Below are 144,179 nucleotides of genomic sequence, written 5' to 3'. Positions count from 1 at the left end.
AATTCTCTTTGCTTTTATGCAGAACCCAGACTTGGGTGCCATGAAGAGACATGGTGTTGCGATCCCGACCTGGGGCCACGCCCCTCTGCCCCGCCCTGCTCCCTCTCACCTCCCCACAAGGAGGAGGGGGGTTCCCAGAGTAAAATGTTTCCATTTCCAGCACTGCTTCAAAGCATCTTCAGGAGTGTCAGCCGAGGATAACCTTTGTTGTCTTGACAGAATGTACGAAGTACAATGCTGTACTGAAACGCCACCATTATGTAAAAAAAGTGCCCTGAAGTAACTGGATGTAGTTGAATCAATGGTCACATGTACATGGTGCTCTAAAGCAGTCTCTCTTGTGCAGGCATGCTCTTCTTAACTATGATTCACAGGGCATGATTCGGTGGGTAGAGGTGAGGCACTGGGCATGCGCAGATCAATGTAATCAAGTGGTCGAAGTGGGTGGGAGCGGTTTAGAGCAGAGTTCCAATACTTTTTAAAATTTTGTTTTTCTGTTCCTATAACTCTATTTTAAAAAGAAACCGTTCCGAAATGGTTTCTTTTAAAAATTAAAGTCTAGTATGATATGTTATGATATGGCATTTTTATAACGCACCCATACACAGGTGTTTCAAGGCGCGACAAGGCAAGGGAGGGAAAACAGAGGGAAGACAAGAGACAGCGATCCTACTAGGCCGGGTGACAATCAGATTGCGCAAGTACAGGGGAGGGTTGGGGAAGGGAGAAGGTGCGAGGGGAGAGGGGATGGGAAAGTGCAGTACATGGGATAGCAGTAAAATAAATAAAGACAGTGACTTATAAATAATAGTGCGGCCAGCAGGCGGCAAGTGCAGTGGTAAGTGCAGAAAACAGGTGTCAAGTGCTAGAAGGGGCTGTAGGGATACAGAAACAGTCCCCAAGTGCAAAGGTTGCCAGGGGGGCAGTGCAGGTGTGCAACTGGCGGGGAGGGGAAGGGCCAGAGATCAGAGGGCAGCCAGGTAACCAATGCAGTTTCAGAATCAGCCAGGGGAACAGCAGGGGAGAGGACAGCACTGTAAGCATTTGAAACATGCACTTCAGTGCATTGCACTGAATGTTCCTGTAAACAGCAGGTGCATTTGTTTGGGGGTTCTTATTGTGCATGGGAGGGGGTGTGGTGATGGGGTTTGCGGGGAGCTGTGCAGGCCAGCAGGGAACATATTTCAACTACTTATTTTCATACACTTTGAGCACTGATCTAAACAAACTCTTGTCCATGCTGGGCGAACTAGGGATGGGCAAGGCGCGCATTACTGTGCTCGAGTCAAATTGTCGGGGGGAAATTCTCCCGGGGACGGCAGAGCCGTCCGCGGACCTCCGGGCAGGGAGGCCCCAACTCCTCCCGTATATCCCAAAAATTAGTATGAGGCACACACAAGAAGCAAGGTGGTTCTGCTGTTTATTGAACAAACGGCAGGGATGGGTCAAGGAACGTACGCGTCCGTCCTGACACTCTCACTTCACCATGGGCTCGCAGGCCCTTTTTACCTTAGTATGACGCGCTACTTGCGTCACCTGGGAAAGTTTAGCAAAAAACCTATCGCCACTCTGGATTGGCTCCTCGAGTGGTAGGGTTAGTATAGCACACATATAGCGAGCTTTGTTAGTGGTTGAGGGTTAGTCAGGTGGTGTACTTGGGTTGTCCCTAAAAATTGATACATGAAAATTGTTACATGGAGGCCCCTGAGGATTGGTCAATGTTAGTGGCGTCAGTGATAAGAGCCCCATGTTCTGATTGGTCCACACACGAGCCCCCCAGTGTGGGACCATCGCTGTTCCCAGCTCGCGGTGCACCTGTCAATTGCAACAATGTTTCACTAGTGATATGTGTAGACAATGTAAGATTTATTCATATGCTGGAAGGCCGGTTACTCCCACCGCTGCAGATGTCCTTTGAGACGCTCGCTTGTATCTGCCTGGGCCTTTGAAGCGGGGTATCCAGGCGTCTCTCTCTCCTCCCGGACCTGGCACTCTGTCAGGTTCGGCTTGGTCACGTGAGGTGGGACCGTGTTTGAGGCATAATTCTGCACAATTAATATTGCATTTTCCACTGTGCGCTTCGCTTAATTGCAGGGGCGACCTTGGTGTCGACTTGTGGCATGTGAGTTAGCAACATCGTGCCCTTGACTGTCTGCTTTAGCCAGGCCCATTCTGCGGGATCAGCAACTGTACTCTTGCTCTTGCTCATTCAATGTTCATGGAAACTCTTGCTTGAGGCCTACTTGGGCCTGGTGTATAGGTGGAGCCGTTTGGTGCGCAGGCGCTTTAGGTTATGGTGCCATATTGCTTTGTCCTCATTGTCGTGCCTTCATTAGACTTTTCGTTGTTGCACATGGGTTTAGGAGAAGCGTAAGCAAGCTTTTAGAAGAGTTCATTGTGCGTCTTGCGTTTCTGCATTGTACGAAGCCTGAGTGAAAAATAATAAAGATGCGCGTCTGTGGGTGTGTCCGTCACCTACGTCATAGCACTGAGTATGTTCTTCGTGCGGATTGGTGTGGGAATGTCCAGTGTGTATGTTGTACAGGTATTCTGTTCGCTGGCTTAGTCGTCATGGCATCTCTAACGATGTGTTGAGGTAGTGCTGGGTGGATCAGTCGAGTCCCTCCATGCCGCAGGCGTCGGCAAGGGTACGGCAGGCTGGCGGGCACGCGGGTGGGCACATCCGTATGTTCTTGTACCAGGGCACTTGGTCATCTGGGATATGGGCAAACTCCTCTCGTGGTGGGTGTCTGGGCCGTGATCCTCTAGGCCAAGGGTGGGAGATGATTGTTGGGAGCCGTTTCTTCCATTCTCCCACTTCAGTCCCCCCTCTGGTCGACTTGTCGACCACAAACACATCCTTATCTCCTCTTTCTCTCCATATTTTGGTTATTCCTCCCAAATGTCCATAGTGGTTAACATGATCTTCAAATGACCAATACATATATAAGCAAGCTCCTCCAGGTGTGCAGTATACCCACTTTCCTACGTAGCTTCTTGGGTTTCTTGGGTTCTCGAGCTTCACAGACGGTGGGTCTAGATGGTTAGCGATGATCTGGTTGCGCAACTTCTCTCTTTCCTTTATTATTATACCTGTGTGAGGACCATCATCTGCTGGCATCAAGGGGTGCATACCATCCATTTCGATCATTTCGTCAGTGGTCTGTGCTTTTCGGGCCTTCCAAAATCTTGTCAGGATCAGTGCGGCTCCAGCCAGGATAATGCACTCAACTATAATCTTCAGTCCGTCTGACAGCCAGGATGGCATCCACGACCATAATATTGAAAACCAGCTCTCATCCTTATTTACACTTTTACTTTCATCCATCATCTTGGAATGCATCTGGGCCAGTTGTGAAACTGCTTCTGTCAGGGTACCATTGTCAGCGTCGTTAGCAGGAATTAATGTGCAGCATGATTGTCCTATCTTTGCGCAAACTCCTCCTTCCATTGCTGTGAGGAGGTCCAGTACATATCTATTCTGTAGTGCTTACAGCTCGCAGTTCTTCCTTTATTGCGTTAAATCCATTTACTGTAGAGTTAATTGTCATCATTAGTTCCCACCTTGTTATCTGGAGCCATTTTGCATTTGCGTACGCCTGTAGTCCCGGATGTATGATTGAGGAGAAGAACATTGCTGCTCTGCTGAATATTCTATGTTCTCGATGGATTGAAGAGAGTGCTGTTTCTGATCGTCCCCATAGATAATTTCCTGTTAGGGGTTCTCCTTGTCTCCTTTTCCTGTTCAGGACAGTGTTGTTGCTGCTGTCTTTATGTTCTGGCTCCTGTTGAGTGTGTGCAGATCTTTTCTTCCTCTTGTTTCCTTCATCCATCTTGGGAAAGCTTGCCACATTCACATGTTTTTGGGGCACCACTAGTGATGGTACATTGACGTGACCATTGAGCATATACCATTCCACAGAGGGGGCAGTGTGTGGTATGCCTTGTCTCCGCAGGCCCAGTAATAGTCCATTATCACTGCTGTTCCTGCTCCCCCCTCAGGTAACTCTGTCACACTTGCACAGTTGGTGTTGTGTCCCACATCCACTTCTCCTTTATGCTTATAGCATACCTTAGGCGCAGTCAGTGGCAGTATTGTTATTGGGTCCTCATCCTCCTCTAACCATGTTAGCATGGGTACGTATTTTACCCAAGTCATCCAACATCTTTCGTTGTGTTCAGCAATGCTCTTCGTATCTTCTCTCGTTATCATATTGCTGCTAGCCACACCTGTGTCCCATTTGCCACCCAGGTACACCTTCCCTGTTATTATTATCAGCGGCCTCTCCCAACATCCTTGTTTACCAGGGACTTCAGTGGCATACCAATCACATGGCAGGTACTGCAGTGTTACTTTCTTTGTTTCCCCTTTTTCAGGGCCGCTGGTTATATATCTGAATGCTTCAGTATACAAGCTGGCCTTGTGGTAACTCAAATAAACCTTGAGGAAGTTGTTTTCGTACGGGTATGTGTCTCGTGTTTTCCATACCAGGTGCACCGTGTTCCCTTGGAACCTCCCTTTCGTCTGGAACAGTGCCATGTATATTATACATCGTGTTACTTTTTCATCAATTTCTGTGGCAACGAAAGTTCGGGAAGCGCTCATGGTGTATGGGATCAATGAGCAGACGTAGCAGCTGTCTTCTGTTGTCTGTTTACCGATTTGAGTCATGTGCTGGTACCACATGTTGTTCGAGACGTGTGCTGAATCTTGTATGTAGTTGACAATACCTTTACGGTCTGAGTATGTGCTGCGTTTTGCTCTATCTCCTTTGTGTGTGATCTTTCTGGTACCACCTGACGTAACACCTGTTGCAGCCGGGGGTGGGGGCATGTTAGATTTGGGAACAGCCAAAATATTGATAGCACAGCTGTTCTGCCATACCGAGGCAGCCAAGAACCCGGTGATTATTAATATCCCTATCATTTTTATTACAGATGCTAGTCTCACCGGCATTTTGCTCTTACCTTGCTGCAGTCCGGCAGCTAATTCTTGTGATGTTAAAGTTGCCCGCCTGAAAATTCTCAATATGCTTGTTATTAGTGTTAGTTGTTGTTTTCAAGCCCTCCCTATCAGATAGTCGTTCAATGCCCAGGCGAAGAGCTGTTCCCACGCCAATCTAAGTGATCTATCTCTTAGGACAGGCAAGTAAGGGTCGAGGTGGGGCATTGATTGTTCTATGGCCAAGAGGAATGCCGTGTAGTAGACACGTACCCTCCTTCTTTTTAGGTACTTTGGCCTTTTTATGTGATAGACAAATTGGTGTGATAATTCTTCAGGGTAGTTATCGTCTGAGGGTAGCATCTACTCCTGGGCAGTGAGCTTTGTTAGTTACTTATATTCTTGGCAGTACAATAATACGCGATACCTGCATGTGCGAGAGAAAAAGAAGAGAGCATTCAAGTGTTTACATGTGTATATGTGCAAGACAATGTCCTTCAAATGTTCTTCAGTTGGGTTATACAGGCAGGGGGTTTAGGGCTCAACTGGTGGGGGTTACTTTACTCTTTGATCGTGTGACCATGGGGTGGGCTGTGTGGGTATTGTCCTTCTCTATGGTGGTAGTTGTCTCTGGGGATCAGGGGAGTTGTGGGGGTTGTTAGCTGTAGAAAAAGTCACTTCTATGGGAGACGCTGTTGCTGTTTTTCCAATGGCCCTGTCGGTGGTGCTGGGGCGGGTCTGGAGTTTGCAGATCTTTACGTCGTGTAGATGATTCCAAGTGCGTTTGTCCTGTAGCTTTACTGCTCTTGTTGATACTTCCTCTACCAGATGGGGGCCAGTGAAACGTGGGCTGTTCCACTTTCTATTGAAGTTGCGCAGTAGCACGTGGTCACCTTTAGCAATTTTGCACAGTTTTCTTGTTTCTTGTTCTTTGTCCTCGTCTTCTTGTTGGTCGCTCTTAGACCCGCCCCGCGTGCGCTCGAGCTGTTGAGATACAAACACAACACTAGTAATCAAGGAAGACACATATTGGTACATTTCATCTCCAAGAACAGTCGCAGTGCTTTTGTGGTCGGTGAATGCTCTTGATGTTGGCGTCAGAGGAAGGCGCATTTGGCGTCCAGTTACCACCTCGTGAGGGGTGAGGTGGTGGTCGGAGCCTGGTCTATTCCTCAATTCAAATAGGGCTAGTGGAAGGCAATATAGCCAACTTTTCTTTGTGGTTTGCTGTATCTTTGCAATTGCCTCTTTTAGTAGGCCATTCAGGCGTTCGCATTCACCGTTGGCTTGTGGGTGGTATGCACATGCAAATTTATGCTTGATGTTCAGGAGGGATGTGATGTGCTGGAACATTTTGTTGGCGAAGTGTGGGCCATTATCTGACTGCAGTACCTCGCACACCCCCCACCTGGGAAAAACCTCCCTCACTAGGAATTAGCTGCTCTGAATGCATCTGGGTGTGAACAGGGTCCTGCCTCAATCCACCTGGAGAATGGGCATACTACTACAATCATATACCTATTTCCTTGACATACGTTGATCATGTCAACATAGTCAATATGGATGTGTAGGAAGGGTCCTTCTGGCCGAGGTATAGTTCCTTTTATTACCTTCAGAGTGTGGCCAGCCGTGAACTGTTGGCATGTGAGGCAATTGCTGATGTAGTCTGTCACATGGGAGTTTAACTCGGGGCAGAACCAGTCTTCCCTAATTCGTGCTGCAATTACTTCCTTGCCTGTGTGAGCTGGATGGTGTAATTGGCTCAGGGCGGTGTTCAATAGAGCCAGTGGCATCACCATCTTCCCAGTGTTACCCTGGCGCCATAGGGCGTCAGTTGGTGACATTGTACATCCTCTTTTTACCCATATTTCCTTTTCTGCCATCGGTGCAGCTGCTTGCAGTTCCATTATCTGTGTGGCTGGGAGGTGGGTGTACCCTTCCCTTATCAACATTTCTTTAGCTATCCCCCTCCCTCTCCCTCTCTCTGACTCTGGGGGGTTCCATATCTCACCAAAATATGCTGCATATTTTGCATGTGCGTCTGCTGCTGCCTTTCCCTTTGAGACATGATCTTCTCCATTAGTGTGTGCGGTGCATTTGACCAAAGCTAACTCCTGGGGGTCATTTATTACTTCAATTAGTTCAGCCAGCAAGAGAGCATGTTGTACTGGAGTACCGTCAGCTCTCCTGAACCCTCTTCTTCTCCATTTGGACAACCCTGAGTGGACAGTGGATGTGACATATGCGCTGTCAGAATATATGGTCACTCGTTTGTTAAAGCTTTCCTTCAACGCCAAGATCAGTGCAACCAACTCGGCAGCTTGGGCAGAGTAATGTTGCGGTAATTGTACACATTTCATCGCCACACACACAGGTACCTCCGTCATTTTCACCACTGCTGCCCCCGTCCTTCTTATCCCGTTACTTTGGTCAATTGTTGATGACCCATCAATGAATAGGAGCTCACCCCCTTCCAGTGCGTTCTCTTCAACTTTCCTAGTACATGAGTACATTTCAGTAGTCTGCGTGCAGTCGTGTACATAGTCACCTTCCTCAATTTCTTCTGCTATGAACCTTGCAGGGTTAACCGTGTTGCATCTAACAATGGATAGTTCTGGTCTGGATAAGATGATCTCATACCCTGACGCCCTCTGCGTTGTTAATGTAGACTTAGGCTTGTTCAATATTGCAAATAGTGCATGTTCCACAAACAGTGTGGTTGGGCACCCCATGGTTATTGCTGATGCCTTTTCTACCGCAAAAGCAGCTGCGGCGAGGCCTTGTTCGCAGGGAAAATGTCCTAACATGACAGGATCTAGGTGGCCGCTGTAAAATGCTACTGGTTTGTAGCCCATACTTGTTTTTTGTGCCAGTACTGCTTTCATCACGGCTGAGTCGCAATGTGAAAATATGAAGAATTGGCGTTCATAATATGGGGTGGCAAGTACCGGGGCAGTGGATATTGCATCCTTTAGTTCATCAAAAGCCTCTCTCATTTCCATTGTCCACCCCAACCTTTTCTCCCCTCTGTTAGCTTCTTTTAATCCCTCAAGTAGGGGCGACTATGTACGAGCTGTAGTCAAATACCCATGCTCTACAGTAGTTGCATAGTCCCAGGAACTGTTGTAGTTCCCTTACTGTTTGTGGTAGGGGTGTTTTCGAAATGGCTTGTGCCCTTTGTGGTGCGATCTTTCTTCTGTGTTGTGATATGAGCTGACCAATGTAAAGTACCTGTTCCTGACAGTACTGTAATTTTTCCTTGTCTACCTTGTAACCTTTCTCTGCCAGTATCGTCAGCATTTTCACCGAGTCTTCTCTGCATCTTCTCTCACTGGTGCTGCAAATTATTATGTCATCGACATATTGTAACACTGTACTTTCCACTTCAATGTTACCCAAGTCCATCTGTATTACTCTGTTGAATATTGAGGGTGACTCGCAGTAACCTTGTGGCAGTCTGGTGTGTTTCCACTTTGTGTTTCTGTAAGTGAAGCTTGTCAGGTCTTGTGAATCTGGGTGTAGGGGTATTGAGAAAAATGCATTTTTGAGATCTATTACTGTGAATCGTGATGCTTCTGCTGGAATGCCGCACAGGATTGTGGCCGGGTTTGCTGCTATTGGGTATTCTGCCTCCACTATGTTCTTCAAGGGCCTGAGGTCCTGTATGAAGCGCCAAGACCCCCCTTTAGCCTTGCGCACTGGGTATACAGCAGTGTTACATGGTGATTCTGATGGGACCAATATGCCGTTGTTTATGAGGGCCGTTATTGTTTCGTATATGCCCTCATCTGCCTCCTTTGATAGTGGGTATTGTTTCACTCTGGGCAGAATTGCACCCTTTTTCAACTTTATCCTCACTCCCCCAATGCTTTTTATGCACCCCACGTCATAGGGACTGGTGGTCCATAATGATGGAGGTACCTTTGCCATATCCTCTTCAAAAAATGGAACCAGGGTGGTCGTGGGTGCCTCAAGTGCCATTGCCATCTTCTGTGCCACTTATTTGTAAGTTACTCTTAGCCAAATTTCCACACTCATCATAAACACCATTTCACCCTCTTCCTTTCCTTCTGAAAAGAGCTCCTCATCTGACACTTGGGTGAGCCTACATCCTTCCGCTAGTGCTATCACCGCCCTCCATGCTCTTCCTTCTCTGTCCTGTGCATGTACTGCTATATAATCAGCAGTTGCTAGTATGCTCTCTATGCACATCGAAATCACTTTTCCTTCTTGTTCATTTGTTGGTGTTTCAGGTCTAAACAAGTAGGCTGCTGGTCTCCTCCAAACTTTTCCTTCAATCCCTGGCATCCATGCAAATGCCATGTCTGTCACATACTGGAACAGTTCACCATTCACTGGCTCAGCCCTAACCACTGTCTGTCCGCAATATGCTTGCATGATTTGTCGTGCAGTGAGCATGTTAATTCCTGGGGTGGAGCATATTATGCCGTCCTCCGTAAAGGAGATCGTCATATTCAATCTGCTCATGATGTCCCTTCCCAGTATATTCACTGGTGAGGCCCTAGAGTACAATAGTGGGACTGACATGTCATAATCCCCTATAGATAAGGGAATGTTATCAGTAAAAGGAACCAACCCCCTAGCCCCAGAGAATCCTTGTGTGTTCATGGCTTCGCCTGATATCTTAAACTTACCTTCCCTTATGCAGGACCGGGTCGCCCCAGTGTCAACAAGGAATGATAATTTTCTGTCACCTATTGTCACCTCTATGCGTGGTTCCTCCGCACTATTAGGGGTTACTGACAGGATGGGACACACCAAGGCCGTCTGTGGGCTGTCCTATTGGGGGTATAAAGATTGACCACTTCCAGTGTAAGGGTTGTGTCCCAAGACCGTCACCCTACCCAGTTGTGTTTGCTGTAGCTGTGTATTGGTAGAAGATACAATGTTATCTTGGATTTGTGCGGGTTGTTGTACTTGTTGTGTTTGGGGCTGTTGTGGTAACGCCACCTGTTGTTGCGGTGGCGAATATGCCTGTGGCTGTGGTTGAGTTACCAGGTGCTGTTGTCCATTTCCCATTTGCAATGTCTGCTGTTGTTGGATGTTCTGCTGTTCCTGTGTGAGCCCTTGTTGCCCCTGTTCATTCCAGGATTGTGTGCCTGGTCTTACTCTACATGTGCGTGACATGTGCCCCACCAATCCACAGATCCAGCACACTGGTGGTTCCCTGCTCTGCCATGGAAAATTACCTGTGTTGTCCTGATATACTGGTTGTCTGGTGGGGTAGTAGTTTCTAAGTCCTCCGACCTGCTGTTGTGCGTTATATCCATATCCTCTACCTCTCATTATCCCTCCCCGTCCCCTGTTGTAATTATAATACCCAGCTCCTGGTGTTGTGTATCCCCCTCCGATGTTTGTTGTGTATGGTGGGAGTGGTGGCTGGTGTTGTGTTACAGCCTGTGGTGATTGAATTTGAGAGGGATCCTGTGCAGCCACTACTTGTGTGGGGCTTTGAATCATTGTTGTGGGTGTGGTTATTAATGCACCTTCCATTGTATATTTATTCAGTTTTTTCTGCACTAGTTTAGCCTCTTCCGCTTTTCTATCCTCTTCCTTTTGTCTTACCTTCTCTTGCCATGTTCTACAATGATGTACTATCGTCAGTTGTATTTCTGCTTCCATCCCCACTACTTTCTTCAGTTGTTTCTGTACTACGTCTGGGAGCCCTTGTACTAGTATGTGGTAAAATATTGCTGGTGTCTTGTCCCACGGCTCTCTAGTTTCCATGTGCCACTTCTCTTGAATTTCCTGGATATAATCAACAGGATCTTCATTGTCCCTCATCTTGCGCGAGGTAATTGCCCCTATGTCTGATGTGTCTGGGTACTGTACCCTTAGTGCCTGCCATAATGCATGTCTGCAGTTTGCGAATGGTGCCCCATCGTGTGACGTGTTTGTTATTGTTACCCCGGGGAAGCCCGCCCTTTTCCAGATATCATCCGCTGCATCCCCTAATATTGATATTAAAAGGCCCTTTACATCCCCCACTGCCAACTTCTGTCCTGCAGTGTGCTTTTCCATTTCATATATCCATTTACCCGCACCTCCACTTAGTGATGGGAGCCTGCACTTTATATTTTCCTTGTCTGCATGTTTCCAGGGGACGTATTGTGGTCTAACCCCTCCCCTCTCCAGAAGTGGCATCAAGTTGTGTCCTTGTTTGCCCTTGGGGTCCCACACAATCGCATCCGTGCACCCCTCCTCCTCTTCTCGCTCTTCTACATCGTCAATTTGCCCCATATCACATGTATCTTGTTCACCTCCCTCTCGTCCTTTTCTTATACTTTTCCCTTTATCTAATATGGGTGTGTGTAGTTGTTCTCTCAGCCTACGTCCAGGGAGGTCCCTAAGCTTCCCTGCATAGGGGGTCAGGTCACGTGGGAAGGGCGCTAAGTTAGATTGTGCTGTCGCACGTAATGAGCGCATGGTAGTGGAGCATGTTGGGCGGGAGGGTGACGGTGTAACTGCACGTGTCTCTTTAACTACTGACCCTTGCTCATTCTCCTCACTTCCCTCCTCCTCTTCCTTCCTCCTGCATATCCATGGTGATTCTCTGTTTGTCCTAGTTATGTATAGTTTATCTAAACTCTCCCTTCCACTATCTCCCCCTTCCCTCTCAACCCCTTCTTCTTCCTCACTACAAAATCCTTCCATTAATGGCAACCCCCATTCCGTCCTTTTCCCTTTTATTGTTACTGTTTGTAAGTCAATTAGATCTAATTTTTCGTTTCTTACTTTGCCAGCTGCTCCCCTTTGTTGTGATGTCGTCGCCACTTCTGTGTCTCTGTATAGGTACTTACTTAATTCACCTCCCCCCCTCTTTTCTTCTCTCTCTCCTTCATTTCTTATAACTATACCTCTATCAATTTCTGCTCTTTCCTTTATGTATTCCTCCAACGATTTTATATCCAACTTTTCCATTATTCTTTCTTCTTCTTTCTGTTTTTCCCATCTCGCCCTTTCCTTCTCTAATATGCCCTCTATCATCCTTCGTTCTTCGTATTTCCTTGTCGTTTCTGATAGTAACTTTCTTCTACATATTTCCAATTTCTCTTCTTCCTCTTCTTCTTCCCTCTTTTTGTCGCGCAGTGCTGCTCTTGACCCCCTTTCTGCTGCTGCCTTCACCCTTTCTGCTTCTCTCCTTTTCTCTTCATTCAGTTCCCTTATTTTGTCCAGCTCATCCTTGCTTTCTTTCCTTTTTCGTGCTCTTTCTCTTTCCTCTCTTTCGAGCTGCTTGATTAGTGTATTCTGCTCATCTCTTAGTTCTGCTAGACGTTCTTCCAACACCTCTTCCTTCTGCCTTAACAGCTCTTCCCCCTTTATTTTCCCCTCTACCCCTGTTCCGTTGCTCCTGTCATCCTCCTCCACTTTCCTCACTACCTCCTCTTCCTCTCCTGTTAATGAACCTCGTAATTTTAATAATACCTGCGCAGCTACCCACTCGTCCTGCCTTATTCCAGCTATCTGTTCCTCGCCAGACCCTCCTCCTCCTGTCCGTTTTTTCGTGCAAGCTGATCCCGTCGTGCTACTCTGTCCCCTTCCTGTGTAGTTACCTGTAGCCGTATACGGTGGCGGGCTGTATGTCGGGTTCGAGTACCCTTCAGCCGCCCTTAATTCAACCATTTCTCGTAGTTCTGTTAGAGGATATAACCCCCCTCCCTCCGTTTTCACCACTTTCGCTAGGGGTATATCTTCTGTCTGTTCCTTTTTTATTTCCTTTCCACTTATGTTGTCACTCTTCTCTCCTCTCTCTCCTCCATTCCCCATGTTCTGTGTGCTTTCACTCTCCTTTTCCCCATTCTCTCCCTCTTCCTTAATCTTCTCTTCCTCCATTGTTCCACCCATAACAAGCATTCTGTTTGGTCCTGGTCGGGATCCTTGGAACATTCTCCATAAGTTAAACACCTCCACATGGTGTGTCAACTTCTTCCCCTTGTATGTGTTATGCAGATGGGTCAATAGCGAATGTTGGATATACGGGTCGAAACTACCGTTCGGTGGCCATGGTGTCGTCATTTTGTTGTCCGTCCCCTGTGTCCATTCAATGCTATACTTGATAAGTTTCTCTCTATGGGGCGATAATGTTTTACATATGTGTTGTAGTGGGGTAGTGAGGGTGTTCCCCCACCCTCCCGATCCTGTCCCATATGACATGGTAGCTCCTACACTCGTTGTCCCTCCCCTAGTTGGTAGTCGTTACCTTACTTACACTTTATAATGTATAGCCTCTTGTGATAATCCAACAATAATGTATATCATTCACGTTTGTATATTCTTTTCCATCTTTACGGCCCCCTGCGGCCGAGGCGCACGTAGCCCCCTGCGGCTGCGTGCCCCTTATTTACGTTCCTATACCGCCGCCCCACTTGCTCCTCCTCCCTCCTTTATACCTGCCGTGACCGGCTTTCTCCGTGCGCAGCAACACCCCCTTTTTCCGCCTTCTCCCCTGGCCAATTCAGTACCATTTACCTCCGTTTCCGCTCCCCTCCACTATAAAAATAAATAAATGTGCCTTCTATTCGAGATATCCTATGAAAAGCCCTACTGGTGACGTCACCGATTTTTTCAAACTACTGGCAAATTCTTCAAAAGTTCAAAATATATTTGCAATCCACCCCCGTTAGCCCCACAGCTGTCTTCCTGTCACGCCTGGAACAAGGTAATCAACAATATAATCGGACTGCGCACGCTGCGTCGCCTCGTGTGTGATATGCCCCTCGACAGGAGGGCTTAACCAGCCAATTATCTTCCGTATTGGGCAACCAGCTAGCTACCGCCTACAGGGAAACGTCATCTACCTATCGAGTTTCTTGCTCGATCAATAGGGATCCTCATCTACTCATTGATCAATAATCACCAAATCGTAGGAAACCGCGCACGCACACACACCCTTACACGTGGTCGCGACCTATGCCAATCAGTGTCTCCGAGCGGCCACACGTGATGTTTTCGTGCTCCGCCCCCTTCTCTCCCGTAACGTAGCGGACAGCTCTCGCACTTGTCCGGCTACCATTCATTCATTGCCAACACTAATTTGTCAAACCTTCGCCGCGCGCCTGTGTAACACCTCCCGCCTCCCGCATTCAATTCCTCCCCCCTCCCTCACAGTTTCACATTGTTTGTTGTGCGTGGCATACTCACCAAGTGCTCTTGATGCGGGGCCGCTCGACCGCGTGCACCCCTCCAAGCGGCTCGCCACCTCCCCTCATCTGGACCACGTCTGGATACTCGCCAACCGCGGGCGGGATACTTCTCAACCGGCTCCCGAAGGCCAATATCCGGATTGCGCTGTCCGGTCTTCTAGCAGTTCCGCGATGGTCCTGTAGTCCTCAAAAGGGGGCAGCGGCAGAGGGGGCCGCACCGCCGGGCCTCCCAGCAACAGGGGCACTCGGAAAAATAAAAAATAAAAGCAGACCTCAAACAGATCTCAGCAGTGCCTCCAACTTGTCGGGGGGGAAATTCTCCCGGGGCCGGCAGAGCCGTCCGCGGACCTCCGGGCAGGGAGGCCCCAACTCCTCCCGTATATCCCAAAAATGAGTATGTGGCACACACAAGAAGCAAGGTGGTTCTGCTGTTTATTGAACAAACGGCAGGGATGGGTCAAGGAACGTACGCGTCCGTCCTGACACTCTCACTTCACCATGGGCTCGCAGGCCCTTTTTACCTTAGTATGACGCGCTACTTGCGTCACCTGGGAAAGTTTAGCAAAAAACCTATCGCCACTCTGGATTGGCTCCTCGAGTGGTAGGGTTAGTATAGCACACGTATAGAGAGCTTTGTTAGTGGTTGAGGGTTAGTCAGGTGGTGTACTTGGGTTGTCCCTAAAAATTGATACATGAAAATTGTTACATGGAGGCCCCTGAGGATTGGTCAATGTTAGTGGCGTCAGTGATAAGAGCCCCATGTTCTGATTGGTCCACACACGAGCCCCCCAGTGTGGGACCATCGTTGTTCCCAGCTCGCGGTGCACCTGTCAATTGCAACAATGTTTCACTAGTGATATGTGTAGACAATGTAAGATTTATTCATATGCTGGAAGGCCGGTTACTCCCACCTCTGCAGATGTCCTTTGAGACGCTCGCTTGTATCTGCCTGGGCCTTTGAAGCGGGGTATCCAGGCATCTCTCTCTCCTCCCGGACCTGGCACTCTGTCAGGTTCGGCTTGGTCCTGTGAGGTGGGACCGAGTTTGAGGCATAATTCTGCACAATTAATATTGCATTTTCCACTGTGCGCTTCGCTTAATTGCAGGGGCGACCTTGGTGTCGACTTGTGGCATGTGAGTTAGCAACATCGTGCCCTTGACTGTCTGCTTTAGCCGGGCCCATTCTGCGGGGTCAGCAACTGTACTCTTGCTCATTCAATGTTCATGGAAACTCTTGCTTGAGGCCTACTTGGGCCTGGTGTATAGGTGGAGCCGTTTGGTGCGCAGGCGCTTTAGGTTATGGTGCCATATTGCTTTGTCCTCATTGTCGTACCTTCATTAGACTTTTCGTTGTTGCACATGGGTTTAGGAGAAGCGTAAGCAAGCTTTTAGAAGAGTTCATTGTGCGTCTTGCGTTTCTGCATTGTACGAAGCCTGAGTGAAAAATAATAAAGATGCGCGTCTGTGGGTGTGTCCGTCACCTACGTCATAGCACTGAGTATGTTCTTCGTGCGGATTGGTGTGGGAATGTCCAGTGTGTATGTTGTACAGGTATTCTGTTCGCTGGCTTAGTCGTCATGGCATCTCTAACGATGTGTTGAGGTAGTGCTGGGTGGATCAGTCGAGTCCCTCCATGCCGCAGGCGTCGGCAAGGGTACGGCAGGCTGGCGGGCACGCAGGTGGGCACATCCGTATGTTCTTGTACCAGGGCACTTGGTCATCTGGGATATGGACAAACTCCTCTCGTGGTGGGTGTCTGGGCCGTGATCCTCTAGGCCAAGGGTGGGAGATGATTGTTGGGAGCCGTTTCTTCCATTCTCCCCCTTCAAAATGCTGATTTTGGTCTGATTCGAACGTGCAAAAATAGTTACATTTGGTGCGAGCCATTCGAGTATCCATAGTGATAGCTTGTAAATGTAATCGCCTCATGTAAGGCTCGAGTTTACTTAATCCAATTCGTGGCAATTGGTCACTATGGTTTGAATTAGGTCAAAGCTTTTTTTTTAAACAAAAGGCATATATTCTAATCGGGATAGCATTTTACAACCCATAGCAATCTATTGATTTCAACTATCGTGAGTCAGCTTGACTTAGAAAAAGAAACTAAAAGCCGAAAAAAATCATATTTTTAACATTGGGCCTCATTGCAAATTTGGTGCTAATTCATCAGTTAATCTTCAGTTAATCTTCTGAATTACTGGCAAATTCATTCACCATCAGCAGCACCTGGTCCTGTGGATTTACCATGGAGATGCCAGGTGGTGGAAGGGGCAGTGTTGATTCATGTGACTTCATGGTGATTTGGGTGGAATTACCGCCAGGATTAATCCAGCCGTGGTAATTCTGCTCATTTCTGGCTGAAAGTGGCAGATGCTCCACTTAAAGTTGTAGCTCAGTGGTGCAGTACAAATAGCAGTAATTCTTTTACCACCAAAAATGTGGTGGTAATGTAATTGCCACCACTTTATACCCGCACCGCCAAACTTGTAATGAGGCCAAATGTTCTTAAATGATGTGCGTTATGACAGAAAAGCAGCTCGCTGACTTTGCGCTGGTTGAATGGGGCTACTGATGAGTTTGGCAGTGTGGTAAAAGGAACGCCTTAAATCTGTTACCTATACTTTTTTTGCCAGCAATAGAATTACTGTCACTTTTTTGGGACCACCAAAAGTCAGGTTTGCCCATAAAGTGGAGGAGTACAGGTGGCAAAGTGCTGCATGTGTACCCTCCACTAAAATGCCCAAAAGTGGAGGAATTATCGCAGGTACAATGACCACCACAGTATTTCTCCATGGAGTCCTCTGGACTCTGAAAATGTCGACTAACATGGCTGTTTTTTTCACTCATACTCTGATGATAATTCCACTAGACCAAGTGGCAGCAACGGTAAACAAGTTTGGAGGAATTTCCACCGGGAATTCCACCAAACTCATAATCGGGCCCAATGAACTAGTGTCCGAGTTTTGTTTTGTTTGTCTTCAAATAAATTAAACCAAAGGTAAACCCAAAAAAACAGATTTTCCTAAAAGAAAATGATTTCCCTACTTATTAATCTAGATGGTGATGTCAAGAAAGTATGGATTTAGAAGAAGAACTCAATGCTTAGAGTGGCCTCTCTAAAACAAAAAGCGCAGTTTTATCCTAGAGATTTATAGGAGCCAAATTGAACCATGAACTACTCAATACTATATGAGCAGATTGAATGTCTAATTCTAAACTTTCTAATCATTTTGAGTTTCAGCTCCAATGTTCGAAACCTTTTAGTCGATTTGAACCATCATGGTTTTGAAAGACTCAAATATGATTTGTGCTGGTTCGCCTATCACTACAGCACAATGTTTTCCAGTACCCAAGTGCACATTAGAGCTACCAGGGCTGTGAGAGTGGGTTATGGTCCACATGGTTCTGTACTCGATCCAGTCTTTGGCATGAACTCCTTCTTGATGCATCTTGGTGATGGTCTCTGACAAATCTTCCGGGGCACCAGAGGTCCAGGGATGAATATCAGTTTTTAAACCATCATTCAGCTCCACACCTATAATACACCAGAAGGGATCCAAACAGATTGGAATACAAGAAAATTATAAACCTTCTTGTCTAATTTTGGTAACGTGGATGGAGCGGCAGGCTTATCTGTGCAAGGTCGTGGATCTGTTGGTTAGTTGCAACACAGCAAACATAATTATTACCCAAAGATAAAAGGGACTGTCAAGTCAAGGTTATATAGAAATATCTACTTTATTATTATCAAAACAGACAGTTATAGCACACTACAATGAACGCCATGTGGGTTTTGTTTAGTTTTGCCAGGCGAGCAGGTTAGCCGACGAGGAGAAGCTCTGTGTGGCTAGCCAGAATTGGATAGCTTCATAGATTGTGTTCACTCTGAGAGTATACCTAGTATGGTCACCGAAGAGAGGGATAAGAATTTGCGTGTGATTGGCATGATTAGTATATGAGATGTCTAGCAAGTAAGGATGGTTGAAGAGTGCTTTTGTATATACATTGTAGAGAGTGGGGGAGACTCAGGATCCTTGGGGTACTCCACAGGATATAGGCATGGGTCTGGCAGCAGCATCACCTTCAAAGACTCAAGAAGATCTGTCCGCCATGAATGAGCCAGCCCATTTTGAAGCGTTAGGTGGAAAGTGGGCTGAGGACTTGAGATGGTGGCAAAAGCATTGATTGGTCAACAAGGTCGAAATCCGCTGAGATGTTGAGCAATAGGGGGAGGGAGAGGTTGCAATGGTTGTTTTCATCATCTAGTTGATTCTTAAGGTCTAGAAGGGATGATTTAGTCCCATGTTTTGGGTGGAAACCTGATTGCCAAACCCCAGAATATGGTGGATTTAGAGGAAACTCTGGATTTGGAGGTAGACGACTCTGTCAATAATTTTCTTGAGGAAGGGCACACTTTATGGGTCGGTAGTTGGAAGGGATTGCAGGGTCAAGGGTAGGCTTTTCCAGCAGTGGGCAGAGCCAGGATTCTTTCAGGGTGGTAGGAACAGGGCAGGTGGCGAAGGAGGTATTAATGATGGCGGAGATTTGTGGAAGTAAGGGTTCTACACATTCTTCATATATCCACATATGTCAACACATTTTATAGCCACATATGTCGGCACATTTCGCTAGAATAATTGCCACAATGAGTGCATCCTTGCTTGGCTAAGAATGGAGCAAACATGCTAAGATAATATGTACTTTCTCCAAATCATAAATATGACAGATCTCGCCACAGCGCATCCCTCCTGCCCTCCCGACCACTCCTCCTGCTGACTGACTCAATTTGCTGAAAAGGGGCTCTCATTGTTGACCCAAAGATTTAGTAGACCCTGTGCGTAATCACCTGGATCTCCATGGCATGATGGTACTAGCCCTGCTGTGTTTGGTTCCATCTCCACAAGCAATGCATCACATGTAAAACATGGCAGTCATTTGTTTTCTGGAATTGCATACATGTACAGAAAGACAATACCCCTGGACCTAACAAAACACTTATTGTCTGTGCTTTCTTTCTGCAGTGCTAGGGAATTCAAATTGGGTCTGCAGAAACAGGGCCTTCCACCTGGAACACGATCTGAAGGGAGTGGATTTCCCAGAAGCTGCAAATCGCACTCCTACTCATTTTAAGGATAGTTCCAGTATCAACAGATCGTGAGGAGGCATCAGTGGTACAGGCTCCCCCAAGACCGGAGGTCCGCGGCAGTCAAAATAATGATGCTATGAAATTCAACTTCTAAATATGTGGGCATAGAAGTGCCTTAGTACTCAGTGGAGAGAGTGGGAACACGCGCAAACCATGCCACCAACAGATACAGGACCTTTGCCCCACCCAACCCCCCGCCCCGGAAAAAGATCAAACCAACCCAGGTGTAGAAAATGGGCCTCCCTCCAGAACAAGATCGAAACAGCCCAGCAGCAGAGACTGGGCCTCCCAACTGAAATAATATCAAGCAAGCACAAGAGCAAAAACTGGACCACCCCTACCCTTGGAACAAGATGAAAACAGGCCAACAGCAGAAACAGGACTTCCCCCCCTACCCTTGGAATAAATTCAAACAAAGCCAGCAACAGAAACAGGGTCTCACCCCTAGAACAAGCTCTGAACTCTCGTCCTCCGGATGAGCTCAAATCAAGCCAGCACCACAAACAGGACCTCCCTTCCACCTGGAGCAAGTCCAAACCAGTCCAGCATTAGAAACGAGACCTCCTGGTTAAGAAAACAGCATAGAAATACATTGATCTCCCAAACCGTACCCAACTGAACTCGGATACTTGCTGACTGCAATGACTGTCAATGCACACTTCTGCTTTGTTAGTACTGGCTGGCTGACGTTTTCACTCTTTCTTGTGTAACCACCCACCCTCGGCACCTTGAATTCTCCCGTTAGCCAAACAGGACACGTAAACATAATGAATACAATCATATCTCACCGTGCAGTTGTTTTAATTATCTGCATGTACCCCCTTCCTCCTATTTGCTGTATCCAGTCCTCCGTTATTGTAACCTTGTCTCTGTAGAATACACCAGGTGTTCAATTGAATATCCCATACATCAAGTGCTCTTGTGACTTATGTCCTATAAATGTGATGTTCTTGCTGGTGCCCGAACAAGTGAGAAGTTAGCAGGTGGGTGTGACCAGCACGCAGCTGGTACTGAACCTGGGCTAGGATCTTAAGATATGGCCCAGTTGGAGAGAAAACTGATTGGCTGCACCCGCCCCTGGTGCCAATACTTTCCTTTACATTTGCTGCTCCTGGAGCAATCCAGAATTCCTAATGGCCGACATGCAATCTCGTACCTCTGGAATTCTCGCTCTTGCCGGCAACCCGGATGAACTTACTGCTGTTCCCGACCCCTCCTGGTCTTGCTGCTGTCCCTTCCACACCTGCTGTTCTTGCGTTTGTGCTTGACCTCTCATGCCATCCGCGCTTTCATTCTTCTTGCATTCTCGCTGTTGTCCCTCACGCGCAATCGATTGCTTGGAGATCAAAGGTCAAAGTTCTTTGAAGATTGCAGGCCTGTCAAGCGGGTGCATTGGTCCTCTCAACAGTGTACAGCCCATTGACTCCACTTGACATTGTTTTATCTCCAAGCAAACGAGCGCCATGAGTAAGCATGTTGCATGTGAAACACATGACTACCAAATCATTTTGACAATAAAAAATCATATGACTTTGGCTTATATAGTCCTATTTAATTTGCTGTTCTGCAATTTAAAGTCCTGTGGCAAGGACTGCGTATGGCCATCAGAGTAGAGGGGTGCAGGCAGGGGTCCCCTCAGTTACATGCATGCCCCTGCAGTATTGCTCTACTATGATGCACTTTGCTGCATGAGAATGATACAAATCCAGAATTGTGATGGATTGTAACAAACTGTAAATAGTGAGCAAGCATCAGAAATATAAGATGCAACGGATGGATAAAGATTAAAGACAATGAGCCTCATTACGACTTTGGTGGTATTTTGGCTGTAAATTTACTTGCCACCACTTGGTTAGACGGAATTACTGTTGGATTACAAGTTGGTGGTGTCCGTCCCCATTTATGGAGTCCATACTCTATGGGTATTTCGGTGGAATTACCACTGGCTGTAATTCTGCCAAAATGTATGTTTTTTGGCAGTAAGGTGGTGGAAATACCTCCAGCATTTTGCACACATGCAATTTGTTGTTTTCGTGTTCCATTATTTAACCCCCTTCTTCTTGGGTTTTCTAGTGTGATCGCCGCATTTTTGTTTTTCTCCTGTAGATGGCGGAAAGCGCATGGCAAATGGTGTGTCAAGGACTCAGAAAGTTGTCAGCAGAATAGAAGTGCATCGCTATCAGAGAAGAGCATGCCCCTCCGTGTGGCCATAATGGAAAGTGCACATATTTTCTTCCATTCAGGTTGATATGTGTGAACACACATATATATGTATTTCTTTACTGATCGGTTGCACAGTCTGTTTTCAACTACTGTCATGTACAGGGTCGAGTGCTGAGGGGGCCGATTGGATACTGCAAATCATGCGTACTGTTCCACGTGCAAAGTAATGGGGTGAACACCTGTGCTTTTGATTGTAATCCATCGGCCTTGTGTGAGTATCTGAGTGCTTGAGGGAAATAGCTGACATAAGAGACAAGTACCAGAGCAAATGCCAGTGTTCACATAGACATATTTACAACGAGGCCTAGGGCGCAGATTGCCAGAGAAGCAGCATTGTATTACAGTTTATTTTCAATTTACTGGTTGTCATTTTTTAAATGTAAAGCCAACTTTGTTTCTCTGAGTCCGGCTGATCCACAACACTGCGAGTAATTACGAGCTGTTAGCAGTCATTCCACTTAGGAAACACGTAGCAAACGCCGCGTGCTTTTGGCATTTTTTGATTCAGTCATGCAAGTCTGACAGGCAAATATGATGGATATAAAGCTCTTTGGTCATTCTTATCTTCTCAAAATGCTCTTTAACATTCAAAAACAGCCAAAATCTAGAGCCACTTCACATTCTGTTGGGAGTTCTTTCTAATCAATGCACACATTGTTAAGAAATCACATTTATATTAAAACAGATGGCATGCATTTTTTAAACCATTGCAAAGATGAGGGTTTCCCTTCAGAAAAGTTAAAAATGATGCATCATTTTACAATATTAAACACACGGCTACGCTTAAGTCAAGGACAGAGTTTCCGCAGGTGGCACTAAAATGATGTCAGAATCAAGCACTAAATCCCCTACCCGGCCCCACAATGATTTTCATGGGTGAGAAAGTACTTTGTAAAATTCCATTATATATAATTCATTCATATGACCTTAAAAAAGGCAAAATAAGATAAAAGATGTAATAAAACAAAAAAGTGCAACAAAAAAACTGCTTAAATGATCAATCTTGCCAAATAGATTATATACACGTTCTATAGTAATCTCATTCTATATGGTATTTTGCTAAATCAAGAAATTACGCAATGATTATATCATATTACATTTGCCTTAAATTTAACAATCATTAAAGACCAAATTCAATTAAATGAACCAACCGAAGACCCTCATTAAAACTGCGGCTTTTTACTCTGGACCCTCACTTTATTCCAATGGTGAAAGCTCTAATTGAAGTAAATATTTGACAATGGCTATTCTAAGAGAGTTTTTTGTTGTGACAAAATAGAAAGTTCCATAGATTCTCTGGGTCTATGATGTTAAAAGCTTCACGATGCTTTTTTAGAAGTGATTGACGTATATGCAAACATTCTGACAAAAGATGCTTTACTGTTCTTATCAATTCCTCTAAAATATTGTTTTCGGGCCTAACCAAAAGTAGACAATTGGCCGTAACAATTAGCTCGAGTGCACTCCACTGCAGAACACACTGCCTTGTCCAAATCTTGGGCAGCAGAGATCTGAAAACACTCTTTCAACTAACATAACATAGAAGATGCCAGGCTTTAATTAATAGAGAGAAAGCAATACATTTCTAATCCCTGCTATCTTGAAAATGTCCTTAAAATGTTGTGCAGCCAAAATGGGGGGAAAAAGGGGGAGAAGGGGTGTAGTTTGGACAACGCAGGCAGAGTTTGTTGAATGGGGGAATCTATCTGGTGAAGATGGAGAGTCTGGCAGAGGTGGAGTAAAGTTGGGGGGCTGCAAGCACTTATTTGGGGCTAGGGTAGCAGAAAGCATAAATACACCACTGAGTGTGGCTGGGCACATAATTACAATAGACGGCAGATTGGAAATGCATGGCAAATGACCATAAAATGCTAACACCGAAGCCAACCCTATTTACTTGGTCAATGCTTGGTTTATAGTACATGGTGAGTTTTTTTTCATTTTAATGCCAAGTGATGTTGAATAGTTTACACATCTGCATCTATCAGGGAGGGTACAGCTGTCTGAACTACATTTGATTCCCAGGAAAATTGCAAATTGGCCCCAAAAGCCTACAAATCAGTATATTTATTTAACTGCAAATCGGATGAATTTTAATGCAAAATATTGATGTGAACATTTTTAATTGTTTTGTGTTATTGTCTCAAAATGTTCGGTTTGTTTTTTTCAAATTCCAGTGACGATATTTAGCCAACCGGTGTGTTCTTTAATGTGGAGGACCAAGGCTGAACAAAAAGAGACAATGGGCCTCATTACAAGTCTACCGGTCCGGAATTAAGGGTGCCGGTAGCAACGCACCGGCACCCATTCCGGACCTGCAGACTGCAACTGGGTCTGCTGCGGCCTCTGCACAGTTTTCACGGACTCTATGGGAATGCGGTCTTATGAATTCCTTCGCCTGAGGTCTTGAGTTGCCGGAACTCATAATGTCCCGGTTGCACCGCAATCTCAGGCAGTGGAAACAGTGTGAAGGGGTTGGCATCAACCCGCCGGTAGCACCAGCGGGTTACCGCCAACCATGTAATGAGGCCCAGTATGTCATTTTATACTAACATGAGAATTATGCTGAATTGATGCACTAGTGCACCCATGATATTTGTTAATTGTTGCTTGTCATTTTATTCCTGCCATCTTGCATTTCCATTGAATGCTCTGCTTATGACTGTTGTTTTTTTTGTGTTTTATGCTTTATGCTGCACACTGAGGACCAAGGGGCGTGTTGCACTTTATAAGAAATCAAAAAATAATAATAATAACCAGTTTTACTCAGTAAGCAACAGTAAAAGTGGAGATTATGTATGACTAAAGAACAGGCAAGAAATGTGCCGACTGGATGGGGCTTGTGTGCATTTTTGGTGGCTGTAGCCAGTATTTTGGAGAGACACATGGCACTTTTCACTCCTGCTCAGGAGTCACACTTCAGGCCTACGAATATCTGACAATTCTAGAACGTTTTTTTACGTTTGTATAGGGTTTGCGCTGACCTCAAGAACAATATTAATAAGCTCAAACAGACAAAATGCTCGGACTGAATAACAAACAATACCAATGGTTGTTTAATAAAACACAAAACAGTCATGTGTTCGGCTCTCTTCGTAGCCAACACGTGTTTCGACCCTCTTGGGTCTTTTTCAAGGCATGGCCTGTGTGACAAGTAAATCCAAAAAGTTAATGAGAAACATAAAATAATCATATGGAATACAAAAAAAACACCATGTTTTCACAAATTAAAATGGAACGGCAAATTCCCCGCATCAGGAGGGGAAGAAAAGAAACAAAGGGCGTAATTAGATTATCTGCAGGTTGGGATTTTCCTGCAATTGTATGGGGGTGCAGCAGACAGTTCTGATTGAATTTCTTTGGTCTTTTTCATACTTACTGCCGGAGCGCTGATTACCTGGCAATCCCATATTATACACACAATTCTGGAATGTTGTCCAAAAACACTTTTCATTCTCCTTTGTTAGTATAACCATGAAACTACAGGTCCCAGCATGCAACTTGCTATTGTCCCAAATGGCGGGAGTAGGTACATTTGCCCTGCATGACATTATGAATATCATTGGCACTTTGGCAACTTACATTGATATCATCAGATTGTGTCTATGTGAATTAATTATAGTGAAAGACAAATAAATATATATTTTTTTGCATTTCAGACTCCAGTGTTTTTTAAGTAGGGACCCTAGTGGGTGAAGGACTTTTTGGGTGGCTTACCCATTACTAATGTGGGAATTTAGGTGATGTCCACCGATCCTCACCAGTCCTTTGCTTATGAAGACATGGGGCCACATGTCATGAGTGCCACCAGACTGGGGGGGCACTGAGACACCTGCATCTGAGAGGCCATGTACACTAGTCACAGCATCCTGCTCGCCAATGAGGCAGTGATGTAATTAGGACTTCAAATTGGTCCTCCGAGTAACCAATTACCCCAGCTCCCAAAATAGCCTAGGGAAGAAATTAGATAACAGCTTGCCAGAACATTTCCTCTCTAAAAGCAAGCACCGTGAGTCATGCTGCAGACAGAGGCAAAAATAGCCGCCTGCCAGCCAGCCAGATAAGATGCGGACCCTGTCTGATGATCTGCTGAAAACAAGAGTCACGTGGCGTGTATCCTGCATCTGAAATGACGACACAGCCTCACTTCCGACGCTGTGCCAAAGTTGTCTCAAAGGCTGCATTTATTACTGACAAGGCCGACTTTACCACAAACACAGCGCCCTGACGCAAAATCTTTACACAATACAACACGGTCTGTGAATCGGCATGTTTTCCGGGACAAACAACCTCACACCCACCAACAGAACCCTCTCTCCCAAATGAACGGGAAACAATACTTTTTACTCTGGCTGGGCCCTTGCTTAGCACTAAGATGATACTCTGGTCCCAGAGCAGCGCACCTGCATCCCTACCCCCACTCCACCACCATCCTCAATCAGGGCCTTGTTAAGCACTTTCAGGGCCTGGCTCATATCTTCGGCCCCTCGACCGAACCGAATGAATTCATGGATCCAGAATATCTGGGCACGCCCTCCCATATCACGCTCATACCCCATAACTTGATATGCTGCCCTACAGCGATCCAAATAAACTTGGGTACTCCCTTTCAGTTCCCTTACCCTTTTCATTTTTGCTGTAATCAGATTGATAAGCAAGTAGCATTTCAGGGGCAACATTAACTGTCCACCTACTTATACCTAGCATGGGTACAGCACACTTTTCATCAATTGCAGCCAGGACAAAGGTATAGGGCCATAGTATAAATGCAGCACGCAGATTATATGAAAAAGGTGAACATAATCCATAACAGACAGACAACTCAGATTAGCGTGGGGGCGGGGAGGCTGCAGCCAATCAGGTTCCTTGGTTCGCATACTGATACTCCTGAGCTCAGCCTGCACTCCATGGAACCCGTTGGTTGCCTCCACCGCTATATTCTAGACACCCACCCACACCTGACTGTCGAAGCCCGCTGCCACCGCTACACTGCATCTCACTTTTCCGGTGCCCATGGCAATGGAAGAGAGGCTCTGTATGGAACCCCGCCTTCTACAGCCATGACGGCCATCTTGGCAAAGTATTTTCATCCATTGAACAGGATGCGCACAGCGGCCCATTCAATGAATGAAAATACTTATTTTTCTAGCACCCCAGGTTACCGCTTTGGTAACTCGGGGTGCTAATGGCATTATTAACCAGCTCCATGGGCTACACCGGGGGAGGGGGGTAATGTCCGAAGCCCTTGTTAACCGCCATTGATTCACTCGTGCCGTTAACTCTGGCTGTGTAGCCGGTGGAACAGGTTAATAACACCATATTACCTGCCTCACAGAATGCAAAAGTGCTCAAGCATGGACACAGGAGACCAAATTGAAAAATGGAGAAGGCTACACCTACCATAGCATAGATAGTGGATGACAATTAGAAGCTATAATTAAGGTGTCAGACTGAGATTAGAAGAGGGACATGGTTTTCAAGTAGTGTTGCCATTAGAGAGCACAGGAACAAGTGGTTGTGGTGTGCAATATATCAATGCCCACTATCATTATAGAGGACGAAAGACTGCAGCCAGTAAAAACATGAGTGAAGTTTTTTGAAGATCGAACCCTGGGAAATCAAACTCAATGGTGACGATTTTTAAATGTTAAATAGACTGGCAATATTGACAAATGAGGCGACACAAGATTAAATGAGATGCCCAGGATCGCACATTGGTTAAGAGGTGACACTGGAATTTGCACCCATTCTGCAATTTGTGCACTTTACTGATATTTCTTCAAGTACTTACCATAAACGAAAACAATCCCAATTTTATAGGAAAGTAAATATAGGAAAGTATGCAAATCACATAACCCAACATGACAATTTTTAAAAACATTTTATAAAAGCATATTATGCAAAATGGAAATGATTGTAGTTCCATTGTCTTCATCATAAAGGGAAATAAAAAGTGTGGGGTTTAATGATAGCCAGAAAGGATATACTGAAACACTGCATTAGTCCTCTGATATGATGTACATTGTTCTAATGGGAAAAGACGGACTGAAATATACATGCTAGCCCAAAACAGTGAAAGGGCCTGGTGAGGCAAAATAAGTGTTTTGCAAGAAGATGACACGAGGAACAGGGTATTAAGCAAAGTGTGTTTCTTTCTGCAGTTGAAACACAGAGCATGCTGAAAAGTAAAATCAGGTTGCAAGTTGAAAAATGGAAATGCACATTGTGAGTGACCAAAGTGAACTGTTACAGCCCTTTACTTTCAGTTCGCCATATTAATGAAAATGCTACGGGAAAGAGGAAATTCCTATTTTGGTAAAAACTGCATTGAATCATTACAGAAAGAAGCAAGAAACTTAAATAACTAAATTGGGGCACTGAGAAAAGAAGGCAATAATTGAAAAATGTATTTTCTTTCAGATGCAACATGTGAATCTCATTAAACCCAGGCAAATGCTTCTTGTTGTTGGACAGGTTCTCAAGTACCCTCCCCCATTGCAGGCCTGCCTGACTCCTTATTTGGAAAGGGAATCTAGGTGAAGCTGATGTGCACCAAGTATTTTTGACAGGGCCAGATCAACTCAGACCCAGCCCTGGGTGAGTTAAAATGCTTGGAAACACAGAGTATTAGATCAAAATTGTGGTCAATTTAAGATTACATGACAAAATGGGAGATGCCAGCAAGGTATCCTGATGTTGAAGACCATCTGGTGCATCATACAAATCTCCTCAGCCCATCGACCCTCAAGAGAAGAAAAGCTGATGGGTTTATTGCAGGCTGAACCAACAATTAGGCCACAGAGCTTGAGGTAGCAATTCAAGAGAAATGAAACCTATATGGAGAAATGGGAGTTAAGATTTGAATACATGTTGAAGATTACCCATTAGTTTAAATGGACTAGCATAACTGGTGATTTTCTCTGCTACGATAAGTCACTCCAGGTTCTGGTGTCATTTTTAAGCTGATTTTTAGGCAGTGGTATTGATATAATTGTAATTCATACGTGATTTGGGAATTTCAATTACCATCTAAAATGTGTTTTTAGCTTCCTCAAAAATGTCTAACTATTATACTTTTTGTGTAAAGGCCGTAAAACCATAGCGTGATCGTGCTATATGTGAGGGTTCAACTTCTGGGGCACCAGTGGTCCAGGGATGAATATCGGTTTCTAAACTATCAATCAGCCCCACACTTCTAGTACACCATAAGGGATTCAAACAGATTGGAAACACAATTAAATTCTAAACCCCCTTGTCCAATTTTGGTAACATGAACCGAACGGCAGGCGTATCTACGCAAGGTCGTTTGATCGTTGGTTAGTTGCTACACAGTGAAAATACAATCATTACCCAATGATAAAAGGGACTGTCCAGTCAAAGTTGTATAAAGATATCTACTTTATTATTATTACAACAGGCAGTTCTAGCACACTACAAAATACAACTCGCCCTGTAAAGGAACACAGAGGACAGACAGTTTCACAAAGGAAAGGGAATCACTCTGGATACTGACAGGAGGGTAGTCGGTAAAGCAATCAGTCTAACTGTTCAAGGTTATTTGGTTTTAGCACCAAGGAAGCAAGGGGTCCTAAATGTCACTAGCGGCCTTTTCGGAACCCCTAGGGGTACAGAACCACAATGTACCTAGTGCTTAAGATGATCTTGATGCTCAACAGCCTCAAGTCAGTTCAAGGACACTTTGCAGCTCCTGTGACAGAGTTCAAGATCAGAGACCGCTGCAGGTATCAGGTGGCAGGCAGTTTGGCAAGTGAGGCCGGACAGACGGCTGCAGGCTGGCCTACACTGGCTCTGGGTAAATAATGAATGTCTCTGTGCTGGTTGTCGGATCTCGAAAGCTGGTCGTGGCATCTCAGATGGCATTAGTGACTGCAGAGTGACAACAGTCAGTGGTGCAGCCGGTTGCGGTTTGAGGGCTCAGTGGCCTGAATAAATTAATTGAAAAGATGGACGCTGCTTTATGCTTGTTGTGGCACTCATTGTCATTTTCAGCCTAGGAAGCTTGCTGGCAGAACCTAGCAGGGCACGCTCTGTGCTGGCTGAGTACTTGTTCTGGAGCTGCTGGATGGGGTCTCTGAAGTCGGTATCTTCCTCTGTTCCCTGGGAGATGTTTAGGGGTGTGATCTTGCTTTACTCTTGAATTCCTGGCCTACTTTCACTGGCAGAAGCTGTAAGGAAGACTGTACCTTCAGCCAGGGTCCAAATGAGTCATTTTTCTTAATCCGTTCAAAGTCATCGGATGATCTCTAAATGAGGGACTGAGCCCTCTTTTAAAGCCAAATGGGCTCAGGTTAAGCCTACCTTAATGAACCAATCCTGGGTCAGCACCAACAACTTTCTGTTATGCGTGAGGTCATAACCAGAGTGCTTTGCAACAGGAAAGGTAGAGGGTGACAACATGTACTACTAAGCACCACCCATCTTCCTGTCTGTTATGTTTCAAAGTTTCTCTCTGGGTAATTAAGCTCTCTGTGGCTCCCGATCAAATTGCATGTCTCCCTTGAAGTTTGTGGCAAGAGCAGGCATTCTGTCTCCATCAATTCACATATTTCCTCCCTCTGAAAGGGGGTCAGTCTGCAGGGGTTGCCTACTGTAAACAGATGTCCCAGACATGCCATTCATTGCCCTTCATACAGAGCGGTGGAAGATAGCTTCAAGTTGACACATTTCATATCACAGAGGTGTTGGGGTTTCCCGTCCCCTTTTGTCAGTTCTTCAATCAGGCCTATTGCAGGCCTGTGCCAATGAACTCTCATCAGTATGCACTGCCACAGCAGAACTTAGACAATAGAGAGGGCAGATCCATGGAGCCTTTGATATTTAAATAAGACTGGCCATGGCCGAAGGAAGGTGTTGCCTTCTCCCTTCAGAGATGCTTTGAAGTACCTGTGGCTGTCACATTCCAGCTAAATGTGATGGAGTGGACTGCACCTGTAAGCCGTTTCCCCCCAGAGTACACATGACTATGGCCCACATTACGACCCTGGTGGTAAGTGAAAAACGATGCCGGTAAAGGATTACCGGCATCGCTTACTGCTTCGGCCGATCGTGACCTGATAAAGCGCTATTAGCGGCACCGTAATTAACGGTGCCGCTAAAAGCACCAAGGGCACGGGCACGCGACCACCCATGCCGCAAATACCAGCATGGCGCAAAGTGGGGAACATTACGAGTCATGCGGGCATGCAATTAATGCCCTAGTGAAGGCCGTAAAGTACCTTACCGCCATGGTGCAAATACCGCCATCGCGGACCACCCGTAAACAGCCATGTGCAGTGTTCCCAAATGCCACAGGTGCACACAATCAGCACAGTTGGAGCCAATACAGACTGGGCAAGCACAAAAGGAGCACACGCCACCCCTTCCCACACCCAGTCACACTCCACAATGATTCCAATACTATTAGCAATGCTGGGGCTGGAGGACCTGATTGCAGTGCAAGTGCTACAACAACAACAACAACAACAACAACAGGCAGCACAGAGGAGATGCAGGAGGAGAAGGAGGGCAAGGCAGGGCCAGCATGCCCCACCAGCACAGCTAGTGGCACCAAGTAGGCAGCCCCCAATCCCACGCATTAGAGCCACTCCATTCAACCTAACCACTGAGCAGATACACACCCTGTACTGTCTGGACCGGGACACCATCACCACCATTGTGGACATGATACATGACAACATTGTCAGCCTGATTGAAACACGCACCGCCATCCCACCCCTACTGAAGGTAGTGTCTGTGCTCCATTTCCTGGCACACAGTGGGGCACTTGCATGGCATTTCACAACCATTATTCTCACGTACGCTAAACCAAGTGCTTGATGCCCTCCTCAAGCACACAGACGATCACATTTCCTTACCAGGGTCTGCCCAGGAGATCTCAAACACCAAAGTAGGTTTCAATTCACTGGCCGGCATTCCTGGTTGCATTGGCGTAATCGACTGCACCCATGTGGAATTGGTGGTCCCACATGCCATGGAGGTAGCGTACCGCAACCGTAAGCTATACCACTCAATCAACGTGCAAATGGTATGTGACTCCAACAGGATCATCAAACATTGTTGTGCCCAATTCCCCGGATCAACCCATGATTCACTGGTCCTGCGGAACTCCACGATACCACGCTACATGGAGCGACATGCAGGGCAGAGATCCTGGCTTCTCGGTGAGTCGCATGTTATGCCCATGGAAATGTGATGTGGGTAGGTGATTGAGGTATAGATGCATACTTCACCTAGCTGAGATGGGGGGGGGAGATGCATACTTCATCTGGCTGAGATGGGGGGGAGAGATACATACTTCACCTGGCTGAGATGGGGGGGGGGTGCATACTTCAACTGGCTGCGAGTGCCAGAGGGAATGGAGCATGCTCATACCCCAAAGCAGCCCAGTCTGGACCCGGCACCTGACCACATAATGCAAGATGTAAGCAGCCCTACCATGTAAATGAAGCAGTGGCACAACCATTTCACAGCCATCTGCATGTGCACTGTACCAAATCAGGCCGCATCCCCAACAACAAAATGCAGCTACAAGCAATGACTATAGCCAATGCATGGCACCAAACACCATCAACTGAAAGGACTGTCCCCCATTACTGCATACAAAAGAGTAACATGAGGGTCAAATACATCAATACACCACTACACTGACACAGAGGCCCAACTGAATTGCATGACACCATTTGTTGTGCGTTGTGAGATCATCATGAGGCTGACATCAACGGTGCCAGGATGAAAGCATACAAATTACTGAATATCTGCCAGATCACCGAAACAACCGCTGTGGACTGACACAGTGCATGAGCACTCACAAGGAACTGGACCCCCCTGCGCCCATTAGTTGATGGCATGCAAACCAGTCCATAAGAGGAATACACACATAGCAGTCACATCGTGTGTCTCCATTCATGCATGGAGATGGGGTTGCTTCTAAGAAATAAATGCATGCCATGGTGTCACTTAATGAGGTCAAATATGATGTGATGACTTACACATATATTGTTGTTCACATGCAGGTGATTCAGGCTATCCCTTGAAGAGGTGGCTCCTTACCCCAGTCCGGAACCCACAGAACAGGCACGAGGGGGACTGTAATCGTGCACACACACGTACCTGTGTGGTGATTGAGCAGACATTTGGCCTCTTGAAGACACGGTTTCGCTGCCTCCGCAGGTCTGGTGGGGCACTCCTGTACCGCCATGAGAAAGTGGCAAAAATCGTCATGGCATGTGTCATGATACACAATATGTGCATCAGACGGAATGTGCCCCTGCCCCCTGACGCTGAACTGCAACCACCTGACGAAGAGGATGGGGAGGGTGGGGATGGGGCAGCACCTCAGGGAGGCAGCGATGCACAGGAGGGACGTGACATGCATCAGACTCTAGCACACATGGACGGTGGGTGTTCCATGGAGATGGCACTGGAGGCACTGGGTGTGTCAGGGACATGGACACTGTAGACTGTTAACCAATAAAGCACACATACGTAATAAGCAATGTCCACACATGTGAATTATGAGTAACCAAAATGTGTATTGAAGAAGCAAAACTAAGTGAACAAGCCCTCCACCCCACACACCCTCTCCCCCCTCCCCCTCAACTCCCCCACACACCCTCTCCCCTCCCCCGTCAACTGCCCCACACACCCTCTCCCCCTTCCCCATCAACTCCCCCACACACCCTCTCCCCCTTGCCCCCCAACTCCCCCACACACCCTCTCCCCCTCCCCTCAACTCCCCCACACACCCTCTCTCCCCTCCCCCCTCAACTCCCCAACATATGGTGTGCAGTACTATGCACCAGTGGATCTCATGGCACCAGTATGCAAGGCTGTGCCTACTGGCATCCCCCTCTTCCAGTACCAGGTGCCCCCCTGACTGATCGGCGCAGGTTCCTGCCAGACCTGCGCACGGGGCTGGTCCTGGTGGAACTAGCAGCTGAAGATTTGCTTGGCTGCTGTGATAACTGTGTTGGACGCATGTCCTGCATTGCTGCCACCATCTCAGACAGTACATGCCGCACTGCGACCAGTTCGGCACATATTTCCTTTGAGGTTGACTCTATTGCTGATTTCAGGGATGCAGCACATTCCCGGATGTCGTCCCTTACACTACCACATTCAGTAATGTGCTGGGTCAAGAGGCCAGTGAGCTGCTTCTGGTGCCTTACAATGTCCTGGATCCCCTCTTGGGTGTTTGGGGCTGGGGTGGATGTTTGAGGGGTTCCCGAAATGCTGTGTGTCCTCGGGCACAGTTGGGGTGGGGCTAGGAGTTGCTGGCCATGAGTTAGCTGGATACAGCCTGTGCATGCTGGTGTCGGGCAGGCTGCATCGGGACAGGTGTGGGGAATGCAGGGGGCCAGTGGGGGGAGTTGCAACATGCAGCACATCCCCTTCCTCGTCATCAGAGATTGCTGCTGTGGCAGCAGTTTTGCCAACTGTGCTGCTTGCAACCGATGCAGTCCGTTCTGCCGCCGACACTTGGGTGATGCTGGCTGTTGTGGGCGCCATAGTGGTGGACGTAGCGCACATTGGTGCTGAGGCCTGTGGTGTGCTCTTGGCCTTCCGATCTCGTGGCGGTTGGCCTATGCCCCTTGAAGTGGAGGGGCAGTGTTGTCCCTCCTCGGCCCTTGCCTTCTTCCCTGGTGTGGCACCGGTGTCCTCATCAGCGCTGTCAGACAGTGATGGGTCTACGGGCATTGAGCATGCATTGGGGTGGCTGCCTTGATATGGATTGGTAGATGAGTCACATTGGGGGGAGTAACATACAGGTTGCCTCACTCTTGGGTGGGTGATGCATGGAGGCATTTGGATTGCAACAAAAATGGGGTGCATCATGCATGTGGACGAGGTGATGATCTGCACTGCCTGTAGGCAGTATTGTGCTTATGTGTCTGGTGGACTCTGATATACATCATTACACAGTCAATTCATGTGGACATCATCGTGGTGGTATTGACATTGTTTGATTAGAGACACCTACCTGCATCGGCTGATGACGGGGCTCCTCTCTCCATGTCCCCGACTCCCTCTATTGACTCGGTGCCTATGGTGGAGGCACATATCTCCTCCCATGGATGGAGTTTTATGGGCGACTCTGCACCTCCACCTGTCGCCAACCCGAGGTTTCGGTTGGCCGACAGTATACTTCGCACACGTAGACGTAGGTCTTCCCATCGCTTGCGCCATTGTTTTGGTGTGCGGGGTGTGGTGGCGACAGCACTCACTCTCTGGGCGACAATGCCCAAATCTGCTTTTTGCGCAGCAGCGCTGGTCGGGACATATCAGTTGCAAACACCACGTCTGCATGCTCCTGCAGTGTCTCTGCCAACATAGTGAACTCCTCTCTGGATTGACAGCTTTTGGCATCCTTAATTCAAACAGGTGGTGGTTGAGGTGTGTGGGAGTTCTGGGGGTCAGATGGCTCCTGGTTGTGGAGGATGGCAATGGATTGTGTTTTTAAAGGGGTAGTCCAGCTAAAAAATGTATTTAAAAAATAGATAGGCAAAAAAAAATACTAGCACTTGTTTTTTTTAAACTTCCTATGTAAGATTTTGAGCTATTCAAGCTCAAAATTCGCAAAAGCAAGCACATGGGCGCATCCATTTTGTGAAATGGATGCCCGCGTGTGCTGGCTTTTGCTTTTGCGGCACTAATGAAGGAAAAGCCATCCAGCTGTAGTAAACAAAAGCTACCGCTGGGTGGCTTTTCCTTCATTGGTGCTGTACGTGGAGGACGGGGACCGGAGACCAGAGCAGGAAAGCTGCAGCTGAATCTCGGTAAGTGCTATTTATTTATTTTTTAAAATAAGCACTAGCTGCATTTTTTTTTCTAAGTTTTCCGGGCTGGAGGAGTCCAGAAAACTTAGAAATAAAACCGCACATAAATACAACGTTATTGTGTTTGAAAACGCTGCGGTTTTTCTTTCCAAGTTTCTTAGGCTCCTCTGGCTCGGAGGAGCCTGAGAAACTCAGAAAGAAAAACCGCAGCGTTTTCAAACACAACTGCGTTGTGTTTCTGCCTGCCTTGGCTTTCACTTTGGGTCTCCGGTGCTCCCCCTTTCTGCCTGCTGTGGCTATCACTTTGGGTCTCCGGTGCTCTCCCAGGGGAGCACCGGAGACCCAAAGTGAAAGCCAAGGCAGGCAGAAACACAACACTGTTGTGTTTCTGCCTAAACCTGCTTTCCCATTTGGGGCTCTCGGGCACTTACCGAGATTCAGCTGCAGCTTTCCTGCTCTGGTCTCCGGTCCCTGTCCTCCGCGTACAGCACCAATGAAGGAAAAGCCACCCAGCGGTGGCTTTTGTTTACTACAGCTGGCTGGCTTTTCCTTCATTAGTGCCGCAAAAGCAAAAGCCAGCACAGGCGGGCATCCATTTCACAAAATGGATGCGCCCATGTGCTTGCTTTTGCGAATTTTGAGCTTGAATAGCTCAAAATTTTACATAGGAAGTTTTTAAAAAAAAGTGCTAGTATTTTTTTTTTAAATGTTGCCTATCTATTTTTTAAATAACATTTTTTGCTGGACTACCCCTTTAAAGATGACCGCCGTGCTCTTTCCCGTTCCTGTGCGATGACGCTACTTCCGGTTCTGCTTATTTACGGTCACCGCTAATAGCGGTTTCCGCTATTTGAGGTGACGTTATTAGCGATGATCGCTAATGCCGATGGCTAGGATGCCGGAGGTGCTATTTCCACTGCAGACGATGCCGGAAAGGGTGATTTTCTGGCTTTTGCGGCATGGCAGTGAGTTCATTACCGGCATGGCGCAAAGCTCGTGCCCGCGAACTGGTAATGGGCCGCTTTTAGCGGTCTATTTCAAGCACATACACAGTAATTGTGCCATGCCGGTAATGAACGGTACTTACCGCCAGGGTCGTAATGAGGGCCTATGTGTTTGTTGTGCGGTGAGCAGAGGAAAATGTGTGCGGATTAGCTGCTCTATGAAAGATGAGATCAACACAGCAGAATTTGACCATCAGACGAGGAGAAAAGCAGCCTAAAAACATCAGAAGAGAAGAGCTCAAAACTTCCAGGGACACTTGCCTAAAGTCACCTGGGGGAAAAGCTGAATGGAGATTTAACCCTTGCTCGGGAGGACAGCTATTGGGCAAGCCGAAAGCAGAGGGGAGGCAAAGAGAGGGGAAGCTGGTACCTACCTTTGACTGAAGTATCAGGACCAGATCTCTGAGTTCCCACAAGAGAGGGTCCTGGAACATGGCTGACTGTCCTGTGCACGAAACCCAGAGAAATCCCATATACGTAACTTGCTCAAAATGAAATTAAGTGTTGGGGGATCTGCTTGCCTTAATATTGTTCCCTTAAAGGCATGGTCTAGTAAAAAAATTTATTTCAAAAATAGATAGGCCACATTAAAACAAAAATACTAGCATCCTCCGTTTTAAAACTTCCTATGTAAAATTTTGAGATATTCAAGCTCAAAAGCAAGCACAAGGGCGCTGCCATTTTGTGAAATGGAGGCCCCACCTGTGCTGGCTTTTGCGGCACTAATGAAGGAAAAGCCAGCCAGCTGTAGTAAACAAAGTCTACCGCTGGGTGGCTTTCCCTTCATTAGTGCCGGGACTCGGAGGACGCGGACCGGAGACCAGAGCAGGAAAGCTGCAGCTGAATCTCAGTAAGTGCTATTTATTTTTTTTACAAAAAATAAGCACTAGCTGCGTTTTTTTTCTAAGTTTTCCGGGCTGGAGGAGCCCGGAAAACTTAGAAATAAAACCGCAGCTTTAAAAACGTTGTATTTATGTTTGCGGTCGCTATTGAAGCGACCGCAAACATAAATACAACGTTATTGTGTTGGAAAACGCTGCAGTTTTAAAACCGCAGCGTTTTCCAACACAACCGTGTTGTGTCTGCCTGAATCTGCTTTACCATTTGGGGCTCTCGGGCTCCCCGTGGGGAGCCCGAGAGCCCCAAATGGGAAATCAGCTGCAGGTAGAAACACTTCGCGGCATGTAAACACAACCGCGTTTGTTTCTGCCTGCTGTGGGTTTCACTTTGGGTCTCTGGTGCTCCCCTGGGAGCACCGGAAGCCCCAAAGTGATAGCCACAGCAGGCAGAAACACACGCGGTTGTGTTGGAAAACGCTGCGGTTTTGCTTTCCAAGTTTCTCAGGCTCCTCCGAGCCGGAGGAGCCTGAGAAACTTGAAACGAAAAACCGCAGCGTTTTCCAACACAATAACGTTGTATTTATGTTTCTCCAGCATGGGGTCTGGCATGGATTCACATGCTCATGAATATTCCCCGTCGTCAGGCTGGGAATCCTCGGTAAAGAAAAAACCAGTATCAGTTTCGTTTCTGATCTGTCTTTCGTAGTAGTAACCAATCACTGATCTCTGCGTCATACTGACCACAGCCAATGACTGCCCTCTACCTAAACCCCGCCTCTGGCAGCCATCTTCAGATTTTTACCGCACGTTCATGTGTTGGGATCCTCGTGCTATTGCTCTCGAGCGTTAGTGCTATTTTTTCACATTTTTTCTCAAAAACTTCGTTTTTTCGGTCAAAAGAGCCTCAAGCTCCACCGACTCTCCATCCGATCAACGGGGACCCGTGTCGGATTCATCTATGCCCCTCAAGGGTGAAGATTTCGTCGAGCTACGCTTTTGGAGGACTCCAGAAGTTTCTCAGGCCCATCTCGGACATGGCCCAGGAGAAGGGAAGCTCGACGCCCGGAAAGCTGTTCAGGGTTTGCCCTGGATGCCAGCTGTAGAATGTCTTTAAGGAAGACGAACATTCCTTTTGTCTTTACTGCCTACATGAGGACAAGACGCACGTGGAGAAGGACTGTGCGTTTTGCGGCAACATGTCGGAGCGGACCATGAAGGACCGCCATCAACGTCTCGCCAACTGGCTGGAAGGGAAGAGCCCGTCCGGCGAGAAGAAGAGGAAGAAATCAGAGCGGTCTTCTAAGACCTTTGAGGACTCCCCGGCGACGGGGGTCCAACACAAGGCCAAGCACCGCGAGTCTGCTGGCACTGGGAGCGCCGAACGGTCGGGCTCTACGGGCGCCAGGCAGGGCGCAGCCTCCCCGGCACCATCAACCATGAGCCAACGCTCTGGGTCGGGTAAGAGGAAGGCCGAGCACCCGGCGAAGCTCCTGGAGAGGCCCCGGTCGAGCTCGAAGGCCCCATCGGAGGGGGGGTGAGGCAGTGTCCCCCCCCTCAAGGAGAAGGCGGTGAGCGCACCAAAGGTGGTGAAAGCCTTAATCCATCCGGCCAAGGCCTCTATCGAGACAGTCGCGGTGGCCCTGGCTCAGCCTGTGGAGGCTACACCAGTGGTGGCGACCGCGGGGCTCAGAGTCTCCCTGCCACCTCGGAGGGAGTCCTCTTTTATGCCCATCGACAGGACCCCCGTGAAACCCCCGGCGGAGAAGAAAAGGGGGGGGCAGGAGGTCGTCGTGGATTCGGCCTCAACCTCTGAGGAAGAGCTGATCGAGGTCTTAAGCCACGGCCTCGGCGTGGAAGAAGACCAGCCCGTCGGGATGGATCCCGATGCAGGTAACGACGACATCGTCGAGGGTGCCGACGGGGCCCCTACCCCCTGTCGGATTCCCCTCTGCCAGCACCGCAAGACAACTCGGCGGCCATTTTGTTGGCTATACAGTCCTTATGCTCAGAGATAAGGACGAGACTACCGTTGCCAGCGGAGGAACCACTCCCGTCGGGGGACCCAGAACCGGGACCTTCTGGCGGTCCTCCCCCCAAGAAAAGAAGGATTCACCCTCCACCTCCTTTTCAGCCGTCGCGCCCCGTCCAGCCCTCCTCCCCGTCCACGACCCGAGGGGATGATACTGGGACTGACACGGCCGCGACGGGTACGGACGACGAGGTATACGACGAGGATCTGCTGTCGTCACCTCCCACCAGGGCTTCACCGCCCGACGAGATTGGATCGTTCCACTCCATGATCGCCAGGGCATCCGAGCTTTTACAACTCTGCCCTGAGGAGAAGAAAAAGGAAGGTTTCCTTTATCAACGGCGCAAGGCCAAGAGGAAGATGGTCCTTGCGGTGCCTCTACTGGACGATATTTGGGATGAGGGCCTCGCCCTCCTCAAGAACCCTTCCATGACGCCGGCTAGAAGAGACCGGTACGAGAAGAAGTACCGGGTCCCGGACGCGGCCCCCCTGTGCCTCCGGGCACAGCCTACCCCGGACTCCGTCGTCTCCGCGGGGGGGGGGGGGGGGCCTCCACGTCGACTTCCCTGCCGGACGGCGAGGGAAAGAGATTGGACACTATGGGACGCAGGGTCATCTCGTCTGCAGCAACGACGATTAAGGCGGCCAACGCCTTGGCTATCGTGGCCCGCTACGACAGGGAGCTATGGTACAAACTGGCTCCCCTGCTGGACTTCCTACCGGACGACAAGAGGGCGGACGCCCTGGAGATCCTGCAGGAAGGTGAGGTGGCGTCGGACCATGCCGTCACTATTGCGACGGACATCGCCGACACTGGATTTCGCCAGTTGGGCAACGGCGTGTGCCTTAGGCGGCGTGGATGGCTCAAGGCCACGGACTTCCATCAAGACGTACAGTCCAGAGTCCTGGACATGCCCTTCGATGGGAACAACCTGTTTGGGAAAACAGTGGACGATTCCCTTCAAGCCATTAAAGCGGACACAGAGACGGCCCGGGCTCTCGGGGTTCTGCAGCAACGGCGGCCGCCCTTTCGGAGCAGCAGAGGCAAGGGCGCCTCCAAAGGTTCCGGCGGCGGTTTCTCCACCTACCGTCAAGCGGCCCGCTCGTCGTCTTGTGGAAATCGACATAATACTGTGACCCCAATTGCATTGTTTGAATGTATGTTGGCCTACGCCAAGCTGTCTAAAAGAACATTGTGTATGTAGGTTCCGCGGCAAGGTCTTGACCTTAATGTATTGTGTAAACCGCCATCTTGGATTTAGCCGCCATTTTAGGTACTCTTGCAGTGTGGAAGTCACCCTGAATCACAAAATGGAGGCCGAATGACATTTCGAGTAAGACTCCGGCCGTGGTGACCTCCGCACACGTGAATACATGATATGTCCGCAGGCCACTTGTTAGGGTCACGAACTAGTTCCTTGTCCTCTGTTTAACCTGTATGTAAATATGTAACTGTATCAGCGGAACTGATCAAAACTATGTAAATTGTGTGTTCGACCTGGCTACGAACCCTAGCCACGGTTCCGAGAATGGTTAGCTTGTGAGAGGGCTGGCCAATGCAGGACAAAACGTATAAAAACCCACGTATCCCGATGATCGCTCTCTCCCACTTTCAGTGCGAACCTTACGTTGAAGGTTCGCGTGTTAGTCAGAGGGCCGAATAGCTATCCGTATGTCAATTGACTTTGGTAACTTTGTAACTTTGAAATAAAGCGCTTTGTATGTCCTTTGTAACCTGTGTTGGTGTGTTTCCTTTTGGGCTTCCCGGCCTCATATCAATTTCTTTGTTTCCACAGTTGGCGCCCGAATAGGGACCCTCAAGATTGATGCCGGATCATTGAAGGTTGACGCAGACTATCGAATCGGGATCGGACGGTGTGATTCTGCGGGCCCGACCGATCGAGACGCGATACCTCGGCAGCGCTGCACGATCCGATCCTTGGGCGATAGTCGTGCGGTCTGACACGGCATCTTGACGAGGGTCCAATTCCGAGGCGGGCAGATTTGCCGAAACCACCGAACGCAGGTAAAATTCGTTAGTTGAAGTCCTTTGTAAACCGTACGGTCCTCCTTAGGTTTGGTCAGGTGCAGTCGTGACCCGGCTCTTAATTTAACCCTGACAATTTGAATTTGGCGTATTGTATCTGCAGACACAATTATTGGACCAGGTAACACCAATTTTTTGAGAAATGCCTGGGAAATTGTCTAGCTGTTTCAGGGCCCTGTTCCGCAGCGATCGACAATCTTTGGAATTTAGCCGTCCGGCACCACAGGAGGGGTCGCCGGCGTGTACTATGTACTGTAAGTATGGCATTGGTAGTATTGTATTTAATGACATTTGGCACAGACAGACCAGAAATGCCTCCGAATTTCAGTGGCCAATCAATGGTAGTTTTGAGATCTCCCGTATTGAATACCTAGAATCGATCTTGCTTAAGAAAAAGGCTAGGCCAGCAGCCTTTGATGTGTTACAAAATTGGAAAAAAGAAGCATTGCAGCAGCTTAAAAGTAGGGATAAACATGCACGTCGTCATAAAACAAATGCCGAAAAGGCATTGTTGTATGACAAGGAGAAACGATTAGAAGAAGCTCAGAAAATGGATAGAGCTTTCTCGCTCGGGGTCCAGAAAATTTACCCCTCTAAAGATTTCCATGTTTCCGAAGAGTTTATCGAGAAAATATTGAATGAACGAAGGCCTGACTCTTCAGCGCCACCTCCGTATGCTCCTGTCTTGGGCACTTTGCCCGTTCCTGCTATTTTTCCCGTTGCTATTCCTACTCCCCCTGCGCAGCCTACTGCTCCTAGTTCTTTGGTTGTCGCTCCTCCGTCTATTACATTGCCTCTTTCCCCTGCACCTTTGTTAAGCTCACCTACACTTCCGATTTTGAGTAGTCCCATATTTACTAAAACAGATCCCGGTGCAGGGTCGAAAATCGTGACTCGTAGTACTGTTCCTGCGGGCAGGAAACAGGAACTATTTGCTTGGGCTAAACACTGCATGGAAAAGGGTGATCAAACTGAGGTATTTTCAACATTATCTAATTTGCACGATTTTCCCGAGAAAAATGTTTTTATTGAAGGGTTGGGGATTCACTTATGTGTAATGTGGGGTAGATTGCAAACTTCGGATCTCCCACAAGGGGTGAGGGATCTGAATGCTTTGGCACTTTCGAGGGATACAGAGCAGAAAGTATATGGACATGTTGATAGGTTGTTTGAGTTCAGAAGAGATTTTGAAAGGTTACAAAACGAGGATGATGAGGACGATAGGATATATGTACAGAAACGGTTCCTTTCGTGCCAAAGATCAGCACCTGAGGAAGTACGAATTTGTACCAAAGACGCGATTCGATGGATCTCAGATTCATCGATACCGCCAGATGAGGTGTATGACACATATAGTCAATACACGGCAGAGATGCAAAGAAAGGTAATTCAAGTGATGGTACAGCACTTACAAGAGGAATGCATAAGGAAAAAGGTTGGTTGCCCTATAGAGTTATTGGGTATTTGTAAAAGAGCTTTTTCGCCCGACACTTCTACAGCTGCCTTAGCGCTCGATTTGGCTTTATTGCTCAGTAAGCGGTCGGAGGTCCCTATATCTCAGTTGCCTATGAGAGAGGTTCCTCCGACCCTTGTCCCAAAAGTAGAAATCCCCGCCGACGCGGCGACTGGTGCTCCCGCGGTGGATATCCCTGCACATTACGTATCGCAGTTTTTTCACGTCCCGTTCTCTCGACAGGAAGTGAACACGATTAGACAATCAGTTCCTGATATTAGGAAAAACCCGACAGGGTTTTATAAAGAAATAGAGTCCGTATTACAGTCTTCTGTGTTCACCTTAAGTGACATTGACTTATTGTTTCCTGTGCTTTTACCAGTAGATGTATGGAAACAGGTACAGACAGTAGATGATGTGCCGGGGTTGGGGGATACATGGGTAAACCTGATTAGAATAGATGGGGAACGACCGGCTGGTGAGAAACCACCACAGGTAATACTTACCTTGCCCGATAGAATTGTTGCTAAATTAAAAACTATAATTCCAGAAAAAAGGATTATTTGGGATAAGCTTACGGCCTGCATCCAAGGGAAAACTGAAGGTACTACTGAATTCTTCAATAGATTCGAACAGGTGTTTTCTGACTTCAGTGGACAGGATTTAGGTACAGAATCGGGGAAGAGGTTGTTCGTGGACAAATTTGTACGTGGATTGTTGCCCGACATCCAGTCACAAATTATGTCCTCAGAAAGCGCTTGGCAGGCAAAATCTCAGTCAGAGGTTTTGCATATGGCTCAATATTATGAGAATCGGGTTAACAATGAAAAAGAGAAAATCGAAAAGAGAAGGGGTGACTTAAAGACTAAGGTATTGTTGCAGCAAATTGTTAGGAACCCCAGAGGAGGTACGACACAGACTAGAGGTCAGTACACTCCTAGAGGAAATACTCCTCCAAATTCTTTAAATATAAATCAGTGTGCTTATTGCCGCCAGGAAGGTCACTGGTGAGCACAGTGCCCCGCCCTTCGTCAGAGGTCAGATGGCACATTTGGAGGTATGGGTAGGCGACCAAGGGGCCGCCCCGGAGCAGGGGGCCCTGATAGGGGTCAGCCTCTACAAGATCCCCAGCAACCTTTTTCACTGGAAAATCAGACTCCGAGTATGGACTCGAGAAATATATTTGATCACCCTTCTGCTGCCTATCTTTCCGAGGAACTTCCTTTTGACGAAGTTCTGTCTTATTAGGATTGCCCGAAGCAGCGTTTGGAACCTTTACCTATTCCCGTTATTCAAAAGGGCCCCTACGTTGAATTACTGGTAGGGAATAGGAAGCATCAGTTATTGATCGACACTGGAGCACAAAAGTGCTCCATCGACCATTCTAGGGTTCCAAACATTCCACTGTCAGGGCAAACAAATGTTTCTGTAGGGTTTTCTGGTATACCAACCGTTTGTCCGGTTTCTGCGCCGGTATCTGTTTCTTTGGGTCCTTTCACAGACCAGTGCCCTTTTCTTCTTACTTCCAATTGTGGAGAAAATTTGCTAGGGTTGAATCTGTTAAAGAAATTGAACGCAGTAATTCATTGTTCCTCTGACGGAATAAGATTAACGGTTTCACCACAGCAACCTTCTAACTCCCAGTACTTGACCCGACCTCTACCTCCCGAGTTTGGCATAGTCCCGGAATGTTTGTGGGCAATAGACGACAATGATGTCGGAATATTGCACATCGAGCCCGTTAAAATAGTCTTGAAACATGGGGTTAATTTACCGCGCATTCCGCAATATAAAATCTCAACTGAAGGTGAGCGTGCTCTGAAATGCATTGTCTCCGATTTTGTACATCGTGGGGTGATCGAAGAGATTACAGGTAGCTTATGTAATAGCACGATCTTGCCAGTATATAAGAAAGGCGACAATGCAATTCCGTACCGGTTTATAATAGATCTTCGTGCTATTAACCGAGTGGTAGCCCCACAATTTCCAATCGTGCCTGATGTGACAACGATCCTAACAATGATCCCTGCTACGGCTACGCACTTTAGTGTCGTGGATTTGAAAAACGCCTTCTTTAGTATTCCGATACATAAAGAGAGCAGGTATTTGTTTGCGTTCACCTTGGGGGGACGCTCATTTACATTCACAAGGGCACCTTAAGGGTATACTGAAAGTCCTAGTATCTACAGTAGAGCTTTAAAGGAGCAGCTCGATACCCTTGAATTGCCACCTACTTGCACGCTGCTTCAATATGTAGACGATTTGCTCTTGGCTGCAGACTCTGAGAAAGCTTGTAAAGAAGGCACGATATTGTTGCTTGTTCATCTAGCTGAAAATGGTCACAAAGCTTTGCTTAAAAAATTTCAATATTGTTGTCAGGAGGTTGCCTATTTAGGCTACCTCCTGTTAAAGGAGGGGAGAAGATTGACACCTGAACGAATAAAACACATTTCTGGCATGTCTGTCCCAAAAACGCAGAAGGAAGTCAGAGCCCTGATAGGGATGGCGTCCTACTGTAGACTGTGGATCCCGAACTTCGCACTAGTGGTAAAACCGATGTTGGCTTTGACGAAGAAGGGCATTTCTCTGCCACTGCCATGGGAATCGGAACATCAACGATCATTTGAGCTTCTCAAAACCGCGCTATGTTCAGCACCGGTTCTGGGTACACCAAATTACGATAAGGCCTTTGTGTTGTTTGTGCATGAATGTGATGGATGTGCTTTGTCTGTGTTAACACAGGAACATGGAGGGAAGAATAGGCCGTGCGGCTATTATTCCTCCGCCCTCGATCCTGTTGCATGCGCTTTGCCGCGATGTCTGCGTGCTGTTGCTGCTGCCGCTGCATCTGTAAAACAGAGTGAGGGGATGGTCCTAGGCCACGATTTGATTTTGATGGTACCTCACTCTGTTGATATTCTATTGAATAAAACTCAAATGCAACACCTTACCTCTGCCCGGTTGACAAGGTATGAATTAGTTCTATTTGCTCCGCATATCCAAATTAAAAGGTGTTGTGTTCTCAATCCGGCTGAACTCTTACCTCTCCCGCAAAACATTGTTTGCGGTGATGAAGGATTACATGACTGCCTGTATGCCACCGAGCAAGAAACAAAGGGCAGGATAGATCTCTCAGATACTCCTTTGGAGAATGCGGAAGGGGAGCTGTTTTGTGATGGCTCCTGCTTTAAACTTTCGAATGGTATATCTACAGCTGCTTATGCAGTTACTACTTTGAATAGGATTGTTGAAACTAAAAGGATTCCGCATAACTCCGCGCAGGCCGCAGAGATTATAGCATTGACCCGCGCTTGTGAGCTCTCCCAAGGGCATAGAGTCAATATTTATACGGATAGCCAGTACGCCTTTGGGGTGGCTCACAACTTTGGAAAACTGTGGTCGGAAAGAGGGTTTCTGACCTCACATGGGACCAAGATTCAGCATGGTCCCTTAATAGTACAACTACTTTCAGCGCTCTCACTCCCTAAACGATTAGCGATCATGAAATGTGCAGCACATCGCAAGGTCATAGACAATGTGGGCAGAGGAAATGCGTTTGCAGATTTGATAGCTAGACAAACGGCCACAGACCTTAGCACAGACATGTATACCTCAAGGGAAGTGAGAGATGTTTGTATAATAGATGAAGGCATTGGGTCTGTGCGAGATATTCAGACTGATGCCTCAGTAGAAGAATCTAGGAAGTGGGCTGAAGGCATGGGAAAATTGGATGACGAAGGGTGTTGGGTGGACGCATCCGAAGGGAAATGGTTGCTTCCTGATTCTTATGTGTTAGCAATGGTTACAATGGCACACGGTCCAACGCATGTGTGTGCCCAGCAAATTACGAAGATATTACAGCAGGTTTGGGTGAATGATAAAATTTTGGAAACTGCAAAGAGACATGTTCAGAACTGCATGATTTGCCTACAGCACAACGTGAGTAAAGGGACAGTGACTCCAAGGGGAAGTTTCGGGCCCCCCTCTGTCCCCTTTGAAACCATTCACCTTGATTTTATTGAAATGGAGCGATGTAATAACTTGAAATATGTTCTTGTCATCATTTGTGCTTTTAGCAAATGGTTCGAGGCTTTCCCCGTCAAAGATGCTACCGCAATGACCACTGCAAAGATCCTGGTAAAGGAGTTTTTCCCTCGATTTGGGCTCCCGAGGATAATTTGGTCTGATAATGGTCCCCACTTCATCGCAGCAGTAATGTTACAAATTTGTGTTGCTTTAGGGATTGAGAAACGATTCCATTCAGCTAGGCATCCTCAGAGCGCTGGGTTGGTAGAGAGACACAACGGTATTTTGAAGAACAAACTTGCAAAAACATGTGCCGATACTAAACTGAAATGGCCAGACGCTTTACCTATTGTATTGTTAGCTATGCGCACCACACCCCAGACTAGGACTGGGCTCTCTCCATTCGAGGTGGTAATGGGAAGGCCTGCTAATATCTGGGGTCTCCCTAAACCTAAAGCCCTGAGGGAGGTGGATAATGTATTGCTCATAGATTACTGTAACCAATTGACTAAAAATCTGTATTTCATTTACCATCAGGTGAATGCTGCCTTACCTGTACGGTTTTTGGGCCCAGGACACGATATACAGCCTGGCAGCTGGGTCCTCATAAAGGCCTACGAGAGGTCTTCCTGTCTTGCGCCTCGCTGGCGCGGACCCTACCAGGTACTGTTGGTCACCGGGACGGCAGTGCGGGTGGCAGGAAAGAAGAACTGGATACACGCAACGCATATCAAGAAGCTTCCTCACCCGACGCCACACGCTACAGAAGAAACAGAACCCCTCGCTGATGCTACAATCTCTGATCTCGGAGTAGCAGGCAGCGCCGTGAGTGCGTCGGAGAAGTTCTCTGAGCCTGAGGAGCTTGGGGAGCCGTCCATTTTGTCTCCGCACTCTCTTGATCAATCGCTTCCGGAAAATCTTGTTTTGAGCTCTGCGACTTCCGTCGCCACTGATACGTCGCCCCCCTCAGGAAGCGACGATACTTTGCTTTCGGATTCGACAAATTTGGGTACCATCAGGTACAACCTTCGACCACGGAAATAGAACTACCGCACGAGTGCCGTGCATCTGGAAGGGAAAAAAGTGATCGAAGTACTGTTTTTGCTTTATGGAACAAAGGAAAGGAGGGTTCTGTTGGCTAGGGTTGGGAAGGACTAAGAAATCGCGCGGCCGAAGTGTTGCCAGCAACGAACATTGGGGCCATCGATCGGGATGACCATGATGCCTGCCGCCTTCACCGCTGCTCCCCGCATTGAACTATTAGATAAGGGGGTGACCAAATCGAACAATGAACAATGTGCCTGGGCCCCGAAAACGTACTGTTGTGTTCTCATTTTGATTATTGTTATTTTTGCAACTGCTGCCGTGGGACTTTGGTATTTTGAAGAAATTTATCCTTTGAAGCCTCTGTTACCGACCAAAATTGTACCAACTGTTTTGACTCCCTCTGTACACCTTCATACTCTGTCCCCTAGGGACTCTCGGCATAGACAGAAATATCATAACAACACCTTGATGATAGTGATGAATGCTACGCATGCCATTTTCAATAAGAGTAACTGTTGGATTTGCACTCACTTGCCGCAACATGGGAACAAGGGACTGGGATGGTATATACATCCCTTACCTCTAACGACTTCTTGTTATGCCTCTCTTAGAGCACTATTCTTTGGCCGATGGAATGATAGCATCTCAGGGAACTTCGATGGGACTAATTTGAATGAATTTGAAAAACGTGAATTGACTCCCCTGGGATGCTCGCTTTTCGCAAATAGAAGTAAACCTAACGTTGCTTCTATTAGGCCATCTGATAAACTATCTTTTCCTTTTCAAAACCTGGTTTCTTTTAAGATGGCTCCGATAGGCAATAAGGATGCCATGCCTCCTTCTTATTCTGTGAATCATAGTCCTGATTCTGTTCCTTTCTGTGTACAAAGAAATGGCACTAGGCCAATGGGAGACTTCGAGCCTTGTGTAAATATTGTAAACTTGACTGGGGAAAATAGGCCTCTGTATGTAGGGGCACCCGTTTATTTTGTTTGTGGTAGTTTAGCTTTTCCCTGGTTACCCAAGGATTGGCATGGGACTTGTTATTTAGGGATATTGTTACCAGGAGTATTTATAGCCAGTACCTTAGAGGTATCTAAGGCTCGCCCGCGACGAGACAGTAATGGAGATACCCCAGGACAAGTGTTTGGGGATATAGCCAAATCAGTAGTGCCCTTTTGGGGACAAATAGCAAATTCAGAAAACATTAGGGGATTAGCGAGGGTATTGGAGAAAACGATCAACCGGACCACGGACATACTTTACAATATGACCTTAAAGCAAAAGGCGATAAGATTGGTAGCACTTCAAAATCGGATGGCATTAGATGTTATCTTGGCAGAACGAGGTGGAGTATGTAAATTAGTGGGGTTCGCTTGTTGTGTTTTCGCACCGGATTCTTCGCCCACAATTTTTAAAGCAATTCAGAACTTACACACTCTCAGTTCTGAAGTCCATATCCCTGTAGGAGACTGGAACCTTAGTACTTGGTTTTGGGATTCTTTACGATCTTGGGGGTGGAAGGTGCTTTCTGTCATTTTAGTTATTTTAGGGATTCTGTTATTTCTTTGCTGTTGTTTTCAATGCCTCCCGAGTATATGTGGAATGATGGGAGGGTGTTGTGCTCAGGTAGTGAGCGCAATAGGGCATAAGATATATACCCCGAAGACAGCATCTAAAGAGTTCATGTTGCAAGAGGTTCTTATGAACGACGTTATGGCTATCGATGTTACAGACAATGATGCGGAACCTATGGATGATAATGCCTTTAGTTATTTTCGAAAGTATTAGGAAATGATGTATTAGCACTTGGCATAGGCCAAAAGGAGGGTCTGTGGAAATCGACATAATACTGTGACCCCAATTGCATTGTTTGAATGTATGTTGGCCTACTCCAAGCTGTCTAAAAGAACATCGTGTATGTAGGTTCCGCGGCAAGGTCTTGACCTTAATGTATTGTGTAAACCGCCATCTTGGATTTAGCCGCCATTTTAGGTACTCTTGCAGTGTGGAAGTCACCCTGAATCACAAAATGGAGGCCGAATGACATTTCGAGTAAGACTCCGGCCGTGGTGACCTCCGCACACGTGAATAAATGATATGTCCGCAGGCCACTTGTTAGGGTCACGAACTAGGACCTTGTCCTCTGTTTAACCTGTATGTAAATATGTAACTGTATCAGCGGAACTGATCAAAACTATGTAAATTGTGTGTTCGACCTGGCTACGAACCCTAGCCACGGTTCCGAGAATGGTTAACTTGTGAGAGGGCTTGCCAATGCAGGACAAAACGTATAAAAACCCACGTATCCCGATGATCGCTCTCTCCCACTTTCAGTGCGAACCTTACGTTGAAGGTTCGCGTGTTAGTCAGAGGGCCGAATAGCTATCCGTATGTCAATTGACTTTGGTAACTTTGTAACTTTGAAATAAAGCGCTTTGTATGTTCTTTGTAACCTGTGTTGGTGTGTTTCCTTTTGGGCTTCCCGGCCTCATATCAATTTCTTTGTTTCCACAGTCTCAGGAGGCCTACAGGGGACGAGGCAAGTCTGGCGGACCCCGTCGTCGTCGCCAAGGAGGTCAAGGCGGCAAAGCCTCGTCGAAGCAGGATTGAACCGGCTGTGGGGTCGGGCCCCCACCGAAGCACCCCGGTGGGAGGCCGGCTGGCGAGCTTCGTCAGCGTGTGGGAGTCCATCTCCACCGACCGTTGGGTGCTGGACGCCCTAGCCCGGGGCCACGCGCTCGAGTTTCAAAAAAGGTGCCCGCGCGTCCCCCCTGTGGCCAGAAAAGAACTTCACGTCCCCCAGCTTCTCCTGGAGGTAAAGGCGATGATCAGGAAGGGCGCCATCGAACTCGTCCCAAAGAGGCTTCGGGGCTCCAGAGTTTACTCGAGATACTTCCTCGTAAAGAAGAAGACGGGAGGATGGCGCCCCATCCTAGACCTACGACGACTGAACAAGTTCATCAAGGCACAGAAGTTCCGGATGGTCACCCTCCAGCACGTCCTGGGTCAGCTGGAGGAGGGCGACTTCCTTTAGTCGTTGGATTTGGAGGATGCCTACTTCCATATTCCCATCCTAAAGGGGCACCAAAAATTTCTCAGGTTCGTGGTCCAAGGGCGTCACTATCAGTTCAGAGCCCTTCCCTTCGGACTACGGTCGGCACCCAGGGTATTCACCAAGTGCCTTGCACCAGTGGCGGCGCAGCTGCGCCGAGAGGGGATCCACGTCTACCCCTACCTGGACGACTGGCTCATCCGATCCAAGACGAGGGAGCTCGCCGTGGAGCACACGGCAAGGACCGTCCGACTTCTCACGGACCTGGGATTCTCCGTGAACTACGCCAAGTCCCACCTGGTACCCGCGCAAGACGCACTGTTTCTGGGAGCGAGGCTCGACACAGTGTCCCTTCTGGCCTCCCCGTCGGAGGAAAGGACCAGGGCCATCCTGGGCAAGGTACAGCGGATGTTGGTGGCCGACGCGGCCAAGGTGAGGTCCATCAAGTCCCTCCTTGGAATGATGTCTTCTTGCATCTACCTCATTCCCCTGTGCAGGCTCCGGATGCGCCCGTTGCAGGAGTTCCTGGACGCGCGCTGTATCCAAACGACGGGCAGCTTCGAGGAAAGGATCACACTCGATGAGAGTTTCCGACGAGCGATCCGGTGGTGGGGCACCCGCGGGCGCATCTGACGGCAGGCATGGACTTCCAGACCCCAGTCCACCAGGAGACAGTGACCACGGATGCCTCCCTGGAAGGGTGGGGAGCGCACACCGAAAATCTGCACGCGAGAGGCCTTTGGCTCCCGACAGAGAAGTCCCTCCATATCAACGTCCTGGAGCTCCGTGCAGTGTTTTGGGCCCTCAGGTCCTTCCTTCCGTCCCTCAAGGGCAAGGTGGTGAGGACTTCACCGACAACACCACCACCATGTTTTACATCAGGAAACAGGGCGGAACCAGGTCCCCAGCACTGTCCAAGGAGGCGCAGGACCTGTGGCATTGGGCCGTCACCCAAAGGATGTTTCTGGTGCCGTTTCATCTGGCAGGGATAAAAAACACCATCGCCGACTCACTCAGCAGGGAGCTGCGCTCGTGCCACGAGTGGGAACTACGGCAGGATCTAGTGGATCGCCTCTTCCGACGGTGGGGCACACCCCAGATCGACCTGTTCGCGACGGCGACAAACTCCAAGTGCCGGAGGTTCGCCAGCAGGTTTCCCCAGGTGAGGAGCATGGGCGATGCTTTCTCGTTCCCCTGGGAGAGCCTGTTCCTTTACGCGTTCCCTCCATTGCCACTGTTAATCCGGCTCATCAACCAGCTCAAGAGGTCACGGTGCAGGATGATCCTCGTCGCACCTGCGTGGCCGAGGCAGATATGGTTCCCGGACCTTCTGGACTTGTCAGCGTCCCCGTCAATCAAGCTGCCGGTGGACGCGGATCGGCTCTCCAGGGAAGGAGGCGCCATCCTCCACCACGACCCGAAATCGCTGAACTTGCAGGCCTGGCTCCTGCAGCGCTAGAGTTTGGAGGATACGACATACCGGCCGACTGCAGAGAGGTTCTTGCAAAGGCCAGGGCGTCCTCGACTCTTAAATGCTACGGACACAAATGGAAGAGGTTCTCTGTCTGGTGCCACCCACAGAAGATTAACCCTCTACGGATTACGGCTCCCCAAGTACTGCCGTACCTGCTGACGCTGGCCAAAGCTGGACTGGCACACGCGTCCATCAAGATTCATCTTGCTGCAATCTCCCGATACACCAGAACCACGGGGCGGAAGTCCTTGTGGTCTCATCGTCTGGTGAAAGAGTTCATGAAGGGACTGTTCAGATCGTTCCCGCCGGTGAAGGCTCCGGCCCCGGCGTGGGAGCTCAACGTGGTGCTGACCAAGCTCATGGGACCTCCGTTCGAGCCTCTGCACTCGGCCCCATTGAAGTTTCTGTCGTGGAAAACAGCGTTTCTTGTGGCCATCACCTCCGCACGACGGGTGGGAGAGATCCAGGCCCTTTCCTGCAAGGCCCCGTACTTGACTTTTCACGACACGAGGGTAGTGCTCAGGACGCACCCCTCCTTCATGCACAAGGTGCCGTCGGACTTCCACCTCAACGAACCCTTGGTGTTGCCTGTGTTCTTCCCGTCGCCTTCGTCGCCGGCTGAGAGGACTTTGCACTCGCTGGATGTGGCTAGAGCGCTGAAGTTCTACGTGGACCGCACGAAGGGTTTTCGGAAGACGTCACAACTCTTTGTGAATTTTGGACCTGTCAATCAGGGGAAGGCTCTCTCGAAGGCTTCCATTTCCAGATGGCTCTCCGGCTGTATCATGTACTGTCATCGGTTGGCAAACCGACCGCTGCCTGGCCGTCCGAGAGCCCATTCCACCAGAGCGATCGCAGCTACCACGGCGTTCCTTTCTGGTGTGCCCCTGCTGGACATATGCACGGCTGCTACGTGGAGGTCGACGCACACCTTCACGAAATTCTACTGCGTCGATCGGGATTCTAGGGAGGAGTCCAGGGTCGGCCAAGCAGTGCTGCGCAATCTGTTCGCCTGAGGTGAGCCTGGTGAGGAGGTAAGATGCTTAATGTTGAGTTTGATGTAATGCTTAATGTTGAGCCTTTGCCACCTCCCGTGGTTGTGCATGTGTGTACTGCTATGTATTCTTTATTCATGAGAATGTGAATCCATGCCAGACCCCATGCTGGAGAAGGAACAAGTTACTTACCTGTAACTGTTGTTCTCCAGCATGGGTCTGGCATGGATTCACATGCGAACCCTCCCGCCTACCCCTCTGCGGCTCTTCACTTGGTCATACTGCCACTTCACGTGCTTCCAAATCTGAAGATGGCTGCCAGAGGCGGGGCTTAGGTAGAGGGCAGTCATTGGCTGTGGTCAGTATGACGCAGAGATCAGTGATTGGTTACTACTACGAAAGACAGATCAGAAACAAAACTGATACTGGTTTTTTCTTTACCGAGGATTCCCTGCCTGACGACGGGGAATATTCATGAGCATGTGAATCCATGCCAGACCCATGCTGGAGAACAACAGTTACAGGTAAGTAACTTGTTCCTTGCGATCGCTTCAAAAGCGACCGCAAACATAAATACAACGTTTTTAAAGCTGCGGTTTTATTTCTAAGTTTTCCGGGCTCCTCCAGCCCGGAAAACTTAGAAAAAAAAACGCAGCTAGTGCTTATTTTTTGTAAAAAAAAAAAATAGCACTTACCGAGATTCAGCTGCAGCTTTCCTGCTCTGGTCTCCGGTCCGCGTCCTCCGAGTCCCGGCACTAATGAAGGGAAAGCCACCCAGCGGTAGACTTTGTTTACTACAGCTGGCTGGCTTTTCCTTCATTAGTGCCGCAAAAGCAAAAGCCAGCACAGGAGGGCCTCCATTTCACAAAATGGCGGCGCCCTGTGCTTGCTGTTTCGAATTTTGAGCTTGAATAGCTCAACATTTTACATAGGAAGTGTTAAAACGGAGGATGCTAGTATTTTTTTTTTTAATGTGGCCTATCTATTTTTGAAATAACATTTTTTACTAGACCATCCCTTTAATAGTGGTGGTGGGGAGGGGCGTGGCCAGCGAGCACGGGATGAGGACGTGATTCCTCGGAGCTCCCGCGGCCGTCAGCCAAAATCCTGGAAATATCCTGTAATTCGGGCACCACAACGGCGGAAAACATATCCAGGCGCAGCGGAACTCTGGGCGCTCAGATCGGCATAATACCGACCCGAACCGCAGCTCCAGTCGGGAGCAATTGGTCCGAGAAGCCCGAGACGCCGGCAACGGACAAGATGGCCGCCGGAACAGCGGCCTAGAAGAGGAAGCGTAATACGGCGCCAACTGCAGGAGGCAGACACCCTGCCCCGCTGGGGACTGAAGCAGCCGCGCAGAACCACAACGGAGAGCGGAAAGCGGAGAGCGGAAAGAGCGGAGAGCGGAGGGGAGAGACGAGATCGTGGACTCCCGCCGAGCGGAACGAATCTTAGAGCGGGAGCCGCCTGCGACTGGGAAGGTAGGCGGTCCCCACTGCCGGCGGCCACATCACACCGTGTGCTTCCGAGCGCACACGAATCCGACCCCCCGCACCCCTCCGTGGATGCGTTTGACCACCGGAGAGGCAGACACCCTGACCAGCTGGAGGGCGAAGGCGGGACACGAACCCGAGGAACGAGTCACGCGGCGGGAGCTGCCCGCAACTGAGAAGGTAGGCGGCCCCGCTCCTAGAGACCACATCCAGCGGTGTGTTTTCGGGCGCACAGGGGCCCGGCCCCCACGGGAGCGCTGTCTCACTGGAGGCAGCCTTGATTCCGTACCCCGGCCCGCGGGATAGAGCTGGTGGAAGGTTGGGACTCTGGGGATCGGAGTGGAGAGAGCGGCACTGAGGCGCCGGAGAAGACGCACCAAGCCACTGAGTGACCTGAGGCTTGGTGCTTGGAACGCAACCTGTGGACTGACCTCTTAGCAATCCCACAACGAGAGGCCAACAACAAGCACACAGTGCGGTAATAGAGGAGTAGAGGCAACCCACTCATCAACCGTTGGGCGCCACCATATCCTACCAGCTCCGGAACGGGGTGCTGCACTTGCCCGCCCTACAATTAGCCTCAAGAAGCATACGTCGCAAAGCCTTATCAACAGTGCGTGAGTGGGGCCAATCCCCCGAGGTCCACTAGACACCTTCAGATATGGGTAAGGATAAGGCAAGAGGCACGACAACGCAGAGCAAAATAGAACAGTATGCGACCCCCGCCCAAGCCCTCCCGCCGGAACAACCCGGTACTACCGCAACACCAGAAACGGAGGAGAACATTTCGCTGAAGGATGTCATGAACGCCATAGCAAGTTCGAGAACCTCCATGGAAAAGTAGATGGATGGCATCAGCGCAGACGTGTCATTATTACGCCACGACCTCCAAAAACTCACAGCCCGCACCGGAGAAGCCGAGGGTCGAATATCAGAAACAGAGGACAATTTAAGGACGATGAACCAGCAAATGTCAGGAGCGCTAGCTCGCCTCAGAGCATTGGAAGAAAGAGTGGAAGAGGGGGAGGGCAGAGCGAGACGAAACAACATTCGGATCCTCGGTCTGCCGGAGAAATCGGAAGGAGCAAGCATGGAACTGTTTCTAGAGCAATGGCTCGCAGACATCTTTGCCCCCAAGACCTTGTCGAATTTCTTTTCAATTGAATGGGCCCACCGAATGCCAACTGGCAGGCAAATCCCAGGTGCCCCACCCCGCACAGTGATTGCGAAACTGCTGAACTATAGAGACCGAGACGCAATACTCCAAATGGCCAGAGCCAAGGGCACTATAACGTTCAACGGCTCCAGAATAGGTTTCTTCCCGGATTTCACTAGAGAAGTGCAAAGAGCCAGACAATCCTTTGGCCCTCTCAAAAAACGTCTCCAGACCCTCAACGTAAAATACGGACTCCTATTCCCGGCGCAGCTGAAAATTTACTTTAATGGAACAACTGTGCACTTCACGGACCCAGCTGAAGCCTGGAACTGGGCAGCAAGACACCTGGAGGGCGACTGGAGGCCAGACGGAAGAGAGGGTAACGGTAGGAATCGCCCAAGGCGGGACAGGGTACCTCCTGAACCCCCGCAGCACCAACCCCAGGCACAGCCAAACAGGGATAATGACTGAAATGGAGAATAAGGTACCCACTCGCAGTTACGCTTTGAGCCCTGGCGCCATGTTATTAGTCCATGCTAACAGCGAATTAACTGTGAACCCGATGTCTGTGTAACTGACGGCCCGGTCCACGCAACCCCCACGGCCGGAACAAAGCACCTTAGGACTAAGTAGTGTTATACCACTTGAGGAATAGTCCTAGGTTGATGAGTTGACTGTCCCCTGACAGTCGGTTGTATTTGTATGTTTGGGCGACAGGTACTTCAAGTTGGGGTGGAGTATAGGGTGGGGGAAGAAAGGGAAAGTTTTAATGTTGTTTTGTTAGCTCGGATTCATAGCACGCCCAACCACAGACCTGAGAACAGTCCGCTGTACATTACACCCTGCTGTACTATGTATTGGAACCATATCCCCAACAGACACACCAAGGGGAGGCAGCTCTCCCGACCCAAACACCCTGCGCGTCCTTTAACGGAAAGCTCTAGATGACACACCCACAGGCACACCCACCCCCACCCGATCGCCCCAGGTCCCTTAAGCTGCTCAGTTGGAATGTGAACGGAATGGGCTCTGGGATTAAAAGATGCCTGATTAAACAGCTGTTGAATAGGCATTCTCCCGACTTGGCCCTACTATCGGAAACGCACCTAGCGGGAACACACTGCACCTTTTTTCAGAGAACAAACTACAGGACCGCATTCCATGCAGGGTACACGATGGGATCCAGGGGCACCCTTATTCTTATACACAAAAGGCTCCCGTTCTCCCCACAGGTGGTGGAATTGGACCCACGGGGTCGCTATGTACTCATTCTAGGTACACTCTGGGGCGAAACGCTGGCCATTGTGTCAATATATTCCCCACCCGGACTGGGCCAGGGACTCTTGGAGGATGTCACCGCTCTTCTGGGGACGCACCACCCAGATAGATGGGTCCTGGGGGGAGACTTTAACGACGTCATGTGCAATGCTATGGATCGTACCCATCTTAGAGGGCGTAACCCAGATGCTCCCACGAAACTCTCCAACTTTGTGTCTGCCTTGGGCCTCCGAGATGTGTGGCGCGAATTACATCCCCGGGATAGAGGCTATTCATTCCACTCGGGAGCACATGGCTCCCTCTCTAGACTTGATTACCTCCTGGTCCCGAACACAGACCTACATAGGGCAATATCTGCCGACTACCTCCCTCGTGGAATCTCGGACCACTCCCCCCTATTGATTGAAATACGAACACACTTTGTAACTCCCCCTAGAACGTGGAGGCTAAACAGCTACCACCTTGGCTTCCCAGAGTTGGTAGACCGCCTTACGGAGCGGTCTGATGAATACTTTGACATAAATATACCAGCAGTGGATGACCCGGTGGTGGTGTGGGAGGCCTATAAAACAGTGTTGCGTGGGGAGATCATCTCCTGGGTAGCAAACAAAAAGCGGGAGAGACTCCAAAAAATAGTAGAGGCAGAGGCTGAAATGGTCCAGGCCGAAAGCACGCACATTCTTGACCCCACCCCGCAGACTCAAAGATTCCTCAAACAAACCACAGAAACCCTCAGAAATATCATGCTAGATAATGCCAAACAGGCTCACTGGGACACCAGGGCGAGGATATACGAGCTGGGAGACAAGGCGGGCAAGATGCTGGCCTGGCTGGAGAGGAGGGAGGAGGGGAGACGTCATGTCAGGGAGATAGTTGCCCCAAATGGAGTTGGGTATCAGACGGACGCTGACATAGCAGAAGCATTTGCCCAGTTCTACGCGGAACTCTACCGAGCCCCGGCAGCACCTTTCGACCCGACCCTATTAGATGAGATTACACTCCCAGTACTGACACCACAACAACGGGAGGAGCTAGATTCGGATCTCGCTGAATCCGAGATATCCGAAGCCCTAGCGCAACTCCAAACAGGGAAAACCCCGGGCCCCAATGGCTTCCCGGCCGAGACCTGGCAAAAACTTGGAGGGAATAAAATGGCGACCCCCTTATACAAGATGTTTCTTGGTGCCCGCGACCAGGGCACCCTCCCACCTGACCTATGTAAAGCCACTATTGTGGTCATTCCCAAACCCGATAAACCCCCGGAGCAGTGCGCCTCTTACCGGCCTATCTCGTTAATTAATAGCGAAGCCAAGGTTCTTGCAAAGCTCCTTGCCAACCGGCTGCAATCAATAATCCATACCTTGATCCACCCGGATCAATGTGGCTTTATGCCACACAAATCAATGCGCATGAACCTGCGCCGGCTCCATCTGGCGCTGGAGCGGGCCCCGATCATTGACACCCCCCTCGCCCTACTGGCAGTAGATTTTGAAAAGGCCTTCGATTCGGTTGGGTGGGACTACCTTTGGGAGGTCATGAGGCGCATGGGGTTCGGGGACAGCTTCCTGAAATGGGTGAAATTACTCTACACTAACACTCGAGCGGAGGTCAGAGTGAATGGTTGGTCGTCTCGGTCCTTCCCGTTGGGAAAGGGCACGAGACAGGGATGTCCCCTTTCTCCCCTTCTCTTCACCCTGGCGATTGAACCTCTGGCCCTTTGGCTTCGACAAGATGCTGCATGGACGGGGTTCAGATGGCCTGAAGGACATGAGGACCGTGTCTCCTTGTATGCAGATGACCTCCTGATTTACCTGGGAGACCCAGCTCGGTCCTGCCCCAAGGTGACGCAGATGCTTGCCCGGTTTGGTGTCCTTAGCGGGCTTAAAATCAATTGGGGGAAATCAGTTCTCTTCCCGGTGAAAGGCAACGTGCAGGCTGACCCTCGGGAATGCCCGTACCGAACAGAACCGCAAGGTTTTCGATACTTGGGGATCTGGGTGACCACAAACCTGAGTGAATACACACTACGCAATTTTCAACCGGTCCTTGACCGTTTCGTTAATGACGCCCACCACTGGAGACTTCTTCCTCTTACGCCCATGGGAAGAGCCGCACTCTTTAAGATGATAACTCTCCCAAAGTTTCTCTATGTTTTACAAAATGCCCCACTGAGGATCCCAGACTCTGACTTTGGGCGGGTTGAATCCCTTTTTCGGGAACTAATATGGGGGGGTGGTCAACCGAGGATAGCGCTCACTACGCTCCAAAGATCGGTTTGGGAGGGTGGGATAGGAGCCCCGCGCCTCCAAACATATTATTGGGCTGCACAGCTGGCAGTAGTCAACGACCTGCTTCATGGAGATAGGGAGCTCCCCCACATCAAGGCCGAGGTTGCAGCCATGCACGATACCGACCCGTGGCAACTGCTATACCAAACTCTTCCGAGACCCCTCCCACCAACAACCATGGTTCACACTATTGTGGTTTGGAAACAGGCGCATAGATTTGTTGGGTGGGGAAATAGTGTAACTGTGGCACAACCCTTGTGGAGAAATTGTAACCTGCCCGAGGTAAAGAAGCTTCAACCATGGTCTCGATGGGTAAGGGCTGGGATTCTGAGAGTTGGGGACATTCTTGAGGAGAGGGACATAGCCTCGTTTGAAACTATACAGCAGAAATTCCAACTCCCGGATACTGAGCGATATCACTATGTACAGCTGGCCCACGCCCTAAGAAACCACATACCTGCAGGCACCAATATCCCGGATTACACACCAATAGAACGTAATATGTTGCCAGCTCTTATCCCCACCAAATGCACCTCCATCCTATACAATGCTATTACATCCTTTGCCACGCCGGAACTCACGACCCTGAAAACTAAATGGGAGGCGGATGTAGGGGTGATGGATCCAGAAGACTGGATCCAAGTACTAATGCACCCACGGGAGGTGGCCATTTCCTCCAGGATTCGGCTGGTTCAATTAAAGATCCTGCACAGGGTCTATTACCCCAGGACGATACTATACAGATGGGAAAGAGCCTTGAACCCGAACTGTCTCCGTTGTGGGGATGAGGAGGGGACCTTCTTCCACATCCTGTGGGCATGCCCCCAAATCCGCACCTTCTGGAGTGAATGCTGTACTGTACTTGGCAATGTCTTGGCGTGCCGCATACCACTAGACCCGAGGATTCTCATTTTGGGGGCGCCGGTTGAGATTGAACTTACTAAATGGGGCAAGCTGCTCCTGAACACAGCAGCAGGACTGATGAAGCGCAACATAGCGCAGAAATGGGGAGCCCCGGAGTCCCCAACGATGGAGCAATGGGCAACAGACATGAACATTTGTGCCACCATAGAACACCGAGTATATACCGCCAGAGGATGCCCTACTAAGGCGGACAAGATATGGGGGAGGTGGGAGGAGATTGGTCCCTAGAACCGGCTGGACCTGGTCATATGCAATAAGAGGGATATGGTCGGAATGCACTAAAACCTGGGGTAATGTTATGAGTGATTGATACATGGTCTATTAATGGTTGTATTTTGGAAGGACGTGCTAATCCATGAAAGCTGTTGTTGTGTAGTTTGGAATGTTTAAAACAATAAAAAAATGTTTTATCAAAAAAAAAAATAGTGGTGGTGGGGGGGGGGGGGAATTATGTAGACCCTTAGCACCTTTGACTGAATATTAATTTAATTAACTCCGAAATAGATTGAAACAGGGGGAGCTTGAAAGAGTTTGAGACTTTCAACTTCTCTCTTAGTGGGAATAATGTTATAGTCACATAAAGTAATTGGGGTGTCCTGGCTACAAAAACGAAATTTGTAATGGTCACCATTCGCAAACCATGCCTTTAAAACAAAAAGGTCCTTGTCCCAACCGATACCCCTTCCCAAAACTTGCTTTTAAACAAAAGTTATACTCATCCCAATTGCCACCACTCCTTAAATATTGTGTTTAATCAAATGGGTGCCCTTGGCCCCAAACACAATTCCTAAACTATCACCACTCCTTAGACCTGGGCTTTAAACAGAAGCGTGCTTCAAAGCACTGATGCTTGGGTTTTTGGTGCTGGAGGAGAAGTGCTTTGTAAATGTGAGACTTTGTTTATCCTACACTGAAAGTGTGACGTGTAACTTGTTTTACAGTCAAACTTGTGTTTACTTTCATGCAACATTTTTGTCAAATAATATTTGTCTGTGCATTATGAAAAAGAAAGTCATTGAGTGCTGAAGCTTTTGTAACATTAACAGAACCTTATTGAACCTAAACTAGAAATACATATCTATTCTGCCTATACCACTACCTGGTTCTTGCCTCATTGTTAGCCCAGGGCGAGGGATCTACTTGGCTCTATATGAGTCATACATAGGGTGTGTTGAATCCTAAATAAATGATTTATTGTGGTCTCGTTTAATTGGGGGGAAAGGAAATCTCTATGTTGAACGTGGTCCCCCAATATATCGTTGCAAAAGTTAGCAGCATACTCAGTGATGTGATCTTAAAAAATGTTATCTGGGTTCTCTATTGTATTTTAACACTTTAAATATGCCCAAAGCATAGGCTTGTGAAATTGCTGTTTAAAAACCTGCAGAGAAATTTCTTAATTCTACAAAAAAGCAAACTGTTTTGTGTTAAATGAGCAGTCCTTAAAATATGCTTGCCAGAGTCCTGCAATATCTGGTCTGCTTTCTTCTTTCTAGAACACGTTCCACTCAAATGGCTTATGTAAAAGGAAGGATCAGGTGATGGGCTAAACAATGCCACCAGCATGTAAGAAAGCAAACCTTTTTCCAGAAGACGGCACAGTGATATGATGATTTGTCCAGGATCACTGTATCATCTGCTGGCAAAGCCAGGTTACAAGCATGAATGCTTTGGTTCCACAGTCTTGAATTTAGATTATTATAAACTTCTGTTTATTGGTTTCTAAGTTGCAAGCAGGCACAATATAGCACATGTTAAATTCACATAGTTAAATCGACATCTTGTACAATTTTGGATAAGCAATGGTTTATGAACCATATACACTTGGCAGTATACCTCCTACTAATGTATCTGCTGCACGAGTCATGTACATTTCACAATGTTGTCTTCCAACCAGCATCTCCTCTATGACTTCAGCGGGACATCAGATCTGGCGGGGGGCTGTAATAGGTCCCACGCATCATGCAACACGCTGCAGTGTTCTGCTCCAGGATCACCCACACATGACATTCCATAATGTTCATTTTGTCTTCGATAAATCTCCTGAGATTGCCCAGCCTGCATCTCAAGGGAGGCCCTCTTGGCACCTACCGTGCCCTCATGAGCCTCCATTTAGCCAATATCAATCCCAAAGAGAAAATGCGGCCTAGCATCTTACTCCACCTCCCTTTAGCACATCTGAAAAGGCCCAACAAACATTCCTTCATTGTCACTGAAGTGTGCAGGCCAGTGCGTGCTACTAATTTATCCACCACCTCATCCCAAAAGGCTCAGACTGTCGTACACTCCCACCACATATGCATAAAAGAACTTGCACTTGCCTCCCCTGCCATTTTGGTGACTAAAACAGGGGGGGGGGGGTAATGTAAGGAACTCATGGAGGCAGCTGTATAGACAGACACAAGTCATCACAGTTCAAGGGTTTTTATTGAACTTTATAATGGGTGTGATAAATGCCTAATCTAAACCTAAATCTAAGATGGGAGCAAGCTACCACCATCAAATAATAATAAGGCAGTCCTAGTGGTGTTGTGTCAAAAAATGGGCTTATACTAAAAATAAATAACTATTGCCAATCCTTACTGCAAAATTATGAAAAGAGTGCAGGATAATGTTCACCAGAAAAGAAAGAAGTGTTCACAAAATGAAAAGTCAGGATGGTATGGCTGGGTCTCAATTCCTCCATTCCCCACATTTTAAGCACAGGACAAGGCATGACTTCTGAGCACAGCACACTCCATGGCCACGTCGGCACGAGGTCACAGTTCCAGTTCAATACTGTCAAAACATACAGCGGCTAAGTCTCTTCCCAGAAAAGGCTTGCTGATTCAAAATACCAAACAGACAAATAAAAGTTCTCTCTGTGATCTTGCACCTTGGGTGAATACTCTTCGTCCCCAGGATTTCCTCCGAAGGGCTCGGATCCTCCTTGTATTTTGAGCCTCTCTCTATCTGGTTCACTACAGCCTTTATTTAACATGGTTTATGTTTTTCTATCACAGTTCATGTGTTGCTCATTCTCTTCAGAAAGCAGGGTTTCCCTTCGCTTAGCTTTCTTTCGGCATCCCTCCGTCGAGTTCACACTAGCCTTATTCCACAGTTCACAATCTTATCGGAGAGCGGGTTTCCCTTTCCCTAGCTTTCCTCTGGCATCGGGTCAGGGACTTTCGACTGTACAAGGGATCTGATGTGACCCCTGTAGGACCACTCCTACGCCTCTCACCACCCTCTAACTGGACCTTCTGGTTCTTACAGTTCTAAAACCAGGTCCTGGTCAGAGTCTTTTGAATGAGCACCCACGTGGCTCCGGACCCTCTGAAACTGGACCTCAACTGGACTTTCTTTACAGTTCAAACACACACACACACAAGTTCTTTCTCTTTTGGATTCCTTGCGGTACCACGGATCGTAGCATGGTAGCCAGCTTGACTCTCTGCCTGCGTTATCAAAGCGGGAGGCCCCTGTGTACCATTGATGTCTGCTGCTTCACACGCCAGCTGTAGCTCCCGGTCTTATGTTTTCCCTTTCGCAGGCTTCGCAGGTCTGAGGTGAAAAGGGCAAGGGCAACTCCCCCTTCGTCATCCTTCCAGGTCCCACCACCTTTCTTTTCTATCCAAACTGCCGGTTTGGTGTAGCTATCTGCTCGTGTGTTCGGCCTTGCTAGAAGTATGCTTCTGTGCTCTGTCTTTTATCCCTGTGGGGAAGGTAAAGGGCCGTCGGGTGTGCGTGATTATTATTCGGTGCCTCACTCTGCCTGACCCTTGTGTTGGGACAGTCAGGTAAACGGCTCTGGTGTTAGTCTATTGTCTGTTACCATGTAAGAAAGTATTTGTCTGGGAAAAGGGGGGGGGGGTCTAAATATCCTACTGGATAGGATGGGGTAAAGGTGTTACAGGGAAGGGGATACCGTGTCTCAACCCTCGGTGTCCCAATTCCCCTCCCTGAAGACCCCTCGCCCAGGTGCTCCTCCCCCACTGGTCCACCCCCAGGAACTGCATCCAATTGCGATTGATGTGTCCTGGCCACCGGGACGACAGATCACCGGGGACTAGCAGGTGAGAAACCTTCAGGTTTCTCACAATAAACACTGTGAGAAACTTGAGTGTATTCTCACTCCTACTCCCCCTGGATCCCCTTCTAATATGGCCATTAAAAGGGCCATTGCTTTTGGATCCTGACCCTGGGGATGGAATAGCGAGGGAGGATCACCTGGGTGGAGGGACCTTGGGAATTGGGAGTGGGGTGTCCACAGGTGAGACATGGCATCCCCCCTTCCCTATTGATGACCAACCTAACCCTTCCCCAACCTTTATAGGTTATTGCTAAACAGATACCCTAATTTTCCCACATTTGACCTCTGACAGTACTGGGACGAGAAAGAGGTGAGTAAGAGTAATGAACACTAAAACTGAATTTCGCCACTCTGGTATTGGGGCAAAGAAGATGCCTGCAAAGTGCTTTAAAGTCAGGCATATCCCTTTAACTATGGTCAGGCAAACCCAATTGAAAATCCACACCTGCAACCTGTCAAGTGGTTGCAGGTGTATAAAGGGAGATCAATGGATCAGCAGAGAGATAAACAGGGAGGCCTGTGTAGGAGGGATCAGCAAGGGACCCGTGTTGTGAGGAGGTAACCATGGTGGAACTTGAGAGAAAGGCAGGACACAGGCTGATGTCCCAAACAACCTGTGGAGCCTAAGGCAAGTCGAGCTGTTGGGCTGCCACTGGTATGAGAGCCTCCATTGCCTAGAGGAAGCAGATTGAGCTGCGAGGATGGCAGAAGGGAGAAAGGATGCTGTCCACATCCGTGGAGGAGAGCAGGGCTGCCGCCATGTGCTCTGAAGCACCTGGAATGCAACCAGGGCTTGCAGAGACCGGACCACTCACCATTGAAGCAGAATAGATGCCAAATAGCCACCAGAAAAGGAATGCTGAGGACCGGTGAGTGGAAATAGATGGCACTCAAAGCCGTGGGCACTCTTAGGCAGGCTGTACACATGAACACAAAGGTGCCCTATAACATATATTGACTTCCAAACAGAATGACACCTTGCAATTAAGTTAAACTATGCATATTGAATTCAGAACTGAATGAAAACTCGAAGAAGAATTGAATCATACATATCGAAATCCGAATGGAATGAAACCTTGAAACAAAGCAAAACTACACACATTGGGCCTCATTACGACCCTGGCGGAAAGGGGTTTGCGGCAGCGTTAGCTGCGCCAACCCCTTTCCGCCAATTCCGAGTTCCCTTTCCGCCATGGCGGATTTTACACCTGCTTTTAGCGGGTGTAAAAAACCATGGCGGAAACGGACCTTGGCGTTAATTACGCCACCGTAATTTACGGTGGCGTAATTAACTCCTTCCCCACTCCCATTATGCCCTATGGGGCAAAAATGGGAATGGGGAAGGGTAAATGGGGATTGGGGATTTACCGCCCCGCCAAGGTCGGAATGGGGCGGTAAATCCCCTTACCGCCATGGCGTAAACGTAGTTTACGCCATGGCGGTAAAGTCACGGCCCTGGCGGTAACTTACCGCCAGGGTCGTAATGAGGCCCATTGAATGTTGAATTGAATGAAACTTTATGGGCACAGCTAATAGTGGATGAAAGCTAAAAGGGACGTTGCCCTGTTTAAAGCAACCTACGGAAAAAAGAGCACAAGTGTGAAATAGTGTGACAGAAAGGTGGGAAATGCAGAAGACCCCCTCCAAGGCAACCTTTACGAATGGATACATTGCGGCAAGGCCAAAGACTGACGAGAGATGTGTGACATATAATGGCAAAGCCAAGAGTCTAACCAGGAGAAGCCAGGAGAGTGTGAACCTGCACATAAAACCATGAGGCCAACAAAGACAAACAAAGTGAAGGTGCATTCAGACACACGGGCAAATACAGAAGAGCCTCTGTGGACTGGAGAGCATAGGGTTCCTGGTTGCATGACCTGTGATGGGTGGACCTTGTGGTCTAACAACTGCGCCTTGACCAGAGAGCCATGAATGGTGAAAACCCAAGTAATTGTGAAATATACCAATAAGGAGCACTGTAAGTGAGCTGGTTAGTCAAACCAGAAGAAGGGTCAAGTTGGCCTGGAGTTGTATTGAACTTTGAAAGACTGGAACCAATATCAATTACTACATTGAAGTCTTGGGAAAGGGAACCCTGAGACTTGATGAACTCCAAATGTTGTCTTGAGGACGGTGCCTCAAGACCCCCTTCTTTTGAACTGTGTTACTTGGATCTTGGGAAGGGAAACCCTGAGGATTGTGTGGAACGGTGTTGCCCTGAACTTGGTAAAGGGAACCCCAAGGAGTTGTGGAACTCCTTTGAACTTGAGAAAGGTAATCTTGCAACTTTTTATGGAGCTTTCTTGAACTTGGGAAGGGCGAGCTGAAAAGGAAGCCAAGGTTCAGACCCTCTGCAGCAAAGCCCTTGCAGGACAAGGCCACGGTGTTGAGTGACGCAGGTGTTTGACGGCAATGGTGCAGCGGCACAGATTGTGAGCGCAGTTGCCTTCACCCACCTTTCTGTGGCTGCAAGGTAGGAGGGTTCAGGGAGGGAGAGTAGCATTGCTACATACCACACTACCCCTCGGACCGTATGCATCTGTCCAATTCTACTCTTGCACTCACGTTGTTCCACTTGCAATCTGCTCCACTCCTCCCCCACCCACGCGTCTGCCCTTTGCGCCTCCCTCACTCGCGCCGCTCACAATTTAGGCCCGCCCCCCCTGCATTAACACCTGCTCCCCCTCGCAACCTGCTCTCTTTCCCCTGACCTGGAGCATCCCTCTCTGCGTTGCTCCCCACACATTCCTCTCTGCTTTTCTCCCAACATATCCCTCTCTGTGTTGCTCCCCACGCATCCCTCTCTATATTGCTCCCCATGCATCCCTTTCTGCATTATCCAGCATGCATCCCTCTCTGCGTTGCTTCCGATTCATCCCTCGCTGAGTTGCTCCTCACGCATCCCTCTCCACTCTCCCCCATGTGACTTTCCCTTACGTTCAGTGACCATTGCGTTGTCATTCTACTATATTGTATTCACTACTGTATTGTCATTCCATTGTATTGCCTGCATTTCTTCTTACTTCCAGGTTTCCTTGTAACACCAGTGTGTTTTTATCTGATGGGTTACTATTGTATCGTTTACATGCTGCATCCCTCGCCTTTCGCCTCCTCCCTTCTAGGGCCCGTTGACTTCCTGCTTTGTATTCTTGTACTGTACTTGCGTTTCGTATGTACCTGTTGCCCCTATTTTGCTCTGTGACCCCCCTCGTGTGCCGCCTTCCTGTCTGCCCATAGCATTTGACCCCCCCCAGCTTGTTTATGCCCCACCTCCCCTCACTCTCCACCCGTAACCTCAATGGTGCTCTCTGTCTCCTCTATCTTCTCTATTGGCTATCCTATCCCTATCAATAAGTAAGGTAGGGAGAAGCTCAAAGGATACGTCCTGGTCTCCAACCCAGGCTTCCCCATCGCTGATACCTCCACCAGTGCTTCCTCCAGACAGACCCTCACCGACCTCCTCTTTGTCGTTCCCTCTCCAGGACTATGGACCCTTAATATGGTCAATGTTCTCTCTCCTTTTTCCTCCACTCCCATTGATGGTGGCACCCAGTGGGAGGCCCTCCTGGCCCTTTCCACTCCTCCAAGACCATTGTTAATGTCTAATGAAATGATACAGTCGGCCCTTAGGTTATCTCCTCCTTTTGAAAGACACTTCTGAATCTCATCAACTCCCTTTCTTCTGCTGCTGCTCCTATCTATCCCGCTATGGCTCCTCTACCACCCTCCTCCTCCACCATCTCTCTGGCACCCTCCGCTGCTTCTGTGGCTGCTCTCCTCCCTCCTTCCTCTGCCACCTCAATGGCAGCCACAGCTGCTTCTCCGGCACTCTGCCTTCTCCTCCCTCAGCCACCTCTCTTGCACTCTCATCCTCTTTTCTGACTACCCTGCCTTCTCCCACTTCCACCTTTGCCCATTCTCGAGCCCCTCTAACACTTCCGAAGGGCATATCTCATGCTTGTCCCCCTCCGTGTAACACTTGCAAGGACGACATTTGTTCTACTTCACCACTCTTAACTCTTGCTCTGCTGTCAAACACTCCTCAGACAGCTGCCGTCTCCTGGAAGAGCTTGATTTGGATGTACTCTGTCTCATTGAGACTTGGTTCATGGCCAGCTCTGTCATGAGTTTTGACACTCTCCTCCCTGATGGCTACACAATCCTCTCTGAACCCAGGTCCAACAGTCCTGGCGAGGGAGTTGCGCTGATCTTCCTCAAGTGGATCCCTGCTTCTGTCATTCCTACACAGGCCTACTCCTCCTTTGAATGCCTGGTCTACAGGTTCTCTATCTCTCTTGGCCTCTTTCTAACTGTGGCCCCCATCTACAGGCAGCCCAAGAAACCAGTGGAGTTGGGGGTAAATGCTTCCAGACTCGTGATTGGGTGGACCTTTAAATGCGGCGGTAATAGCGTTACCACCATATTTAAGGGCTACCAACCAACTCGTGATGAGGACCTGAATGTGAACTAAATGGTGCAGGGTGAAAGGAGTACTGGTGGGACATTAGTAGTGGTAAGAGGAGAGTAGTAATGCTAGGAGGAGAGTATTAGTGGAAAGAGGAAAGTATTAGTGGTATGAGGAGAGTAGTAGTGGAAATAGGAGAATAGTAAGGTTAGAAGGAGAGCAGTAGTGGAAGGAGGAGAGTACTAGTGGTGGGAGGAGTGTAGTGTGGTAGGAGGAGAGAAGTAGTGGAAGGAGGAGAGTATTAGCGGTAGTAGTAGTGGTATGATGATGAGGAGATTAGTAACATGAGGAGGAATGTAGTAGCAGGAGGAGGAGAGTATTAGTAGAGGGGAAGTGGGGAAGGGAAGGCAAAGTACCATCAAACAGTGTAGGCAAGATATAGGAGAGTTAGAAATAGAAGAGAGGTAGCTGTGGTTTGAGGAGCTAGTTGGAGGGTTGTGGTAGTAAGAGTAGAAGAGAAGAAGTGGGTGAGCTTGACCAAACTAGAATGAAGCCAAACGATTACGTGCAAGGCACTAGCCAATCTCCCTTTGGGGCACTAATCCTTGGTTAGAGTAGGGAGAGTTAGGGAATCCCCGAGTGAGTTTAGGGAAACCGCCTGAGAAGAAGCCAAACACTAGGGTTCAACAGTCAATAGCACTAACTGGGGGTGCTTGGGCTAGAGAGGATGGCTGTAGCAAGACAAAAGAGAGAGGGACGACCCTAAGCCCCACAAAGACAATACAAACCCTTGAGCTTTCGCAAAGACTTGGAGCCGTTCCTGTGCTATGTGTGACCCGGGATTGAGCAGCCCTGTGGGTGACGGCCTCTTTTAAGGGGCACACAAAGCACTGTTTTTTTTTTTAATGGAATTACTGCCCTGAGCAATTTCTGTGGTATGCTGAATTTCCTGCGGTCAAAACACCTCTGCAACATCATTAAGTTAGTCTTACATGTCTCCTCCAAAACATTTTTGTGTGCGAGGTCCAGCACTGCTAGCGGCTGCTGATGTTTTTTGAACTAGAGAAAATAAACATGCAGCCTGGTGACGTCATCGACACGTTATTGCAATTGGAACGGTATAGAAAGTGGAAAAGAGTGTGAAGTGAAATGGTTTTAGGTGAATAGGATGGAGATTGCATTTTAGTTAAGGGAAGGGAGTGAGACATTTCTGTGTTGGTGGATGAAGGTTTCCTGGAAGGGGGATTCCACAGAAAGGCATGGGGTTAACTGATGGAGAGGAAATGGGACCAGGGCACGTGACACCCTCGAAAATGATGGTGACTTGCAAAGATTGGTCATTCTTGTATAAAAAAAAAAAAAAAGAAGTTCTTAAAAAAATTAATATGCTTTTACAAACACTCTGTAGTATTCCATTGTTCAAATGTTTCTCCGGTGGGTAATGAACAAATAGATACAGCACTGTATCCCCAATCAAACTCCTCTTGGACTAAATGAATGTGCACACTACTGCCAGGCAGCGCAGAAGGGCAGGTGGTGGAGGCAAAGACAGAATTAAAATCAAGAGATTCATGGAGTTACTGTTCAGGAAACAATAACAAATAACCTTATATCACCTTCCAAGTTGCAGTCTGATGAATGCCAACACGCCCCATTCCATGATGGAGACGCGCGTCCAACAGCAAATCAGCACTGTTTCTAGTTTCCTCATTATAAATGCAGGAACACAAATCCCAGGATGCAATGAGACATCTTGGCCAACCATCTCCCCAAAACATTATTGGGGAGTATCAAAAAGGCAAACAACTTTTTACATTGAAAAATGTACTATAATTAATAATGAATCATGGGCAGATGGACATTAAAAATAGGAGATCTTTGGTAAGGAGGATTGAACCCATAGCTCTAGGGCTTCTGATTTCCCAGACATGTGTTCGATCCTCCTCAGCACCAAGGTTCTATCAATGATGCATATATAACAGAGCATCTATGAACTTCCTGTTAGTGCAAGATGCTTGCGCCCCTGGTGGAGAGTGTATGCATGCGCAGGCACGATGACCCATTTATGTGAATCGTGTTGAACAAGAAGAAGACAGATGTGAAAATGCGAGATACCGCCTTGCTTGGCTTTATGGGTCGCAACTAGAGATATTTTTAGGCTAAAATATTGGTGATATGTATCGATGGACTATCCATTTGGGTCAAAGCTATAGGTTAGGTCCCCTCCCCCCACTAAAGATTTGCTTATAACTCCTGTTCTGTAGCGGATCTAACATCAAAAAGGTTGATCAAACCGGATCTAACAGAGATCGAACGAAAAATATTATTTTTACACAATCGTGAAAAGGGGTGGGGGCTAACGCAGGTGAGGTCACTAACCTGGAGTGATACATTCAAATGAGAGTCTGAAGTACAGTACGGCTGCCCAAACTCAAAAAATACCCATTTCATGTGCGCAGTTTAGCAGGTTTAAGTTACTCAGAGGTGTGGTCGTAACTTACTAGTGAACATGATATTCAAAAGTGACCATGTCCAAGGCACGAGTAATACAAGCTTGCCAGGGCTGACACACGAAATTGGCTGCATTTATAAAGAAAATAGTTTGTGCTTACACAAAGCGTAGGCAAATGTGTAGTGTAATGTTTAACAACAAAAATAAATCATAAGCTTTACACATTTTGTATTCTAGCTGCAAATAATTTCCTCACGACTGTTTTCACTTGTTTGCACATTTGTTAGCAATTAGTGCACTTACTCACACGTACTGCATCACTCACCTCTAGACCATCAAGATATAAGGAAGACGTACAGATGAGTGTGGGAAATTGATTTGCAAATATTTGCAAACACATGTGTAAGCTAAGCAGGAGTTGGTAAGCGTTGACTAACAGCAGTGAGTTAAGCATGAGCTCAACTAAAGCACCAGTGACTGATTCAGAAAGAGTCCCGCTGTTGGTGTAAATTAAGATTGTTGCAACTTGTGTCAACGGCTGGGCCGCACTTCGAGACACAAACTGGGTTCACACAGAAATGATGTGTAACTCACTATAGGTAGAGAGTCACACCTTGTTCACGACCAGCACTGGTGACCTGACACGAGTCCAGAGTAAGCTTGCACTGTGCTAGACAAGTCATTTCCAAACTGTCTTCCACTCAATCCATGATAACTTTACACCACACATCCCGACTTACTCCAGCATTCCCGAAACTATGACATACATGCCCGGTCACTTTTACACCTCACATACAACTCTAGTTACATCTAAACAGCAGGCGCAACTTTAGGATGTTTACAAAAAATGCCAAGACAATGTTGAACTTTTGTTACACATTTTTTGTTACACAATTCTTTGTCATTCACAGACCCAGTGGACACACAATTTGCAAGCATGCCTTTGGAAACCGCCTTCTCCCCGTACGTTCCTGCTCCACGACTACTTTTCGAGTGTGCAAGGTTATGAACATGTGTATAACTGCATGTGAAACGCACACCTGCTCCATGAATCGCAAGCACTGTTCTGATTTAAAGGTAGCAAACACATGGCCAAGTTAATACTTTTTTTCCCAGGACCAAGAAGCACTTGCTCCTGGAAATTCTGTGCAAGTCTGGACCGTATTGATGCTTTGTGGTAATTTGGCAGAAGTTTTGTAACCCTTCAACTGCCTAACTTCCTCTACCCTTCCCCACCCCCCAGGCCTAGACCAATAAAACCTCGAGCTGAAAGGCTGCATGCCAACCAGGACAGCTTTACTTTGAAATGGCCCAGAAATATCCACTGCTTACATGTTTACAGCCTCATTAAACAGCAGAAGAAAATGATTAACATGCAGTTTTGCAGACAGTCACTTGTTAACCCGTGCTTGCCTGGGCGTAGAAATAAAGTACACCAACTTCTCTTAGTGCCCTCATAGACTTGCCACCCTACTCTTACTGTCGGATAGCCCTGGGGGTGCACCACCTCCTACAACTGGGGCCAAATCCCTTTTTTCCCATTGGGTACGATCAACGGAAACAATAACACGGGTGCCTACTACCGCTTCCAGGTACAACGACATTGAACAAACTGGAGCCATTTTGAACCAACTAAGCCTGTGGCATGCATCTCAAATGACCAGTTTTAGAGTAAGGGTCTCGTTTGGAGTTGGGAGATATTCTTTTGCAGAAATACCGTAAGTGGTAAGCATTGCATCCGCCAGCAGCAGTTCTGCATATCCTCCCAATTCAGAGGTTACCACTGGAGGAGGTTGCATTTCTGAAATACCTCTGGTGGTATTCCAGAAATACGACTCTGCCGGTGGTAAAGTTAAAAAGGTATTTTTGTTTAAAAACGTTTTATTTCTACCCATTCCCACCTTACATTTATTTCAATGTGTATTACGATCAAAACTTACAGTTCGAGAAATTACATGGGCAAAATGCTGAGAGGGCGCACCTGAGATGCACACCAATTCTCCCCCCATCCATGGGCCATAGTAAACAACATGTATACTTTACAGAAGGAGGACACCTGCACTTCAATTCTGAAGAGTAATTAAAGTGACAAAAAAGGGTGTGGCCACTTTGGATTGTTTATGTCCATTAATAGGCTAAATGGTATTAATATGTAGCTACTGAGTGCAAACCTAGTGTTAGGGAGAATTCTCTGTAAAGGCTAATTTCCCAAACCTAGTGAGTCCCCCAGCAGCTTTGCTGGATTTTTGGGGTTTATTTTTTTCTCCTGCTAAGAGTGAGAGACTCTTTTTCTCCCACTCTTAGACATGATTTGAGGTGTTTCTTTGACTTTGTATGTGTTCTATGGGCTATGGGGGTCCTTTACCCCATAGGGTTTCATGTGTTTTTGATATGTGGTTTACACAGCACCCTCTGTGCAGTAACCCAGGGGTGTCGTCGTGACCCCCAAACATAGACTCCATACCCTGGGACTGACTACTGTCTCCCAGGGCATGTAAAGTCACCATTGGCTTTACTAGTCTCAAATTGTGAACAGAACAAGTACAAACCATCATATTGTGGACGTACTGGTTGGGCCAATTTGATTGCCCCGGGTCTGTTGTTCGAGGGGGCACACTGCAATCCCCCTGACCGAGTTTTGGCTGGTGGCAGTGGATACTACTTTTTATATCCGACCGCAAATATATTACTATGGGATTTTCCCATTGTTCGAGGCTACCACTTATTAAAATAGCCTCGAACATACCGCCGGTTTATTAAATTAATATAAATTCACCGGTTGGTATTTGTTGCCGAAACTTGGTTCCAAAATGGCATTTGTGTTTGCTTCTGTGACTCCAACCCAAGTCGAGCCCTTTGTTCCACTTTTTGGCGGGCTTCTCTACAGAAGCCTCCAAAAGTGGTGCCACTCTGTCTGGGTACCACAGGGAGTGTGGGAGGGGGTTTAGGTACCCTGGACTGAGTTGCCTCGGCAACTCAAGTCGCACTCTTGTGTGATTGGCCCAAGTGGTGAGCCGCCCGGCTCACCACTTAGCATGTTTGAGTGACTGCTAGGCTGAAGCAGGGCTTTGGGGACTGGAACTTGAGAAGTCGCCACAGGACCTAAAGAATCTGAGGAGGGAGAAGCCGTGCCGACCTGCAACGACGACACCACCGGTGGAGCCCTGCTGAACCATCTCACCACTTTTCCCGACGACAGAGGAGATCTCCAGTCCGGAGAGTCTTCTTCCTTTGACTGGTGGGGATAACCAGTTTGGCTGTCTTTTTGCCTGCCTGGACCATCTCGTGGCCGCCTTGCCCGTGCCAAGTACCCCGCAACCGGAATACCACGGTTTACCACTACCGCGAAGAAAAGGGTGGTACCTTGTCACCGGGAAACTCTGCGGCTGGCTTCTTCCCTGGCAGTGCAACGACCTTCATCTTTCCTCCACATCGAGACCTCCTCTTCCTCTGGACGAAACACCGACTTGCACCCACTGCCAGGAACAACTGCCCCTGCTGGAGTGTTCTTCCCATTTCAGGCACTGTGTCCCACCTGGCTTCCCTTGCGACAGATCGTTCGGGGTGACAGTAAATCCTCGACTTTCTAACCTGGGTTAGCCTGGGGCCTGTTAACTAACTTTTCCTGACTTGATCTCAATCTTTTGTGAACTATCTACCAAGACTCTTTGGGCATAACCCCACTGTGTGATCCTGGACACATTTTGCTTGCTCTCTCTAAGAGTGGGCCTGGCATTTGAACTTCCTTGCTCTCCAGTAGACTTTGCCTAACCTGCCTCACTGTGGTTCTTTGAAAAGTATTTAGATTTGTGTGCTTTCATAACTTTGCCTTTTCCCTCCCTTTTTCTATTACTTATTAGAGTGCCATCTTATGTTAAGCGCATACCTCTGTCTGAAAATAAGTGGTGTTTCTCACTAAGGCTTGTCTAATAAGTACCTTTTTTTGTGCTAGTGTAATTTACAAGTGTGTCTTTAAATAAATAATGATATACTTTTACACCAAAGCTCTGGTCAGTGTTTGCTTGTGCTACTGTATCTCTGTACCTATTGTGTATACTCTATATACAGCCTAACTCATCTTGACAGAAGTCTGACTGCTCAGCCACAGCTACCAGGTAAATCTGGGTGGTACAGACTGCTACCAATTGGATTTACTGCCAACCACCTGTAGTCCTAAATCTTTTGCAGTGGTCCCTAAGGGAACTGCACAGGTTTCTGCCTAACACCTAGCTTCGAGAGGTGCTTTACCGAGATATGCAACAATACAAATACACAACGTGGCGCTTTACCGAGGTATGCAACAGTACAGATGCATAACAGAGCACTTTTCATAGGTAACAAAAGAACAGATATACAGCGAGGTGTATGATACAGAGGGGCACAGAGGAGGGGTACAGCTGTACAGGGTAGCGGGGCGTGGAGGGGCGCATGGCAATTAGCGGGAGACATGATGGTCTAGGTGTTGAGGAGGAGAGACTCCTTGAGGAGGTGGGTCTTGAGTTCTTTTCTGGATTGGAGAAGGGTGGGGGCGAGTCTGATGCTGATGGGGAGGAGGTTCCATAGTCTTGGGGTGTAGGCAGAGAAGCCTTGTTTTCTGGTCCTTTACTTTTTGCAGCAGTGCATTTCAGGTCTGCACTGCTTCTGGTGGTGTGCTGTCTGCCAGAGATGCTGAGTTTCTCCACATGGCAGCTAAGTGACATGAGGGTGACTGCCTTATAGCTGTTGCAGCAATACTTGAAGGTGATGTGTGCTGCAATGGGAGCCAGTGAAGGTCGATGAGAGCCAGGGTGATGTTGTCGTATCTGCATAGACCCTTGATGAGGCATGTGGCTGTATTTAGGACACTTCTCAGGGGCACAAGGGACGAAGATGGGAGGCCTTTGAGGAGGGCATTGACCCCATCAGTGTGGGATAGGACCAGTGCTTGAATGGTGGATCTAATGCTGTCCAGAGGGAGGAAGGGCTTGACTTTTGGCAGGAGGGAGAGCTGATGGTAACCTGTCTGAGTTTTCTTTGATATGTGTGTCTTGTAGGAGAGGTGTTTGTCGATTCGGAACGCGACAAGGAAGTGAGCTCAGGTCTGTAGCCCTCACGGTTCATGGTTGATAGCCAGGTCTGCATGTCTTGGTGTTCGGTATAGTTGGTGAGGAGTAGGAATTCGGTCTTGGAGGGTTTGAGCTTCAAGTATGCACTGGACATCCAAGATTGGATCAGCGAGAGGCAGGTTTTGAGCCTGTGGTTGTCCTTGATGGAATCAATCTTGAGGTATAGCTGTGTGCCATCAGCGTATTGGTGCATGTGGATGTTGTGTGTGGCTATGAGGGGTCCCAGCGGCTCCATGTATAGATTGAAGATCACTGGGGAGAGATGGAACCCTGCTGCACTCCACAGGTGATGGGTAGCATTGGCGATCTCGAGGAATCCATCGGAACCAAATGCTGGCAGTTGGGAGTGAAGTAGCAAGAAGTGGACAACCCAAAGGGTGGATTCCCTAGGAAAACTGCAGCAATACATTTGGGTGTTTTGCAGTGTTTTATGACATCCTCAACCTTGGAGGAGTTATCGGGTACCGATGTGCAGCATTCTTGTCCTTTTATTTTACAGGTACCCCTTGGGCTACTGGTAAATAATCGAGTGCCATTCTATTATGGAGTACCATAGAGTAGCGTGATACTTGTGCTCCGTTCAGAAGTGTGATCCTTTGGCAGTGTTATTTGCAACTTGTTCAAGGAGTAGTGATAGAGAATGTAGGTCAACTCTATTCACTGCAGTGCTGATGTTAGGGACTATATATCTTAGGACCCCTTTGATCCATTCCCAAGCGTTCTGTTTGAAATGTCAGGGTGTGTACTGGGTGTCAGGAAAGAGAGATTTGTGGGAATGGCAGGATGAATGAACCCAATGGTGCACTGGCCAGTCCAGTTTGAAGGCAGCCATTGCTAAACTGTGGAGTCACAAAGTAAATATAATACTCTGTAGGTGAAATCTGTGCTATATGCAGTGTTTCCAGTGCCAGGGTGTGTGATATTGTGCTGGTGGTGGAGGGTTCCATTTTTTTGATAGGCAAATAGGTGGGTAGATGGAGCCATTCCCATGGGTATGGTGCCATTATCAGTGAAATAAATCAGGGCAGTAGGGATGAATGCCGTTGGGATCTCGGGAGACCTGGTATTTCTGTCGCCAGGGTAGAAGTATACACATGGGAAGGGATGTTCTAATGGGGGACAATTAGAATCATTCAGAAGAAGGAAATATCACCATTTGGCCGAATTGTACAGGACAGTAATTAAGGGTATCCCCCACTTTCGTTCATAGGGGTGTTTGAGCATACATAGCAATCAGAGGTCTTTGTGAGCTCAGCATAGGTCCAGGAGCTGTTTAGGTAGGTGTTAGTATCTGCGTGAAGGATTGCTGGTGTAATTCGTGGGTGTGTAAATATCACGATGAGTAACAGCAGCATGGAGGATATCTGTTTGTGTATTATGCCAGTGTTTGGAGACAAAATGTGTTCAAGAATTCTCCTATCTGGTCGGCATATATAAAAGCAGTGTACCTAGAGAGACCAGTGTGCAAAGTAGAGAGGAGGGAAAGAAAGAGCAGGGTCCAATAACATAGAATAAATGGATCTGCAGAGGATGCAATAAGGTCAAGTAAACTGATGACGATAGGAAATCGGGCCCACCAATAGGGGGTCCAAAGTATTGAGAGCATTGGGCCGCCTGTAAGAGACAGGTGTAGCTGTAACATGCTTCTGTGTGTTGGGTTCACATGCTGATAGCAGGTGACATGGTAGCAGTACTCTGCAGGTTATACCTTGGGACAGGTAGACGAGTTTTGCCATTGATTAGAGCTGGATGTGGAGCCAATGGTGGTGTGGTTGCTTGGACCCCGGTAGATAGCTAAAGAGGGGTTTCTTTATACTGGTTTCCTGGAGATTGCAGCTTGGCTGTGTCTTTCATTCTGGCAGACACCGCAGGTGTATTTGTCCTGGACCCCTTGCTGTTTGTCATTGTCTGCACAGTTTTCGCACAGCCTGTTTTGGAGCCAGGAGTCATGGCCTTTCCAGCGGACTGCAGTGTGGGTTGTCAGCAGGACCTGAAAAGGTCCTTTCCACTGAGGATGCAATGATGATGTCTCCTGATGAGCCATCAGGACCAGCCAGTCTCCTGGAAGGAGGCTGTGGCAGAGTGTTTCAGGCAGTCGCAAAAGGGCTTCTTGGATATGCTGGAAGTGAGAACTGACAACAAGTATTAGTCTTTTGCAATAGGAAACAAACAGATCATCATTCAGTTGTACACCACAAAGTTCTGGAGATGGTGGGGGAGTAACTGGCATTTTCATGGGTCTTCCCTTAAGAATCTTGTGTGGTGAGTGGCAATGTACTCTATTTATTGTATTTCTTATGTCTATAAGTATAAGAGGGAGGACATGGGGCCAATTTAGGCCCATTTCATGGCAAACCATGGCAAGGTGGTTTTTCAGGCCCAGGTTGCAACGTTCTACACTTTTTGGAAGCGATGGAACAGGTGGACAGGCTGCCATTAGTCTTGTGTGCGCTGCCTAGTTATTTTCCAATATGGCCACCTGCCGTTCCATATCAGATCTCTGTTCCTGGCAGCTGGTGCCTTTCAACCAGTTTATTTCTTTTTGGGTGAGACGCTAGTACTCGCTTTTGCTCCCCCTTCGGTTTCCTCCTGCTTTTCTGCTCCTGCTTCCTCCTGCTTGTGCTACTCCCGCCCTTGTCTCAGTCTTTGTGCTCCTGCTCCATTTGATGTGCTACTCCTCGTTCACCCCGCTTTCCTCATCCATTGATCTTCGTTTGTTTACTTGCCTCCATTCCTACAGTTTCTGTATGTTTCTCCTGCCTCTACCCTACTACCGGATACTTGCTTCTTTGATCCACATTGTTGTTCAACTCTACCAGCCATCATCCATAGGGGGTTTTGTGCTTAAGGCTTTTCCCAATTTCTTGGGCTTCTACCGGGGGGACGCCACTTTATCCTTCTGTCTTGACATCTTCAGGCCATAGTGTCTAACTCGCGGAACAGACCTTATCTCTTTGAGAAGAAGAGCTCATTCCGAAGCAAGAAATCAGACCCTGCTGCTGAGCCATCAGATTCAGATCACTCCACTTCTTCCTCAGGGGAGAGTGAAGAAGATAAGACTGTTATTCTTGAGAGCGGTAAGAACATTGAATGTTCTGCAGGATGCCTACGGCATTGCAAAAGTAGAGAAGCAGATTTATATGGCATTGATGGCACCAGCCCCCACACCTCCGACATACTGGATGAAGAACCAGAATACAATGTGCATGACACCAGGTACAATCCCAATACTGCATTGAGTGTATGAGAGACCTTATGCACTTAGACAACCGTATCGAATGTACCCTCAATCTGAAGTGGTAGCAGGAGATTTGCAGACACCGCCAAAGAATTGTAAGGAAAATCTGACAGGTGCAAAGTGATGCCATAAGGAGAAGATACGATGAGGCACCAAAACAATGTAAGAATACTAAAATAATGAAAATGTAACTGAAGAAACAAAGTAAACATACATACAAGTGAGAAGAAACCATATATACAAGGAAGATAAGTAACCAGATGAGTAGTGAATGTATATATGCAGAAACGCAAGGTAGAGGAGTCACATAGAAGCTTGCTGCAGTAGAAAACATAACATCAGCGAAGCAGCTATTTTGAAAAGATGTACGTTGGGTATGAATAATAGTAAGCAAAAGGCTTGAAGGAGAGAGGTCAGGGGTTGCAGAGCTGACAGACGCTGGAAATACAAATTTGTGCATTAACAAGGAAAAGCTGTTGGCCAGAGATCAAGGATGCCACAGCAAGAAGTAACTAAAGGGTATAAAGAGAGTCAACGAAGATAAGCAATATACGCAGGACATATTTCTGAGCAATAATCAAACATTAGCGAATGCCAAGTATTGACAATCAACAATGTTTAAAGCATATGTGAGACGCAGCAACCAAGTTTTCAGAGGCCGAAAAAAGGTAATGACACTCAACATATTTAAATCAAATAGCATTAAAAGGAAAGGTGATATGGACAAAATCATGGTCTCTTCACAAGTGGTGTAAGTCCAGAAAACAAGGTCTATTCATAAGCTCCAGATGAAAATAACAATGTACCTTAACTCCCCTTAAAGTTCCAGGGAAGAGAACATCATGCAAGGTGAAGTACAAAGGAGAAGCCTTGGCTGAAGGCTTGCCTGATGAGAGATGGTAGACTCATTGGGCAAGTGGGCAGTAGTCTGTAATTCTCAGCACATGGGTTTCATTTTGCTTATGTGCTGCTAACAAGCCGAATATTGAAGGTTGGGAGAGAATGCCAACCTTTCAGTGGGTCTATGCAATGGTGAGCATACATTGTTGCTGAGGCCAATCTGCTACTGTTATGCTTCTATATTCTGTATGATACGTAGTTAGATGGAAGTTCAAGGCACATATATATGGGGCAGCTAATAATGTAACTAACACTTTTAGAAACTATAAGTAGATATGTTCTCCTAACCAATCCCTCCGTCCGATAGGTTTTATTATTTGCCACAGAGGATGTTGTCATAGCTGATGCACATCAAGGTATAGAGAAATGTAGTTGAGAGTGTGTGGATTACAATGTGTTGTTCAACAGGTATCCCTTCTGTATTGAACTGATAACAAAGTAGTATTTTGCCATATTCTTTGAGCCAGTCCGGTTATTTGGATCCTAGATCATTTATCAGGGTAATCCCATTCTGCGCATAAGAACGTCCAAAGGTGCTAAAGCACATTTTGGTAGCGGTGCGGATGGTTCACATCCAGAACCTTGTATTATGGACATCCTCCACCATCGGCTGGAAGAGGGCAGAGTTTCCTGCAGAGAGTGGTGCTACAACTCATGTGTCCTGAGGCGGTTGGCAGGTGCCCCTTTGAAGGAATTCTTCTGGCATTAGCTCTTTTGGTTAATGGGACTTGTAGTTGAGTGACATGGTAACTTCTTTTGGGTGAGGATGAAATGACTCTAGTAACAGCATCAGTTAGATATACTGGTGCTGTGTGAGACATACATTTGTGATTTTAAAATTAAAGATTCCTTCACGGGTAGCCAGTGAGCAGCTCACATGGCATGAGTAATGTATACTCTTTTGAAGAATACTGAGAGTTGCACACAGCATCACTACGCACCTTTAGAGCCTGTGAAGATTTTGAAGATGTCTGCAAGGATGACAGGGTAGTAACCCAATTTAACACTGATAATGACACGGGAAATGAATGAGCAGGTTTTGTAAGTATTACGGGGAAAGGAATGGGCCGGTGGCATTAGTAAATGTGATAGTGAAGAGGAAGCAATGGCACTCAAATGATAAGTGCAATAGAACAGACTGTAGCACGTAACCTGGCATGACACGGACAAGGGTGAGTGGTGGAACACTCCTAAGTTTTTTTTTTTACAGCTACAGAAATAGTGTTGGGATTGAAGGAGGTATTGATGAACGTCATGAGATGAGAAGCAAGTAATTTTACATGGGGTTTTTAAACTAATGTGCAGGCAGCAGCAGGCATTGCCTTGTAGCTAAATGGTCCAATGCCATTCATGTTTTCTATTATTTTTACTTAGAATGCCCTCTGAAGTTGAAGGGGGTTACTAGGTCCTCTGTGACCTCCTTTTTGGGGAATTTCGTGGATAGCACAAAAATGTATTGAAGGGGGTTTTTGGGGTGCTCCTAAAGGTCCATTTCCAGGAGCTCCACCGTGAGTGATAGGACAGTTTGAATGGTGTTATACCAGGGGTGGTATTTTACAATTTTTGAGGCCTTGGCGGCCAGAGTGGAGAACATTTTTTAATAAATAGGAAAAATCTCTTTGTGATTTGAGACAATCAGTTGAGATTCTGGTATTGCAGGATGTAGATGGATGAAGAAAGGTTTGAATGACAAAGCATGAAAGCATGATGATGGTGTTTAGGTTACCAAGGAAAGCATGTTTTTATTTAGGACATACTCCATTTAGACACAAGCACAATTTTGAAGGCATGAAAGAGACAGAAGGCCAATGAGATTGTTTGGGTGAAAATTAAAAGATGTTATTATTGTGGAAGCATGGTAAAATATAGCCAGCTGTATGACCTGGTGGAGAAATAATGAAAATATTTTAGAAATTCAGGCACAGGCCACAAATAGTTATGAACATTTGCGAACAAGAGGTAGAGACAGATGACCTCCAGGAAATTAAAGGCAGCCATAATGTAGGGAAACATGGCAAATGATTAAGAAACAAGCAGAATGAAATAAGAATCATGAAGGACAGTAGTGGTTCAGATAAAAAGATTTAGGTTAAACAACATCATAGAATATATAATGGGATAGTGACTCGAAAGTGATAAGAGAAAAGAGAAGATAGCGGGGCGGACACCTGAGAAGTGAGAGGATACCAAGGCGGACACCTAAGAAGTGAGAGGATACCAGGCCGGACACCTGAGAAGTAAGAGGATACCAAGTCGGACACCTGAGAAGTGAGAGGATACCAGGGCGGACACCTGAGAAATGAAATATTACCGGGGTAGACACCCGAGAAGTGAAAGGTTACCGGGCAGACACCCAAGAAGTGAAAGGTTACTGGGGCAAACACCCGAGAAGTGAGAGGTTACCGAGGTATACACCCGAGAAAAGATAGAATACCAGGGCGGACACTTGAGAAGAGAGAGGATACTGTCGGAAATCTCCCCCGTCTCACCTGTGATCGGGATCTCCCTTGTTCGGCCGCAGGACTCTTCCTGTGGATGGTTCAGGTCTTGAATAGGCTCGCCCGAGCCTCGTCAGGTTGCAGGACGCTTTCAGAGTTCCGGGAAGTTCGTGGTTCTGGGGTATCCAGGATAGCGATGAACGAGTAAGTAGGGGGGAAATCCAGGAACAGGATAAAAGGCAAGGAAGGAAGTAAGAGGATCAAAGGAAACCAATGTAGAGAGTAAACACACGTCGGGTCACTACCGAAGATAGTGTTGAGACGCGCGGACCCGCAGGGGCGCGACTAATTTATAGTACGTGCCACGACGTGAAAGCTAGTGCGTAGCACGGAGCTTGGTACGGCCATGTTGGGAGGAACAAGGAGTACAAGCCCTTCGTGACAATGACCATGAGGTCCAGAAAGGGCAATTTCGCCGGTTCATGACAGCATGCCCCCTCCGAAGACTGGTTCCTCCAGGCTTGCCTGGGTGTATAAGATGGAATCTTCTGAGCAAACGATGGGTCTTTAAATTAGAAACTGGATCCCATGTTCTCTCGCTAGGGGGGTAGCCTTTCCACTCGACCAGATATTGTAGTTGACCCCTCCTATACCTGGAATCACATATCCTGGACACCTCATATTCCAACTGGTCGTCCACAAAAACAGGTGTGGGTTTGAAGGGTTTTCGAGTAGAACTAACGTAGGGTTTCAACAGGGAAGTATGGAAGACTGGATGTATCTTCTTCCAGGAATCCGGGAGCTTAAGTCGGAAGGAGACAGGATTGATGATCTCCTTTATAGAAAATGGACCATAATAGCGAGGAGCTAATTTGTTTGGTCGTAGATGTCGAGGTAACATTTTCGAGGCTAGCCAGACTTGATCGCCAACTGAATAGGAAGGTGAGGGTCTTCTCTTAAAGTCCGCATATCTTTTGGTTCGAGTTTGGGCCTGTTCTAACTGATCCTTGGCCTCTCTTTGTACGTCGATCAGCGTCTGAATCCAAGATTCAAGGGTAGGTACCGGAGTAGATTCTGGAAGAACTGAGGGTAAAACAGACGGGTGATAACCTTGACTGCAATAGAAAGGGCTGATCTTGAGAGCTGAATGATCTGAGTTATTGTAGGAGAATTCGGCTAAAGGTATAAGGAGAGACCAATCGTCTTGAACCTTGGTGGCAAAACAACGAAGATATTGTTCCAGGGTTTGATTTACTCGTTCCGTTGCCCCATTGGTTTGTGGATGATAGCCTGAAGAAAGGGTACGTTGGATTCCTAGAACACGACAGAGATGTTTCCAGAATTGTGAAATATACTGAGGTCCCCGATCCGAAATAATCTTGGAAGGAAGGCCATGAAGATGAAAAATATGTTCCAGGAAAATTCCAGCAAGTTATGAGGAAGATGGTAGTTTATACAATGGTGTAAAATGAGCTAGATGAGTGAACAAGTCAATGGTTACCATGATGGTTGTATATCCTCGGGAAGGTGGTAATTCAACAATGAAGTCAGTGGCAATAACTTCCCAGGGTCTGGTTGGCAACGTAGGTTGTAGAAGCAGACCCGCCGGCCTCTGATTATCGTATTTGTTCTGACTACAAATAGCACAGGTCTTGATGTATTGAACTACACTGGACTTCATCCCTGTCCACCAGAACCGTCTTTGTATAAGACGGAAGGTGTTGGTTACTCCTCGATGGCCGGAGTGAAGAGTATCATGGCATAGATTCATTACCTTCTGTTGAAGTTCTTTTGTTGGAATGACCACTGAATTGTTCTTGAATAAATACCCTTCCTTGATTGTTAGACGCCAGGGATTTTTCTTCGATATGTCCTTCCAGAGTTCAGATAATTGAGTCTGTACTCTGATTTCTTCCAGGCGATTGATCGCTTGAGCTACAAAGATTGTGGGTGGAAACATTTTAGGATAGATCTTATCCTCCAAGGGAACGTAGTCGGGACGCCGAGAAAGGGCATCAGCAATCACGTTTTGCGATCCAGGAACATGTGAAATTTGAAATTGATATTGAGCAAAGAAGTAGGCCCATCGAGCTTGTCTACTGTTCCTGCACTCCATGGATTGTAGGACCTGAAGATTTCGATGATCAGTACGGACTTGAACTGGATATTTAGCACCCAGGAGTAGATGTCTCCATTCAGTGAAGGCATGACGAATAGCCAATAACTCCTTCTCCAGAACTGAGTAGTGAGTCTCGCTGGTGGTCAGGGTCCGTGAGAGATAAGCAATGGGATGTTCCAACTTATCATCGGATTCTTGTTTTAAAACTGCTCCTATGGCGTAATTGGAGGCATCAGTTTCCACTAGAAAAGGACGATTTATGTCAGGTTGGGCCAGGATGGGGGCCTGAGTGAATTCTTCTTTCAAGCGTTGGAATGCCTTGTCTTGTGGTATAGACCAGTTAAATGGAACGTCTTTCTTCAGGAGATTAACAATGGGTTGAGCAATCTCGGAAAAGGTGGGAATGAATTTCCGGTAGAAGTTGGCAAGCCCCAGGAAGGATTGTATTTGCTTAACAGATGTTAGGGCGGGCCAAGCCAGTATGGCCTTCACCTTTGAAGGGTCCATACTAATTCCTTCTGAACTAAGGACAAATCCCAGATAGTGAACTGATGTAACATGAAACGAAAAAATTTCTGGTTTGGCTAAGAGTTGATTTTCACGGAGACGGTGAAGTACTGCTTTTACATGTTCTTCATGTTTCAAGGAGTCCTTGGAGAAGATCAATATGTCATCCAAGTAGACGATAACATTGAGAAATAACATGTCAGAGAACACCCTATCCATAAAACGCTGGAAGACTGCGGGAGCATTAGTCAGACCAAAAGGAATGACTAGGTATTCAAAGTGACCAAAGGATGTTCTAAAGGCTGTTTTCCATTCGTCTCCTTCCCGGATACGGATCAAATGGTAAGCACCTCGGATATCCAGTTTCGTGAATATCACTGCACCTCTCACAGCTTCAAGGATATCCGAGATCAGGGGTAGTGGGTATCTTTCTTTCAGGGTGTATTGATTTAGGCCCCGATAGTCCAGGCAAGGGCTAAGCTCTTTGGTATCCTTTTTTAGAACGAAGAACAATGAAGCACCAGCTGGTGATTTTGAAGGTCTTATGGTGCCGTTCTCAAGATTAGTGTCTAGGTATTCCCGGAGGGCTCTCTTTTCGGGTTCTGAAAGGATAAACATCCTGCCAGAGGGAATCACTGCTGAGGGTTCAGTATCTATGGCACAGTCTTCGGGTCTATGTGGAGGTAAGGCTTGAACAATGGCAGTAGAGAATACATCAGCATACCCTTGATAGATCTCTGGAACTTGTACAATATTGGAAACCATGAGTGGTGTCTCTGGATACCTTGGTAGATTTATAGGAGCTGTGACTGAGGTATCCAGGTTTAAACAATGGTTCATACAGAACTCCGAGCCCAGGAATAAGGATCCGGCCGTCCAGTTAATATATGGATTGTGCCTTTGTAACCAGGGTATGCCCAGAACCAAGGGGTAATGGGCTGATTTTATAATGTCAAACACAATTCTTTCTTGATGATGATTTATGGAAAGATGGATCTCCCTTGTTTGCAGACTTATGGGTCCTGAGGAAAGAGGTCTTCCGTCAATTGCTTCGACTGGCTGTGAAAAACTTCTTGCTTCATATGGAATGTTATGACTTCTGACCCAATCTTGATCATTGAAGACTCCCATTGCTCCGCAATCCACCAAGGCCAGTATGGGGTAGACCTTGTCCTTGGATGGCGATAAAAAGGCCTGTAATATCACCAATTTGTTTTGTCCAGGAGAGTTCAAGGATGGAATTGATGTGGAGCAAACATCGCTCTCCTGAAACCTTGCTCCATTTAGGATCGAGAGCTGGCATTTCCCGAGCGTCGGGGAGGAGCCAGAGGACACTCTTTAACTAGATGTTTATCTGAGGCACAATACATGCATAAGCCTGTGTGTATCCTTCTTAACCTTTCCTGCGGGGAAATTGGTCCACGAAAGGCTCCAAGTTGCATGGGTTCAGAATCAGTGCTTGGATTCTTGGCAGATTCTGTCCTTGTAGTATTCTCTGGGGAGTTTCTTTGAATTGAGACTTTATTCTTTTTCTTTTCGGCCTTTCTTTCTTGGATTCTGAAGTCTATTTAAATAGACAAGTCCAGGAGGGCCTGGAATGAACTAGGACGTGCCACCCTGGCTAACTCGTCCTTGATCTCTTCATTTAGACCTCTGCGAAACAAGGTAAAACTGGCTTCCAGGGGCCAGTCCGCCTCTTTGGCTAGCTGTTTGAATCTGGTAACATAGGTCAACATGTCTTGGGATCCTTGTTGGAAGTCAAGTAACTTCTCTTGAGCACAGTGAACCAGCTCTGGTCGTTCGAACATGGTCTTGAGTTCCGCGATGAACCCTTCATAATCATCCAGGAGAGCATCCCCTGAATTGAGTAAAGGAGTGGCCCATGTAAGGCCATTACCGGAAAGATGCGATATTATGAAGCCCACCTTAGCCCTAGGAGTTGAGAAATAGTAGGGCTTGATGGTAAAATGTACCAAACAAGAATCCAGTAATCCACGTAAGGTCTTTGTTGAACCATCGTATTTATGAACCACTCCTCCCAATAATACGCTGTCCTTGTTCGTGGAGTCACTTGACAAGACAAGCTGTCTTAGCGCCGCATTCTCGGCTTTTAAATTCTGCATCTCTGTGGAAAGTTCTTGCATTCCGCGCATCAGGTCCTGAATAGCATTCTCCATGGTAGAATCCGTATTGATCGTTTGGCGTCTCAAACTGTCGTAAATCTCCTCCGTCTCACCTGTGATCGGGATCTCCCTTGTTCGGCCGCAGGACTCTTCCTGTGGATGGTTCGGGTCTTGAATAGGCTCGCCCGAGCCTCGTCAGGTTGCAGGACGCGTTCTGAGTGCCGGGAAGTTCGTGGTTCCGGGGTATCTGTTAAGACGGATTCATGAACTCTGTCCTGGCGGCGCAGAAGTTCAAAAGGCCAACCTAATTACTTGGAGCAGGGTAACCTCTGGACAAGCCAGACCAATCAGGGTAGTGATCGCGGCGGTCAAGACTAGGTCTCAAGAGGGGTGAGGGTGACTGAAAGCCCGCAATGAGCACACAAAGCAAGGACACTTAAAAACTACTCCAAACAGGTGTTATATTAAAAATATATACACATTTATTCCAAGGCCTTTGCAACAATGACCGTAGTGAGAAATCACAATAAAACTCTAGTAAACCAACACATACCAAACCAATACAATATATTTACAAATGCAAACGAGTCTAAAGCGTTAGATGCACGAAATGTGTAGTCCACCTAGAAGGGGAGGAAAACAGGCAGTGCGAAATAATGATTAGACCCAGTCTGCCCTCAGAGGCACCTAACTAAAAGGAAGTCCAAGCCCTACGAAGAGTGGAGCCTTGTGCTCAAAAGTACCTGCACACGCTGGTGCCAACGGGCAAAAAGGGGAGTCTCTTCGAGGGAATCAGGCAGTTCAGTTTTGTGCACAAATGACGAAGAACAGTGTTCCGCGACATAAGCGCAGCCTCCACTGTGGGCAGAAACAGAGCGCGAGTACGGAAAGGCGTGCTGTTTGACACAGCAGGGAAAAGCTATGGGCTCCTGCAGGAGGGCGACCAGTTCCTAGCTATGCTACTCACCGGTCCCCGATGCAAGCAGACCCAGGATTCTCCGCGTCAGTTTCAGCGCTGGCAGGTTCAGGGGAGCAGGGGACGTCTCGTCGTCGTGTAGATTCTGCAGCAGCAGAGTTGAGTTAAAGATGTCCCAAACGAAGTGAACCCGCACAGTTTGTTACCACAGCAGGGCAACGGAGCGGCCGTGTGTATCTCAGCCAAATGTACACTACTCACTTCAGACCTGGGAATGCCAAGTGTACAAATCGTGTGAGAGTGACAAGGACTCGATATACAACACAACCTGACGGCGGTTACAGAGCAAGACTCCTGGGTAGGCTGGTCAGTCTGCTGGATGGCCCAGAGACACTTCTGAAGGCTTACGTGCAGGAGATGGTGATGATGCCGAGAATAGCTGTCCCCGCTATTCCAAGGGTCGAAGTACCAGTACAGGCCTTCTGGTTTGATCAGAGGTAGAAAGGGTTTCACAAGGCGACAGCAGTGCAGAGGAGCAGTCCTTCAGCGGGTCACCCGTGATTCCTCAGTTCAGCCTCGTGGTTGCAGGATACTTGGCTCCTGTATTCCTTTGTTCGTGAGAACTCAGGATATCTACATGGTAGTGGCGTTTCCAGCCCCCTCTCATCCACGGTTCCCTTCGCGCCAAAACGGAGGGGACCCAATGGGAGATCCACTCATCAAACACTTACACCATACGTGGACCTATCACGGACCACGGTGGTCCCAGGCATTCACACCACACTAGCCTCTCTGGCACCCAGGATGTGTATTGGGACCAGACATCCCAGCCCACATCCTGGAGGCACACACAAGGCCTGTAGAAGCCCTCGAAAGCATCTGTGTTTCGCGGGAAAGTACATGCCCAAATAAGGAAGGCCCCGGGTCGGCTCGACCTGCGGAAGGTGAAGGGGGCAAGACGGTCAGCGGACAGGACAAAGGAGCCTCGTGTTCTGGCCATTTTGGGAGCCAGGCCACCATTTTGGGCTAAGCGCGAGAAACGCGCTTAAACCGCCAAAAGGAGCTCAAAAACACAAGAAACGAACGCTGCGACCATTCCCGTCCGTGATTCACTTGCACCGATCAGTTACAATCCAAAAAGAGTATCTAGGGCCTGTAGAAGGCTAGAGACCCAAGAGAGCAGTAACTTAGCTTACAGTGCCCTCTTGTGTCATGTTGCACGAAAGCCGCAACATGATAAAGAAACTACGGAAAACAGCGTTTCCCGGTACTGACTGTTTTAAGGGCATGTCAGTTTCCCCGTAAGAATGGAGCGAAAGCCCAGAGGAGTGTGGCAGAAGGCTGCACTTCTCTGGCAAAGTCTAGATCATGGTGAAAACAACAGCAAAAAGTTTAGCGGTTGCCAGATGGAAGGAAAATTACCCACAATTAAGAAATCTTTCCTAACACTCGCCCCTCCCAGACTATGGACAGGGGGAACTAATCCACCCCTGGATGAGTCTCTTGTTCAGGTCGGTTAAACATTCTGGACAACCCATCAGCATTGCTATGTTGGACACCTGGCCTATGCTCAATAGTGAAGTCGAAGCCTTGAAGACATATGGACCACCTAAGCAACTTTGGATTCTCTCCCTTCATGTTCATTAGCCACTTTAAGGGCTTATGGTCAGTTTGCACAGTGAAGTGGGTCCCATAGAGGTAGGGCCTCAGCTTCCGTCGGGCCCACACTACAGAGAAACATTCTTTCTCCACTGTGGACCATCTGAGCTCTCTTTCCTTAAGCTGGCGACTAATAAAACCAATAGGGTGTTCCTTACCCTTCTCATCTACTTGCAATAGTACAGCTCCTATCCCAGTGTCAGAGGCGTCCGTTTGCACAATAAAAGGTCTTTGATAATCAGGGGCCCTGAGGACAGGGGCCTGGCACAAGGAGTCTTTTAAGCCGTTGAAGGCCTTCTCACACTCGTCAGTCCAAGTTACCTTCTTGGGTTTCTTCGGAGTGGTGAGGGCAGTCAGAGGGGCAGCTATGGTGCCATAGTCTGCCACGAAGTTGCGGTAATACCCCTTGAGTCCTAAGAAGGCTCTCACTTGGGTCTGTGTAGTGGGGTAGGCCAGTCTTGTACTGCTTGTACTTTACTGGGAAGAGGCTGTATCCTCCCTCCACCTACTTCATGTCCAAGGTAAACCACTGAGCCTTGTCCAATCTGGCATTTACTAGCCTTTATGGTCAAGTGTGCTTTCTGAAGAGCCTGGAGCACAATCCCGAGGTGTTTCACATGGTCTTCCCAGGTGGCACTGAAAACTGCTATATCGTCCAGATATGCAAGACAGAATTCGTCCAACCCATTCAACACATGATTCACAAGCCTCTGGAAAGTGGCAGGTGCATTTTTCAACCCGAACGGCATTACCCTGAATTGGTAAAGGCCGTCTGGAGTAGAAAACACTGTCTTCTCCTTGGCATGTTCTGCTAAAGCTATTTGCCAATAGCCAGCAGTGAGGTCAAACGTGCTGAGGTACTTGGAGGCACCCAAAGTATCCACCAGCTCATCTGTTCGAGGCAAGGGGTGTGCATCTGTCTTGGTGACAGCATTCAGAGCCCTGTAATCCACGCAGAACCTCAATTCAGAAGTGCCTGCCTTTGGAACCAAAACCACAGGGCTGGACCAAGGACTACTAGAGGGTTCAATCACCCCAAGGTCTAACATCTTTTTGACCTCGGTCTTAATATAAGACCGTACTTTGTCTGACATCCTGTATCCCCTACTTTTGGTAGGTACACTGTCTCCTGTGTCTATGTTATGTTTGCACAAAGGTGTCAAACCAGGCGACTGTAAAAACAGGGGGGAAAACTGCCTAAGCAAACTTTTCACCTCAGCCTGCTGATCAGAAGTCAGGTGAGGGGCCACTTGGACACCCTCAAAGGAGCTATCTGAAGGACCGCTTTGGAACAGGTCAGGGAGAGTTTCAGACTCCTCTTCCTCAACATCTGAAGCCAGTAGCAGTGCTACGATTTCGACTCTTGGGACGAAAGCCTTCAGCCTATTTACGTGAAACACTTTTGGAGCCTGTCCAGGCCTTCCAAGGTCCACTAAATAGTTAACCTCACCCAGGGGCTCCACCACTGTGTAAGGGCCTGACCATTTGTCCTGTAAAGCTCGAGGCCTTATAGGATTCATGATCAGGACTTGCTGACCAGGTGTAAAGTTGATTAGGGAAGCTTTCTGGTCGTACCAATGTTTCACCATCGCTTGTCCTGCCTTCAATTTATCACTAGCCAAGCCCATCAGAAGTACCATCCGTTTTCTGAGCCCCAGCACATAATCTACTACGTTGGTAGTAACAGGGGGAGTGGGCATCTCCCATCCCTCTTTGACTATGGCTAAGGGTCCCCGTACAGGATGACCGAACAGAAGTTCGAAGGGGCTGAAGCCAACACCCTCCTGTGGTACCTCTCGGTAGGCAAACAGTAAGCATGGTAAAAGAAGATCCCATTTTCTTCTCTGAGGTTCTTCCAGAGCCCCAATCATGCTCTTTAACATTCTGTTGAAACGTTCCACCAGACCATTGGTCTGGGGGTGGTATGCAGAAGAGAACTTGTAGGTGACCCCACATTCTTTCCACATAGCCTGCATATACTTCGACATAAAGCTGCTGCCACGATCCAACACAACTTCTTTAGGGAAGCCAACCCTAGTAAATATGCCAAGTAACGCTTTTGCAACTGACTTGGCAGTTACAGTTTTCAATGGGATGGCCTCAGGATATCTGGTTGCATGGTCGACCAGCACCAGGATAAACCTATTGCCTGAGGATGTTGGCGGGTCAAGGGGACCAACGATGTCGATCCCTACCATTTCGAATGGTATTCCCACAACTGGGAGTGGTACCAATGGAGCTTGGATTGTCGAGCCAACCTTACCAGATAACTGGCAGGAGGCACAACTCCTGCAGTGACTTTCTACTTGCACCCCCATCTTGGGCCAGTAGAAGTGCATGGATAACCTTTGCTTGGTCCTCTTAATACCAAGGTGACCAGCAAGGGGCACTTCATGCGGCAACTGCAGGAGGAAGGGTCTTACAGCAAGGGGAACCACCAACCTCCTATGGTCTCCTTCTGTAGACTCTGTGGGCTCACTATACAGGAGTCCACCTTCCCAATAAATCTGATGCGTCCCAGGAGGTTCACCCTCAAGCTGGGAGAAGGCCTGTCTCCTTAGGCCTTCCAGAGATGGGCACTTACGTTGGCCTTTACTGAATTCTTCCCTATCAGGACCACCTTCTACTAACAAGTCTTTTAGTTCAGGATGGTCGTTGGGGTCAAATACTTCAGGCATCGCCACCTCCTCGTCAGGCCCGGGCGATTGACCAACCTCCTCCACCGCAGTGGTAGGCGAGCTCGGGGGAATGTTCTCTTTCCCTCGTCTTGACTTGTTTACTCCTTTCGCCTTGGGTTTCCCCTTCGTCTGGGGCGGCGTATTGGTCTTGGCCAATGCTGCCCGTGTTTGAGACCGTGTGCAGGGTCTGTCGGCAGTGTCTCCTACGAGCCGTAAAGCTCTGAGATCATTGCCTAACAAGACCTTTCCTGGGACGTTTCTCTGAATGCTCACTGGAATCCTGACTGCTGTACCATTTTTAAAGTAAGATTTACAGGTATTACTGGGAACATGCGGAGTGGGCCGTCAGCCAATTTAGTGGGCATCAGAGTAGCTCTGGCAACTTCCTCTGAGTCTACCAAGGTAGAATCCACTACAGTCCGACGGCACCCACTATCCCTAAGAGCTGGAGTATCTACTCCATTGATCAGCACACTGTCTGTAAAGTAGTGCTTGGTATTATCTGGAATCCTAGCATAAGCCTCTGCGACTTTAGGCTCCCAGGAACCCAGGGAAACTAAAACTACCTCAGCTTCTATCCCGCTGGGGAATGAGTCTGAGGAGAAGGATGCTCCTGTAATCTCTTCTTCCTCGTAGGAGGAGAAGGCCAGATTAGCGGAGTGGACCCCCAAAGGTTTAACCTTACACCGGGGATCCCCCATCACGTGGTCAGTTGCTCCACAAGCAAAACAAGATCCATTGGGTCTGCTTACATAGGGAGGCTTATTGTAACCAGAGTTCTGTTTCGGAGGCTGACCTCCACTACCCTGTGAGTTCTCTTGTGTCTTACCCTTATTTTTCTTTTTGTGGCCCTTTTGAGAAGAAGATTTATCAGATTCTCCACCCTCCTTATCTTTGGACTTTTTCCCTTCCTCCTGCTTACCAGGATGAGTTTTGTCCTTATGGGACACTCAATGTGACACCCATAAGTCTGCTGCAATGGCCAGCTTCTTAGGATCTATCTCCTTCGAATCGGCCAAATGCTGCTTAAGCTCCGGGGAAGAAGATGCAAAAATGTGTTCCAGCATAACAACATTTATCATGCCTTCAAAGGTAGAAACCTTATAACCTTCGACCCAGCCAGTCAAGTTTTTTAAGGATTCGGTTTCATAAGATACCCAAGTATCACCTTCTTTTTTCTTATACTCTTGGAATCGTATTAAATATTGGGCAGGAGTCTTTCCAAACTTTAAAATGAGAGTTTGCTTTAACATTGCGAAATCAGCTCGCTCAGCCTTCGACATTTCCATAATGGCACTACAGCCAGAATGGGGCAGTCTGCTGAGTAACCAGGCAATCTTATCAGCATTGTCAACTTGTTGAACTTCACATGCATACTCAAACGCATTCAGCCAGTCCATAATGTCATTCCTTTCCTCGTACACACTGAGCAGATCTTTCGGAAACCGTGGATGGGAGGAGGCCCCAGACCCATGTCCAGGACCCTTGGACCCATTTGCAACCTGAAGCTTGGCCAGTTCCAACTGGTGATCCCTGTCTTTCTGTTTTTCTGCCTGTTCAATTTGTAGTTTGGCTATGCTGAACTCAAGCTCCTTCTGCCTAAACCGCAGCTCTTGCTTCTTGAATTCAAGCATAGTCTCCCCATCAACACTGGCAGAGGAAACATTAGACATCTCATCCTCCCTGTCCTCGTGGTCGCGGTGGATCAGTGCAGCGGCAGAACCGTCAGTTCTACCAGTGAGAGCGGCCCCACCTCCTTCCGCACTGTCTTCAGAAGTTATAGCGTCAAGCTGCGCTTCTTGCCACGTCACGATTCTTTGGATCATATCCAATTTGGTGCCTTGAGAGGAAACAAATCTCTCCGCACACAACTTTTCAATGTTTCGGATTTGGAAGCATTTAAAGTTAACAAGGTATTTGTTTCCATACTGTTAGATAGGACTATGGCCTTTTTAAAGTTATACTACGACAATTCACTACGTGTCCTGGTAGGAATAACTTGAAATGCCTTAGTTCGTGTGAAACACTGGATACCTTCAGTCGTATCCCACTGCTGTACACCAATTTGTTAAGACGGATTTCTGAACTCTGTCCTGGCGGCGCAGAAGTTCAGAAGGCCAACCTAATTACTTGGAACAGGGTAACCTCTGGACAAGCCAGACCAATCAGGGTAGCGATCGCGGCAGTCAAGACTAGGTCTCAAGAGGGGTGAGGGTGACTGAAAGCCTGCAATGAGCACACAAAGCAAGGACACTTACAAACTACCACAGGGAACTAGGCTGCACCTCACTGAGGAGGTCCAACAAGGCCGAAACATGTCTGGGGTTGCTTGGTTTTCTGTGCAGAGGGGACCTGGCCTAGCAGTTCGGGCTGGGCTGCTACCTTCGGTGGCGGCAGCTGCTGACTGATTTGCACATGGCTGGTCCCCTTTTGCAATGGCGCAGACGGGCTAAAAAACGGTGGTGTGGAAGGTTGGCCCAGAGCAATTGCCAGTGGTTTAGATTAATTCGAAACCTTCCACCCATCACTTTTGTGGTCAGTTTGTTTCTCCTTGTGAGAGAGGGTATGCCCAGACGTGGGTCCCTTGCTCGCTGCGCCACAGGGAACTAGGCTGCACCTCACTGAGGAGGTCCAACAAGGCCGAAACATGTCTGGGGTTGCTTGGTTTTCTGTGCAGAGGGGACCTGGCCTAGCGGTTCGGGCTTGGCTGCTACCTTCGGTGGCGGCAGCTGCTGACTGATTTGCACATGGCTGGTCCCCTTTTGCAATGGCGCAGACGGGCTAAAAAACGGTGGTGTGGAAGGTTGGCCCAGAGCAATTGCCAGTGGTTTAGATTAATTCGAAACCTTCCACCCATCACTTTTGTGGTCAGTTTGTTTCTCCTTGTGAGAGAGGGTATGCCCAGACGTGGGTCCCTTGCTCGCTGCGCCACAGGGAACTAGGCTGCACCTCACTGAGGAGGTCCAACAAGGCCGAAACATGTCTGGGGTTGCTTGGTTTTCTGTGCAGAGGGGACCTGGCCTAGCAGTTCGGGGCTGGGCTGCTACCTTCGGTGGCGGCAGCTGCTGACTGATTTGCACATGGCTGGTCCCCTTTTGCAATGGCGCAGACGGGCTAAAAAACGGTGGTGTGGAAGGTTGGCCCAGAGCAATTGCCAGTGGTTTAGATAAATTCGAAACCTTCCACCCATCACCTTTGTGGTCACTTACAAACTACTCCATACAGGTGTTATATTAAAAAAAATATATACACATTTATTCCAAGGCCTTTTCAACAATGACCGTAGTGAGAAAAATCACAATAAAACTCTAGTAAACCAACACATACCAAACCAATACAATATATATACAAATACAAACGAGTCTAAAGCGTTAGATGCACGAAATGTGTAGTCCACCTAGAAGGGGAGCAAAACAGGCAGTGCGAAATAATGATTAGACCCAGTCCGCCTTCAGAGGCACCTAACTAAAAGGAAGTCCAAGCCCTACGAAGAGTGGATCCTTGTGCTCAAAAGTACCTGCACACGCTGGTGCCAACGGGCAAAAAGGGGAGTCTCTTTGAGGGAATCAGGCATTTCAGTTTGGTGCACAAATGAAGAAGAACAGAGTTCCGCGACTCAAGCGCAGCCTCCACTGTGGGCAGAAGCAGAGCGCGAGTACGGAAAGCCGAGCTGTTTGACACAGCGGGGAAAAGCTATGGGCTCCTGCAGGAGGGCGACCAGTTCCTAGCTATGCTACTCACCGGTCCCCGATGCAAGCAGACCCAGGCTTCTCCGCGTCAGTTTCAGCGCTGGCAGGTTCAGGGGAGCAGGGGACGTCTCGTCGTCGTGTAGATTCTGCAGCAGCAGAGTTGAGTTAAAGATGTCCCAAACGAAGTGAACCCGCACAGTTTGTTACCACAGCAGGGCAACTGAGCGGCCGTGTGTATCTCAGCCAAATATACACTATTCACTTCAGACCTGGGAATGCCAAGTGTACGAATCATGTGAGAGTGACAAGGACTCGATATACAACACAACCTGACGGCGGTTACAGAGCAAGACTCCTGGGTAGGCTGGTCAGTCTGCTGGATGGCCCAGAGACACTTCCAAAGGCTTACGTGCAGGAGATGGTGAAGATGCCGAGAATAGCTGTCCCCGCTACTCCAAGGGTCGAAGTACCAGTACAGGCCTTCTGGTTCGATCAGAGGTAGAAAGGGTTTCACAAGGCGACAGCAGTGCAGAGGAGCAGTCCTTCAGCGGGTCACCAGCGATTCCTCGGTTCAGCCTCGTGGTTGCAGGATACTTGGCTCCTGTATTCCTTTGTTCGTGAGAACTCAGGAGATTGACATGGTAGTGGCGTTTCCAGCCCCCTCTCATCCACAGTTCCCTTCGCGCCAAAACGGAGGGGACCCAATGGGAGATCCGCTCATCAAACACTCACACCATACGTGGACCTATCACGGACCACGGTGGTCCCAGGCATTCACACCACACTAGACTCTCTGGCACCCAGGATGTGTATTGGGACCAGAAATCCCAGCCAACATCCTGGAGGCACACACAAGGCCTGTAGAAGCCCGCGAAAGCATCTGTGTTTCGCGGGAAAGTACATGCCCAAATAAGGAAAGCCCCGGGTCGGCTCGACCTGGGGAAGGTGAAGGGGGCAAGACGGTCAGCGGACAGGACAAAGGAGCCTCGTGGTCTGGCCATTTTGGGAGCCAGGCCACCATTTTGGCCTAAGCGCAAGAAACGTGCTTAAACCGCCAAAAGGAGCTAAAAAACACAAGAAACAATCGCTGCCACCATTCCAGTCCGTGATTCACTTGCACCGATCAGTTACAATCCAAAAAGAGTATCTAGGGCCTGTAGAAGGCTAGAGACCCAAGAGAGCAGTAACTTAGCTTACAGTGCCCTCTTGTGTCATGTTGCACGAAAGCTGCAACATGATAAAGAAACTACGGAAAACAGCGTTTCCCGGTACTGACTGTCTTAAGGGCATGTCAGTTTCCCCGTAAGAATGGAGCAAAAGCCCAGAGGAGTGCGGCAGAAGGCTGCACTTCTCTGGCAAAGTCTAGATCATGGTGAAACCAACAGCAAAACGTTTAGGGGTTGCCACATGGAAGGAAAATTACCCACAATTAAGAAATCTTTCCTAACAGTATCCAGGATAGCGATGAACGAGTAAGTAGGGGGGGGAAATCCAGGAACAGGATAAAAGGCAAGGAAGGAAGTAAGAGGATCAAAGGAAACCAATGTAGAGAGTAAACACACGACGGGTCACTACCGAAGATAGCGTTGAGACGTTCGGACCCGCAGGGGCGTGACTAATTTATAGTACGTGCCACGACATGAAAGCACGTTTAAAGATGTCATGGACAGGGTTCGTTTAAACCCCATGTAGGGGTTATAATTAGAGGCAGAGATATTTGTGCCCAGCTGGTGTCTATCTAGTCTGTTAAGTGTCTGTCCTATATGTTCTGTGTAACGTTACCTGTTAAAGAAATTTTTGAGAAAGAAACTTTTTTTTTTGAAAAACTTATTCAGGGTTTTTCGTGATTCAATAGTTAAAACAGAATCGCACACGAATTGATGTTTTTGAGTAAATTGGTAATATAAACATTTTGGTGGAAAAAATTGGATTTGAGCTTGCAGTGTTTGGTGCTCGCTCATATTGTTGGAAGTGTTGAAGTTGCATGAAAACATTGAAAGGTGTTGTATAAGAGGAAAGAGAACAGATCTAAGCACGGAAGACATTACTCCATTAGCACACGTATGTAAGCAACTGCCGAAATACGCACCCAAGGTTAAGAAATATAGCACCAAGTGGGTTAAGGGTACCGCCCACAAGTTGTTTATGCAGTGGCCACAAAATAGGTCTTTATCTAAAGCCGTCTTACAACATATGACGACATACGTGCATGCCACATATACAAGCAAGAAGTTAGAAAACGCCTTGCTGTTCTCAAATTGTGAAAAAATATATAAACAAGGAAAGGAGGAAGAGCCTCCAGCAGCTTGGATACTAAATGTATGCACTGAGGGGGGTGAGACGCCTACTGCGCCACCTGCCCCGCTTGAAACAGAAACTGAAGAAAGTAAGGCTGAGGGACTCTACCATTAAGGGAGCTTAAAGCAGCCACAGAGTACAGCAACCCCGCTTATGAGTCACCTACATACAGTAGTGACGAAAATCAAGGGAAGGATAAGGACAAGAATCTTACCTTCGTAGTCCCAAGGGACAAGTGGAGACGCGATGATGAAAGAAAGGATCAGGCACAGACGAGTGCATCTCTCGATAAGGAGAGAGCAGGAAAGAAGTGGAAAGGAAGTGAAGACAGAACTGATGAGATAGCATTTGCAAAAGACGAATGGATGGGAGGACAAATCTTATTGAAATCCGATAGAAAAGGAAGTGATGATGTGAGACCTAAGGAGAGGTTAGATGAGGCATAGAGAAAGGAAAAAGAGAAGGAGTTAAGGGACGAAAGGATAAGGAGGAAAGATAGGCTGAGGCGAGAACAGCTATATTGCGAAGAGCAAGAAAAACAGCTCGATCGCAAACAGAGAGCAGCCTATGACCACGACAGACAGAAACAGCAAAGGTTGGAAGAACAGCAAAGGGTAAGTGAAAAAAGGATAAGGAGACAAAGGGATGAGGAAGTTCGAAGGGCAGATGAAGGTAGAAATGAAGGGAGAAAGGAAGGAGATAGGGTCAGAGAAGAGGCGAGGAAGCTCAAAGAATTTGATGACGATATTGAATGTAAACAAAGACAGAGGGCACGCGATCTCGAATATTTGGAGAGAGAGGTTAAAAAACCTGCTGCAGTGGCAGACTGGGAAGACATTGTAGAAGTCTTCCCTGCGTACGATTCAGTTCCAAGCACATCTAGGGAAAATATTGATGATGACTTTGACACCAGAAGCATCAGGGAAACGATTGATAGAATATATGATGAAATGGGGCTAGAACAAATACCCCAAAGGAAGGTGGAAGATGAGCGTCTAGAGAGCACCCAGCACCACAGCACTGAGGATATCACTGAAGTAGTGGGAATAAGGAACTATCCCTGGACAAATTAGAAATCAATAGGAAAGGAAGGGGGAAGATGAGCGTCTAGAGAGCACCCAGCACCACGGCACTGAGGATATCACCCAAAGTAGTGGGAGTAAGGAACTATCCCTGGACAAATTAGAAATCAATAGGAACAATGAAGATGCACGTAGTAAATAAGAGATGATTAGAATAAAGGATTAAAAAATGTTAGGGAGACTTTGGGCCCCTGTTACACAGGATCAGGGGAAAAATTAATTAATAGGGAAAAGACAAAAATGATTGTTTTGAAAAAAAAAATGAATAAAAGAAAAATTAAGGAAGGGAACAATTGGGCAAATGAACAAACTGATAGGGAATAAACACACAGGCATAAAATGGACAGAAATCAAAAATTGGAAAACAAATAGAACTTATGAGGTTTCCTGGCCAACAGCAAAAAGGAACATAGTGACCATGAAGACCGAGAAAAGAAGTACGGCTGTCAAATATTTGGGTCAATTAAACAAAGGAAAATCACACAAGCCTTTTTAAGAAAATATAGTGAGGTAAATAAAGAACAACCTTTTGAGTGCCTGTAACGATTTTGATTTATGTTTCAGACAAAAGTTATGGACCTTTGCATGGAAGCACGAGAAATGTCTGCATGGCCTTAAATTAGGGAGAAAAATAAAAAGGTAAGTACTAGTTCACGCTAAAAGGGTGTGGACACAAATTTGATCAGCACTAAAAGAGGATCCAGGTGGGTAACAGGAAAAGAGGTAGTCAGAGACACAATGTATTCAAGTGTTAGCTGTTTTTCCCAAGATAGGTATAATCAGGTGTGTAACGAGTAGAAAATAGATGACAACATGGCCATTTCAGACAACCACAGGAAACCGAAGTTAAATTGAAGGTGAGTAATTATTTTCACGTTCATAATGTCAAAAAAGATTGATGTGATAGGGGCATGCAATCATTAGAAGAGGCAAACATTGTTGGGTACGATAAAAAATGGAGGCACGTAGTAAGAATTGGTGCCATAGTCTTGGAAAAGAGGGGTAGGCTAGGTTAAGTTATGCACGGACGGTGTGCAGCGAAACGCCTCTGTTTTGTCTCCGTAGGATGAACACAAAGCACAAGCAAAGACCATGGTCCAACCAACGACAAGAAAAGAAAAGGAAGAATGGCTGCTGAGCTGAGGAAGCATTTACTGCTAACCTGGAAGAATTTACTGCTAACCAGGAAGCATGTGCAGCTAAGCTGAGCAAAGAACCAAGCCTAAACTAAGTATCCTGCGGGGTGGTTGGAAAATAGCTATGTGCACCAACAAATAGGGGAGAATGATCCAGAAAGTATTTTTTGATAGCAGAAAAGGAGGAAAGGGTTGAAGTTGGGAAGAAAGCCTGACCCCTTGCCAGTGCCCAAATGACTTTTGTCCCTATTTTTGACTTTCTACAGACAACAGGGATCCCCAAAGACGTTTCCATCATCTACTACGGACGTGCTTAGAAGACCAGAAAAGAAGAAGACATCTTTCCTTAATTGTTTTTTTGTTGTCTGCTTAGGGTTGCATGTGTCACCCGTAGGGGAAAAATGTGTCCCATGAAGGACAATGGGTACTATGAATTATTGAAAACGAAACTCCTGTTCTAGCCAGCTGACACAGAGCTACGTATGGGGGTATTTTGTTGTAATGCGAGAATGACCTATAAAAAGGGAATGGTTAAGTGAAAGCGTTTTGTAGCTTTGTCTAGAGGCAGAGTTGTCAAATAAGAGGGAATGTCTCACGATTTTTAGGGAATAGGGTATAAGAGCCAATGCAAAGAAGAGAGGTTAAGGAAATGGGTTAGTAGGAAATGTGTTACATAGAAGAGACATGTTTATTTTACAAAAGAAACTCATTCCGTTTCATATTACAGGTATACGCCGAAGGACCTGTATTCCTTGGGAAATTAACGTTGAACCACGTGAGGTAAAGATGGAAGTTGTAGAGAAACCCAGTGAAAGCCTGACACTGAATTATGTCTGCAAAAGACTCCCCCAACCCTGCGTCCCCATGCTGAAATGTCCCCTCTTTTGGACTCATTCAACAATGAAACTTTTGAAATAGAGACACTCTAGTAAAAATTAACTTTGTGTTAAAAGGAAAAAAGAGGCAATGGACTCCAGTATAAGCATCAAAGGAACCTGGGAGACTGACTGTGAAAACAGCTCAAAAGAAAGGACAAAGTCGACAGGACACAGACGGTCAACCAACGTCAAACTAAAGACAAGTAAAGCTGAAGATACGGAAGAAGAAAGAGTGTGGAAAAGAGGGAAGGGCAAAGTGAAAACGATATATTCATATGCATGGGCAGAAGAAGAAGATCAAGGAGAGATTGTATTTTGTTGGGGTGGGAGTTGCAGACAAGGTATGACATACGAAGAGACAATGGGTTAATGGGTTACCTCAAAGCTTGACCAACCTCTCGAATCTCACAATGGCTGTGAAATTATCTAAGGCATACAGTTAGTTTAAAGCAAATGATTACAGGAAGCGGGGCTTAAATGGAAGAAGATGACACACACATGTTTTGTTTGAAGAATAACAATATGATAGTATGTGACAAATTGTAAGATTTTGATAGGATATTTTCAGATAAATATTAAGGAGAATAGACATGGATGTGGTTAAGTTATTTTTTTTACAAACAAAGAATTTTAAAGACGGGGAAGTGTAATGGAGGAGCTGAGATGAAGATAGGGTACCAACAACTGAATGCAGTCGTGGGCAGCCCCCCCCCCCTCTTAAGGCTAAGCAGAGAAATTTGTATAGACTAAAATGTATTCATCATGGTTTAGTAAGTAGGCATGGTATAGAATGCATATTAAGGTTTTCCTATACACAGACAGAAAAGAATTATGACAATGCCTTTTACTGGAAATGCTTGTAAACTGAAAATGCGGGAAATGAAGAAATGCGGCAGAGCGTGTAATATGATTTAATTCTAAAGTTGAAACATTCAAGGCTGCCGTGCTTTCAGAAATCAGAGTCAATGTGCTAAAACCAGACAGTGAATTGGGCCGTGTCTGGAAACTTAGCTAAGGAGCCAGAATGTGTGCCAGAACGTATTTCATATTTGAAGATTTAGCTAGATAACAAATAATTGCCCGGTGAGCGAATGCTTCAGGAGGAGTTTGCATGGACATGTATAGAGAGGGTGGGGGCTGGATTCTCCCTCTGACTAGCTATAAGAGAAAGCTCTGTTTTGAGCCAGGGGGGCAGTTTGTGTACCTGACAACGATGCTGTTTGTGTTTTGTGATCAGCTTGGCATGAAATAAAGAATGATGAACTTGACTGTCTCCTTGCCGAACCATTGAGTTTTCCTTATTGATTGGTGTTGGAGTAAAAACCCCTGCACCCTTTCCACCTCATATTGCAGCTATCTCGTCTTAAAGTATTCGAGGGCGAGCTCTGACTCTATGGGCCAGTCAGGGGTCACTTGCACCTCATTTACAAAGGGATAATACCCATACCAGTTGGGGTATGAGGATGTCAGACGAAGAAAGGGAGGAGAATGAGAAAGCGCAACGAGAAGGCACATGCAGTTTTTCGGTAGACCCAAACATAAAGAGAAGAGTGAAATGTTCAGATTTTGAAGACCCTGTGGGATGTGTTGACCCACTCCGCTATGCTATGCGGTATCACCGTGCCAGTTATGGGGAAAGAAACAGCAACAATGGCAGCAAAACCCTTGTGCGTGCCAAAAGCCTACAAAAACTGTTTGCTTCAGCACACAAAAAGAGGGATGCACAACCTGCCCCCCATGGTACGTGTGCGTTGGAATAGAGAAAACCCTGCAGGAATGTGCCAGTGGACTCCATGACCAGCAAACAGAGTGCAGAGAGAGAAGCAGCACTTTGCAAGTGAACCCCCAAAATGTGCCTACACATGGCATTTGATTTGTTGCTAAAAACTCCTAAACGCTGATACACCACATTTCTCCACATTCACAATCTTGCCTGGTGCTAAAATGCATTTATCAAATGGAGCATTGTGAAACATACTAGGTCTGAAAACTGACAGCCTCTATACCAAAATCTGGGTGCAGTACCCGGGGCTACCTGAATGGCAGCTGTCAGAAGAGTACTGAGGAAACTTAAAATGACCTAAAACTCAAAAGTCTGCTGAATTAGCAAACATAAACAGATTGTTGCCAACAAGGAATACAGATTTTAGTTGTGTTCTTCCCACAGATTTTAAGGCCAAGAAAGAAATGTATTTATGTTTGATGTAACAAATTTGGGCTTTGCTGGGTTTAAGAAGTTAATTAGCCTGGCTGAAGCTGCAAGAACTGGAAAATCAGGTTTTTCTCCCAGAAGGAGGGCCTTCCTCTCAGCAGAAACTCACTGGGAGTTGTTAATTGCGGGTTAGAACAGAATCTTGTCTACAGAAAACAAAGGAACAATGAAAAGCCTTTCAGCCCAGGAAGTGGAGGTGTGAAGGCAGTCATAAACTCTCTTGGAAGGAGCTTCCCCCAAGGAGGGAGATGCACTGGACTCCCAGGAGAGACAAAGGCGTGGAGCCAACTGACCATCTGCTGTTAAGAATGAACAATGAACACTTTTTAAAAGACTCATAACTTGTTATTCAAAGAGGTGAAAAATACAAAAAGGACAGAGTGGTTCATTTAATTTTTGGTGGCACGTGTGAAGAAGCGGTAGAAATGTGTGACATGTTCTGGACAGGAATGGCAGTATATGTGGTTTTATGCAAAATGTATTAATGTTAGAATTGTGAAAATGTACACGCACATTCCTTTGTGAAACACACACATTTGTGGAAAGTTGCCTAAAATGTGGAAATTGTCTTCATAGCGAAAAGGACACAATGTAGAAAGTCGAGACAAGAGACCACAGCTACAGGATTTTGAGGACGGAATAGCTGCTGCATAAAATATGACATATTTGTGTGTGATTTGTATAAAGGTGACCAATGTAGAAATGTACATTTAGTATCAAATCCGATTTTGAGACCAGTGGCTAAAGGGAGGTCTCTGAGGATTGTAAAGCAAATCATAAAATGTGCCATCATCCGGCCTTGATCCAATCACTCAAATTGCAAGGCGGAGATGAAGTGTGGTCCTATCCCAGCTCACAGGGGAAAGCTTAGCTAAGCCGGCCCACACACTCCCTATGTGATATCATCCTATAGCATATATAAAGACAGCTGACAACACATAGGGACTCACAGCTCCACTCATTTTCCTGATTCTAATAGTATATTTGCATTGTCTTATCCCTATTTCAAACCCCTCCTATCTTTCATTCAGAGCCAGTATTGTTAGGAGTATCTTGGCATTGTCGTATCCCGATCTCAAACCGATCCTATCTTTCCTTCAGAACCAGTATTGTTAGAACCATCTTTTCGTTGACCCTTTTCTCATCTAACGAAGTCGAGTTTCCTTAGCAGGCGGGTCACCCTGATCAAGTGACTATAAGATCCCTGTGTGGTATTCGCTTTTTCATAGTCATCCTCTAGTGTAAGCAAACCCATTTGTCATTTTTAAAAGTGCACTCCTGTTTTCCATTCTCGCGCCTATTTTGCAAAAACGACCTTTAGTAAAACCTCTATAACTTCCTCAGTTTATGTGATAGAAATTAAATTTCAACTCCTACTTGTACCTAACATCCATAGCTATAGTTATCGCGAATATCATGCATGGAAATGTTTGCTGCAATTTGAAAAATCTGAAAGGTTTACACGTGTGATATAGCTCTAAATTGCTTCTGCCTTGGATTTTAAGATTTCAAATGTTTTCTTGGGAATAAATCATTGCTTGTGATTGTGTGCAATTGTTCAAAGCGGTTCCCATAAGAATTCATAACAATTTAAGTATTTTTGACCACATTTGGTGTTTTTGCCCAGTAATTTCTAAAGACACTTTTAAAGCCATCCTGACAACTGAAAAGTCAATTCCGTTTTTCTCTTGTGTTTATGGGGGGAAGGTGGGACTGATATTCTGTTTGATTTATGCTATTCCTGAATACCTGCTCTCTCCTTCTATCTCTTTACATTGCCTATCGGGGGTTGAGGGGTGTTGCAGGGGGAACCTCTAACGATAGTGCTATCTGATGTAAAATAACACCAACGTATTATTTTCTGTGCTGCATTTGTTTTTGCTCCTTACTTGATCCATGGTGTATTAAAGATATTATTCTGTTTTCTGTCACCCCATTGGTGATTATTGTTTATCTATTAAAACATATTGGGCCTCATTACACGGATGGCGGTAGGGATTTACCGGTACCGGTAAAATACCGGTACCGGTAAATCCTTACCGCCTTACTAAGAGGTCCCTTTGCGGGTTGGGGGATTTAATGCCTGCTTTTTGCAGGCATTAAAATCCAACCCGCTAAGGGACCTCGGAGCTAATTACGGCACTGCAAAAAATTGCGGTGCCGTAATTAGCGCCTTCCCCATTCCCATAGAGCCCTATGGGGCAGAAATGGGAATGGGGAAGGGCAATGGTGGAAGGGGGATTTACCGGCCCTTCAACCTTGGAATGGGGCGGTAAATCCCCTTTCCGCCAAGGCAGTGCCGGTATTTTACCGGCATGAGCCATGGCGCTAATAGCGCCATGGCTCACCGCCTACCGTGTAATGAGGCCCATTGTGATTAAATTGTAAATACATAAATAAATATTTACCTTTGCAAACTAGCCTGATTCCTGGTTCAGTGTGACCGGGGGGTTGAGGGGGTTCCAGCAGAAGAGTGTGATATGAGTGGTATATCGTTCAGAATATTGAATTTATAGACAAATTTATATAAGATTTTCAGTTGTGCACTACATGCTGGGCTTTGACTTGGGTGTGTGCCGGATTGAAATCACTTACAACCAGAAAGAAAAAACACCAGAAACTAAGCCATATTTTGAATGACCACCAGAACGGACACGTAGTGCAGGGGATATGTCCCCACCTTAGGTAAGAAGGTTGAGGTCATTGCCAGGAAGAAGACGAATGGGTGAAACTAGCCCCTAATGGAAGACACAAAGTGTTGGTGGATATGATTGTGAACCAGGATTTACACAATTCCCGTTAGTAGAAAAAGGGGGAGGACGAGCACTATATATTCTATGGCCACAAGTGGACAAGGAAAATCTGAAATGTAAATTAGCTAGTTTGACTGCAGGTGTGGGAAAATGGATTCATGACCTAGAACGAATGACAGCAGGAATGATGTTAGCAGTAAGTGACGTAAAAGGCCTACTGACAGCTATCCTAGGGGAGAGAGCTGACATTTGGGGATGAGCAGGACATGCGAGTGTAACAGCACAAAACACGACACATGATGGAGTGCCATTTAAAGATTGCAGAGCAGACATTAGGAGGGCACTTAGAGTACAGTATTTTGACACATCAGACATGGGTGCGATTATGACTAGGAAAATGGGAGAGGACGAAGACCCTGTTGCTTTTGTTCAGGAGATTCAGGAGTGTTGGCATCTCGAGACGAGAGAACCGTGGGATAAAACAGTGGCACTATTTTAGGAAATGTTATTTCAGGGACTGCCTGAGCCAATGCAATGGCAGATGAAAAAGCAGGTAGAGATGAAAGCCATGGCCGGAAATACAGTTGACTATCGTTCACCATTGTCGATTTTTATAAGAGAAAAATAAGAATAAAGTTGAGAATAGAAAGCAAGAGGAAGCAAAATTAGTTCAGAAAAATTGTCAAGATTCGCTATAGAAGGAGCAGTATTGACAAGTGGTGAAGGTGTAGCCACACAAGAAGTACAGTCAGCACAGCAAAGCAATGTAACAGTCAGCACATCAAAGCAATGTAGTGCATCCTATGGATCAGAGTGGGTACAACTCTTGGCATGATGTAAAGGGAATGGACCTAGAGGACAAGGTGGATTTCAAAACCCTCAATGGGCAAGAGGACTTAATAGGGGACAACAGTGTTGTAAATGTGGGAGGACAGGACATATAGCCCGAACACTTAGAGGCAGAGGAGGAGGCATGCAACAGAACTAGCAAGCTCCAAGAGGGGGGATGGACTATTCTTTGCAGTAAAATACGGAACCACAGGAGTGTTATGCCTAAAATCACATGCAGTTTTAGACCGGTGCGCCACAAACACAGCAAGCACAGTAGATCCCACAGCAAACACCGCCCCACAAGGGCAACCACAGAAAGCACCTATACAGGCACGAGTACAGACACAGCAACCACACTATGCACTGATGCAACAAGCAATGGTGCCACAATTGAAGGTGAACACAGGAGCGCCACAGGCATCCACACCCAAGATAGGGAGTGTGACAGTAGTTGGAGGAAATCCTTTTACGTGTACAGGGATGAATTTGTATCCACAATAGGATGGCCCACAGAGTGACTTCATGTGTTCAGTACTCTCTGTAACGCCAGACCCACAAAAGGAACCAAGGGGCAGGGTAACAATAGGAGGCAAGAAATGTTTGTGTGTTTGAGAGGGAAAATACCCAATGTCTATGATCATCATGAATGCACAGGGATTCTCTGGGGCCACAAGTATGATTCCCTTTACTGATGAATTAGCACTTTCTATAGGTGAACATGACGTGTCAATGCCACTATTATATTCTCGGCAGACACCAGTTAACATATTAGGACGTAACTTGATGACAAAATTAAACATGACGATATCTTTTACTGACAAAGGAATCGTGTGTCCAACTCCAGGGATACATTATATAAATTTGAGAGATTTTATATTAGCCTTCACAGGCCAAAATGCATTACGAGGGGTCTCTTTAGACCAAGAAATATTTTGGCATGGAGTAAATATTTTGTTGACATGACTTCCTGATTGACAGGGAAAATGTTGAGAATACTTGTTTCTAATAAATGTTTCTTTAGACCAGAGATACCTATGGATGATGATGAGGTACAGGTCATTTGCACAGAGCTAGAGGAAGCAGCAGTAAACCAAGAAAGGGTGGTTGTTCATGGGACAGATGATGAGGGAAGAACATGGAAAACTGTAATAGGATTTAAGGAAGGATACAGACTGACAGATTTGACAAACAAAGGTTTGTGTAGAGATCAATATTTGGATGATGAATTAGTATTTTTTTTTATAAGTATCTATTATTGGATGAAAATTGAGAACAGAGTTATACCACAGAGAATGGCATTGGTAAAAAAGAAGAAAAAAAATCAGGAAGATTTAGAAAAGGTGGCTAGTATCTTTGGACCAACAGTCCATATAATGTATGTCTATTGAGTGGAGCAGGAGCAGTTAAAATCAAGTTTAAACCAGGGGCAAATTTGACACAAGCAAAACAGTACCCCATGTCCACAGAAGCAGATGAAGGCATATTTGAGACCATTTCTGCTTTAATAAAGCTAGGAATATTGGTGCCATCAGAGTCTCTATGTAGCACAGCCGTGAAACCAGTGAAAAAAACAACAGGGGGTCATGGAGATTTATTCAGGATCCCCACCCCTTAAACACTATTTTTGACACAGAGTTTCCTCGGGTTTTGAACCTTGCTACAATATTATGTAATATCACAGCTAAAGCCAAACATTTTAGTTATAGACTTAAAGAATGCCTTCTTTTCAATCCCCCTTCATGAAGACTCACAGGATTTGACTTAATTTTCATATATAAATCAGTGACTAAAACACACAAGGCTGCCTCAGAGGTACTGTGAGACCCATCAATCTTTAATAGAGTACTTCAGATGGACGTAGGTAATGTACAGCTCGAGAGCACAATTGTACAATGTGTAGACTATATATTAGTGTGCAGTGAGACAGAGGAAAGAAGAAGGGAAGACTCAGTGCAACTAATGACAATACTAGCAGGACAAGGATACTGAGTAGAAAAGGAAATTAGAGGGGAGAAAAGGGACACCTGAAAGAGCAGAAGCCATCATGAAAACCCCAAAACCTTAGACAGTAAGGCAAATGCAATAGTTCTTAGTCCTATGTAATTATTGTAGGGCCTGGGATTTTGATGACAGTACATATATTCAACCACTTTTAAAAGGACTCAATGAAGCACAGACAGGTACAAAAAGATAAAATGGACAGATGACATGACTGGATGATTTGAAGAATTATAAAGGGCCATTTGCAGAGCCCCTGTGCTAGGAATACTGGACAATAATGAAGAGATTTATTTATTCTCACATTCAAATGGAGAAGTGATGACAGCAGTATTTACACAGAAGACGACATCAGGACATGCACATAAACCAATAACCTATTATAGTGGGATTCTAGACCCAGTAATGAAAGGACATTTTCCTTGCAAACAAACATTAGCAGCGGCTGCCTTCACGATGGAGAACACCACCAGTATTACAATGCGATGCTCAATAACATTATTTGTCGAGCACTCCCTATTTGCCATTTTGGAGAAGCCCAAAGGTACATGTATTTATTTATTTATTAGCATTTGTAGAGTGTGCAGCAGCCTTTGGACATCGTGGCGCTTGTTACAGAGGTGAAAACATGCTGGTTACAAGATACAAGACAGTAGTTAAACTGATTGTAAGTGAAATACAGGACTTGGATACATGTTCCTTGTGCAAATTCACAGCGTGATCATAAACATAGCTTAGTTACAGTGCAGGACGTAGAAGGGAAAAAGGATGTGAAGGCTAATTGAACAGAGTGGTTTTAAGGGTTTTGCAGAAGGCAGAGAGAGAGGGTTCAGCTCTGAGGGCATTGGGTAGTGCGTTCTATGGTTTGGTAGCAGTTTGGGAGAAGTTAATGCCTCCCGCTTTCATTCTTTTGATGGGCGGGATGCGGAGTTGATTAGCGTGGTGACTTCTTTTTGGGCGTGTGGCAAGGTCTCTAGTAATGGTGTCTGCCAGGTAAGATGGAGCAGAGAGATGAATGCATTTGTGTGTCAGGGTGAGTATCTTAAGGTTGATCTTGTCTTTCACAGGAAGCCAGTGGGCTGCGCATCTAGCCTGGGTGATGTGGTCCCTTTTTACAGGTGCTGAGGGCGGCTCGGAGTGCGTTATTTTGTACTGTTTGTAGTTTCTGGAGGTTGAGATTTGAGGTGCCTGCAAGTAGGCCGTTGCAATAGTCTAGTTTTGCTCCTATTGTGGCTGGGGCTATGGAAAGGCAGTTTTGGGTGGTAAGAAACAGCTTGATGGTATTTAGGAGTTTGGTGGTATGGGCAGATGCTGATGCTATGGCGTTGACCTGTCTGGTCATTGACAGTGTCAAGTCAAGATAGACTCCTAAAGTTTTGACAGTGTTGGGGACAGGTATGATCTAGTTGTCAATGGTGAAATCTTCATATTTTGCATCCCGTTTCGGTACAATTTCCCTAGGGCCTAGGAGGATGATCTCGGTTTTATCCCTGTTTAAACAGAGTCCATTGGTTGCCATCCATTTTTGAATGGTAGTGCAAATTTGAAGGAGGGCTGTAGCATCCTGATCATAGGAGCCAGTGAGGGGAAGAAGTACTTGTGTGTCTTCGGCATAGTTCGTATAGGTTCTGCTGAGTGAATCTAGTTTGTCGAAGAGAGGTTTTGTGAAGAGATTGTAGAGGGTAGGTGTGGTGCATGAGCCCTGTGGCACTCCGCAGAGGATGGTGGTGGGGGGGGGGGGGCATTTGCCTGATCGGAGTACACTTTCATGGCTTTGCCTTCTGCAAATGAGGTTACCCAAGATGTGGCTGTATTAGAGAATTGGGCTGTGTTATAGAGAGCAGTGGTCAGGAGGTTATGGTCAACCAGATCAAACGTGGCAGAGAGATCTAGGAGTAACAGCAATGCAGGTTTGCCTTTGTCCATTATCTTGGTGGTTTGGTTTTTCAAATCCAGAAGGGCAGTTTCCAAGCCATGGCCTTTGCGGAAGCCTGATTGTCTTTTGCCTAATATAGTGTTGGTTTCAAGGAAAAGTTGGATTTGGGAATGGTCTGCTTGATCCACGATTTTAAGGAGGACGGAAACTGCGGTGATTGGACAGTAGTTGTTAGGACAGGTAGGGTCTAATGATGGCTTCTTTAGGAGGGTTCTAACCCAAGCCTCTTTTAGGCTTTGTGGAACCGTGCCTGTGGAGAAGGAAGCATTGATGAATGCTGTGATGATAGGGGTCACTGCGTCAGGGCATTGCTTGATAATGGCTGGAGGGCAGCTGTCGCCTTTGCAGATGGAGGGTTTGATATGGAGGAGCAAGTCTGCTACTTCTGCACCTGTGACTTTTTTAAATTAGAAGAGAGGGGTGTTAGAGTGAGAGGTGGAGGGTGCAGCGGATGGTGAATTGTCATGCTTGGATAGAGCTTTGCGCTGTGACTGAATTTTTTCTTGGAGTAGATTGATTTTGTTCAGGAGAGCTGACTGAATGTTAGAACACCAGGCTTCATCTTTGACAATTTCATCAGGGCTGGAGGGTGGAGAGATGAGATCTTTAAAGATTGCAAACATTTCTTTGGATTTAGAGCTGGCTGAAGTGATTCTGTGGTTAAGGGATTCAGATTTGGCTGTGAATATAGCTTTCTTGTAGGTCACGGAGATGTTTTTGAATTCAATTAGAGTGGTGGGGTTGGGTGATGATTGCCATTTAGCTAAGGCTAGATGTTTGTTTGGACATGATATGATATGATATGATAGTTTATTTATATAGCGCCTATACACAATGTGTTTCAAAGCGCTACATAGAGTAGATAGCTCATCCGTGAACCACGGGTTAGTATGCATAGATTTTATTTCCTTCTTGTTCTCGAGAGGCGCTATGGACTCGATGGCTTTGGTAAGGGTGTTCAAATAGATGTTTGCGAGAATGTCAGGGTTGCTGTTAAATGGGCTGTTAAGTTCTGGGATGTCTAGAAGAGGGAGGAGGTTGGCTTTGGTAAGTTTTTTAGAGCTTCTGACTTTGGCTGCAGGGGCGTAGGAGAGCTCTTTGGGGGGAGGTCTGGATGGAATAGTGAATTGAATGCAACGGTGATCTGTCCAAGGGTGTGGTGCTATGTTGGTGATGGTGGACGAGCAATTGTGGTCTGCGATCCAGTCAATGGTGCAGCCTTTGAAGTGAGTTGGTTCCAAGATTTTATGGGAGAATGCTAGATCAGAGAGCTCATTGGCGAATGTGGAGGAAGCTTTGTCTTTTGGGTCGAGTAGGCCTAAGTTGAGGTTTCGAGTAGGATGGTTCTAGTGGTACTTTTAAGGTTGTTTCCTAAAATGTGGAGGATTTGTTTTTGGTAGTCTGGGGCAGTGCCAGGTGGTCTGTATGTGATCACAATATTTATGGTGTAGGAGGGAGATAGTGTTAGCTTGGCTGTGAGGAGGTCAGTGTTGTTATCCCACTGTTGGTTGCAGAGTCTGATGGTAAGCGTCACTTTGGAGATAAGTGCCACACCTCCGCCTTTAGCTGTCTTGCGATCCTGTCTTAGGATGGTGTAACCTAAGGGGAGGGTAAGTGAAATGGCTGGGCCTGAGGCTTCATGGAGCCATGTTTCCGTGATTGCTAGTATGTCAAGGTCGTGGAGGGTTATGAGGTTGTTGATCTCAAGAGTGTGGGCATGGAGAGAGCGAGCATTGATGAGGGCGCATTTGATGTTTGTATTGGTAGGAGTCATTTTATTGGTCGGGATGGAGGTGGGTTGGAGGTAGGGTATGTGAGATGTGCTGAGGTGAATCTCAGAGGGGGGTGTGTTTGGTGCTAGGGGGAATGAGTGGGTGGGATGGTGGCTGAGCATCGTGGGTGTGGGAGCTACAGCGAAGGTTCCTAAGGTGTGTGGTGATAGGAGTGCATGGTTGTGGATTGGGTTCTGTGTAGGACCTGAGCCTGATGCATCTAGAATGTAGCAGGGTTTGAGCTTTTCATTTGGTCCTGTGATGGCATGGTATGATGATTGTGGAGGTGGATGAGGAAGTTGTGTGCAGTAGTGATGAGGAGTGTGTGTCTAAGAGTGAGAGCATGGTGGAGAAGAGCCAGTAGGTGAGTAGAGTTCGAGATATGGTCAGTGTGGGTAGTTGAGACGTGAGTGAGCTGAGAGTGAGTTGCCGTTATTGTGGGTGGGCTGGTTTGTTGGTGGTGAAGAGATACATTTGAGCAGAGGACTGTTCGGTAGGTTATGCAGTAGTTAGGCAGGTCTGTTTCGGTGCCTGAGGCAGATAGTGCATACAATACAAGAGCTATGCAACAGAATAACTATGCATCAAAAATAGGCATATTTGACATACCACTATGGGAAAATAAAGCAATGGATACACAGGGCTAAGCACAGGGCTATGCAACAGAATAACTTTGCATCAAAAATAGGCAGATTTGACATACCACTATGGGCAGATAAAGCAATCAATGGATACACAGGGCTAAGCACAGGGCTATGCAACAGAGTAACAATGCATCAAATTAGGCAGATTCGACCAGGCACCTAGTGCAGATGGCATTCAGAGTATAGTGAGTTATGCAGCAGGTAAGGCAAGTTGGACCCAGCAAGAAGAGTCGTGTAGCCATTGATACAGACTCTGAGATAGCATGCATACATTGGAGTAGACTCCATAATCACGGTAATAGAGATCAGAGAGATTATTGATCAGGTCTAGCAACAGCCACGGTAGCGAGTCAAAGGCGAAAGGAATCACTTGGATGGCGAATATTGTGTCCATGTTCAATGTTTAGGGAGGCGGAAATGCTTAGACTCAGCAATAGCGGGTCGGAGTGGGGAGAGGTTGGGTATCTGGTCGATGTGGTTAGAGCAGCAGTGATGGAGCAAGGTGCGCAGCAGGTCAGCAGACGGCCCAGTGGTAATTAGGGGTTTCTTACCTAGGCGGCTTACAGATAGATGGGCATAGCAGTCCGCTCTGTGCTCTGTGAGGTATAGTTCCTGCGTCCCGTGGCCACGGGTCGGCCCGGACAGGACCAGACAGGTGTTGGCCTTTTTCTCTTAGGCCTTTGTCTCGGGTCCACATGTTTTACGGCTTGGGCTTGTAGTGGCAGCCTATAAGGAAGGCCGTGATGGTTGCTTAGCAATGCAGCACAACAGGGCTAGCAGGGAGGCGGCGGCCATTAGCACGCACGTGTGTAATGGGGAAAAATCCATGGATGGGGTCTGTGGATTCGGCGCTTTCAGATCAGTGCATCTGGTAAGTTGGGGATCAGCTGCAGACACGTAGCTCTTTTTGAGCAGATTGGATCAGAATTCTAGCTGCTCCTGCAGCAACGGCTGGGCACAGAAGATGCATCAGCTGCTCCTGCAGCATGTGGTGCGAAGAGGGCGCCAGCACTATGTCAGAGAGGGTGAGGGGGCCTGATGATTGACTACACAGGGGGTCTGTATGTGAAGTGATTATTTTAAAGCCAGCAATCAAAATTGTTAGATGTAGAATAGTGAATAAAGCGACATTCATAACAGAACCAATAGAAAAGGTTGACTATGTACATGTCTGCACAACATATATTGAACTTTATGATGATATACCCCATATTAGAGAACATGCTCTCGAAGGGGGGGGGGGGTCTTTTTATTGACCAAATGACTGGTAAAAGGCATACTGGCATGGCAGTAGTGAAATCAAAAAAGAATGGTGAATTTGAAGTAGTGACGAGTGCAAGATTTCTTTCAGATTGTTCAGCACAGGCTGCAGAATGAGTTGCGCTTATCGTTGCACTTCAGAGATTTGAAGATGAGGAAGTGACAGTGTATTGTGACATTGCCTATCTGATGACAACAGTACATGCAGTGTTGTCACGTTGGAAAAGGAGGGGCTCCCTCTGTGAAGACAGCACTCCAGTGCAACATGCGTCCCTATTGAGCAAGCTAATTGAAGTACTAAAGCTCCCATTGGCTATCACTGTGGTGAAATGCACAGCCCATACTAAAAGATCAGACTTGATTTCTCCCATGAACTAAGCCATAGTCCAAAAGAGTAGCATTTTTCTCAAAAATGTCTGATTTTGAATTTTGAAGATTTTAAGCAAGGATCAGAGCAATGTATGGTAATGCAGGAAGGTTTTAACATTGTATCCATTGTTCAGTAAATTGAGCTGCAAGGTTGAGCTCCACAGATAGAACAATATTTATGGAGGAAACAGGGTGCTCTTTATCCCCCACTGTGGCTTTATGGAGATAGGGTAGCACCGGAAAGCCAGTTATGCCTCTTGCATTATTGACAGTGGTGCTAGAGCAGCTGCACTACCCTGCGCATAGCACCAGAGAGACTCTTGCTGCAATGATCGAAGACTGGTTCACAACATATGTATTAGAATATTTTGCACAGCTTATTGTAAATTGCATTGTGTGCCAGAAATGAAGAGCATGACACACCTTGCGAACAGTGAGAGGAGCAATCCCTAGACCCAATTATCCATATCAGCATCTACATATAGATTATGTGGATATGTTACAAGTATGTAACACTTATAGGTACATGCTGGTAGTAGTATGTCCCTTTTCTAGATGGAACAAGGCAGGTCCATGCATGCACCCCGATGGAACATGTGCTGCCAGGTTTCTTGTGCATGCGTTGTTTCCTTGGATTGGATGTGTGCAAAGTCCTGCGGTCTGATAATGGCCCGGATTTTGTAAATGAGTTGTCTGAACAGATAATTGTTCTATTAGGCATAAATGACATGTTTTCCTCAGCCTATCACCCACAGTCGAATGGTGTCTGTGAGAGGCAAAAGCGACTTCTCAAAGAAAGGATAGCAACAATAAAATGTACTCTGAAGAAGGGATGGCTACATTTCCTACCCCTTGCTTTATTTGCCCTGAGAAACCAGCCTGGTTCAGATCAACACATAACTCCTCATGAGTGGGTGTCTTGACGTTGCATGAGAGTACCCCTTGCTCCTCCCAGTTGAATAAAAACTGATACCCACAGTGTAGCGAAAACATTAGGTAATGAGATGCATGATTATTTAACAAATATGACCGTAGGGAAGGGTCAAAGAAGATTGAGGAAGACAGCCAATCAATTGATTTTTTTGACTCAAACAGCTTTGTTTGAATCCAGGGGATCAAGTGCTCATAAAGAGCTTTGCTAGAACTTGGAATAAGCCCCATTTTGAGGGGCCGTACCTATTAGAGGGGGTCACCCCACCGCTGTTAAGATCCAAGGGAGAAGAGCGACTTGAAGTTCTACAAAGTAGACACCCTGTCCCCTCCGGCACCTGTTGACAGTGAAGCAAGAGAAGAAGTTACGCGCATGTTGACCAGGTGGGCTACTAAGGGCAAGGACAATGAATCAATGGATTAAAGAAAAAACATTCTGGAACAAATTGACATTTCTTAAAGTATAATAGGAATGAATGGAATTGCTGCAGTTCCAGTACTTTTTCAGTTGAACTAAAAAGAGACTATACCTTAAAAAAAACACAAAGATTGCACAACACATTCTATGTTGCCTGATATTTCTGCATGCTGTTTTTGTAAATATACTTCGAACATATCCAGCTCCAGTGTGATTAAACGTGGACATTGCTGCATTTTTTGCAAATCCTAAAAACAGTCCTATCATTTGCAGAGTTATTATAGCCACTATAATTCAGTTTGCATATTCTGAGAAACAATTGAAAGTGAAAAATTAAATAAAAAATGAGAATTTTCCATTATATAAAACAATAAAACACACACTACTAACAAGAAGACCAGTTGCTCCAAACTAGATAATAATGCATTTTGCCTTATGTGTTGTCTCTATTTTCTTATGCTCTTCACATATCGTGAGATATTGTTTTACACTTCAAATGAAGTATTTGACAATGAGACATCTCGTTCTATCCCTGATAAAGGCAGGAGTGATATTTTTCTGATATTTATGAACACAATGTCTGAACTGAAAGATATGGTGGGGAAAATAACGAAGATTTACATTAATATTGTGATAATTCAGCCCATTTAAAGAATAACATGTGGTATCAACCCATGAAGGAAGTGGGGAGGAGTATGCCAGTCAAAAGCTGCTACGTATCTTTCTCATTCCTTGTGCCATGTGCACAACCAGAGCATTAATTGCAAGAGAAATACCTAAACATGATGCAAAGTGTCTCAGCCATCTAGCAGTGTGCACAACAAGAGGGAAATTTGAAGGAAGGTTGGCAATCCGACAATGGTGATCGAAGAAAGCATTCCCATATGAAGGTGCTTGCATAAAGACACAGAAGATGGAAATAGATCCAGGTTGGACAAGCAAAATGCTCCTGTACTCATTTGGTGGTATGACTGGGGAACCAATAAGGACTGTCGAACAAAAAAGGCTGAATTGTGCAGACATATGGGAAACAACAGTATTGCCAGGATGCTGGGAGAGACCTTTGGTCCCTCCATCTGATAGGTTTTATTATTTGCCATGTAGAATGACATCATAGCTGACATACATCGAGGTATAAAGCCTTTGTATGATAGGTTATTTATAAGGTGCTTAATACCCAGAGGTTTCTAAGTGTGGATCCGGGGATCGAACCTGTGTTGCTCCGTGTCATTTTGCTTCCAAGGCGAGCATGTTGCCTCTAAGCTATCCACCCGAGACTTTGTGTAACTGAAATATAACTGAAATGTAATCGAGAGTGTGTGGACTATGATTTGTTGTTCGCCATGTGTCCCTACTTTATTGAACTGATAATAAATTAGTATTTTGCCATTTTCTTTGAGTCTGTCCAGTTATTTGGGTCCTAGTTAATTTATTATGGTAATCCCATTCTGCGCTTTAGTACCTGGCGCGACAAAAATAAGAAAATCACTTACCTCTGGTTGACTGGATTGCAAGCATTACCTGATGGTAACCCCGATCATGCCACACCGTGCAGCACGCTCCCATCTCCGATGGCATTCTCGTTTCGGAATGGCCTCCATGGGAAGGGAGAAGGGACTATCTGTAGTCCCTTTCCATGGCGGCCATTTTCTTTGTTTATTTTTTGTTCTACTTACTCCAATGGCCGCCATTTAAAGTGAGAAGGGACTTTAGTCCCTTCTCCCTTTCCATGGTGGCCATATTCTTTGTTTACTATGGCTGCCACGGAAACAGAAAACAGACTATGTTTTCTGTCCGCGGCATCCATTTTTTACAACTTTTTGTAACTTTTTTTTTTCCGGCTGCGAAACACAATCCTTCTCGCAGCGGGGAAAAAAAAACATTAGTACTCCAGTCTAACGGGCCGGTGTATTAATGGCAATAAGCTCCTTGACGGCGGGCCATTAGGCAGTAATGGCCCGCCGTCTCTGGGCTTATTGCCACATAAGAACGCACAAAGGTGCTAGAGCACACAAATGTGATGTACAATTTGTCCTGTGAAATGGGTGCCCCTATCATAGTTTATGGCAACTGGAAGGTCAACACGTGGGATGAACTCTTTCAACAATTTCTTTGTGAAGGAGTACACATATTTACAGGGGCAGGCCTAAGTCCATCCAGAAAATGTATTGATAACCACAAGGACGTATTCGAAGGAGGCAGACTTATTCACGGAGATAAAATCGATTTGCAGATCTACAATGAGACCAAGGGGGGGATTGTGTGCCCCTTGATTCGTTTTCACAGGATTCCCTGGGTTAAATGTGAGACATGGAGGGCAGTGAGCACATAGAGGAGAACTTGGGAGCAAACCAATACCTCTGGACCTCTGCGGTCATCTTCCCCTTGCCTGAATGAGACACAGAGTGAGCAACACGTGTTAATTAAGTTAACAAAGACATTGGGGCCACTAACCGGCACAAGCTATCACGCCATAGGCGATTAGAGCAACAAACACAGCCTTTACTTTCCCATCCCTGTTTCTCGGCCTGCGGGCCGCTTGTTGGGGGTCCATCAGGACGGAAAGGGATGCTAGGGCATCCTTTAATGAGAGGAGAAACAGTGGCACATAATCAGGAGTCTGAGGGCCATGTAGGGTTGCATTTTACGTATGGCAGTCAGTTCACCAATGCATTCCCTGTGTAATGCTGTCAGAAAATCTACTATGGGCATTCTATTTCACAATGGCCAACTCGGTGGGTAGCAAAATAGTTTCCAGCAGTGCTTAAACATATGGTGCATTGAGAATGGGTGTACCTTGGACAGTCAGGTAACCTCTCTGTTTCCAAAGGGTCCCGTAGTCATGTGTGATACTAAAGGCGTAACGGGAATCAGTGCATATAGTGGTTGTGTGTTATGTGGTGATCGTGCACGCCTGTTTGAGGACAATGAGTTCACCAACTTGTGCTGATCATACAGATGGGAGCTGGAAGGCTTCTAACACGGTACACACAGCAAAGCCTGCCTGGAGAATCCCGGAGAATAGGTCAGCATTGGGGATGGGGATATCCTTGAGGCGGCTAGTGGGGATGATACACTGTCAACCCCTGCAAGACAATCATGTGGTTGACCGTCATCCGCAGTAGGTAGAAGGGAGTTAGGGTTCAGTGGGGCGCACCTAATGAGAGTGATGCTGGTGTAAGAGAGGAGCAGTTTCTCACATTTAGTGAGACATACAGCAGAATGGTGTTGTGTTTCTTCCCTGAGGAGGAGTGCTAGTACAGATTGTTGGATTGCTACGTTTATGTGGTGGGAAAGGGCAATGTTGTCTGCTTTGGTAATGAGAAGGGATGCATCAGCTACTGCTCTGAGACATATGGGAAAAGCGAAGGCAACAAGGTTTAACTGTGAGCTGTAATAGGCTACAGGATGTTGTAGGTCCCTGTGCTTATGTGTGAGTACGCCAAAGGCATACCCGCTTTCTCATCACAGAACAGGGTGAAAGATTTCAAATAATCTGGAAGGGAGAGTGCAGGAGCAATTGAGAGGGCAATTTTGATTTTGGAGAAGGTAGTAGCAGCCTCAGGATATCATGTGAGCTTATCAGGTTGGGAATCCAAGAACATTTTTTGCATGGGAGCTACAATAGAAGCATAGTCAAGGTTCCAGGGGTGGCAGAAATTGCGCATTTCTAAAAAGGAGCAGAGTTGTCTTTTAGTGGCAGGCATGGGACATTGCAAGAAGCAGGAGGCCTGGGAGGGGGCAAGGTGCCTAGTGCCATGGGAAATGTCATGTTCTATGTAGCGGACTCTGTGGAGGCACAATTGCAGTTGTTTACTTTATGACCTGGGGCTGCTAGTGCGGTGAGGAGGACTCTGGAGTCTAAGATAGAGTCCCTAAAGGAATGAAATGCTAGGAGTAGGTGATCAACACATTGAATCCTAGTGGAGCCCCGTGGGAATGTGAGATAATGGAGGTCTTCCTGCAGAATCTGGGAGAAGAGAATTGGGGAGTACACAAAGCCCATAGGAATGGATCTGTAGGTGTTCTGACGCCACTTGTACATGAAGGCAGAGAGGTACTGAGAATCAGGGTGGATTGGTACTGAGGAAAAGGCACAGGCAAGATCAATACAAGTGAAAAACTGAGCTTTGGGCAGGATGCATGATAGAATGGTAAGGGGGTCATGCAAAACCGGTTGTGATGGGATGACAGCCTTATTAAGGGAGTGCAAGTTGTGAGCAAAACAGAATTTGTCTGTCCGTTTCTTACAAATCGGAGTATCAGAGTATTGCATGGGCTAGTGGTATAGTAGAGAATGCCTTGGCCAATGAGGGAAGGGATGACAGGCTTTATACCCTCCTCTGCCTGTGGGGAGATCCGATACTGAGGTACTCTTGGCAGAGAAACCTCAGGATTAAGGGTGATAAAAATGGGTTTAGCAGAGAGAATGTGGCCTACATCAGAGGCATGTGCTGCCCAGGGTGCAACTGCTAAGGAGTCAATGAGAAGTTGTACCTATGTAGCTTGTGTGGGTGTAAGGAGGGTTGGAGGCTGTGGACGAGGCTCCAAGTGAGTGGGCTGTTGCAGGACAAGCAAACATTCAGCTTGTCCAGATTGTGGAACCTCTAGGTAAATACCATCAGGAGAACAATAAATGGTACAATGCATTTTGCATAGAAGGTCAATACCCAACACATTTGCAGGTGAGCAAGGGCTCAGTAGAAAGGCATGTTGGTCCATCATGGGACCAATAGAGACAGATAACTCATTTGATACCGGGTGTGGAATGGTGGTGCCAGACATACCAATAGCATTGACAATTTCATTAGAGACATGTGGAAATTCTGTAGCTTATAGTGTTGAGCGACAGGCACCTGTATCAATTATACAATGTACACTTTTTCCTTGTATTTGAGACAGGGGCCAGACTGATCCAGCGGGAGCAAAGCAGCAGACCACATGGCAGGGTCCTTCTGGCAATATCTTGGTAGCCCCCTTTGAGAGTAGGGGATGGGGTGGTGGTGGGGATGGAGGAAGGACATTTGAATTGCCAGGGTTAATGCAATCATTTTGTGGTGAATTGGGACAATATTGCTGTGGTCTGGGCGGTTTGGTAGGGCAGTGCTGGATGAGGTGGCCCGTCTGTTTATGATGTCTGCAGAAAGGTTGCCCTGGATGTGGCTGCTGGCCCTGGGCAAACGGAGGGGGTTGTTGGGCATAAGGTTGGCGTGGGTTACCCTGTGCGTCCCCGGTTCCCTTAGGCAGTCTTTTTTTGTGCTTGCTGTATTTGTAAAAACATACAGTGGGTGACACCTCTCAGTTGCTCCTGCACCCTCCCTTCCAGATTATTCCAAATCTTTCACCCTGTTCTGTGATGGTTAAGGGGGTATGCCTTAGGCATTTTGTCATAGAACAGTTGAGCAGCTTGCAGTGCTTTTTCCGATGGATTCAGCTTGCCACCCTATCTGAACGTTTTGAATACTGTTCAAGATTTCAGGGAGGAGACCAGTAACACAATGAGACACCAGTGCAGGTTTAGCTTGTTCCCCAGCATTTGCAATTCCAGAATGCTTAGTGAAACAGTCAGTCAATCTAGACAGATAGTCAGAGGGTGATTCTAAGTGGTTCTGTTTGCATGCACAGATTTTGGTCCAGTCAGATTTGACAGGATACTTCTGTTTAATGAGGGCATTAACGCTGGCAGTAATGTCAGGGACACTAACCAGAGTGTCTGGCCATTGAAGTTTGTCCATAAACTGTTTGCATAGCGTGTCTTTGAGTACTGCATGTAAGAGCTGTTTGTGGTTAGTAATAGTAGGGTCATAACATCTGATCACAGTGTTCAAATGTTCCATGAATGATGTGGAGTTTTCAAGCAAAGTGGGGAACTGTTGTGCCATATGGTATAAATCTGTGGAGCTCCATTGAGTGTGTATTCTAATTGGTGGTGTGGGGACATCAACATGGGGATATGTGCGAACGGGTATAAGGGCCGTGTCTGCTGTGGCAGGCACGGAGGCGTCCACCGTGTGCAGCGAAGGGAGCTCAGACATGGATGAATGCAACGATAGTATGTCTTGCATAGTGAGGAAGTGCATTGCAGCTTTGGCAGCGGGGGACCTCGGATCTGCTGAGGCACAATACTTGCGTAGCAAGGCAGGTGACCGCTGGTGCTCTAGGCTGTGATGGCGTTCGAGATGTGTTGCAGCAATGGAGAAGAAAAAGCCAGAGGGGGAGGTTTATCAGCACCACGTGCAAGGTGTGGATAACAGTGCGTGGGGAGTGGGGCTCGGGTTGGCGGAGGGAAAGCAGATATGTAACCCTGAAATGTGGCAGGGTAAGGTGGGGTGGCGGAGGGAGATGGGGTGGCTGAAGATGCGGGTGGAGGCAGAGTGGCAGGTTGAGGAGGTGCCAGTGTGGATGGCAGTGTGGGAGGTGGTGGAACAACCTGCAGTGGAGGTTGTAAGGTGGTAGTTCATCTACAAAATATAGAGGTGGTGCAGTAGAGACTTCTAGTGAGGTGTGTTTATCAGCATCTACTGACAAGCTGGGATAGAGACTTGTCCTTTGGGTGTGTGTTTTTGTTTGGCAGGCCTTGGGGGACTGCTTAAATTGTTCTAGTTCCTTCTTTAATTTAGCCTGGCTATTCTTGAGTAATATAGTCTCACTTTCACTTAGTCGCTTTGTCGCTTCCTGGCACCATGCAAGGTAAGCAGACCAATTTGCTTGGGAAACCTTAGACTTTCTCTGTTCTAAAGCCCCACACAAGACAGCGTGATCCATATCAAACGAACCATCAACAGGCCATTGAAATGTCTTTTGAAACAGTTTTAAAAAATGCCAATCAGTGAGATGCCGACATGGGAATGCCCCATAGGAAGAATACAAAAAGAAGGCATTGGTCCCTATAGCGGGTGTTGGCAGCCCTGTCTTCGAGGACCCAGAACCCCTGGCTTAGTTTAGGAAGGGAAAGAGCGAGGAGACACAAAGGAGAGATGGGTCTGCAAGTGGCGCAGGCCAAGAGGGGTGTGTACACACAGCCAAATGATAATTGGTATTTACTGTTGGTGACAGCGGGAGGTGCAAACAAGAGAGGTGGTACAGAAGGGCAGACAGGAGCCAGCAAGGGGTGCTAGCAGTTGCAGAATATAAATAGAAGTTAATATACAAGATTGGACCAGGGGACCACAGCAAAAACAGAAATCACTTTACTAATTCCTGGCTGAGTACTTCCCATTGGCTTTGCCTGTTTGGTGGGAAGAACTAACATGCATTTAGATTGCAAGGCTCTTGGTGTTGTAATAGATAACAATTGTAAAGGGGTTGCAAATCACAGAATTTGAAAAAAATATCTATTTTTCTTTTGTCAATCAGTTGCAACTCCTCGAGCGTGCATAGCAAAGCATGTAGCTATCTATGGGCAGTAGTGTGTATGTAGCAAGAGAAAGGGCAGAGAAAACAGTACAGTAACATAAGGGCAAGGCACAGTATAAGTGAAGATATTGACAAGGAATTCAATTCATGCAAAAACACAGTGGCAAAAGAAAACGAGGTGCACCCGGGCATATGGAAATTCCAAGATAGCACAGGCCTGCATGCAGCACTGAAAAGACGTCTTGATTAAATGTAATGCGTGGTAACGCCGTACCACGGAGCCAACCTTCAATGGGTGGCAAAAGTGATCCACGAAGACCAAAACCCCAAAATACACACAGACATGAACATGCCATTAATAAGAGACCACAAAGTCAGTGGAGACCTGCAGAACTGAAGCCTCACCAAATGCACAAACAATCAAGATAGTGGTTGTGCGCTGAATACGAACCCTCATAATCAACGAAGAGACATTGGCATGCCCTCAGCTTTCCCAAATCCAACCACCAGAACATGGTCCGAGTGACGGCACACCCTGGACCGCAGACAACATTTAAAATGAACACTAACAATTAAAATCACCACAGACAGATGCAATGATTCATAAAATGAAAAACAGACACTTTGACATTGATAATACAAATGTGTTGTACATGAAAGTCCCTTGAAAACAGTCCTACATTCAAGCTATGAAAAGGAGGAGTTGTGGGGAAGCGCGTTGGCTGTGTGCAGACAGCCCGGGGGAAAAGGAGTAGTAGTTGTAGAGCGTTGCCCGTGCTTGCTGGAGCGTGAAAACTGCACAGTAGATGTGGGTTAGGCTGGGAACTGTACACAGAATGTCAATGGGTAGTATCACTGTGTAACGTTTGTGCCAATATCATTTGTCCTGTACCCGGACTCCTAAGGCTCTCTCAACTGTGGCAACCGTATATGAATTACTGACAGGAAAAGCCTGTGGCACTAAATGAATTGTGGTCACCCCATCAAAAAGATACGTCTACACTGGGGGCAGGAAACTCATCCAAGTCACAGCACCATTCTGAAGTAGCAAGACGTGGACCCCCAAAGGGTCGGCTCCCTAGAAACCCTGCAGCAGTAAATGAGGCAGACACCAGGCTGATGAGTATAACAAGCTTCTTATTGGACAGACAATAAATAGCATATACTGAATTATGAGCTGATATTTAGGGAAACACAGAATGACAAGTTATGACAAGTGGCAGCAGTTGTCAAACAGAGTTCTGAGGGGTTGGCCCCAGAGCTTATCTTATGTAGCATAAGCACTAATATGTTATAGCAATTTCATAATGGCAGGTGGTACTTTCCATTACGTTGCATACATTTTGTAATAACTGCAAGCAGCCGACTTGCGCTGAAGCCGTGCAGTTACATGAACTTAGTACATTGGGCCTCATTATGACCCAGGCGCTAAGTGTTTAACGGCGTCGTAAAAGGCTGCAGCGCCGTTAAACACCTAGCGCCTAATTACGAGGTCCCTTTGCGGGACCCGACCTTAACGGCTGGTTTTACCACCCGTTAAAGTAGGGACTCGCAGAGGGACCTTGGTGCTAATTACGGTACCACAATTTGCGGTACCGTAATTAGCGCCTTCCCCATTCCCATTGAGCCCTATGGGGCAAAAATGGGGAAGGGCCATGGCGGCATGGGGAATTACCGCCCCACCAACCTCGGAATGGGGTGATAATTCCCCATTCCGCCATGGCGGACAACGGCATGGACCATGGTGCTAATAGCACCATGGTTTAGCGCCAGAGTCCTAATGAGGCCCATTGTGTTGTAATATGGGTAAGCAGCATTGGCAAAACAACTGTTATATACCATATATGGTAGCAATGCAGCACTTACAAAAAGCAAATGGAAGACAGGGTCTGACGTGTCCCTTTAGCTGTTACTGGGCCTTGGGGTATTCTGCCTAAAATGGGGTCGGGGCATTTCAGAGGAGCTGGGTGCAGGAGGAGGCCTTAAGCTAAGGTAATATGGAGGATCTATGGCCTCTGTGTATGAGTGGGTTTGTCATAGTATAATGCAGCATAACAATCCTGCCACATCAGGAGATAGGACTTGAACCAGCGTAGGACAAGGTTGCGGATCCCGTGTGCCAATGTAGGGTATAGGGTATCTGTGAGCGCCTCGTGGGCTACTGTGTAAAACGCAGCAGGAGCCAGGGGTGGCCGTCTCAATGATGTTGAGGGTTTTGTCGACCACCTGTATGGTTGTCGTCTCTGTACTGCATTTGGGTGTGAACCCAGACTGGTAGAGGTTTCTACCAAGTCCTCTGTATAGAGTGTCGTGAATGTTGTCTGGGGTTTGGAGATTTTGCATGTAGGGAAGTGAGGTGGGTCTGTGGATGCAAAGCTGATGTCTATGTGCTAGCGAATCTTGGTGACTTTGTAGATGAAGAAGGTGTTGATGTGGGGGATTTTTTGATGGAGTGTGGTATGGGAGGGTCGGTAGCGGGTTGATGCAGTGCTTGACTGCTTTGAAGAGGACTCTGCTTTTGTTGTTGGCTTCTGCTATGGTGTTCTGATTGTAGGAGGCCTTGGCTGTGTTAATTAGTGCTCGGCGGGTTGCTCGGAGTTCATTGAGGACCGCGAGGTCGGAAGCAGTTCTGCAGCGTACCTGGTTTTTTCTTGTTTCCTGATGACTCTTTTGCTGAGGTTGCGTTCTTGCAATGTACCAGGGTGATGAATGTTTTGGTTGGCAGGTGCGTTGTTTAAGAGGCACGTGTCCATCAATGGAGGCTGAGAGGGTGGTGTTCAGTGCTTCCAGTAGAGAGTCGCAGTTCGTTTGGGGGTGTTTGGTCTATGTGAGATGGAGGTTGCCTTTAAAATGAATGTCTTCCTGGAATACTGCCAGCGGTATTCCCATGGCATACTGCAGATGTTATTTCACTAAACACTGAATTTGGTAAACAGTTAATCCAGTGCTATTTGTCAAATACCGGCAGATTTACCACTACCGCCAAACTCTAAAGGAGATCCTTAGAGTTGACATCACTTCCTGTGCACTCTTTATAATGCCAGGCACCTTCTGCCTGGCCAATCAATGTCCACTTATATGGGAGAAAGGGGACGTCTTTGGAGCTAGCGACACGTGTGCAGACTGACCTGTCCACTGCGTACCTTGAATTTGCTGTAGTCAATGAGGGCCAGGTCAGGATCCTTTTCAGGCACACGTTTGCCATTTCATTTTCTGCAGGCTTATTAATGGTGTTAATATCTGTAGAAGGATGCGTGGGGAAGTGCTTTTAAGCTGCCCAGCGTAGCAAAAGCACCCGCAGAAAACATGGACATTTGTTTGGTTGTACTTTATAGCAAGGTGCACAAACAGCGTGTTAGTGAATCAATAAATGATCGCCCACTAAAGTGTAATACCCGTTCACTAATGAGTAAACAATTAAGCAAAGGTGTAACTACACTTCAGTAACTAGTAAGTAATGACTCGTTTTTGTGCTGCATAGAGATCACAACTGGCTATGGGCTCATTCTATAGCTTACATGTCTTTATATTGGGGTATTATATAGTGAAAGATCATATATTGAATATTTTATTTTAAACTTGTTTTTATTGTTTTCACAAAATCAATTACATCGTACCAACAATCCCTCAAACTTCCCACCTCCCCCCTCCCTTTCCCACCCCACTTCTGAAAGAAGTGTCAGTATCCAATGTTCTTGGGCTTATTTATGCTATGAATATGTCCGTAATTTTAATGTTTTGAGGGCACCATTGCACCATGAAGTCTGATTGCAAGTATTCTAGCACTCCCCCCCCATTCTTTCATGAAGGAGTCCTGTGTTCCCTGCAGGCTGTGCGTGATTTTTTCCATTGTCATTTGCGACCAGACCTTTTGTAGCCATGTGTAAATCAGTGGTGTGTCTTGTTTCTTCCAGTTCTGTGCTATTGTGGCCCAAGCCGCGATGACCAGGCAGCCCCTCCAACATCTGTTTGGCGTATTTGGGTACATACTGTTAAGCCTCTCCGGTGTGTAGTGCCATTGTGTGAGGATCTTTATCCACGTTTCTCTGATCTGGGCCGCTCTTGTTAGTTTAGGGATGTCAGCCCATAGCGCCTGCCATTGGTGGATCGTAATTTCTTCCCCAAGGGTTTTTTCACATATGCCCATTTTACCCCTTCTTCTGGTTTGTTTATGAAGTTGTATAGTGTGGAGATTAACTTCTTATCCCCTGAGTTGGTAAGGAGGAATTTCTCAAAGCTGGTTAGCTCCCTGGTCGGCGCTTGGATCATCTCCGGCCTCGTTAGCCAGTGTTTGAGCTGTTCATATTTGTACCTGTCCGCACTCGTTAGGTTCCACAAGGTCTTACATTCTGTGTACAATCTAATTTCATTGTCTTGGAACATTTCCCCTATTTTCCTGCACCCCGCCTCTTCCCATTTTGTAAAGGCCCCGTGTTCTAGTCCTGGTGGGAGCTGAGAGTTCCTGCATATTGGTGTGAATGGGGCAGTAGTTGTGGTTATTTTCCCTTTCCGCGTTTGCTCATCCCAGGCATTCAGTGTGGTTTTCATGATTTCGCTGATTCGGAGATTTGGGTGTCTATGTTGCTTGGGTTTCCAAAAGAGATCTTCTAGGGGGGTTCTTGCTAGCGCTCTATCCTGCGTCACCCATATCGATATCTGGTTGTCCCCCAGCCATTCTTTTAGAACCCAAAGTTGCGCTGCGTGATAATAGTTTCTGAAGTGTGGGAGTGCAAGTCCCCCCTCTTTGACGTGGGTCGTAAGGACGGCTCTGGCTTTCCTTGGGGGTTTCCTATTCCAGATGAACCGTGAGATCGTCTTTGCCAGCTCTTTGAAGAACTGTTTTGGGATCATTATCGGTAAGGCATGGAAGTAATATAACAGCTTAGGGAGTGTGTTCATTTTTACCGATTGTATCCTCCCCCACCAAGAGATATTTAATGGGCACCATCGCTCCATGTCTTTTTTTACTCTAGTTAGTAGAGGGGGGTAATTCCTTTTATATAGCGCATCTACTTTTTGTATAAGTGTTATGCCTAGGTATTTAATGCCATCTTTCGCTAATTTCAGACCCAACGATCCCGCCCCCCTTTCCAGTGGTTCTCTATCCCCCGCGAGGTGTAGGATCTCTGATTTATTCTTATTTATTTTCAGCCCCGAGATGTTCCCGAAGTTCTCCAACACCTGTACCGCACGGGGGAGTGTGCTCGTTGGCTCCTCCAGCGCTAATAGCATATCGTCTGCGTATGCTATCACCTTATGTTGTTTACCTGCCATCCCTATCCCCTTAATATGGGCGGATTCCCTTATTTTGATTAGGAGCGGCTCCAGGAAGATTGCGTACAAAAGGGGGGATAGTGGGCAGCCCTGTTTCGTCCCCCTGGTTATCATTACCCTCTCCGTGACCTCCCCGTTGACCGCTATTCTTATCGAGGGGGAAGCGTAGTTGGCTTTGACCATGTTTATAAAGTGGTTCCCAAATCCCATGTATTCCAGGGTTTTAAAGAGTATGGACCATTCCACCCGGTCAAATGCCTTTTCGGTGTCGAGTGATAGAAGTATTGCTGGGGTTTGGGAGATGTTTATTTTTTCTATAAGGTGTAGTAGTGTGAAAACAAAGAAATTGATATGAGGCTGGGAAGCCCAAAGGAAACACACCAACACAGGTTACAAAGGACATACAAAGTGCTTTATTTAAAAGCTACAACAGTTACCAAAAAGTCAATTGACAAACGGATAGCTATTCGGCTCTCAGAGTAACGTAACGAACTTCAACGAAGGTTCGATGCATTAGTAGAGAGACCGTACATTGGAATACTTGTGCATTTATACTCTATATCCAGCTCTGGCCAACCCCCTCCCGGGTTAACCATTCTTAAGACCAGGCCTAGGGTTCCTTGCCAGGTCAATCCCATAATGTATGCATTTTGATCAGTTCCGCTGATACAGTTGTTCATTTACACATAGGTCAGGGATAGGACAAGGTCTCAGTTCGCGACCCTGACAAGTGGCCTGCAGGCATATTACTTATTCATGTGTGCGGAGGTCACAACGGCCAGAATCTCACTCGGAATGTCATTCGGCCTCCATTTTGATGTTCAGGGTGACTTCCACTTTACAAGAGAACCTAAGATGGCGGCTAAATCCAAGATGGCGACTTACACAGTTTTCGTTAAGGTCAAGACCTTGCAGCGGAATCTATTTACACGATATTTTAGAAACTTGGCGTAGGCCAACACACATTCAAATACTGCGATAGGAGGCATAATATTATTTCAATTCCAACAGTAGTCTTCTGAAGTTATCGTGAGTTTGCCTCCCCGGAATGAAACCGGATTGGTCCGGGTTTATCAGAGAGGGCAGCAACGGGGAGAGCCTTGCAGCTAGAATTCTCGTGTATTTTTTAGAGGCCAGATTTATCAGTGCGATTGGTCGGTACGAGGCGGGGAGAGAGGGATCTTTCCCTTCTTTATGAAATACCAGGACTTTTGCCTCGTTCATAGATGGGGTTATGTTTCCATTGTCTTTGAAGGAGTTTAGGAGTCTTGCGAGAAATGGGGTTAGAATGTCCGCAAATATTTTATAGAAGGGGGCCGTGTATCCTTCTGGGCCTGGTGCCTTGTTGAGCGGGAGATCTCTAATTGCCTTCTCCGCCTCACTTTCAGTTATCTGGGCATCTAATGCTATCTTAGCTTCTTCTGATATTTTTGGGATGGGGAGTGACCGCAGGAAGCTTTTTTGGTCTTCGTCCTCTGGGTGTTCAGTTGCGTATAATTCCTGGTAGAATGCCTTAAACGTTTCCCCAATGTCTTTGGTGAGTGTTAGTGTCTCTCCTTGTGAGTTTTTGATGTTGAGGATGGTCATGGATTTTTTCTTTGCAGATAGTTGCCTTGCTAGCAGTCGATCTGCTTTGTTGGCTTTAATGTAGTATCTTTGCTTGAGGTAGAGGAGGGATCTTTCTGCCTTTTTGTTATGAAGGTGGTCCAGCAGCCCCTGGGTGTGTTTAAGTGCCCTCTTTACATTTCTGGTGGGGTGGGCCATGAGTTCTTCTCGGATCTCCGTTAGTTTCTTTTCCAGTTCTCGCTCCCATTCTTGCCTTTTTTTATCCCTTGAGGCTTTCAGTGCTATGAAGTGTCCCCTGGTTACCGCCTTGAGCGCCTCCCATAACATACCCAGAGGAACCTCCCCCGTGTCGTTGTATTCCAAGAATTCTAAGATTCTTTCTCTAATGGCCTCCCACATCACCTGGTCAGAGAGCAGTTCTTGCGGCAGTTTCCATCGCCATAGACCTCCCTTATTCCCAGGGGTCCACAGATCTAGCCACAATGGTGCATGATCTGACAATGCTATGGGGCACAATTCCATTCCCTGAATCCTACCCAGAATCCCTGCCGATACCCAGAACTAATCTATTCTCGACATTGTATTGTATACGTGCAAGTAGTATGTGAACCCTTTGTTTAGACCTTTTATTTCTTGCCATGCATCACATAGCGCCATGCATTCCATCCTTTTTTTGAGATTTTCGGTTGGGGCGCCATGGTTGTGGTGTCCCCCCGTGCTCCTGTCTATCTGTGGTTGCCATGCCATATTAAGATCTCCCCCAATTATTAGATCTCCTTTTGCAAACCCCTCCAGTCTCCCCATTGCATCCCGCAAGAAGCCATCTTGGCCCATGTTTGGAGCGTAAATAGATGCAATGGTAAACACGGAGTTGTGCATTTTGATATTAGCGAAAGCGTATCTCCCTTCCTTGTCTGTCTGCTTGTCTATCATTGTTGCTTCCATTCCCCCCTTAACTGCTATCATCACCCCTGCTCTTTTCCCTGGTGCATTAGATTGCGTCAGTATATCATATCCTCTAAGACGTACTTTCCCCCTATCCAGGGCTCTAATGTGTGTTTCCTGTAGTAAGAGCACTTCAGCCCTTTCTTTCCTGAGCATATTCTCTACCTTTCTTATTTTCACTGGGGAGTTTAAGCCCCTAACATTTAGGGTTAACCTCACCTTCTCCGGATGACCCCCCCGCCTCCCTCCCACTTTGCCCCAACAGTGCCCCAACTAGTAACCATATAAGATACAACTTTGCTCTCGAGGAGGGCCTGGGTTCCTATGGTAGCTCTGGCATTCCACCTTTCGCTCCCTGCCCTCTGTAGGCTCGAGATAACTTTCGCGGGGGATCCTAAACCCTGCATCTTCCTCAGACCGTACTGCGAGTCGTTCCCGATCCGCACCGAGCCGGTAGATTCCAGTATGTTCGATTCACTTCATTGGGTTATTCTCTGCGTATCTTGGGTGTGAGTTAGTCCTATTCCTGCCAGTACAGGGTTAAAGCCTTTATTCTGTTGAGGCCGGCGTGTATCTTCCTCTTCCATTGCGTTTCTTTTTTTGCCGAACCGTGTCCCAACCTCTCAGCCTCATTTGTTGCTCCCCCTTTGCCTTTTCGCGCATGCTAGTGGCCTCCTCTATCGATATGTCCATAATATTTAGTCCCTCTTCCCAGGTGGTCACCCTTCTTTGCATTCCTTCCCACTCAAACAGTAGACCAAAAGGGAATGTCCATTTGTATTTTATCTCTTTCGAGACCAGTTCTCTTATTAGTGGGGCCATTTCTCTTCTCTTTAGAAGTGTCATGGATGAGAGGTCTTGATAGAGCTGGATGTCTACTCCGTTCATCTTAATTTGGTCCATCTGTCTCGCTCTCCTTAGGACGGCTTCCTTTTGGGGGTACGGTGAGAGAGCGACCAGCACATCTCTTGGTCTCTCCCCTGGTGCCCCTGTGCGTTTCGGGCCCACCCTGTGGATGCGGTCTATCCCAATGTCGTCCGGTTCTTGTGCTTCAATGATATCCCCGAACACTTCCTGCACCGCTTTCTTCAGGTCTTTGTCCAGAACTGTTTCTGGCATGTTTTTAATGCGGATGTTTGATCTGCGGGACCTGTTTTCCAGGTCTTCGCACTGAATTTCCAGGTTGTGGGTTAAGCACACCAGGTGTTCTTGCGTTTCCCTGTACTGAGTTGCCTTGTCCTCTACATTTTGCACTAATCTTTCCAGGGTGTCTGTCCTTTCTTCGAGGTTAGCTATGTCTTGCTTGCAATCCTGGACTGCCTGTTTCATTTTGTTTTTGATTGTTGCGAATTGGTCATGCACTGTCGACATAAGTTTATCCAGAAGCTCAACGAACCAGGCGTGCATGTAATCCTTTGTTGGGGGCTGACTGCCCGTGGAGTGGTTAGGGTCTGTGGTCGGCATTGTTGGATCTTCTTGTGTTCTACCCCTGGTGGTCACCGTGGTGTCCGATGCCTACAATTGGAGGAGACTCGAGTCTTGTTTGGGGGGTGGCTGATTCAGTTGGGGCCCCCCCTTCCCTTTCACCTTTGACATGGTCCCTTGCTTGATGTGGTTGTGCCTCCCTTATGTGCAGGGCTTCCTGTCCCTTCTTGTGCGCCTGAGTTTCGCCCTACGCTTGCTGGCGGTGCCTCTGTTTACCGGGGTGTGGGAGTTGGGGCTCTGTTTGTCCCGTCCCCTCCCTCCGTTCTTTTCCCCCTTCTCTGTTTTTTTTTTGTTTTTTTTTTTGTAGTCCACCGGTAGTTGGTATCTTCCCACCCTGTGTCTCTGGGGATACCGGGTTTTCTTTATGTGGTAAACTGGGCGTGTGGGTTTCACCCCCCTGCTTTATGCATGGTGGATCCCGTGTTTTTTGTGTGAGGCTGGAGGGCGGGGGCTGGGGGAGCCGCTCACCTGAGATTCTTCCGTTCCTGGGGCTGCCGCCGATGTTTCCACCACGGGGCCGGAGCGTTGTCTGTCTCCTGTGCCGCCTCTCAGTCTGTCCCCCCGCGGTTTTGGGAGGAAGTGGGGGTGGTCTCCCCGTCCCTGTGTGCCTCGATCGTATTCCTCTGTTTCTCGGCTCTGCAGCAATAGGTCCGCCCGCCCCCGCCTCTCCCGCTCCTTCTTCTGTGCGGGCCTCCGTAGTCTCCGTGGGGGGGAAGGGTGGGGCGATCCCGCTGCTGCTTGGCTGCAGTGCCTCTCGCCGCCGGAGCAGTCCCCCGTTGGGGTCCCCCGCCGTGTCTCTGTGGCGCCAGTGGAGTGTCTCCGCTCGGTTTTCTGGTTTCCCCATCGCGGCTTCTCCTTATTTTCTGGCCGCGTGGGGATTGCTGTTGCCGCGGTGGGGGAGGGGTGCTCCTCTCTCGTTGCGCTCCTTCGGATCGCTCTGCTGGGAATTCACTTCCCGCTCCGTCCGCTGTCTCTGAGCATGTGGGACCACTCGATTCTGGAGACGGTACCCTCCGGGTCGATGATAATTGTGGTTTTAATGTCGGGCCCGACCGGAGCGAGACTCACTCGCGTCTCCCCACGCCGGCAGCCATCTTGGAATCCTCATATATATATTGAATATTTTCTATTGAAAAATGTTATAGTGAATGCATATTTTATTTTATTTTTTGGAGGGTTTCCCCCAAATTCCCATTTCCGATCCCTAAAAACCTACCCCAACGGTTTCCCGAAAAAATTCAACCATTGGCCCCACCCCTAAATGCATTCACTATACAAATGTTTGATATAAATATTCGATATATGATCTTTCAATCTAACATTTTTGATATAAACACTGCATACCATTAATAGCAAAGAGGTAGCTCAGTGTACTGGGAACTGTTGAGACCCCCCAATCATCCCCTTTCACGGCATCTGTTAAACTGTGTCCATTTCTGAACTGTGAAAGATGGCAGTGACACCAGCTGCATGCTATGCCTGGCTACCCTCCAGGAATGCGGGATCATTGTGGGAGTCAACAGTTTCGCCTCGAGGAGCTATGAGGGACTCCCACTTCAACACTAGAGAATCGCCGGTGAATCCCTCATCCTGCACAGAATGACACCAGAGCCAGTAGTTGTGTGTGTGTGTGTGTGTGTGTGTGTGTGCGCCACGAAATAATTCATAATTCATTTTTAATAATTATTATTTATTGTATTTTCTTCGAAAGGTTTTAAAAGATTTTAGGAATCCTAACCCAGACATGTTTGAGGTTCGAATTGGAAGGCTCCAATGTGGGCTTAACATTGAACTTACTTAGTTAAATGCAGGTATTGGGATTGATTAGATTTTTAGTCAGGGATATTGTGGGTAAACTAAATTGTAATTTTGGAAATGTAGTTGCATTTTATGTCGTGAATTGTGATTTGTGTGCTTATGGATACTGCATTATTATATTCATGAAAACCTTGGATGTAATTTGATTGTAATTTTTGAAAGGCTCCTATGAGTCATAAAACAATAAAAAAATAAATAAAAAAAATATATAATTACTAAAGTTTAGCTATTCCTTTTTTTTTCCAAATTGCATTTTCTGAGCTTTTTTCGGGAAGAATACACACTTTAAATCACATAACAGCAACTCTAGAATGGCTGTGCAATATAACACAAATGACAATCCAAAACAGACACAGTAAACCTGAAACGGCTACAGTGCCATGACCAATCTCCCTCCTGGCCCGCCGGCCGCCCCTCATTGACAAACAGTTGCTATATTTTAGTTGCACATTAATGATACATTCGTGTCCTCATTGCGAGTTTGGAAGTGTGCTAAATGGCTGACTATAATCCGTTACCCCCACTTTTCTTTGGCAGCAACCAATTACCGCCAGGTTTATGTCACGTTCGAATTACGACTTTGAAGGTAAAGTGATGGATTAATCAGCAGCAAACTGCTTTAGGGAAATCCTCCTCTTTTCCTCCAAAAATCATGCCTAAAACATGGGCTAATCTCCACAGGATTCTGTGGCACGAATTCGAATTAAATAGTGCTTTTGTACCAACACCGGGATTGGAACCTGTATTGCTATGCTTTGTCTTGCTTCCAAGACGAATGCGTTGCTCCTGAGCTATCCTCCTGCCCTCTAGGACAATTTGGTAGTACTTTCAACTGAACTTCCACCAAACCAGTGTTGAGGTCTACGGTGCTCACAGATTGCCCAATATGTGAACAAATAAAAACGGGATGTCTCACTGTTATTTGCATAATTTGACTATATTCATTTTAATACATGGACATGAGGGCCTGAAGGCTGCTGTACTCAGGCCTTTGGATTGGGTTGTGTTGGGGGAGGGGTGTCATTAGAAAATTCCCCAGACTTCCCCTTATTCTAGCATAGGCCCTGGCTCGAGACTAAGCAATTGGAAATGGCTGCCCAAAAGTATCCCCTTCTCGCAGCCCAGCAGTGCGTCGTGGGGAAGGATTACAGGACCATTTTTAGCAGTGGAAAATATTTGGCAGGCGGTAATTCGCAACACGTGGCTTATGGGTACACTCTCAGGGCTTGGAATTAATCACCTCCGTCTGCTATGATTGTAGATTTTCCACTGATTTCACGGTCCATTAATATTTTAATTGATTCTAAATTGGAGGCACATGGGATAGCACAGGTTTCCCAAGGTTTTATCCAATATCGCGAAAAGCCAGGCAGAAGTACAGGTCCCGCGGATGCCTTGTATTTCTAGTTGACTTTGTTGATTATTGTTTGTAAATATATAAAATGAGTAACCAGTGAGAGGGGGGCTGTTGGCCTCCTAGCCAATGAGGAGGCTCAAAAGGAGGGCATTACCACATGGCAATCCTACCGTCTGAGTCTGATAGCGGGAGGCTGCCATCTTCCCCCAGCCGGGATCTCAGGCAAGTGCAGCCCCGCGGCTCGCGTCCCTGTGTCCCCTTCCCCCGACCACCTTTTCCACATATTTCCCCCCCTCCCATGCCCTCTCCTCTTACCTTCCACTGCTTAGTTTCTCACCGACGCCGAGAACCACAGTGTACACGTTACATCCCTGCTGCCTCGTCAATGACCGTCATGGAAAGGCAGAAGGGGCTATGTAGTCCCTTCTCCGGATCCATGGCGGCCATCCTTTTTTTATCAAACAAACCATCAATATCCGGTGCATTGTGTCGGATAACCTTTAGCAATATTATCCTCGCAAGAGGGGCATTACCTGGCCTGGTATTACCTCCCCCTACTTAGGTAATATTGCTTAAATAAAATGTTCAGAAGCATAGAGTGGGGCATAAAATATATGAACACTGGGGTGAAACTCTGGGTAAGTTCCCATTTTAGGCGCAGGGCATCCCAATTGGAATCCATTGGTGACAACCAATGACACTCTGATGTGCTTACTCACATGCATGTCTTCTGGAAAAGTCTTCCCGCATGGGATTGGTAGCATAGTATTGTCAGAAAGTCCACTGCCTGACCCTCCAGCAGACTGGTGGAGTTGCAAGGGGAATGGGTGCTGCCACAAGCAGATGATGCTTAGCCTGCATGTGCCATTGGGAGGATACCCTGCTCCCCGGCCTTGTCACTAGCGGAGGCATTGGATGGCAACATGAGGCCAATTAGACACACTATCATTTTGTGGGTATCTCACAGCGAGCAGTGGGTTGACCTCTCTCTGTGGAGAACCATTTTGCTACTGTTCGAGCAGGAGGACGACACTGGGCAGTTGACTATCAGCGATGGTTCTCTACTGTGTGGGTGCATTATGACAATCCAAAATGGTGGCCCACCTATAAAAAGGCTCTTTCCATGGGACAAGGAGGGGCACATTCAGGATCTGAAGAGCGGAGCAGTGCCTTAGCAGGCCCCTTGCCCCCCACACAAACCCCATCGCCATGGCCCCTTCCGTGGGCAATCAAAACACCCAAACAAAAACACCTGCTGTTTAAGGGAATGTTCTGTGCAGTGCAAGTTTCAACTTCTTCCTACACTTTTTAAAAAAAACAAAACCATTCCGAAACAGTTTCTTTTCAAAATAAAAGTATAGAAACAGTAAAACCTTTTTTAAAGTAGAGGAGCAGCGCTCCCAACTACACCGCCCCCTTCAACCACTGATACGAGGAAGACAATGCAACTCCCTTCCATGCTTAGCATGGCTGACTTTGGGTCAGAGGGATACTGAAAGGTGGGGTCAGCCCCACCAATTAGAAAGGCAGATGATCCATCTGGTGTTGGAGTTGGAACATATTTTGAAACAGCTGAAGATAGACAGAGATTGACAACAGGAGAGAAAGGGAGATTGGCAGCTGGAGAGAGAAGAAGATTGTAGACTGGAGCGAGACAGGAGTTGGAGTGGAGTAAGGAGGAGGATATTGAGAGCAGTAAGGAGGAGGTGGGTGAGATATCTGAGGAATGGAATGTGAGAAAGTAGAGTGGAGACTGGAGTCGGAGGAGGAGAAAGGAGTTGTACTTGGTACAGGAGCAAAGGAAGGTGAGGGTGGTAGATTGGAGAGTGGAGTCAGAGGAGGAGCCGGAGCAGGACAAAGCAATTGTACATGATTCAGAAATATCAGTGCCAGAGGATGAAATTAGAGTGAGGAGATTGGGTGAGAGGAAACACACTTGCTACAAAGGTAACAGTGGAGAAAGAGCATAGTCACACACAATCTAGCAATATCAGTGAAGGAGGAAGGTGAAAAGGTAGCGGAGCTGAGGAAGGTTAATGGGGATGTTTGGAAGAGAGGAGAGGATAAGCGCCTTGAGAAGGGGAGTCGAGTTATGAACAGAAGGGGGGGATGAGTAAAGAAAAGGAGAGCAGTAAGGAGGTGAGGGAGATAGAGAAGAAGAAAGTTGTAGAGGCACCTCGTAATCCTGAAAGGGGAGAGCATGGGATGGGTGGAGGAATGAGCAGGTGGCAAAGTGTTGATGAGGAGCAGGAAAAATACCAGAACAGAAGAAAGAGGAAGGAAAGAGTAGCATCGCAGGGCAATGAGTCACAAAGCAGCCTGGGATACCCCAAATAGGCCATCCCACAGTAACTCTGGCGTGGGGCCCCAGCCACACAGGATTCCTCCTCACTGGTCTACACCTTCCCAGTGATATGACATGCATGCATAGTGGCTAAGGGGGCATGCCACAAGGACCCAGTGAGAACCTATCAGCAGAGACTGAGAGTGACCAGGAGAAACCGGAGGGACTTGAAAGACTTGCATTTGCTTTGGTATCAACTTCTAAAGAGTGGGGGTTTTCAACCGAGACAGGTGGACACTTTTGGACTGGAAGAGAGGTGTTTTCCTTGTAAAACCCATCCTGATAACTATTTGAGGTTTCTTCATACTTAGTTTTTCTCCTCCCCCACACCTCCACCCTTACCCCCAGTTTTGAATCCGGCCTGAAGAAAGAGCACTGCAGCTATTGCACACTCTGGTCAGGTGCCTGATTGATCCATGTCTTACTTGTGACACTATCCACATCCAGGAAGAACATGGCAGCCCCATTTAGCGTTCCAGGCACAGCATTACAGCTTTTGGATTGGACAGATACAAGCAAGCCAACCTGGAATACGGTAAAGGTAACTCTTGCCACACATTTCACTTTAATTGGAGCTCATCAGTGGACTATAGCTCGTCCAGCCAGGAATTAAGCACCCAGCAAGCATGACAACTTAATGCTCAAGAGCATACAATATGTAAAAGAAAGAGAGGAACTCTGGGTAAGTTCCCATTGTAGGTGCTCACACCAACAGCACCCTATTTTGCTCACTTACATACCTGTAATATGGCACATTCTTGAGGCACCAGATTAGTAATATTGTACCCATGATGTGCCAGCAAATGATGCCACCATTTACCATTCCAGCCACTGTGGAGCAGCTTTTGGATTGGTAAAATACTGCCCAAGACAACTTGGCATAAGGCAAACGCAGCCCCTGACACATGTGTTTTTCCAGGGAAACGTGAATTCTTTTTTGCAATCCGATGTTTAAAGATGTTGCCTATCCCAATACCAAATGTAGAGCCAATGACCATCTTTCCAGTAGAGGCCTTTCCACAACCCTGAGGTGCTGTCACATTGCCACACCTGATGTTGAGGACTCTGATCACCCACCATGTGGAGGCTCGTGGTTACCCCTACTGTGGAGCTAGTGATGGCAATTGATGTGGTGGCCAACAATGATCTCTTATGTGGCGGCCTATGGTGAGTCCTCCTATAGAATCCTATAATGATCTCTTATATGGCGACCTGTCTCTGTCCTGCTGGTGGAGGCCTAGCGCCACCCCTCATGTGAATGCCTACGATTCCTCATTCCGAGTCCTAGAGATGACCCATAGGAAGATAAGCTGCGTATCGTACTGATTTCCAACTGTCCAGGGTTTTTTAGGGAGAGTCCTGTATGAGGCGTTCCCATAATCCATCTGATTGAACGTGACGCAAACGCCAAGATCCCAATGACTTGAAATAGATGGAGCTTCTAAGGACACAGAACAAATAGCATGGGTCATTTTCTTAACCCGAGGATGAATAGTAATTTGCCTTAAATTACAGTGCAATTCCTGGCTGGTGAGACCAATAAGGCCTGAGGATGGAAAGGGAGCGGCTAACCCTGATCAAAGCAACACTTCCTGTTCATGTCCCAATATTGGTGGGTCAAAGTAAGTCCTGCACAGTACTGTGCAATAATGCTTGGAAAGCTATTGTAAATACTCCACTCTACCAATGTGTCTCCTCCCTCACCAGCACCTGGTGCCATGATGATGTATTACGTATTACTTGAATATTTCACCACCATACTACTATCAATTCAGATTTTTGCAGCTGATGCCCTGCTCATATACCCAATGACGTGGCCATCATGAATTACACTGATAGAGGGAAGCAGGGTTCCTTCCAAAAGAGAACACGATTACTCGCAAGCTTTTCAATTACTTATCGATAAATATTGAATCCAATCATTTTGAAATCTTGTAGCACGTGTTCTAAAATATACTCCGGAAGTCAATCTTCTTTTATCATGTGACCTTATAAGGATATTGGAAAACAACATATACTTCCAGGCTCTGCATGACATTGTGTGTTTACAAGACAATGCTGAACATAAACGGTAGCGGCCAGGACTATACTTCCAAAAGTAGTGGCCCGGGATAATCCCAAAAAATAGCAGCTGTGTTTATAGTACTAAAGGTAGTGGCCAGGGATATAGTTCCAAAGGAACCATTCGGGGATATAGTTCCAAAGATAGTGGCCGGGATATGGTGCCAAAGGTAGTGGCCGAGGACTATTCATACATCCAAATAAAGTGCTCGCTCTTTTCCCTTCAGATGTAAAATGCTTATTTTAATAAACTTGTTTCAACTTACATTATTACATGTTTCCAGGCATACCATCAGTACATCCAGTTTGAGGGCCTGAGTACAAGTTTGGCATTGTTTCCTTATAACGGAATTTACAGTTACCACATGTGGAAAGGGGGGAGAGCTCAGTGGTAACGTGTTTGTCTCGAATGCGAGACAACGCAGCCCAACACAGGTTTGAATCCCCATCCAGCGCTTAGAAACCAATCTCTGGTATTATGCACGTTATAAAAGAACAATTATTATAATTATAAGCATGTGGATACTTGACGAGTCTTTGTAATTGACAAACATCCAACTGTTCCATTATTTCCCATTTTGGAGTCCTGAAAGACCACATGGTGAAATGTATCGCGTGCGGCAGGGTAATGCACCCCTCTGATTCCCTTTTTTGAAATCCGAAAGAACGCCATGAGGAAACGCCATTTTGCAGCAGGCAGGGCTACCACTTGTGGTAATATTGCATACAGACATTGTTTGAGGTGGTAATTACCTCCACACAGAATCTAGTGTACATGAAGAGTTTCGGTCATGTAAACTCATTGTTTGGCGGAGCAGTAAATCATGTGATGTTCAGGAATAACACATTTATTTATTTATTATTACATTTGTATTGCGCACCTAACCTGTGGGCTTCTGGGCGCATAAGCTTACGAATATGGTTACAAGTAGTACAAGCTTAAGCATAGTGGTTACTTGGTACACAACATAAGAATTTGGTTACATGATATACAAGCTTAAGAGTTTGATTACAGGATATGCAGAGCACATATATAGCATGCTTACGAGTATGGTTGCAGCAATTGCAGGCTTAAGAAGATGGTTACATATTTAGCAGTCTTAATATTTTGGTTACATGTTCGGCAAGCTTTAGAATTTCAGTTACAGGTTATACAGATTACATATAATGCATACTTAAGAATGTGGTAACAGTGGCTGCAGGGCCCGGTGATACATAGTTCACTATCACTGCCAGACTTCTAATCTTCCTGCAGAGAATAACAATAAGGTGTTAATGAGCAGGAGCTAAAAGCAGCTCTTGGGTATCTGGAATGACAGAGTAAGCAGGGGCTAACTCTGGGCAATGAGGAGCTACTACAGTTGCAATTCTAACTAGTACATGCAATATAAAGCATATGATCATGTCCATTGTACATGACCCATTATGCTTTATATCCCTTCTAGATGTGTACAAATGCTCCTTGGTACATCCATCTTCCCAAACACATAGAGATGGTGTCACATACACACGAGAAACAACTTTTCCTTCTAATTGTCTCTCACTGGATAATAGATTATAACCAATTCACAGAAACTGATCAGAAGAATTATTTAATCATAAAACATTTTAAATGTCTTTGTTATTTACATTTTTGAACAAATCCTTTTAACTCATATCATATTTCATAACATGTTTTGTATCTTCACGTGTTTTAAGTCTTGATTTGTACATGCTAACACAATTGCACATGCTAGTGTTTTACCAATTTGGCTTTTTCAAGGCTGAGAATAATTTTTCATAACAATTCAACCAATGTTCAAAATTTGCAAGAGCATGACTCGTATGTATATGGCATTATTGTATTTATAAATAATATAAAATATGTATATAACATGATTGTATTTATAAATAAAATGACAACCATTTCCAGAGCAAAGAGAGCATGTTGAAAAAGGGAAATCAAGAATATGTTTGTATGATTTCAGTATCCTTTGATGCTCTGAATAAATTATATTATATATTCATCAACCAGTTTGGTTTCTCTTCTTACCAAATCTCTTATAGAGGTGAGTTCTTATCTGTTTTGATGGAATGGATTGTTCTATAAAAAGGTAAAGGGCTTATGTAAATAAGCATATTATTATAGAATCTTAAACTGTACTTGTTTTAACAATCTTAAATTATTTGAGCATTTTTATGATGTGTTACTTTGCTAGTGATTCATTGGTTTGGGCGTTCCCTGTAACAAAATATGATTGTTGTAAGAGCCTGTATCTGAATAATTTCTGAATGTGATTAACATTAGGTTGCTAAGCAATGTCCCCTTACAGTATAATATAAATATATAGAAAGATCTCTTACCCAATTATTTTTGGCGACATTTAGCGCTGACACTCTACTAAATCAGCATTTCGTGTGTTAATTGGCTAGCATTTTGGTTTACATATTATAGTGAATGTGAAGTCATGACATATTGTGACATCATACGTGCTACATAATTGGTTGCATCAATATTACGTGATGTTATACCATAAGAGCAAGTGATATACCGGAATATATAAGAATTGTATTCCTGCACAACAATGTTAAACAAAGTGAGTGCGTATATATATATATATATATATATATATATATATATATATATATATATATGTATATATATATATATATATATATATATATATTCAGTGAAGAAACTTTGTTAAAGGGACATTATGGTTAAGTTGTGGTACTAAAAACCTATGAAATTCAGAAAAAAAACTTTGCTAAAGGGATGTTACGGTTCCAAGTA

Source organism: Ambystoma mexicanum, chromosome 9 (genome assembly GCF_040938575.1).
Source record: "Ambystoma mexicanum isolate Mex_15411 chromosome 9, UKY_AmexF1_1, whole genome shotgun sequence".
NCBI classification, from domain to species: domain Eukaryota; kingdom Metazoa; phylum Chordata; class Amphibia; order Caudata; family Ambystomatidae; genus Ambystoma; species Ambystoma mexicanum.
The sequence above is the reverse complement of the archived record's forward strand: the minus strand, read 5'-3'. Positions refer to the sequence as shown.